Below are 140591 nucleotides of genomic sequence, written 5' to 3'. Positions count from 1 at the left end.
TACCGGCCATTTTTTGGAGATGATAAACCACAAATATAGCACCCAGGAAAGTATATAATTAATAAAGACGAGAGACAAGTCAGACAAAGGTTTATCTCAACCACAAATTTGTGTGACTTTGAGCTGATCAGTGTTTATTTGTTTGGGTCCCACAGTCCCACTTCCATTTGACACGGAATACTGTTTCTTTTTTTATAAGGAAAATTCTATGATATTGAAAAACACTGTGAATTTTGATAAATATAATACCACTTGAATACCTCATTGGTCACTTCTCGTATGATGCCGATTGATTGGCTGTGAATTTTTTCTTTCCGATATCACAGTCAAAATGGCTTTTTCTTTTTTTCTTTTTATATATATTCTCTTGATTGCTGAATTTATTCTAGGGCCCACTCATTTTTCTCCTGATTTATTAGAGTTATTGTATTAAAGGAGATGTGTTCTGAGCACCTAAATATTTTAGTGCTATATGATAGCTGCAAGATATGATACAGAAAACACTTATAACCTATATACCAACTCATAAAGAGTAAAAACCAATGCGATTGTATTTATCAAAATTGACGAAGTTTTGATTGGTCAAAGCATGTCTCATATCCAAGGATTAAAGCATGGACACTCTTGATACAGGGGGTCATGCGTATTGATATGATACATTTTTATATCGGGTCGTATCGTGTCGTATAGTGGATACAGTTTGATACACATCAATATGGAGGTGTATCCATGTCTAGTTTAATAATATTGTACATTGAGTACTTTTGGATTGTTTTTCATCTTAAATACAAGTTAAAAAATAGTATTATGAAAATTAAAATAAATAATTTAAGACTTAATTTTCTAAAAAAATTAATAAAAATTAAAAATTATAAAAATAATATATTTCATCTACCTTAGATGATTTATATACTTTATTTTACTCATAATTATAAGTTAAAAATGAAAACATAGTTATTATTTGAAAAAAAATAGAGTTATTATATAAAAATACTAAATAAATAAATTTTCCCAAAAAAATTAATGGAAAATAGAAATTATAATTATAAAAACTGAAACGAATAATTTAAGATTTAATTTTCTCAAAACATTTAATAAAACTGAAAATTAAATATAATTTATTTTATCTACCTTAAATGATTTATTTATTTTATTTTGCAATTATGTGTAAAATAAAAACATTATATGTTAAAAATGAAAACATATTTATTATTTAAAAATGGTTGTTATTTAAATAAAATACTAAATTAATGAATATTTCCAAAAATTAATAAAAATTGAAAATTATAATTATAAAATTGAAAGAGTGATAATTATTGTACAATGTTTAAATGTTCTAGAGTCATGGTATTGTTTATTGTAATATTTTTTCTTCATATAACCTATTGAAGTATGCATTTTTCATTTGTTTATATCTTATTCATAGATAATTCAGCTTTTTGTTTAGTGTGATGAATGTATTTATGTGATTTGTATACATTTCATTAGCATATTCAAGTATTTCTATATCTTTCGTTTGTATCCATGTGTTTCCAAAACGTATCCGTATTTGAATCACTCGATATGATACTTTATACCGATACTTTAATCCTTGTTCATACCCAATGTTTTTAAACCGCCGTTGACCATAATGTTGAACAGTTCAGCCTAGAAACCAGTCATCAACCCGGTTATGTTTACCTTCTAACTCGGAGTTATAACAAAAATCGTTGAAATAAAAGTCAATAAATCGTTCAGTTCGTAGCTTAAAAATGAATACGTTGACATACTAAAACTTCCTCTCTCTCTCATCGAAGACTAAAATGACAATTGACAAAAAGTAAAAAAAAAAAAAAAGAGGTGAAAAATATCAAGTCTTGAAATTTGATAAGGCCCATAATTCATTTTATAATTCTCACGAGAACTGCTGTGTCATGTGTTGAATAAATGAATTATTTATTTGATTGGCAAATTCAAATAAACTGTAGTATATAAATTATTATACAAGCGTATAAGAAGAAAAAACCTGTTGTTCTTTTATTTATTTTTATTTTCATTTAGTTCATCATGGGTTAATTTGTTTGATCCAGACGGTCAAACCACTGAACCTTGACCCAGAAGGAAAAACAGTTCCATTTCTGAATTGTATTTTAAAATTTTGATCATACCAATTCAATGGTCCAATTGAATTGGTTAATTGAGAGAATCCAGATGTGCTACGCAGTGCCACAAATCCCAAACATGAATGCGTTGTCAAAAGCATGGTTTCACTGGTTTTTGGGTCAGCTAATTCAAACGTTTTAATAAGTAAAAATCATGTATATCTCATCTTATTCATTGGATTGAAATATTAGAATATCATGAGAATAGGATTGAGAATGAGAGTGAAAAGAGGCTCTATCGGCTAAGAGAACTTAAAAAAGAAAGAAGACTGAAAAAAAAGAAAATGATCACTTGTAGCAGTGATGGCAATAATGACAGTGGTGAAAGTAGATCTGATCTCTCTCTCTGATCTCAGATAATAAGCTTTCTCTTTTCATTCTATTGTTTTATTCCTATTTTGTTAGTTTATTTTTTGAAGATTTTAAATATGATATATTAAACCGCAAACCATTGTTCGGGTCAAATGGTTTAGCAGTTAAATCATTTGGGTCAACAGTTTGTTGACTAATTCAATGATTTTTTTTTATATATATAAAATAGTGGTTTGGTATTAAAATGAAACTGGTACCTTGGCCGGTTTCTATACCAAACGGTCCAACCATCCGAGTCAACAATGGTTATAAAACCATGCCATGAAATACAACATACATATAACTAGGGAAGTGGGGAAACATGTTTAAAACTTGAGGTTATAAATGATGATAATGATTGAAGGCTGAAGCTAGCATATGTGGGCTCTAATTATAGATCATCCATAGTTATATGTTCATAAAGGCTATGTTTGGTTCCCTGTGTGTTTATTGGAAAAACACCATCAGTGCCACTTAGGCGTTGATATTTATTGTACATTGAATCACCGTTTGGTTTTAGCATTTATCAAATAAACATCAAAAAACAGAAACACTTGGATTTATGTGCTTGAGATGTTGGAAAAACTTCAATTTCTAGCTTCTTCCAACACCCTAATGTTTATTAAAATGAAATGCTTACTTAGAGCATTGTAAGTTGGGACTTGGGGTGGAAGATAGCTTTATGAGGGTGTTAATTGAAACGCCCAACCAAATAACAAAAACAAAAAAAAAAAATGTTAAGTCAAGGTGGAAGATAGCTTTATGGGATATTAATTGAAACAATTTAACTAATCAACAAAAACAACAAACATTTAAAGTTTTTCAATTAAATGTTTATTTGAGAAACACTACATCTATAAACGCTCAAGAAACCAAATACATAAAATCAAACGAACATCTAAATTGTCTAGTTAAAATATTAATTGCCTTTTGTTGTGCAGATTTATCATTCTTATCAGGCCAGGGTACAGGGTATCCAATGCTGGCGGGGCCAGTAGAATCAGTCCTCATTTGAAAAGGTGTGAGAGGGAGTGTACTAACCGGTACATGATGGAAATTTCAAAGAAGAAAGTAGGAAGCAGCTGAAGAAAAAATAGTAGTGACCAGTGAATTAAAAAAGAAATTTTAGGCTGTGTTTGGTTTAAAAGAAAAGATAGTAAAAGTAGGGGCGGAGCCATGGCCCCCTTATGGTCCCAAAAATCCCTACTTGCGATTTCATATACATTCCCCCCGTTCACCTTAGATTCTGATCCCTTCATGAAATTTCCTAGCTCCACTAGAGAAGGGAAAGGAAGGGAAACAATACATTTCCTTTTCATTTCCTTACTTTTTCTTTTGAATCAAACACAGGATTAGAGCTTGGACAAGCGTATAATCCTAGAATAGAAAAGCATTATTATATTAGTTAGAGTATTACTGTATTAGAAGTAGAAGAGGTATATTATTAGAGAAACAAACAAACAAACAAAAGGAACTCAAAGTTGGGTAGCCAAAGGCCAAAGGACATGCATATATGTATATAGAATAATATCTATGTTGGGCGTCATTATTTAACAACCTCATCAGTCAGTCATATTCATATATCACTCGAGAGGCGAGAGGAGAGCAGAGCAGAAGTAGTACATAGAAACAGGAGCAGGAATAAATTATCCATCACATTCAAAGGCTAGCTATGGCTGTTAACGAATAAGGAGAGAGTGGGAAGAAGGTAAAGTTCAATCCATCCATCAAATTTAAATTTTAATTAAAAGTAATATAACATGGAATGGAACCTACATCTAATATAAAATATTCTTTTTCTTTTTAATTTTCACGTTCAACACTCTTCTCCACATCGCTAATTTTATTTGTTAGGCTCTATAAATACAAATATGCAGAGCATAAAACCTTGTATTGTATTTTTTTTATCTGTATTTATATTTTATATTTATAATCTTTCCACACTGAGCCCAAACAATGTAAGCGTCTTCACCTCCATCATTTACCACTCTCACAATTTATCATTTGGGGGGCGTTCTTTTTCTGTATTCCGAGAGGGGAAAGTTAGTCAATGGGATTTTGGTTTCTATTGGCCAAGAATCTCATATTCTTTTTTTTAGATTTATGTGGGGAGCAGGGAAAGTTTATTTTTCTGGATATCGCTTAAGCATGTACCACTCTCACAATTTATCATTTGGGAGGGGTTCTTTTTTTGGATCCTGAGAGGGGAAAAAGTTGGTCAATGGGATTTTGGTTCCCATTAACCAAGAATCCCATCTTTTTTCACATTTATGTGGGAATTAGGGAAAGTTTATTTTCCTAGGTATCATTTACCCGTCTCCTAGGTGGATAAATAACTTTCCCACCTAGGGGAAAAGTTGCCAATACTTGAGCTAGACAAAAAATATCCTTTTTAATAATGGATTTTTATGACTAAAATGGTCATTGCGTTGTTTACATGAGAAATAAAAGCTGGATAAGTGTTTTCCAGAAAAAACTCACCCAGGTAACTACATTTACCTAAATAAGTGACTTATCAAAAAGCAAACAATGCCTTAAAAATATAATTGAGTTCATGGGCCTCCCCAAATGTTTCTTCCAAGTATTTGATGCCAAAATAATACAACAAACATCAATTAATTAATCATGAAAAAAAAGCCAAATTCCCACTATAATTGAACAAAATTGAATATCATCTTTGTGCCATGTTTGGCTGCAACACCCAACCCTCTTTCCAAAAAAAAAGGACTATTACAGAGGAACATACAACATTTTATTCCTAAAGGCTACAACTACCGCCATTCGTTATTTTGTTTAATTTTAAAAGCAAATTATACGAAATAAAACACAGTTACATCCAACCCAAAGCCAAAGGGAGGCTAATAGCATGATACGATACATAATTGGCTTCGAAATACGATCTTGCCGGTTTCCACCTCCACCTGTAGGCTTCAACCTTGATGTGATGTATCTTTTGTTCATCTTAATAACATTTCAATTGTTATAACAAAAAAGGCTCCGAAATATGGTGTCAATTAATGATATATAATTGTTCTCTACCTGTACAACAAACTCAAGTAAATTGAATTATGGGTTTGCTTTAGGAGATTCTTTGCTTTTCGGTTTAATTACTAGTTGCCACCTGTCCAAATCTTATGACAGAAGAGGCAAACCCTGATATACTCCAGAACCAGAAGTTTACAAAAAGACGTCCCTACCCACATGGTTAAAGTTGGAATCTCAAAAGTTAAATCCTTTCGAATGAAAATAAAACACTACGGAAAAAAGAGTACAACTTTCTCCCCTCTCATAGAGACCACCTCAATGGGCCAATGTCTATGAATCAAATACGTATATGATACGTCCCTCCTCATTTGTCTAATGACGAACTCGTCCTTTGCTTTTCCTTATTCTTTATATGGGTCGTTAGTTAACGAGTATCAGGATATCAGCACAGCAGGCCCTTTTTTGACCTTTCCAGATTCAAATGCACAAGACAACCCAATGAAGCAATTTGAATCAGACCTCAAACCACAAGAACTAGTAGTGGCTCATTAACCGCCCTTATTCCCTTTTTTTTTTTAAGAAGAAGCCCGTATGTCTTTGAGAATCACCTTCAATCCAAACATGAGTGATTTGCATGTTCCTATTAGTTATTTGCAGAAACACCTATGCTATAAGTAGAAATGGCAAATACCACCAAGTCCAATATTGTCTTTTAGGTTTATAATAGAATAGAAAGTCAATTAGAAGTTTGGCTTGGCACACAGTTGGAGAAGAATTTAGGAACATTGAAAGTGGTTTGATGTTGAACATCTTGGCTTGCAGAGAAAGCTGTCCAAATGATGCTTTTGAGTTGGGAACAAACAAAAGAGGCGAGTGATTATTAAGCAAACTAAATAAAAATTAGAAACCCATGACCTGCTGACCCCACATCTGTGTTCTATATAAAGCCAATGATCCTACACATAAGTTACACTGGCACATACACCCCCTTCTCCTTCTCCTCCTTCCTCCTTCCTTCCATGTTCTAGTTCTCCTTACTAATTGCCTCTTCTACCAGCCCTTTCCTCTCCATCTTCATTAGATTACTGAAGATCCAGGGGGCATGGCAAAGGAAGTAGAACTTAAGGTTCTATTCTCATCATAACCCTCTTTCTTTCTTTTTAATCTTCCTTTCTTACTTTTATTACTTGGTGCCCTGAGACGACGTTGCTCTGGCTTTCTTTCAGAAAGTGGAATTGAAGGTTTCGGTCATCTGCTGCGAAGGTTGCAAGAGGAAAGTAAAGAAGGTTTTACAAAGCATAGAGGGTAAAGAACAAAGAGATAGAATTAAATCCAGACCGCTACTCTGTCTTCTAGCTACTGGGCTTTAATTTCTTATTATCTGACTCCCACCGCCTGTCGTTCGTTCACAGGTGTTCTAAAGACAGAAATCGATTCTTCTCAACCAAAAGTCACGGTCCTTGGCAACGTCGACCCTCAAATTCTCGTCAAGAAGTTATTGAAAGCCGGAAAGCAAGCAGAAATATGGGTAAGTGAGAATGGGAAAACAGAAAAAGAAAAGAAACAAGTAGAGACGACGGCCAAACTAGAAAAGTCGAAAGATGGAGATCATGGTGGAATTAAATCAGGTGGATGCGAGCAAGGAAAATGCGCCAACTCCAGCGACTTGAGCGAAAAGGTCAAGGAGAATTCGAATGGAATTAGCAGCAGCAGCAACAACAAAGGACCAAAGAAGGATCAAAAAGAGAGGGACGATAATGGAGGTGGTCAAGAGGTTAGGAAGAATATAAATCCTAGTCCTCCCCCTGCTGAAGTGATGAATTATGCTACAACTCCAAGCACGAGGGTGAATTGCTGTGGTATGAAAGCAAGCATGGTGCATGATAGCTCTAACCATACAAGGTGCTGTTACATGGTGGATCCCTCTGCTATCCCCGCCCTACCACTACCACCCTATTACACAATAAGCGGCCCTGCAGCTGTTGCACTTCATCATCAACGACACTACTGCTACTGTGAGCACCCATTACCATCTTCTCAGGCTCAGCTCCCGCAGCAGATGCTGCCGGTGCCAGTGACGAGGGTTGGCGACTACTTCAGCGATGAAAATACGGTTGGGTGCTACGTGATGTGAGTGGCTGCTGCTGCTGCTTTGCGATGGGTTGAAACCTGCAAGAAAAGCCACAAGCCAGCGAGAGCATGCAGAATTGCAGATACAGGCTATTTACCTCCCTTCCCGAGAGCGATAGCCCACTGCCCATGTGGATAGATGATATATGTATAGTTTGAACTTAATTTGAACAAGGCTAGGGCCTACTGGCCTAGGGGAAGGGGTTTCCCAGATTCTTTGTTTGTTTCTTTTCTTTAATCCTCCTCTTTTCATTTTAATGGAAATACTTTCTGTTCTCTCTCTCTCTCTCAGCACCAGCAGGCCAAATTAAGGCGAAGGCGAGAGATGGGTTTGATTGAAGGCGAAGTGCAATAATAAAGATGACATTTAGGGCAATTGTAGTCGTCTGAGCGACCCAAATGGTGATATGGACCATATGGAAAAAGCCAGAAAGGCATCCCTCTCTTCTCTCCGCCATTAATTTACCTACCTTCTTCCTTGAGAAAGCATTACCTACAGGCTACAACCAGGGTCGTAGAAAAACTCAACAATCCCTAGTGATTTTTGAACACGCCAATTGTTTAATCAGATTGATGTGATATTTTCTTTTTCAAAAATCAGTAGGGGGCCGTTGAGTTATTCGCAGTCGCAGGTAATGTGTTCTCTTCATCCCCTCTCTCTCATCACATGGACCTACAAGGAAATGCCCAATAATTTCAGCTCCGTGCTTATGAACCTACGCGCATACTCTATTCTTGGGGTTTAAGGAATGTTTTTATTTAAATTGCAAAATATAAAACTGCATTATTCAGGGGTTTGTGGCTGTGTGTCAACTTGCTTCAAAAGCTTCACCATGAGTATTTGCTTATTTATCAACTTTGCACCGTCTTCATGGACATGGATGTCAATCGTGCATCTTTGAATTTGATGCCACTGGGAAAGGACAGGAAAAAAAATTCCTTTATAAATAGTCAATGTATAAATAAAGCTCTGCTAATCTTGAGTGTTGGCTTTAGGTTTAGGCACCCTGCTCCTGCTGGCACCTTCTCTCTCCCCATTCGTTGAATGCCTGAATATTTCAAAGGTCTCGGAATAAATTTATGGGATACACTATGATGATTCTCATAATATATATATATAAGCAAAAGAGAAAGAGTACCCTCACCGTAGACGTAGAGTGAAGAACCTTCGACCTTTGACAAAGTCTGGCTGTGATTCGTTTCCTTTCTCATGCGTGCGTCTGGTCTGGAGTTACCCATTGACGCCCATTCTTCTTTTGTTAGGAATCTGGTCAACCTAAAGGTTCCCACTACAGGTTATTATAGCCTAAAAAGCCAGGCGAGTCTAGGACCTTCATTTATAAGAGATTTACGCATGGGAATGGAACCTGAGGAGTGAGGAGGCTCATTGTTTGATCAAATGTTTTTTTTAAACATCATCTCTCAACTCCAAATCACCAATACAGTAGCCCTTATAGATGGGTTTACACTTTAGCTAATCAAAGTAATGGAAGAATCTCATCACTAACAGAACTGATTTATTACTTCAAATTATACCTGAAAGTTCAAGAAACTCCAAAGAGTCTAAGAGGCATGCTACTACTCTTCATCGTCCTATAAACAAAGAAAACAAGGCACCCCGCTGGCTGAATGAAAATAATATCCTTCATACATCAGACCATAGATCCATATTTACTTCCAAAACTTGATACAGGTCACGTCCAGGTCCAGACTATATGAAACCTAAACCTGCTCTGCCAATGCATGGACACCCCCAGCCCAACCAACTTCATCATCTTACCACCCTTTAAACAGAAACAAAACATAAACCAGTAGCTGTAACTCTCTTATGCTCATGTACATTTCACACAGCAGTGAGCAGACAGTATGCAATATCCAAGTATACATCACACGCATAGATCCAAGGCACCGTGCAGGACTCTTCTTAATTGCCATCTCATGTTGAACTATGGAAACCAATCAATCTGCTAATGCTTGCTTCTTCAATAGCCAATTCATTGTCAAATTTGGTGGGAGAGGAATAGCATGCTGAGTTAGAGACAGGGTCGCCTTGTTTCTGATCTCTTCAGAACATAATATTATGAACTAACAATCTGACAAATGATGTCTTCTTGTTTAACATCCCTGAATTCTTCTTCTTACTTAGACCCTGCCCTGCCCTGAACCACTTATTGGCAATCAGAATCAGACTTAATCCTTTCCTTTGTTTAACAAAGCTAGACCACCTTGTTCATCATCCCTGTACACAAGTTATGATCCCCAATCTACCTGTGCATGTTGGCTACCCCCAACCCCAAAACATTTCGGCACATTTTTGCTGATATGGCAGATGTTTTTGATAGAAAGCAGGAAGGACGCCAAGAAAAGGAACAAAACCATCGGGAGGTATGAAACTCCCCATAAAAATTAAAAAAAAAAAAAAAAACTTAAATGAATGAGTGAATTTTTTATAGAAACACTAAACAAGTGGAAACCATCATGGATTTTCCACTGAAATGCTGAAAGAGTAATTTCAACTATCCCAATTTCCGAACTTAACAAACCAAAGACATCTTTGAATTAAAAAGGAAAAAGGCAATAGAAAAACATACTCCCGTATTTAAGATTAACTTGTTAACACCATTAAAACACAAACACCAACAATTCTGGTCCTGTAAATGGAGAAATCTTTATATAAACACATAAAAATCCTCAATCTCTCTAGACATTATGTAAACCCCACTCCGAATTTCATCAAAAGAACAACCAAGAAATAAAAGAAATCTATAAAAATAAAAGAGAAAGAAAAAATAATAATTCAGATGTTTCATTCAACCCATGTTTTATACCATTATTATCAGAAATATTGAATTTCGGCTTGAAACCTTGAAACAGGTGAAGATTCCTACTTTCGAAACTATTAAATACGAAAACAAAAGAAAATTAAAGAAAAAAATCGAAGAAATCAACAACCCAATTTACAGACTTCAATTCTACAACCGACCGACCCATGTTACTATGTTAGCGCCACTAAAATCAGAGATAGTAATAATCCGTCATCCGTCACTAAGGGGAAAAAAGCCACATCATATCTGTGAAAGATGATAAGAAGCAATAAAGGGCAATGAATCAAACCCGATAATCTTCAATAACAAATCTCCAATCTTTTTCAAGATATAATTCAGACTCCACCCCAGCTTTCAATCCCTGAGTATCTGCAGCTTAGTCGAGAAACAAATCGCAACCCAATCCGGCTGAGTCGACGACCACTGCAGTTGCTCAATCGCTGCCCCGGCCGTATACGCCAGAATTGGATCCAATCCATCCTCCACCGGTTGACCCATCGACGAAAGATTCCATATCAACGCGCCTGAGTGCCTCTGCAACTCTACCACTGGCAGCGTCGGAAACCGGATGTCCAGAACCACCACTGTCGATGATTATGGTTGCCATGTAACTTGGGTTCTGCTTGTTTCACCCCAACCGCACAAGCGGCGTGTCGGGCTCGGAGCTTTCATAGATGATAGTCGAATGTCTTGTCGCGTAAATCGAAAACCCTGACGGATCCATCTGCGGAAACCGAAGCGAAAACTCCGACGCCTCGTCAGGCAATATCGTAGACCTCCTTATCGTGCGCGATTAATTGGGCCGCAGAACTCGCTGCTTTTGTTGCTGTTGAGGAGGTTCTTGAGCTCGAGCCCCCAAAAAAAGAAAAGGGTATCGACAAATAAAAAAAAAAAAAAAAGGTAATAGTAATACCAAAAGGCAAAAGCAATAAGGGTACGATGAGTCGATGAGGAATCAAAATTTTAATTTATTTTTATTAATGTATTGCCTTGTTTTTGCTTTTTCTTCCGGTTCCAGTGAGTCGTAATGAAATCTCTGACTCTTCTTCGGTCTCAGCCGTGAAGAGTTAAATAGAAATGAGATCAGAGATTTGTATCAAGAGATCCTCACGGATGCCGGATGGCGCCCTTTCAACAGTACATTGAGAATATCTTCCGTACATTTAGATTTTTTGTTATTGAGATGGGAAGCTGCGATATGTAGTGTGAAATGGATGAGAGACTTGAGACGCGCTCTATTATGGGTACGCGAATTCAACTGCCATTGGCATTAATATCAAGGATATAGGTCTGCACTCTGCACTGCATTCCGAGAGTGATAGGTCTGGGCCGTGTGGTGTGGGTGTGGCTCCTCGCGCCATTTAAGCCTAACCTACTACCTAAGGAGAGCTTAGGCAAGTGGCAACCCAACCATTTTCACTCTGTGTGTGTGGGTCCCATTAATTTATTATGTTGCCAGTTGCCACACTGCCTTCATGACTCATCCTATTCAGAAATACGCCAATGTAAATTTTGATGAAGGGTGATCTTGGCACGCCATAAGGGGTCACGTGGACGCGATCTGAAGGGTGATAATTCAGTCAAAGAAACTGAGTCTGCAACAATCGGAACCCAAGCACTCAGTCACCTCAACCCAAAAACCATCTCGGTGTAGATACACCTCGATACCCAATCCAGTTCGGGGCTAAGGAACCGAAGTATCAGCTCAGAGCTAAAGAATCAAAATGCCACATAATCGATTCCGGAAGCCTCCCAAATGGATTCCGAATTTTTCGGGATCATGACATGATTCATCCTAACTCCGCCTGAATTGAAAGAAAACGATAAACTTTATCAACTGACACATTGCTCTCCTTCAAAAATGGAACAGATCTTATCTATGCAGCTTGGAGATCCCAGAGCTTTTTTGTAAGATCCACAACTACTCCACTATATAAGGACATCAAACCCCAAGGCAAAGGTACGCACGATTATTTGCTCACTAGCATTCAAGCATTCAAGTATTCAGCTCGCAACCATAATATAGTATTGAGTTAAGCATCGGAACAACCTCGCCGGGTTAGTGACCCCGAGTTCTCTGATCTATTATTTTGCAACTTGGTTCAGCTCAATACGCAACTAGCGTTTGAATCATCTTCTAGCTAGCTAGAAGTATACAGATCGCACACATGATGAAATGTAATGTAATGTAATGTAATGTAATATTACCTCTTTTACTTCTACAAAGCCATCCCACATTCCCATTCCCAAGCCTGATTGCCTGAACTCTGAAGCCTCCCAGCCCCAGGTCCCAAACTCCAGCCCCATCCCATCAGTATTCAGGAGAGGACCACCTGTATGGCTGTATGCAACTGGGAAAAGAGGAGGATCAACATTCAACAAACAGTCAAGGCCCACTGTCCAACGGGTCCCATGGGCCTTGACCCTTGACTTGAGGCTTCAGGTCCAGTGAAGACGATTGTTAGTTGCCACTTGCCACTCCGCTCTCATTGTCGTTTGTTTGCACAAAATTGAAAATTCTGCTCACCTTTTTTGCCCCAAATTGATCAAAAATAGATAATAATAAGAGCCATAGAGTAGTGGGGGTCCCAACGATACATGTTTGATGTTCCCAATAAAATAGGGAAAATCTGTGATATGGAAACAGTATCTTTTCCATATCATATCGGATGAGATGGACCAATCAACATTTTCGGTTAATAAGGGTTATCTCAGGTAACCGTTTTAAAAACAAGAATTTAAATCACATTTCAAAACAGAAATCCATCTCAAGATAAGAAAGACGTTAAAGTCTTCACAAGTCACCCTCCCCCTTCTCTCTATCATTCTCCCATTTCAAAAGCAACCGCCTCAACCGTTCACTTTCATGGCAGTTGTTCCTATTTCGATTCCACATTTTAGGCAAATGCAATTGCTCACTGGCAAAGCATTGTGAAAAGCCTGAACAGTTACTTGAAGACTTTGAGAGCTAATTAGGTGAGTTGTGTATCAAAAATGATAATCCCATTGTATTACTTGGTTTGAACTTTTCAGTTTGGTATTGACTTTATCTCTTGGTTTGGTTGGTGGTCATGTAGGGCTATGCTGAACTTCTCGAGGGAGATGACATAAAGATTCCAGCATGGTTTTCATTCAACTCTAAGGATGGCGTCAATGTAGTTGGTGGAGATTCTTTTCATGAATGTGCATCTGTTGCTGATTCATGTAAGAAAGCTGTTGCTGTTGGAATTAACTGCATTCCTCCAAGGTTTATTCATGATCTTGTTTTATTAGTTCGTAAGGTATAATCCTCTTCTTCTATGTGAATTCATTGAACAATGCATATATTTTTCCCAAAAAGGACCAAAGCTCTGTTATTGTTCACCAGATAGCACTATGTGTTGTGTTGGGGGTGACACACCTTATCACTTCTTCTTTGTATTACCTTTTTCTCTTTTAATAAAACATGCATTTTCCTTTAACAAAAAGAATAAACTCTCATTGTTTCCTTTTTACCTTTTCTATTAAATTCTTACAAGTTACAATATTTTTGATTTGCAACACTGGGGATATATTGGCTTGGGGGGACCATTGATGTTCTTTGAATAGGACATGAATTGTGTTCCCCATTATTCCCCAAGTTCACAGTTTGTTTTTTCTTATCATGTAAAACTGCCATATAATTGGACAATCAAGTTGCAGCCTTTGTATCTTTTAATGTATTTTGTCCATTAATTTGATGGATAGTACTAATCATGCATCTACTTCTATTTTGCAGTTTTACACAAGGGCCACCTAGGTTTTGACGTGTAAAATTCACTCATTAAAAAAGAAAAACCATTTCTCTGTGTAGGCAAGAAATTGAACCTTCTGCCAAGTGTCCAACCTGGGTACCTACCCTCCTATTGGCGTGAGGTTGAGCTCAAAATCCAGACAATCTGGTCTACAATCACTATCAGCAGTTTTGGGCAGTAAGCTTTTCAAGTTGGGGTCCTGCTACGCATACTTGGTCATATTATGAAAGAGAGGAAATTTTTGTGCTTCATTCGTTAAGTGCTTTGACAAGAATCTCTCTTTTAATGCTATATAACCCCTTATACCCTATGCTGCCTTCATTTATCAGTCGTGCATTATCATCTAGTTCTCAAAATGTGAAACGAAATAAACATGTTAATTTACTAGTCCTGATCATAGTGACAAACTGGTTTAGATGCTGGTTGATGTAATTAATCACATCTTATTTGCCTTGCTGTTGCTCTTTTTTCATGAAGGAATCTACTGGAGTGTCGGATGAAGATTTTATTTCATATGTAAGTAAATGGCGTGAGGTCTGGGCTTCCCTCATAGGAGGCTGCTGCAGGACAGCCCCCATCCATGTAGTCTTTTGTCTTACCATCGCTACAGTAGTAACAATTCACCGGCTTAGGGTCCTATTTTGAGAGAGAGAGAGAGAGAGATGTAAATAAGAAGTAGAAAAGGGCTGGAATTTGAAGTTTTCCTTGTCGCTTTTTTTGGTTGCTTGTAATAAGTTATCAGACTCTTGATTAACTGTGAGGTTGGAATTTTACAAAAAAATTTCCTGGTCTCTGCTTTTTCCTATGTTAGCCTAAAAGTATATATATATTCAAATCTAGATCTTTAGCCTTTACCTTCTTTTAAAAAGCTTTTTGTGGTCAGGACTCAGGAAATAACTTATTGAAGAGATTTATTATGTAGTGTGGGCAACCATTCTCTTTCCCCCTTCTTACGTTGGGGATAATGGGGTGATTAGGTTGTCTAATTTCTGACATGACAAGAGAAGGTAGTTCTATCATTTAACATCTATGCCAGCTTTGAAGTTATCCATGTGGTAAACTAATTTCTTCCAGTCTCGGATTATGAATGGGGGCCGGATGGTTCCACGACTCATTGACTTACACCGATGATGGAATAATGGATCGCACCCCCCTAAATGACTCGTATAAACGTATTAGCCTCATAGGTTCCTCAAATGCTAATTCAGTCAATGGAATAATGTGCTAGCTTGGGTTTCTAGACCTTACTCATCAACATCGAGCAAAGCATTGGATAGACCATCGGGCACATGGCATTCATCCTTGAGCTTGCATGCTACAGCATGTGCATGTCTTTTTGTCAAGGCATGAGGGACCCCATTCCCAATTAGTACATTTCTATGGAACAAATGAAAATGTAATGTGGGTCAACAATGCGCATTGATCATACGAACAGTTGCACTTACTGGCAGAGTGCACTCCGAGATCCTTGTTTTTGCTTACTACTAGTTAGAAAAAATTTATTCAAACACCCTTTCCTTTCTAATTTATCAAAAAAAATAAAAATAAAAACCCTTTCCTTTCTACTTCCTTGCTTAGCAGATGAACTTATCTCTTCCACATGATAATCAACATCATATGAACAATAAAAATGAGAAAAAAATAGTATTTCTTCTTTTTTTTTCTTTTGTTTGGACAAAATTTCTTCCTACTTTTGATAGATAGCATCCAAACTTTTTTAACTAAAAAAATAATAGCAAAAGAGTTGATGTTCAAAAAAGCGTTGTAACAACCTGAAAAACAGAACTATAAAAAAGCAACAATAGGAAACATCATTTCTTCTTGAATTCACATTATATTAGATGTACAACAATGTCTAGAAATGATACTGAATGCCCAAGCGGACTAAGCTCGGGTTCAGAAACAATGGTTTTGTACAATGGGATTTATATCTGTGGGAAAATGGGATCAACAAAAGAATTGTGCATGGGATCCAAAAGCCAGAGTTTAGCTATGTGATGATGAGAAGAGGTAAGGCTATGAATTTCTTCCATGAACCAGATGGTGGCTTCAGCTTTACAAGGATGGATTATAGTATCCAGTGGGCGATGTCCATCTTCAGCACCAATCCTTGATTGGTCTCACTGTTTTAGGAGAATATTGGTCAGATAACTAGTAGAGGCTTCCCATATAACTATTTGATGGATTTGCCCAGGCCCTGCCATGAGATGAATAACTTATGCACGTTGAGAAGGAACTTGGTATCTGATTCATGTATTCTTGATACATTTTTGCTCGTATGATCATAGCACCTACGTCAAGGAGTATGTCTTACACTGCCGTCACAATAGTTGTAACAACAAAAAGTAATTTAATGAATAAGCTAATTACGCAGACAGCTTAGGATGTACCAACAAGATTCCATCCAATGGTGCAAGGAAACCAATAGAATGTGGACTATTCATGAAACAGGAGAAACTATTTTAAATATTGGAAATTCGGTTTAAGGTATCAAGTTTTATTTCTGAGAAGCAGAAACTTACCAAGATCCAATGCACCTCTTGGATGATGTACGATTTCAACACGAGTAAGAGAGGGAGAAGTTCGACTAGAAGAGGAAACTGGAAGAAGATAAGAATGGGTAACGGAGGAATCGGCTAAGGGATAGGTTAAAGAGTCAGTGTTTTTGGATTTTTTAAATTTTAATTAACGTATAAAAAAAATAGTTACCTGTTACTTAAATACATTGGTAACTTCTATATACGTGGCAATAGTAGATGTTTTAGATATGATATAGTTTTCCATATCATAGTCGGACCCTTTAAATAAAACTTAATAAATTTAATGATAATTCTTACCTATAAAAAGTATTAAATATGAATTGATAACATAATTGTAAATTGTTTTTGATTTTTTTTCCAATTTTTCAATAACTTGGGCCTAGTAGGCCTGCCGAAGCCTGGAGGCTGGACTAATGCCTATCCAGATCCAGAATGTACTAATTTGTAGCTCGGGTTGAGCCTGTGTTGAAAAGATCGGATTTTGACGTCGGGCTAGGTCTAGACTCAACTCAGTGGTCAGACCCAAAGACTTAGAATTATGCTAGGTTGACCTTAAACCTGTTTAGCCTGTTCAAGTTGCACCTTTACTTGCAAGTGGTGGTTATTTAGAAATAGGGAAAATTCTTAATCAGTATCCTGTATTTTGGTTCGAATAACAATTTGGTGTCTGAACTTTAAAATGTGACAATTTAATACCCAAATTTTCAAAATGTAACAATCCAGTACCTAAACTTTCAAAGTGTTACAATCTAATACCTGCCGTTAATCAGCCGTTAAGTGATATTTGAAAAATCAAAAATGCCCTTCGAATGCCATCTAATTCTCTTTCTCAACTATCCAAACATTGACAATAAAACGAACAGTCCCAAATTCTAGATTCTTCTAAACAATCACCAACTTTTTTTGAATAGAGGAGGCTAGGATTTGGGGCTGTTCAGTTTTTTATCAACCTTTGGATGGTTGATAAAGAGAATTAGATGTCATTCAAAGGATATTTTTAACTTTTCAAATGTCACTTAATGGCTGATTAACAGAATGGTTAACGACAGATACTGGATTGTCACATTTTGAAAGTTCGGGTACTGGATTATCACATTTTAAAGTTGGGGGACCAAATTGTCACTCGAACCAAAATAATCGAAAATTTTCCTTTAAAAACAAATCAAGTATTTTATGAATTATTTGAGTTTAATTTGTTAAAAGCTCAATTTAATTCGGTTTAAACCGAACTTCAAAATTCAAATCAAATTCGAGCGAAATAAAACTTACACGCCTAATCGAACCTAATACATTGGCCCTACAAAATTGCTCGGTGTCAAATGTGACACGTGATAGAAATTACTCACGCCTGTATACCAAAAATCAGTGTTTTCGGTGATTTCAATTTTATTTGGCAATCCATCAGAAAATTTCATTTTGCTCACTATGAGGCTATAACTTTTTTTATTTTCAGCTAACCCGCCTCCGGTGAGTGCTCTTCTTAATGGCCAAATAGACTAGGCGTATCTTCTGATACATTACACCAGAAGGCAGAAGAAGAGAGAACCCGTCATGGCTCTCCACTACGAGACTTCATTTTTCCCGTTTGTTATGTCTGCCTGTTTTGAAATTGGCACTGCTATCAAGCATCAAATGACGTGGGTGGATAGACAAGTAGCCGCCCATGAGTCCGGATCTGCTCCTTACAGAGCGCTTCTCATACCGATCTCACAGCATATCTTAACCACACATCCGGAACATCTCCCTCACAGCATGTCCTAGCCACACATCATGAACATTTCCCATATTCGTATTTATTATTCATGGGACAAGGTGGAATGTGGCTGTTATGAGAAAATCCCAATTTACCGCCCACTCGGCCCAGAAAGCGTGACTGATGAATGATGATGCCTCCCAAGTCCCAGCTCCAAGTGCAAAACCTCTGTAGTCTATACACTTTCTTACCGTTCTACGACCATGCATTTACCACGCCATACTCATTCGATCCCCCTCTTTGGCCGGACCGACCGTCCAAGATTATCCAAGGGCGAAGTATCACGTCAAAATCAACTCCAACAATTTCTCAATGCCATGTTGATATCGGAAAAGCTTTCACCAATCAAACCAAACCGCCTCGGCGGTGAATTTCAATGACACCACCTGATTGGTTACCACTTACCAGTACCACTTTTATGATACGGGTTACATTCATGATAGTATTAGTTTGGGGTTTCTTTGAATCTCTTGCACTTTTCGTACAACCCAATGGCAATTACGCACGAGGCTTGTGACGCTTTGTTCTCTGGAAACCACTACTCCCTGGAAATGTTACTGCAGTGCAGAGAGCAGAACACAAATGAGAGAGAGAGAGAGAGAAGCATCCCAACCCATCACCCATGTAGAGAAAACGGGAGGAGTTAAAGAACTGTGGAGTGATGAGTATGGTTTCCTGCAAAAACCAAATCATCATTGATTTGCACTACATTACAACCATTCTGGAACAGATCCTTATTCCAAACTATGTAGACCCATCATAATATACGAATCCTATACAATCAATTTATACCAGGTATTTCAGTCTGAACCTGGATTATCTAAGGTGCAGTATGGTTTGAACAAAGATGATGTAAGGATAGCATAATGGTTGTTGCATGCCTACAAAGATGTTGAAGCAGTAGATGTACGCTGCTTATTTCCGAGGATGATCACAATAACTGTCACATCATCATGATACTTTCTCCTTCTCCCAGCAGGAATGCTCATTAACTCCTCGGTACTGAAACCTGCAAACGAGAAAATTGTAAATTATTACTATTATTTTTTCTTTTTTCTTTTTTTTTGTGTGTATGTTTTCCACTCTAATATGGAAACAGCACTTTAATTCCAGTAGCAATAAGGTGCTGCCGCACTTAGAATGCAAGTAAGAAAATTTTAAAGCGAATAAAAGGAGAAACAAAGAAAACCAATGCTTTCCTTTTTGACAAGTAAAAGAAAGCCATGCTAAGTAACCCTAAAACAGTGCCACATGAAGCTGAATCAGAAGACCAGTTAAACATGGTAAGCTAAGAGCTGCAACCAACTAATTAGAACAATAAGAGACCTAGAACACCATGGGCATGTGGAGGACAAAGGTGGAAGACCTAAAATATACCTGCATTTTCAGCAGCCCTCAAAACAAGTTGCTCAACCAGATGCTTTGCAGGATCACCGAAAGGGCTATCTTGGATAAACAGATGAACAAGTTGCACAATTTCATCATTGCTGAAAAAGTCAAACAAACCATCACTCCCTAAAACAACAAACTGATCATTCTCTGTCACTCTATGACTCTTGGTGAATGGATGAGTATATACATAAGGAGGACTACATAAATTGCAAACTCGAAGGATCCCCATCAATGCATCATTCATTTCTTTCTGCGGGAAATACAAAACAAATAAGTAAGTAAAAGATAAATGGCACAATTTCTGAAAGACTTTATTGTCAACAATAAGGTAGACATTACCCTTTTCAGGTAACCAACTCCAAATGCTCTGGTTAATTTCAGCTTCCCTTTCACTCTTCCCCCAAAAATAGGGGAGGGATCATCAGGATGATCAGCCATAACTTTCTCGTACTCTATTTCATTGTCAACTGTATGAGTTTCTGTCAGCTGGACTGCCTTCACTAAACTACCTTCCTGGATACCACCCGTAGCTAGTACAGCCCTACTATCCCCTAAATTCAGAATATACAAGTCATTCCCATGAAGAAGCACTACCAGAACACAAGATCCAACAGATACCAAATCAGGTCGATCTTCCATTTCTTGTTCAATCATGGACATAAAATCACTCTCAGCTTGAGCAAGAGCACGACTGAGGCAATCCAGCACACCAACACGGAAGGATTTCGATGGGAACTCCCTATCAAATGAATGTGGAAGGATGGCTCCATCCTTCTCAGAATCAGAAGAGTCACCTTCTTTGGCCCGAGAAAATCCAGTCCTGATAGGGTCCACTCCTGCTGAACCACTTTCCAATGAATCATATTTCTTCCTTGTCCTCCATTCCAGTAAATGCAAATAAAAACCTATATTTTCATAAAGAGTTCCAGCTAGAAAATCAGCTGCATCCCTTCCATTGAATCCATCATATACTCCACAAAACAGCCATCCATTTTCTTCAGAACATACAGCTTGGACTCTGTCTTCCCCTGCAGCACCTCCAGCCATTTGCACATCCATAGCATTGAGAAAGCTGGATGACTCTATCCTTGTAGGAGCACTCATAGGTTTCCCCAAATTCCTTCCACTTTCAAGGAGATCATTCTCTATAGATACACTTCCACCTGAAGTGGACATGCTACCCTGAGAACTCAGTGATAAAAGGTCTAATCGTGCAAGAGAAGGTGAGGATTCTAACCTTCTGAATGAATTTGGAGAATCCAAACCTGGCAATATTTCCTCTCCGATTATACCATTGCATATGTTTGTGTTTGCCAAGGTAGCATTAGCACTAAGAGCAGCACCAGACAAACAAGAAAAAGAACTGCTTCTCATCCTCATTTTGGAGCTTTGGATCTGAACCTCTGGTGAGAACTCAATCTCATTTTTTACCAAGAAAGAGTTGTCCTGATTAATAGTGCTGCACTGATAGCCAAAACTAACACTCAGTTCCCCTGAAGGCTCAGGGAGATCTAGATACCCTTTCATTATTTCTGGATCAAAGGGTGGAAGAGCACACACGCTGTGGTGATCAAGAACTGTTCTTCCTTGACCAGAGAGTGTAGAGCCCATACTAGATGAAAAGACAGAGTTTAAGACACTTAGAGATAGAGAGAAACTGAACCTGCAAAGGATTAACATTTATGATTGTCATCACTTCAGAAATCTTTATAATGAGCAACAGCTCATTTATTCCATAAGGTCCATGCATCTTCCCAAGATTGGAAATTAACAAGACCATTGCTCTTAAATATAAATTATATAAATTTTACAACAGTAATCTAAGTTGGAAATTTATAGCAAGCATAAAAAGAAAAATAATGCATGCAAGAATCTAAAATTTCTTGAATAAGAAAGTTTTAATTTTCTATCAAGATTTTCTGAGATTCTCAGACTACAGATATATGTAGAAAAGAAAAGAAAATAATAAAAAGTACTCCAAAGCAATAATAGTAAGCATGCTTATAAGTACTCAGTATGTGTCATTATGTGTAACATTCACAACTTTCTTACAAATCATCATAACACGCAAAGGGGACCAATCCTAGTTCATATCTGAGGAATAGCAAGTGAACCATCTATAGAAGTTCAGGCAAAGCAGTAGCAATTCTGCCTTTTCCTAACAGATAAACAAGTTTGAACCCATTTTAATCTAGACCTCCAGAAAGGAGGATGGCAAAAATGTCCAAGCAAGGAAAAAAAGAGCCATTCAGCATGTCAAACAGGAGGCTTTTTAGATGACCAAATTAACCCGGATGGATTAGGTCAAAAAGATTGGTGATGTCACATGCACACCAGTGTTTTCAATCAACCGTTAACCTGGGTGGTCAAACCATTTGAACCATCAACCAGCAATAAATCTGGTTTGAGTTAGCCCCAAACCTGGTAGCCAGTAAAAACCGTTGACTTGGTCAGAGACCTGTTGACCTGGATGGTTGAACTGTCAACTCACTTGACCCAGACAATGGGTCACAGGTTACAAATTGCATTATGTTTTTGTATTGTTAAGGTTTAATTTTTTATTGTAACCTATGACCACTGGTTTTTAGGTGCCTTTTTGCATTCTAGATGGTGGAAAAGAACAAGGATGGAGGCCAAGTCCATCAACATACATAAAACAAAGAAAAAAATGAAGAGGTGCAAAAACTTCTGGAGGCCATAACTTTGTGCTCGGTGATTGCATCAGGGTGATTTTTTATGATTTTTGGTAACTTTTCATAATCTGATGCAGCCCCCTCTATCTCCCACCTGAACAGGGCTTAAAGTTCTACTTAATAATTATTAAGTTATCAAGTTAGGTCAATTAATCAATCCAACTAAGATTGAGTTGGAGCATGACCCTTTTGGCTCAACATTTAGGATGTTACAATAACACTGGAAAGCCAATGCACCACTATCATAAAAATAAAAATGATATTCATTCATTGTCAAAAAAGACCATGAGCATATTCTTTAATCATATTTTCCTCACAATTTTTCCATTGTGAATCAAATATTAATTTATATGGCCAGCTAATTTAAAACACAAACAGCACCAAAGATGAGAATATATGCACTGTTTATAATAAATGAGGATATATAATTCCAGTGCAAATGTTTCCAATTAGACCTGTTCATGGGCCGGGCTCGGGCTTGGCTTTTGCCAAATTTTGAATGGGGCCTGGCCCGAAGCCCAAGCCTGATAGAGTGTAAGTCAAGCCCGAAGCCCGGCCCGTGAATAAGTGATAATGATAGATCGTGAATTTGTGATTTAACAAGTTGATTCTTTTACTGCAAGGGCAGTTTAGCATGAAGACTCCAACATACAGCTGAAATCTTTTAGTTGTTGTTTTTTGTTGTTGTTGCCATCAATACCTTTTCTTTTGATTGGATTATCTTTGCTTAGTAAGGTTATAGAAAGGCAAACTACTCCGGGCCACCAGCAATATAACCCAAACAAGAAAAGCTTGTAATAGTTGAATGGTTCAATCAAATAATTCGATCAAGAAATGAAGAGAGGAACCAGAAGTTATCGTTAAACACCAAAAGGAAAAGCTTCAACAATATTAAGTTCTATACAAGAGCTCCAATTTATTATTTAATCATCAAGCATCCCTTTAGATGCACTAATTTATTACTTAATCATATATGTAAAATAAAAAGAAAGATGAAATTCACTAATGACAAAAGAAAAAAAGAATGAAATTCATCATGAAAATTGCACACCTGCCACAAATATGGAGGTCTTCTCCTTAACATATGAACCCATGAGTAGGGTATAATTGTGGTAGTTCCAAGATTTGGTTGCTTGAATGCTTTTATCTGGCCATTAGACATGACTAACATATGAAGTAACTAAAAGACAAAGAAATCATAAAGAATGTAAAACCCAGAAACAGAAACTTATATACAAACACTCCCAAGAAGCTGTAAACAAGAAAAAAAAAATACCACTCTTCCCATTATTTACACAACGAGCACCATATGCTTGCCAGATTCCTTTGCCTCCTCCATTCTTTCATGTGGTCTCTAATAACACCTCAGTTGAATGCCATTCAATAGTTACCTGAAATTCAAGTTCGGAATGAATCATAAGCAATTCACATCAGTAAGCAAATCCTGAGAAAAATACCCAACACCTAATGCCCAAGCACAAACATAAGGCAATTGGTTGCATCCCAATTACCCATCCAACTTAGAAGTAATTTATTCTCCTCAACATCTTTTTGCTCCTTAAGTCCTTAGTGCATTAAATATCATTGTATATTTGTATTTATCAATATATTTAGTAATTAAATCTCTTTATAAATAACATTACACTTCTTCCCTCAAAGAAACTAGCACATTAAATGGAAATATTTAAAATGATCCTCATATTTCTTCTCTTTAGATGCTGAAATTCTACCCTTTTTGCTATCTAGGTGGATAATAATGAATTGGTGTACAAAATTTTTAAAAACAGATAAGATTACGAAGCCCTCACTATGCAAGGAAGATGGAAGGATTAACTAATTATCAGGTGCATATCTCTCTTCTAATAATATTCAATAGAAAATAAATGTGGTGGCTAAGGGCAATAAAAGCAATAACTATTAACTAATATGAAGTAAACCAAGCATAAAAAAGGAAACATAAACTCTAAGATTTTAATCATCAATATAGTTCCATATAAACCGTTTGGCCTTTCTCCCTTTTTCTTTTCCTTCCAGAGAAATAATTTTTAGCTTAGGAACTCATTTCCTTTCTATAATAGCAATAATAATAATTTCTGCAAGCTGAAACATCTAAAAAGCAACAAAAGGGTCAAAATGGTACTCAATGTCAAGTCTTTTATTAAGCTAAAAAGTGCTTTTTCTGACCTGGGTTCGGGAGAACACACCCGATGAAGTACAATAATTAATAAATATGGTTCTCCTGGCTTAGCGATGGACTAAGGTAAAATCAATAAAGCCGAGATACAGGGAGTTCGTTCTCTCTAAAATCTTATCATGAAAAGATAACAGCACTCCCAAGAGAACGGGGTGAAATTGAGTTTATATAATTCAAAAGAAATCTTCCGATAATAAAAAGGTTATCACAAAGCAAAATTTAGATACTCTTTCAATTCCATTACTTAGATTCTTGACCCCAGACTTCAACTCAAGAATTCAGAAAACTTGAAATTGTCTACCAACCATTTCTCATCCGAATTTCCAGGTACGACGAAAAGAAGAGAAATACCAATAGCTAAAACCCAAGATATCCAGATCTCCATTTTATGTAAGGCCGTTACCGAGATTGAATCCAAAAATTTAACAAGAAAACTTCAATAAAGGTTCAAAACCCAAAGAAAAAATAAATAATAATAATAATAATAAAGCTTTATTCAAAAAAACGATAAGGTACAGAAAAGAAGAAGAAGAAGAAGAGCAAAGAACTCGTTGCATAAACATACATCATTTCCGCCACTAAGGGACAGTAATAGTAGAATCAACCATTCAGAAGTGTCAATTTAAAAAGAAAGGAACAGAGGTTATCTCTATAATCAGCGCAAAACGTATAGAAGAATAGACCAAAATTAGAAATTAAAAGGAAAAAAGAAAGCGAGAATACATGAATTCAGATTCACTTACACATAACGACCTCCACCCCAGCTTCTACAGAGAGAGAACAAAGCTAGGGTTCGGGAAACCAAAGCTGAAATGGCGCTTCTGAACCCTTGAAGTTCTGTGCAAAGTATAAGAATTAAGAAGACGAAGAAGAAAAAACACAAGATATCTGAGTTGACCTGGAGAGAGAGAGAGAGAGAATTACAATTTACACGGCGAATGAACAGGAAACATGCCAAGCACCGCGAGAGTCCGACGCGCGCGACGGTCCCTATCAGCAGTGCGGCCACCAGAGCAGCGTTACTTGGACGCGCCACGTTTCAAGCATCCAGTCCATACAAAATGGGGGTGGCCCACTCAAGGCCCGAAGACCTTTTCCTTTTCCTTTTCCTTTTTATTTTTTTAACTTTAATAATTTAATGCTCGCTACGTACATGGTTAATGGTTTTTATTTTATTTTTGGGTAAAAATTAAAATATTGGGTATCATTACATGTTTGTAGTTGGTAGAGAGGAGATCAGATTGGCGCCTCACAGACGTTCTTGTCATGAGGAAATATTCTCAATAAACGGCTGCGATGAGATGTAGGGTGCGTGTGAAGCGCGGTCAATGGGGAGCTGATGCGAATTCTGTACAGAGACGAGAGTTGCTTTCGTGGGTGGGGACTAGGTTAGGGAGGGAGGGGCCTTCGATTATTATTTGGGAAAAGGGAAAGGGAAAGGGAAAGGGAAAAGGTGAGTTCAGCGTGGGACCCAGTTGTGTCCGTATTACGCGGCGGGTACGAATGTGGAGAATGGAGATGGAGAGCGCTGCTACCTGCTACCTCACTTTTTAGTTATTGAAAAAAGAAAAGGGATACATCACCATCGGCCACCAATCAGATGGTGACAAACAAATCTTTTTTTCATCTTTAATAAGTTTCGAACAAATGACGAGATGCAAATGGTGACAAATAAATACGATAACGGTGGAAGCATGCGAGGGAAGTTTTACTCCGTTAGTTAAATAAAACCCATTTTTTTCGAGTATTTTTCTCTTCTTTGGCAGCGGCGGTGAATCAGTGGTGGATTCTCTCCTATTTCAGACCACCTTTAGTCTCTCATCCTCGCTCTCTTTCCCTTTTTTTTCTCTCTCGTCTTTTCCTCCATTTTCCTCTTCTTATGTTCTTTGTTTCGTCACTATTGAGATCCCGAACACTCCCCTGTTCAAGATGAAGCATAGTGGTGACAGATAGGAATGGCAACAGGGCGGGTTTTGGGTGGGGATCATATTCTCTGTTCTCAACTCTAATTATGAAATTAACCCCAAAATCCCTAAATTTTTTTAGAAAATAGTATTTATTTCAAAAATAATTTTTTTAAAATAAATAAAAATTTAAATTATAAATATTTTTTTAAATATGTTTTGATATATATAATATAATATATATTTAATATATATATATATACATAATCAGGGTCGGGGCGGGGTGGGGACCTCAATCCCCATCCCCGACCCCGATCGGGGATTCCTATTTGATGATGCACAATCCGGCCGATCTTAGCTGTCAACGATCTTGCCTCTGAACTGAGTGGCAGGGACCTGAAACGGAAGGAGAAGAGAAGCTCCGGGGAGAACCCGGCGTAAGGGCTCCGAAGCTCAAGTTAGAGTCTTTCAAAGGCAAGATAGACCAAATAGTGCAAAAGTTAGCATACCTCATTCCTGAGGGGTAGGAGCCTTTTATAACCACCTCACGCACTCACTTCCAGGCTTCCGTCAGATCGGGCATGATTACTTCTGAACCCTTGCCAGTTCGGATGTCATTTTCTATGGCCGGACAGAACCGCCACTGCTCCTTTTGTCGGAGCCGTCTCTGCGGCTAGTAACGATGGTTGCAGGTGGCGGTTGCAGGAGGCCGTTTGAAGTGCGGCTGTCAGGCGTCAGATCCCAAATCAGTCAAGTGCGTCACCCTTGGATACAGACGTCCTTGGTGTCAGGTACGTTTGGTCAACCTGGTGTTTCGGAAGCGAAGTGGAGTGGCGAGCGAGGTGTCTTGAGTTTGGTTTAGGGAGTGTTCCGAGCTGCCATGGGCCAGCTCGGGTCACAGCTTTGTGAGGCTTGGGGCCTAGTATAGTTCGTGCTCCTTGCAGGGAGCTCGGGTTCTCAGTAGGGAGCTCGCTCTTAATAGGGAGCTCGGACTCCCAGTAGGGAGCTCGCTCTTAATAGGGAGCTCGGGCTCTCAGTAGGGAGCTCGCTCTTAATAGGGAGCTCGGGCTCCCAGTAGGGAGCTCGGGTTCTTATTAGGGAGCTCGGACCCTTAATAAGGAGCTCGGGTTCTTATTAGGGAGCTCGGACCCTTAATAGGGAGCTCGCTCTTAATAGGGAGCTCGGGCTCCCAATAGGGAGCTCGGACTCTTGGTAGGGAGCTCGGACTCTTAGTAGAGCGGTCTGGAGTTCGGGCTCGGTAGTGAGCTTGGACTTGCTTCCGATGTTCGCTTCGGGCGCTCTACTGTCCCGAGTTGCTTGCCTTTGCCACGTGTCGGGCGATTGCGAGATCGGGCCAAATTTCCCTTCATCACTATTAATCCTCGTCCCCATCCCCGACCTCGATCGGGGATTCCTATTAATCCCCGTCCCCATCCCCGACCTCGATCGGGGATTCCTATTAATCCCCGTCCCCATCCTCGACCTCGATCGGGGATTCCTATTAATCCCCGTCCCCATCCCCTCCCCGCCAAAACAATCCCCATCCCCGACCTAATAGGATAGGGGAAATCGGGTCCCCGTCAGGAATAGGGAAAATTGTCATCCCTAGCAGCAGAGCAGTAACAACACTTTGATTGGCTTTTATCGTCGTCGGTCCCCCTCCCGTTTTTGGATCTGATTCACTTTAGTCGAGATTTACCCTGCTCCTCTATCATCGTCGTCGGTCTAGTAAGTTAAGTGGCCGTCGGGTGGATGGGGGAGAGAGAGGGAAAAGAAACCTGGTCGCTAACTGCCATCCAAAACGATTAGAGTTAATTTTCATGAAAAGAAAAGAAAAAAAAAAAGAGAGATGCAAAGACAATACCTGAGATTAATCCATCCAACGGTGATGGTTATTTGTCGCCGGCAGTAGTGGATGTTAAGTCGCCGCCAAATGGATGAAGAGAGGAGAAGAGGATACTCGAAAAAAATAGGTTTTACTTGACTAACTAACGACGTAAAGCATCCTCGCATAATTCAACGTTTACATGAAGTAGAGGACGCGTGGCCTTCAATTGCGTAAACGGTGCCCTGACCGAGGGTGCCTAAGACTGAAGCCGAACTCCACAACTACACAATCACTGTAGGGCTACCCCCTCTCCTGTTGTAGGGTATACCAGTATTATTCATGGTCTAAACTATCAATTCAATACCATATACTGGATGCAGGATGCAGATCAATACGTACGTGACACGGATGGAATGTATTGACTTTTGACGGTATTGGTGAATGGTGATGTGTTGATCGCTATCGGCCGATATTCCAATGTCAATCAAAACTTTAACAGTCTAAAGAGAGAGAGAGGGGACAAAAATAAATAAAAGAATAAATTATTGATTATTAAAATCGAATTGAAATTACTATGGATTTTGTAACTTGCTAGAGTTGGTATTCATTCAAAGTTTTCCCATGTTCCAATCAATACCCCAAACCAACCCTTCACACTTCACGTAAATTACTAAAATATAGGTGTTAATACTTTATTATAGATACTTAAAATTTTATTTAAAAATATTTAAAATGAGAATGAAAAATGTAATCTACAAAATGCTTGTTTACAAGGGAATAATACAAAAGTATATATCATCGGGAACATGGAGATCCCGTTAAGAAAAGTTAGTTGTGAATAGGGGTATTCATGGTTCGGTTTGATTAATTGTTGGTTTTTTATATTGATTAATCAAAACCGAATTGATAGCTTCCGTATTCTAAAGATATCAAATCAATCGATTCAATTAACTAGAATTTTCAGGTTAATTTCATCAATTCGTTTCAATTTTTCTTGCCCACCCCTAGTTGTGGGTTGATGGCATAGATTGTTATGGAAATATTGACGTTAAAGAATTTAAGTCAGCCAGCTTAGGAGTGGGTGAAGGACACCTCCAAAATGTTGAAGTAGGCAGGCATGCTTTTAACACTAGTGCAAAGAGTGATGACTTAACTAACAATATGTCTAATCATTCAACAAGTGAATAATGGAAGCCAGTACAAGCCCGTAGTATCTCTTTTTCAATGCTTAAGGCTCAGTTTGGAAGGGGTATAAATACAAATATATAAAGTGCAAATGCATATAAAATAATTGGCAACTTTCCCTCTAGGTGAGAAAATTATTAATCCACCTAGGAGTAGGGGTGATCATGGGTCGGGCCAGGCCAGGCTCAGGCCGAGCTTTGCACTTATGGTAAGGGCTATAGTTTAGGCCCGGGCCCGGCCTAGCCCAAGGTCTTGGGCCTGAAACATAAGCCCTAGCCTAGGTCTATACGGGCCCGGGCTGGGCCTGATTTTGGGCCAACATCTTTCATATATAAAACATTATATATCTATAATATTTTATATTAAATGGCATAACATGTATATAAAATCATTTTATACATTATATAATATAAAATATTACATATAATATAAATTATACATGTCATGTTATAATATTTATATATAAAATATATAATCTAATGTAAAATAACATATTTACATATGTATACATTATATACAAAATGTGTAAACTTAAATAAGTATTTTACCCTTAAATAAATGGATGGGCAAGCACCCCTTCAATTCAAGAGGCATGGGTACCTTAATTATTTAATTTAAATAAGTTTTTTCAAAAAGTGTAACTTAAATAAGTTACATTGGTTAATTACGTGGGCTAGACCATCAAGGAGGAAGATTGGACTCCAGATCTCCTGTCCACGAGAATTTTACTCATATCTACCCATAATTCATTACCCTCATAAATTGGGAACATCTCCCCTCCATAATACCATATAGGAGGATGAGATGTTCTCCATGTGTAACTTCGATGTTATATAGATAGATGTGAAAAAAATTTGTATGGGCAGGAGATCTGGACTCGGAAGATTGTCTTCGAAAACATTAATTTCCATACTCTTGAAAGCCAACAAAATTGAATCACACCGTATTATGTGTGCCCCGCCGTGCCCCACAGTGACAAAAATGGGTGAACACAATTCAATTAATCGGTCCGGTTATAAATTGAAACTGATCGACCCAATTAACTATCTTCTCAACACGAATTACAGTTGCAACAACATCGGTGTTGGGCGAATAAGACCCCATCCTTTGGCATCCTAAATTCCTAAGAACTCTCTGGATGCCGGCAAGCCTCCTAGAATCCCATTTTCAACATAAAACCAGCAGAATGAGCACAAAATATCAAAATAAATTTAGAAATTTCTTAACGTTTTTTTTGGGCTAGAAGAAGATAAATTCTAGCATTTTTTTATCATACTTGGGAGAAATGGGATGGAAGTCTTCTTCCTCTACCTTCCAGATGTAAAGAAGCTTTTGATTGAAATGGAACCATTAAAAAAAAACTAAGCGAGATGGAACAAAACAAATCTTCAAATTGGGAATTGTACGAACTGGGTAGGAAAAGAGAAAAACAAAAACTAAACTGAAGCTAAAACTAAAATCATACCTAGGTTGAGATGAGAGATCAGAGTGGAACAACGCGGCAAGATTGCAGGAAACGGATGAGATTTGTCTTGTTCTGTGTTCAAAATTTTTCAATTTTGAATAAAGGAGCTTTTAGCATGAGACAACCCCACCGTGAACTGAGAACTATGAAACTGGGTTGGAAAAGACTGAAAGTCTAAAACTAAAGTCATACCTGGGTTGAGATGAGAGATAAGAGCTGAACGATGAACTGTGCGAACTGGGAGTAGCACTAAGAATAGTTTGAGACAATGAAACTTTGGGACTGTTTTACACTCCTCTGGGGGATCTCCAGGACCAAAACAGGGGAAGAGTAGTCTTTAGTTGCCTCAGTTCTTCGGTTTGGCCAGAGGGAAGGGAACAAAAAGAGTCCTATTTTGAAGTAGTATTTCACTGTATTCACGACTTTGAATTGTGATTGCCTCTAAGTCCATTTTCGAGCTGTTAATTGAAGGTAGAAAGGATAGGGAAATTCTTATTGCAAGTTTCCTTTTCTCTACATAGGTTGTTTAGCAAGTTTTTTTACTTTCCCTATCAATTACGGTGGCCTTCGGTAGCGTGTAACTTTCATGGATGGGACTATTTTGGTCTTATCCACATTAAGATATAGTGTTTTGGCATTTTGTCAAAATAGCGTGGATAGGAACGGGTCACACCACAATTTAGTATCCACAGTATTTTCTCGTGGATGATCCATACTGTGGTGTGGATAGTTTATGGGAAGGTTTCAGTGTAATGCACGTTCATTACATTGGTCCAATTAATCTCATTTTATTTAATCTTTTTATAATTTTTAAATTTTTAATTTATAATATTTTATCAATAAAATAATAATTTTTAATGTTAATTCTAGCATAAGTCTGATAGTTTTCCTTCTTAACTCTTTTTTCATTATTTAAATATTATTTTTTATATTTTTGTCAATAAAATATTAATTTTTTAATACTTAAAATAATATTTTTTAATTATTTAAAAAATGCAATTTTATCTACATATTGATGCCTTTTTTTAATTTATTTACCATATAAAATCCAAAAATTAGACATTTATGATCGACTGTGTAGATTTTCAATAAAATACATGGAATCAAAAAGTGTGGTATTGACCTATAGAACGCCACTGTGGGTATGGACTGGTTTGGTCCACACAATCTATCCATAGTTCAAAACAGCTATGGACTGTGGTGTGATGTGGATTGGTGTCATTGCCACAAGGTGTGGTGTGATGGGAAAAGGACGAGCTGCTGATGTGGCATTTAACCCTATATAATATAGTATAGATTTGCACGCATATTTGATGTTATTAATGCATTTTTTGGATTTTGATGTTTTCCTTACAATATCCATCTATAATTTACCAAAAAATAAAATAAAAAATGTCCAATAGTATTTTGTTAGTGTATGGGGTGTTTTCCTTACAATATCCATCTACAATTTACCAAAAAAATAAAATAAAAAATGTACAATTTACTTCCAATTAGTGTATTTCAAGGTTTTTAAAATTGGACTGGACAAGGAACCATTTTGGAGACCAATTCTCGAGTTAAAACGGTCCAACTATTTGGTTCAAACAGACAGCCCATTCTGATTTAAAAAATAAAATTAAAATTAAAAAAATGCCAAACTTTGTTATTAGGATCAACAATTCAACCGATCAGGTCAGTGGGTTGCTGACCATATCAATGGTTTTTGGCCAAAAAGTGATTTTAAGGTAAAACAGAACTGATTACTTGACCGATTCCCAAGTTTCCAAATCTGACCGTTTGGCCTAATCCGATTTTAAAAACCATGGTGTATTTAAATACCCATTCTAAAATTGCATTTCTAACTTTTTTTTTCATCATGTCTAACACATGGGATTAAGCCATTAAGAAGTAGGGACATACAAGGGCGCATGGAAGGTCCAATGACTGATCTTGCACCTCCATATTCAAAGGGAAATCCAATTACCATCTTTAACTATTGGGTCATTGGTATCTTTCCAAATTCCAATCATCTACGAATAATATATACTACTAGAAGGGTGGCGTGCGTTGGAACAAAATAAAAGGGGAAAAAGATACTATGAAAGAACTTATAAATTTTGAAGGACTTTTTAATGTTCTTCTCGAAATACCTTTTAAGGTTCCCGAAACATGACTCATACAAAATACAAATATTTGAGCAATTATCATTTTATAAGTCTTAACATTATACGATACTATTAAAATATTCTAATCAAATTTTTATTGCTTGAATATAAAATCAACTATTTAAAAAACGACCCAAAAATGGAATCGTTCTGGCTACTGGTTTTTGAGTCAACGGTCTGACTGTTTGGTTTGAACGGATGGTTCATTCTGACAAACAAATTAAAAATTAAAAAATTAAAAATAAAAAATGGTCAAAACCATTGAACAAGTCTATGGATCGACAGCTTGACTTCACGGGTCAACGAATTATTGACTTTTCTAATGATTTTTGGCCAAAGACTAGGTTTGAGGTAAAACAGAATCGGTTGCCTAGACGGTTCCCGGGCCAAATGATCCAACCATATGGATCTTGAAAACCTTGCATAAATCTATATATTCTAATATAATGGGTTTGAAAAAAGTTAGCTACACATATCAATACTTTATACAAGGGAACATTAAGGTAGGTAACTAGGTATCATAAACCATGTAGTTATTCCCAATTCAGAATATTTTTAATTTTATTGAGTAAATTGAAGTAAAGATTTTATCATCACTATTCACCGTTACTTAAACTAAATTAATTAAAGCCTCAAGGACAACTAGAATCTCACATCCAACAATCCCACTCATGCATCTCTCAATTATAACCCCTTTCCATCCAACAACCTTATTTCCCTCTTCTACATTGTTTGGTCAGTCTCAAACTCTCAATAGAAATTATGATTGATTGAACAGGCTGGTTGGTGTTGTGGTCTTGACCTCTTCCATTGATATTTCATAACGTGGGAACATTTCTCGATGATATTTTATAATCTTTTGTACTATTATTAGGAAATGTTTTCAATACACGACTGTGATGTGCTTGTGGGGCGCAGAAGTGAACTCAATTTTTATCCTAGAAAAAATCATAATTTCACTTTTTTCTATAAATATTGACACCCCATGTTTTAGTAACCAAGGAGAACGTCTGTCAGGTGGGTTATGTTTGGTTTGAGAGAAAGTTAAGGGAAGGTTCAACAAATTTAATTTGTGAAAATTTGTTAAGAACTTTTCTTCAACTTTCTTTTTTCTCATATTTTTCATTGAATTAAACACAGCCGTAGGGACTATTCCTCATCTCCTTGTGATGGTAAATATATTCAAGAATAATGTATTGTTGTTTGTTTACTACTTTTATATTTCTTCTTTTATTTGGGAAAATTATAGTCTTAGCCAGTTCAACATTTAAAATAATGTTACAACTTGGTTCAAAAACCAACAAAACTCTCACAATCAGCTATACATTTCAAATTATAAAAAGCCCCCCACCATGTCATTGGAGGCTTATGTGGTTGTTGCCAATATGAGACTCTTAATCCATGTTGGACAAAGCAAAAATCCTATACTAAAATCGCCCTTAATGTTGGGTTATTTGAAAATAAAAAATAAAAAAGGTTTCCAGTTTCTCTCCCACTCCCTCTGTCTTTTGATCTCCCTTCCACTTTCTCACTCTCACAGTCATCTCCCTCTATTCAACGACTATGTGATTTGAAAAAAGGGTTTTACATTATCTCTGCCAATCTCTCTCGCTCTCTCCTTCTCTATCAATCTATCGTTCTCCCTTAATCTCTCTGATTTTGTTTCTCACTTAATCTCTCGTTCTCCCTCATTCTCTCTCTTAGTCAATCTCTCATTTTCCCTCATTCTCTCTCTCAGTCAATCTCTCCTTCGCCCTCAATCTCTATCGTTCTCTCTCAATTTCTCTCCCACTCCCTCTCTCATTCTTTTTTTTATAAGCGTGCATGTGCTTTTCACGTGGCGATTCTAGATGATGATCATTATGGTAATAATATATCCAAAATTTTCTATAAACTTTATGTATTTTTTATTTTTTGTTTCTATATTTTTCTTGTTTTTATTATTAATTAGACGTAGATTGCAAATTTCAAATCTGATTACATAAATACATCATCCAAATATGTGATAATCAGATCGAATTGGAAAGTTTCAAGTATCATTGACATGCTTACCTGTTTGGCTAAACTCTTCTTTTTGTAGTGTTTTATCTTTTTGTTATATATTTTTTCTTTTGTTCATTTATCAAATAAAAAAAATGTGAGACTTAAATGAGGCAAAAAGTAGTAGTTCAATTTATAATTTAAATGTTACAATTAAATCGAGACTAAATTCAAAAAATGAGTATTTTAGTCATTGCTTTAAAAATCAAACCAAATCAAACAGTCGAACCATTTTCGCCCGAGAACTGGTCATGTCACTAGTTTCGTTTTGGCCCTGAACCGCTATTTTACAAAAAACTATTGAAATGGTTAAAGAATTGTTAACCCGACAGTTGAACTGTTAAAATGTTCGACCTAGTTAATGGTTCTCGTGCCACTTTCAAACTAATTCCATTTTTATTTATCTTAAAATGGAATTTAGAAAATAAAATAATTGAAAAAAAACTTTCATATCTCATAATCTTGTTCAATTATTCCTTATGGCCAAAATTAGTTAGGATTTTTCGTTTTTCTATTTGGATTTTGAATTTTCTCATTTCTATTATTCTTTTTAAGTTGTAACAAAAAAAATTACAACTCTAATGAAGAAATCAACAAATTGATGCAAGAGATGAGAGATTAAGCACCGAACTTATATTAAAATCTGAGATACACCAAACTATTGATGAAGCAAATGATATGGGATTTAAGAGAGATGGGAGAGATGTAAGAAGAGGGCAAATAGCCACCGACATCTTCTTCTTCTTCTTCTATCATTTTTTAACTTCTCAACTTTAACAAGTCACCTCCTTCTTAGAGTCTTACACTCCCCTCTCATATCAATGTATATAAACGATGGACTTTAACTTAATACTAATTTAACAGACAAAATAGAAAATTACATTATATTTTACATCTTACCAATTTGACCCTCTCAAACTAAACGATTGAACCCTTGACCCAAAAATTAGAAGCCAAAGTGGTTTCGTTTCTAGGTTGGTTTTTAAAACCTTCATTCTAATAAAAAAGTTTCACAATCTTATTCATATTTTTAATAGTAGTGTAAATATAGAATTATAGATGTGTTCAATTTTTTCTATTTTTTTGTGTAAAAATAATTCCGATATGTCACCCTTACTTTTTATTTAATATGATAAATACATGATATTATACATATGCCTAAATGCTCTTTTTTGCAAAATTTATGTATTTTTTTATTTTTATATTTTTATTATTTATTTATGACATTAAAAGTTAATATATTTGACCCAAAAGTTAAACTTTTTATTATTAATTTTTATATTTCATTTTTTTGTCAGTTTTAGATTATGTATTTCATTTTCATTGTGAATAAAAATAATTCTTGTTTATTACACTTATTTTTATAATTTGGTTAATAAAATATCATAAATGTGTCTAATTTTTCTACATTTTTTTGTAAATTTTATATTTATTTCTATTTTAAAACTTTTATTACCTAACTAGAACTTCATAGATTGATTAATTTGCTTTGGATGGTTGAATTGCTTAGCCACCACTTGGACAAAGAATGGCTTTGTTTTTAGTCAGTTTTAAAATATATTATGAATTTATATTGTTAAAAATATTGATTTAAATCTAACTAGTGAATTTATTAGTGAAAAATAACTTAAAAATATAAGATTTGATAAAATAAAATGGCATTTAATACCTTAAGTATATGACTTAATGAGAGGGGATTAAATGAGGTGGAAGGTAATAATTGAATTTACATTTTCAACCCTTATAATTAGAGATGGATTAAATACACAAATATGACCATTAGGAAATCAATTGAAACTGGAATTAAAACTATAATAAATGACTTTTATACCCTTTCTCAAATAAAGAAATATATGGTAATTTTAGTCCAAAAGAAATTTCACACAGCATTCACAATTTATATATAGTATTGATTAACCATACTGTATTGAAGAACATAAGACTAACTTGGTATGGTTCTAACTTCCTCAACCCAATTTGGTAAAAATTCACAAGAAATTCTTGGCTATGAAAACTTACACCAACTTAATAGAAGTTTATAACTTTATTATACATGTGGTTAGACTTATGTTTTGCTATGTGATTTGATTAATACCGTATAAGTGTGTAAGAAAAAAAAATAACAAGAGAGGGAGTGAGAGAGAATGAGAGATCAACCAAGAGAGATAACGAGGGAGAAGGAGAGATTGATCGAGAAAGAGAATGAGAGAGATTGAGGGAGAACGGTAGATTCACACACACGCACACACACAGGGGGGGAGAGAGAGAGAGAGAGAGAGAAATTGACAAAGATGACGTAAATTTAGAAATCGAAAACCATTTTTTGTTTATTTTCAAATTATATAGTCATTGAGCAAAGAGAGACAATTGTGAGAGTGAGCGAGTGGGAGAGAAACTGAAAAACCCTTTTTTATTTTCAAATATCCCATTATTAAGGGCAATTTCATTATAGGTTTTTTTATGTGTCCAACATGAGACTCTTAACCAATGTTGGAAATAGGCACATAAACCTCCAATGACATGGTGGAGGTTTTTATAATTTGAAATGTAGAGCCGGCTGTTAGAGTTTTATTGGTTTTTGAACCAACCTGCAACCAAATTTTAAATGTTGAGTCGGCTCATGCTATATATTTTCTCTTTTATTTTTTACTTCCTCGTGAATATGTAACAATATTTTGTGTTAATAGATTTTTTAAGCATATTAGGCAAATTCATTCATAATACTCATTTTTTAGTGCTTCATGGGGCTACACAATTGGGGGGGGGGGGGTCTTAACCACCCCTAACCCTGGTAGTAGCACGATTTGATCTTAGGTCTTTGTCACAACGGGGCATCCACTAGGTATAGCCCCATGAAGCAAAAAAAAAAAAGAAAAAAGAAAAAAGAAAAAAGAAAAAAAAAAGAGAAAAAAGAATAAGTGAAAGTGAAACAAAACAACATAAAAGCAAAGGTTAAACTTGTTGAACAAAAGTTAATTAAGAGCACCGGGAGTGAAACAATGCAAAATATCTCTACAAAGTTATAATACAAAGTATGTTCTTATTCTATATATAACCAAAAAAAAAAAAGAAAATTGAGCGTCCATTATTAGCCTTACCAAATAAATAATTTATCTTTCAAATATAATCTATATTTAACTCAAGTTGTAGCTAATGATTAAAGTATCAGTATCGGGTGTCGTATCGGACAACTTGGAAACATATACGGATACAGATACGCTTAGGAAACGCATGGATACGGACGAAAAATGCTTGGATACGCTAAGGAAATGCATGTAAATTCAATAATTATATTAATAACTTCAAATTTAATGTCAAAATAACTATAAATAACGTATAAATACATAAGAATTGTATATTTTAATGGTATATCTGAAGAAATATATTATTATTATTATTATTATTGATATAATGGGATGCATAAATATTATGCAATTTTATTGATAATGTATCAATTTTTATTTTTATTAAAATCCAAGGCACAAAAAATATGCAACCATTATATTTGAATTATTATATCAATTCTTTTTATTTTAATATATCAATATTTAACATCAACTAAAAATTAATTTGCAAATGTTTAGTAAATAATATTTTCACTTTTGTAAACAATAAATATGTTTATATAAAATGCAAATGAAATTTTGAAGATGCATATCATACGAAAATTCATAAGTTTTAATTACAAAAATAATTTTTCATTACTGATATTTTTATTTTTATGAATTTTTTAAGTTAAAAAAATATTTTTTATTTAAATGTAGACTAGTGGATTTGATAGATTCAATTTATATTATATTCTCAAATATTTTTTAAACAATATTTTATCTTTGTAATAATAAATACATTGTTATTTAATGCAAATTGAAATATTAATTAATAATTTATAAAATAATTATTATAATTTATCAAGTCTACATAAATAATTTTAAGTATTAAAATAATTATTCTATTAATAATATTTTTATTTGTATAAATATATTGAAATTAAAAATCATTTATATATATGTGGATTTGATAAATTATTTATTTTATTGGTTTATAAAATAATAATTTTGAATATTATTCTTGTTAATTTGTACATGGAGTTATTGAATATACTATTCGTTTAGATTAAATGTAATAATTAATTTAATAAAAGATAATTTATTTCATTTGTTATCCCTAAATGGAAGGTGGCTTGATGGTTAATACACTTGCGCTCTTGGATGTTATGTGACTTATGTTTTGGGGATCGAATCATGCTAAAACCATTTTTTCTAGTGAAGGCTATGAAGCACTTTTCTATGTGATACGCGGGTTCAATACGTCTCTGTACCGGTGCATATCAGCCGATATGCTGCAATATGCGCTGATACAGTGGTGTATCAAATCGATACACACGACTATACGATAGTTTAATCCTTGGTTGTGGCTTTCTAATTCTACGTTGAATTATTTATTGAAGAAAGGAAGTTTATTGTTCTCAACGAGTCATAATGTCACACTACTTGCAACTTGATGTATGACTTGACTAGAGCATTGGATGACAAAATTGAAGTTGCTTTAACATCATAATTCAATTAAACTTAGATGTCTTATTTGATTGGAGCATTTGATGATAAAATTAAGTTGTTTATAGGGATGCAAACGGATCATATCGGATTTGAATTCAAATCCGATCAAGAAGTCAGATTTTTGGATCTGATTTGATCTTATTTAAATTTCTTTAAAAATTAATAAATTATTAAAAGAAAAATATAAAATAATATTTAAAAAAAGAAAAACAAAATATAACTATCTTTTCAACTGTTTTCATCATATATATATATATGCATTTTTTCTAAAAAACTAATTAATATAACAAATTTACAAAGATGCAATATAAATAATATATTTATAAATAAATAACACATATGTGTTATATATATTTATATAAATAAATAACATATATATCGGATCAAATCATCTTGGATCGAATAGGGGTGATCTGAATTTGATCCGAAGATCTGAATAGGAGATATCCAAATCCAAAAAAGTAGTATTGGATCGGATCAAAACAAAATCCGATCCATTTGCACACATAGTTCTAGTTGCTTACTCGGTTTAAGATCATAATTCATTTGACAAACAAGTGACCACAATCAGGGGTCAAGTCATGCCGGATTAGGAATGGCAACGGAGCAGGGATCAAATTCCCCATCCCCGAATCTAAAATTAACCCTGATCCCTGTCGGGGATAAAATTTATCATCCATCTCTGATCTCCGATGAGGATGGGTTCCCCGTGGGTAGGGATGAGAAAAAAAAAAGGAAAACCGAACCGATCAAAACCGAATCGAAAAATTGGTTAACCAAACCGGTCAGTTCAATATTCTTAAAAAACCAAAAATTTTGGTTCGGTTTCGGTTAACCTTTTAAAGAGAATCGACGGTTAACCGAACCAATCGACTAGCACCTACCTGCCTTTTTCCCCCTTTCCCAGTTTCCCCTTCTTCGAAACCTAAACTAGTAAACCTAATAGTCTAACCGTTGGCTTTCTCACTCTCTTAGTCTCTCTTGTCTCTTTGTCTTCCCCAATCCCCAATCTTTCCTCCAGCGCTAGTCATCCTCCAACCTATGGCCTCTCACCTAGTGACCAGTTTTCCCCTTGCTTCAGTGCTTCCCTGTGTCTCTGTCTCTCTGCCTCTCTCTCTCTCTCTCTTTCTCTCTCTCTCTCTCTCTCTCTCTCTCTCTCTCTCGCATGTCATCTTCGTCTCAGCCGTGCCAACCATCAAGCACGCAGCAATGCTGGTTGCCGCCTCGTTGACAAGCAACAAGCCAGCTTAGCCAGCCCCAGCTACAATAACAAACCAATATGTTGGTCATCGCCTCGACTCCACCAGGACCGCCACCTCTCGGGCTCTGTCTCTCTCTCTCTCATCTCTCATCTTTGCGGCTCCGCTACCTCTCAAGCTTTGACTTCAAGTGGCAACAACCACCAACCAGTTCGGCACTGGCAAATCATCGACCACCACTTCACCCTCGCTCCTCTGCCATGTTTTCAGGTATTTTTCCATTTTTTTTTATTTTGAGTGCAAAAAAAAATCGAAAAACTGAACCACAGTTAACCTAACTGGTTGCATTGGTTCGGTTTCAGTTCAAATTAAAAAAAAAAATCGATTAGGTCGATTCAAAAAACCCCACGATTTGGTTAACTGAACCGTGAGCACCCCTACCTATGGGGACGCAAATCCCCAAAATGTTTTTACATAACAATATTTTTTTAAATATACTTAAAATAAATAAAAATTTTAAATTATAAATAATGTTTTAAATATTGTTTGATATAATATAATAGTATAGTATATTTAATATAAATAACATTATATATATATATATATATATATATATATATATTATTGGGGTCGGGGCGGGGTGGGAACCTTAATCCCCATCCCTGGCCTCATCGGGTTGGGGAAGTTGGGTCCTCATTGGAGATGGGGAAAATTGCCATCCCTATGCCGGATTAGGTCAAGGTTAACCCAACCCAAGCTGTTGAATAACATTATCTCGTAGTTTTTGGGTTCAGCTTAGGTCGGACTGGGTCTGGATTAGCTCAACTTCTCCAGCCTTCATTTGTCAAGTGTTATTTTTTTGGACAATTAAGGATTGAGATCAATTTAATTTTAGGACATAATTCTTGTGCTTTAGATTTTTTTAACTAATAACTGTTAACATACTTACAAACAGTCGAGCATGTAAATAAATATATAGTTACGTATATAACTAGACCCAAGTTGCAGAGTTCGGATCTCCTAAGTCCTATCTATAGGACACTACAACTTGTACATTGGAAACATCTTCCGTGTTTATATGTTATCATTAATTGGGAGATGTTTCCAACGTACGAGTAATGTCCCGGATCTTCCCTGACCTCGGCGTTTATTCCTCCTCACCATCTGTAAAACTTAATATAGTCTTAACATCATCATCGGTGTGGTTTGTTCTCAGTCTGTAATCCCTATAGGCTTGCCATAATTCTCCCGTTATATTAAAGTGCCCTGTAACTTCTTCCACCCTGTTACGAGATAGTTCTTGTTCCTTTCTTCTGTTTGTTATGAGATAGTTTTTGTCCCTTTCTTCTGTCAGTTAGCCCCTGTTCCTTTCTTAATTAGATTCCCCTGCTCCTTTCCCACTTAGATTCCTTTGCACCATCCAGCTTTACCTCTCCTGTACCACTTCTCCTTCCTAGGTCCCCATAGTGAATCTATTGGGGAGTAGCTGCCTCTTATCCTTTTTCTCGTGAATACCGTATATCTACTTGGCCAGGATGACCTCAAAAGGCAAAGAGATCATCTCCACCACTGATTTTATGCATGCAATGGAAGACTTTGATACACTCTTCTCACATGTAGTTAATGTTGGTAGGGAAGACTAGCCATCCAGCTTTGAACCAATCGAGGAAGCTATTAATGTAATAGCACTTACCTTAAAAGGATGCATTATTCTGCGTCAACAAGTCACTAAAGAAACCCTCGCCAATCATGTTAGCGCTCAATGGAAAGCTGCAACTCCCATGATTGTTCGTTTTATTGAAGGAGGAAGTCTCAAGTTTTCCTTCACTAACCAGAATGATAGGAGAACAACGCTAGAAGAAGGACCATGGCTTTATTGTTCTAGCTGGATTCTTCTTGAGGAGTGGCGTGATTCATACACAGGCACAGAGGACAAGCTCTAGACTCAAAGGGTATGGCTACAAATTCATATGATACCCAGAGGTACAGTAGAAGACAACAGAGTTTGCTCACTTGCTCAAGCTACAGGCTCCATTGTTCTCAATCAAGAGAAAATCCCAATAGGTTGTTTAACTCGAGGTTTGTATGTCTGCAAGAAAATCATTATCGACCTTCGCAAGCCTCTCTATACTGGCCATCTTATCTTTTATCAAGGAAAGCCAATTTGGCTTCGATTTTTCTATGAGCAACTTCCCAGAGTTTGTGCCAATTGTGGTCTCATTGGACACATTTGGTCAAATTGTAAGAGATTGAACCCATCCATCTCTGACTACAGACAACTCCTTGAAGAAAGAACTATCGAAAATCCCAGAGAATGGTTGAGAGCAAAATTTTGTCTTGAGAAATCGTTTAACATACCTGTTTACAATCCTTCTAAAGCAAAGCCAGATTCTTGCAAGTTTCATCATAGTGAATATGGGTCTGATAAAGACTCGGAGGATGGTTCTGGTGGCCAAAAAAGGCGATGCATTGAGACTTCCTATGACCTGCTGGCAGTCGTCTCCGACAACTCGTCCATTTCCATGCATGCAGCTCCTGTTGAGTACCCTCCTACCCGGAATGCCCCTACTCAAACATGTGGCCTTCATGCACCCTCAGGAAGTCTGCATGCAAAGACACACCACGCCAAATGGCAAGGAGACTCGAAACTAGAGTTAACAACCCATTACTTCACCAAAACTAGGGGTTAGGTACAATAAACCTTCTCACTGGGAAAAGAAAACGTGGCCGGCCTAGGAGCTATTACATGGACGTTCCCTCCAATACCCTCCTGACAATGCATAATGGGCAGGTGGCAGAAATCTTCACTTGACAAGTGGTCCCCCCTAAATACTTCCTAGCAAAAACTACAATGATCATCCCCTCCATATCCGCTCCCATATCCGACCTAGTAAACACACCCATTCCAACCACCATTGTACCAAATCACCTTCACATTCACGAGCCTTTAGCTAATATCGAATATGAGGCAGCTACTTTCCCAGTTGATCACTGCTTAGAGGACTACTACTAACCATTGGATTTCAATAATCTGATTCTCCCTACCTTAGACTTGCAACACTTACAGGTACATATTACTAATCTTGTTATACATTATTTTCTTGTTTTAGCAGAGCTATCTTTGTTGATTCAAACTGCTTTGTTGCATTTTGCTTTTCTCATCATGAAAGTTTTAGCCTGGAACATAAGGGGAGCAAATGACAACAAGAAAATAAGGGAGCTATCAAAATTATGCAAAAAAGAAAAACCCGACATTTTATTTCTCTTTGAGTCCAAACTTTCACCCTCCAAAAGTCCATCACTAGTGAAGAAATTAGGTTTCACAAATCATGCCTTTTGAGAATCTTCAGGTCAATCAGGAGGATTGCTCCGTTGCTGGTCATGCTCCTTAGACATTCAAGTCCTCACACATAATCACTTGATTCATTTACAAATACACAACTTCCCCCCACATCACTCTTGGCAGCTACTTCTCTTCTAGGATCACCTTGTTCGGCATTTGCATAAATCTTTGTGGAGTTACTTAACTCAACTACAAGCAAACACCAAATTGCCATGGCTGCTTATAGGAGATCTAAATGACATATATCGTTAGGATGACCACAAAGCTTTTAGAATACCAGCCCACACTTTCCAAGGCCTTACAAAGCTTCATCAATACCTTAAACCTGGTTGATTTAGATTTCATTGATCCACCGTTTACATGGACTAACAGTCAACATGGTAATGCCAAAGTTCTTGAAAGACTTGATAGAGCTCTAGCAACCCTTTCTTGGTGTCAACTTTTCCCACACACCTTACTATATAACCTTCCCATTTCCACCTCGGATCATGGTCCCATCTCTTTAAATACTAATCCATCCTCCCCACCTCGAAGACGGCATTTTCACTTTCTACCTTTCTGGGCCAATTTTCCACAATGTAAAGAAATCATCACTCAAGTCTGGGACCTCAATATTACAGGTTCATTTGCCTATCAAATAACCAAGAAACTGAAACAATGCAAGTCATTACTTCAAGCTTGGAACAAATCACACTTTGGCCAAATTCAGGACCATCTTCATGCATTATCCAACAAAATTTCCAGTTTGCAAATGTCCCATCTGAATGACGAACAATATCACCTACTTAGTTCCCTAAAAAAACAATACCATTACTGGCTGCTGAAAGAAGAACAATTATGGAGGCTCAAATCCCGTGAATTATGGCTCCATGGTGATAAAAACACCAAATTTTTTCACTGCATGGCAAATTTTAAGAATACAAAGAACAATATTGAGTGGCTCAAAACCTTTGATGGCTCTTAGACATCCAGCCGAGAAATCATAGCTCACACCTTCAAGAATGTAGTACTAAACACGGGAGGACAGCCAAAAACCTTTGAGCCCAACATGTTAAATGATGTTCCATTACCCATTTTGTCTGCCTCACACAAAGATGCACTGCTCCTTCCCCCAACTTTAGATGAACTGTCCACAGTAATAAAGTAGATGGACCCTCATGAAGCACCAGGCCTTGATGGTTTCACAGCTTTCTTTTATCAACAGTTCTGGGAAGTATTCAGTCATGATATCCTCTCCATGGCTACAAATTTATTCAACATTGAACACCTACCCAAAGAAATCAACAATACAAACCGGGTTTTTATCCCCAAAAATAACATACCTATGGACACTTCTAGCTATTGTCCAATCAACTTGTGCAATGTTCTCTATAAGATTATATCAAAATGGATGGTGCACCGTCTTCAACCCATTTTACAAGAATTGATATCCCCTTTCCAGTCGGGTTTTCTCAAGGGTAGACAAATTACATACAACATTCTCATAGTCAAAGAGATCCTTCACAAACTGAGGACCCAACAAAAAGGAAAATGCTACATTGCCCTCAAACTTGATATGTCAAAGGCATTTGACAGAATGGGATGGTCCTTTATATACCATGTGCTAGTCAAAATGGATTTTCCACTGAAGTGGTGTAACATGATTCATCAATGTATATCCACAACCACATTCTCAATCAAAATTGCAGGTGAAACCTATGAGCATTTTCATTCAAAATGAGGGCTAAGACAGGGTGATCCGATCTCCCCATGCCTATTTATTATTGGTATGGAAGTATTCACACAACTCCTGCTTCAAGCTTCTGAATATGCTCAAATTGATATAACCCAAGTGAGAGCACTTGTAAATATTATTAAGTTGTTTGAATCTTTGTCTGACCAGCAAGTAAATTATGCGAAATCAAGTATATTCTTTAGTAGAAATGTTCCCCGTCACCATAGGAAATTTCTCTCTCATATTCTTAGAGTTAACAAAGTCAAAACAATAGTGTGGACATCAAAGTTGCATAACTACTAAAATCTGACCTCAGCTGGAATCTTGATAAACTCCACCAAATGTTTGATGAATCTACCATTGGCCACATTCAGTCAGTCACACCTCAGCCCAACCAACAAGAAGATTTACTCAATTGGAAGCACAACACTTCCGTAAATTATTTAGTAAAGTCAGCTTATCATTTCTTTAGTCATGCAGAATGTTCAAGTTCAAGTACACACTTCAATTGGAGTTTGCTTTGGAAAATTAGAGTACCCTATCGGTTTCAAATATTTCTTTGGAAGCTACTGTGGGATGGGTTGCTCACTAAAGAAAAATGTCACAAGTGGCTTGACTTTTCAGATCAGCTATATAGTTTCTGCAAGCAACAAAAAGAAACAACTTTTCATATATTCTTTCAGTGCCCATTCGCAAGAGCAGTTTGGTGTGGTTCACAAATTGGCCTAAATCCAACATCAATAACACCCCAACCACTACATGTCATTCTATCAAACTGGTATGAGTCAATGCGCATCCATTTTGGTAAATCACAGGCAAATTCAGCTTGCTTAGTTACTTCATATGGAAAGCATGCAACAAGCTGCTTTTTGAAAACATCATCTCAGATCCACTATCAGTTGTGCATACAGCTTCTCAATACTACACTCAAGAAGTAGTTCCCTCCACAAGATCTCAAACTCACTCCCCAATCTCATCGCACTCACTCACCCCCACTTTGCACATTGATGGATCGTTTGATCCGGTTACAAGGAATGTAGGACAAGGATTCATCATCAAACACCCTAATGTCAAGCTACATATTGCACAAGGCAGTCCATGCTGGGCCATCAACAAATATGATGCCGAAATATGAGCGCTCTTAATGGGCCTTGAAGCAGCAATATCAAGTGGCATCAGGCAACTTTTGGTATTTTCTGACAGCTCCAACTTGGTGGATCTTGTAAATACAGATTGACAAGCTATGCAATGGATTGAACAACTACATCGCAGCAGTCTAAGGAATCTCATAGCAGCCTTTTCGTCTATATACTTTGTACATATTAATAGACAATACAACCAAACTGCTCACCTTTTTGCTTATATATCTTGTATGGGGCAGTTAAGTATGCACTATGACTCTAGTCGTTCCTCTCATGTAATATTTTCAATGATCAAATGAAGAAGGCTACGTCTTTTTGCCAAAAAGAAAAAAAGAAAAAAAAAAGAGTAGTATCTTGTGGGTAGATGTGAATAGGATATCCAGAGGCTAAGTTGTACCCTAACCATGGCTATGCCAACTAACCCCTCAAATACTTTCAAAAGCATATCTCATGTTATCTCTTCAACTTAAATAATACACCCCATAAAAAATAGAAAACAAAGTAATGATTTAATATTAAGTATAGCAGGTATCTCCACAAAAGGATGATACAAGGATTATAATGTGTTGTACCCAAAAATACATATTTGAATGGCAAAATAATGAAGTAAAACAGAGATATGAGAAGAAATATAACAAATAATCAGAAAACAGAGCACACACTAACACAAAGCCTCCTGTATTCTCTCTCACAGAAAACAGAGCACACACGGATTTATACTTAGCTCTATCTTCGTTCTCAAGCCAAAATACAAAAATCTCCTCTGAAGTTTTTGACAATCATAAAAACCTCCCCTATAGTTTTATTTTAACAAATACCTCCCCTGAATTTTACAGAAATTCAACAAAAGCCTCCCTTCCGCCACCGTTCCAGATGGAAAACGTTAGATTGATGCACCAGTTTTTTCCAAATATCCATTCTACTCTTTTATAAATTATTTTACATACAAAATTACTGAAATAATCCCATTTTAACTCAACAAAAAAAAAACATATCTTAGTAATTTTGTATGTAAAATTACTGCAATGATCGTTAAAAGAGGTTTTTGTTGAGTTAAAATGGGGTTATTTCAGTAATTTTGTATGTAAAATAATTTATAAAAGGGTAGAATGGGTATTTGGAAAAAACCGGTGAATCAATCTAACATTTTCTGTCTGGGACAGTGACGGAATGGGGGTTTTTGTTGAGTTTCTCAAAAATTCAGGGAGGCATTTGTTAAAATGAAACTATAAGAGAGGTTTTTATGATTATCAGAAACTTCAAAGGAGATTTTTATATTTTACCCAAAGAGAAAACCCCAAAAACTTAAGAGGACATATTCTAATTGGACCTCAAAGCACAAAATGGGTCGGGTCTGTATCGCAGGGGATCAAGCCCTTCACATCCACCTCAGACCTCAATGAAAATTCCCCTTTGGGTTTTTCTTCGCTAATGTCAAGACAGATCAAATAGCAGACCATAAATAAGAGCAAATGTCAAGACAGATCAAACACAATGCACTCTGTTCTCAAAGATTTTAGTTGGTTTACATCAGTATTTTCAAAACCAGACCGGACCGACGGTCATATCGGAAAAACCAGAAACCGGTCACCTGACGCAAGCGATTGAACCAAAACTGTCTTTAAACCTGTTTCACCTCAAAACTGTCTTTAGACCTGTTTCACCTTAAAACTGTCTTTAAACCAAAAAACCATTGATTTGATCAGCAAATCACTGACGCAAAATTAAACCATCGACCCAGACAACAGCCAGTCAAATCGTTCAACCCTGGAATTGGTCCTCAAAGGGTTCTCTGTCCGGCCCGATTTTAAAAACATTGATTTACCTTTAGAAGACAAGAAAAAGAAAAAACAATTAAAGGGTTACTTATCCCAAAAATTAAAAACCATTGACCGATGATGGTCACGGACGGACAATCCTGTCAACAAGGACACTGGAAGGAAAGAAAAAGATACATTAAAGCTGCTAAAACTCCCCGACCATTAAACTGTAAATGTGGGCCATTGGGTTCTTACTATTTGCATGTGACAAACAGAGAAGCAGAATTTCAGTTCTGTACGATAAGATATTATTGGATTTATTGCTCAGAACAAAGTTGACGGTATCACCTCTCTTCGAATTTTTGCTATGATTGTTTGCGGTGCAATTCTGCCACAATGTAAATTTAATTTGCAACTGATAAATTAAACTATGACTTATATTTCTACCTAATGCAAAATTTGTACCTTTTGCCTCATATATATTCAGTTTATATTTAGTTCAATTCTCATTTTCTTTTCATTTTTGTCCAAGATAAAATTTTAAATGGATAATAATAGATAAAAATGAGAAAATATTGTTACGAACTAAACATTTTTTTTTCTAAAAAATGATTTTTCTGTTCAAACTGGTAAGTGCCTTATGTTGCTCATTTTCATACTTAAAAAAAAAATAATAATTGTGTTAACAGTCATAAATCACTAACTTATAGAGGTCTTTAAAATCATCAACATAGATGTTTACCGGTAGGGATGTCAATTGGACTGGATTTGGTCCAATCCAATATTAGTCCATTTACAAATGGACTGGACCAAATCCATACAAACCAAGTCCAATCTAGTCCAAATAAAATGCAAATTGACCGAATTGGGTCAAATCCAATCCAAATTGAATCAAACACCAAAATAACATGAGAAATTCAGAAAATATATAAAAAAAACTACAACACCTGCTACAATCCAATCCAATCCAATTAAAATGCAAATGGACCAGATTGGGTCCAATTCAATCCAAAGCGAATGAATAAAAACACTTTTGTAGAAAAAATTCAGTAGAAGTGTTTTTATAAAAGTGCTTTCATAAAAATACTTTCATAAAAGTACTTTCGTAAAAGTATTTTTATAAAAGTAATTTTAATATAAAAGTATTTTCTTAAAAGTACTTTCATAAAAATACTTTTATAAAGTACTTCATAAAAGTGCTTTTATAAATTACTTTCGTAAAAGTGATTTTATAAAAATGTTTTCATAAAAGTGTTTTTCATAATACTAAAAAAAAATTAATGTATCTGTAAGGCCCCCAACATTCTACAAATGGAATCTAAGGCCAATTTCTACATCTAGGGAATGGAATATGAGTTAAAAAAATTACAATTATGCATCCAAAAGTAATCAATGCTTATGACGTTGAATTTTCAAAATATTACAACAATGCCCCATACTTATGACCTTGAGTTTTCAAGATATTACAATAATGCCCTAGAGGTAATCATTACTTTATGATGTAGCCCAATCCGGCTGCTCCTGCAGAGATGATCTGGCTACCAACAACGACGGGCTCGATGAACCTACAAGAGATGAACCAGAGAACCCGGGGTTGTTTACTAGGCAAGATCGCTTCGATGCTTAAGTTAGCACTTGGTTGCGAGTTGAAAATGATATTAGATTGTAAGAGGGCTAGAGAGCAGAGATTACGCCTCTCTTTTTTCCTCTTTTTCACCCCTGGGGGGTGAAGCCTTTATATACTGGAGTCCTTGCGGGTTCGGTGGAGTAGTTTCGGAATTCTCGCTGCAACAGGATCCGTTTCCGTGTTAGTTCGGGATAACGCTACCAACCGATAAGGCTGACCATTTCCGCCTGAATCAGGGAGTGGGGAGATGATATTTAGCCGTTACAAGGTACGATCCCGTAAGACGCGGAGTACGGTGACGAGATCTCTGGGGTTGCCATGCGGTGGTCGGTCAGCATTGCCTGAGCTCGTGCTCTTTAGATCTGACATGATATGAATGTTGAAGTGCCTTGGGACCGAGGTGGTCCTGATATGACCTTGTGCCGAGGTATACTCGTCCCGAGGTGGACTTGTCCCGAGGTGGTCCTGTTCCGAGGTGGTATGGTTATCCGAGCTTGATCCGTTGCGGACTTGGCGTGTCAGGCTGAGCTGTTATCCTACTAGTTAGGTTGCTAGTTCGGCATAAAGGTTGGTCGCTAGGTCGGCGCTTGTGCCAGGTCGCCAGTTCGGGACACCATCATCTTGGCTAAGTTGTTGCCTAAGTGGTTCCGGGTGTCACCCAGTTGTTCCGATGTGCCATGTGTCACAATATCATTGGAGGGCCAAATCCGCACTCATCACTTTCTTTTTTCATTGTGGGAGAGAGAGAAAGAGAAGAAGAAGAAGAAGAAGAAGAAACAAATTGTTTGATATTTTAACTTAAAACAATTTCTTGTGTTTTGTCATTTCATGTTATTTTTTTGGGAGAATGAAGGTTCAGCCCAGGGTCAGAATTTTTATGCCCAAAGTATAGTTGGGTGGGTGCTAGATTGGAATTGATGCCAATTTATGGGTGAGCATTGGTGTATAAAATGTGGGTTTTTGACATTTTAAATGTTTATAACTTTGCAGTAGAATTCAAAAATCTGCATTGAACCTGTTTGTACTTTTCTGTTTTTTTTTTTTAATACCAACCGGCAAGGTGGCAACTTTCATTTAAGAAACTCCAATGATACAATAAGACTATAGTGAGTGAGAAAAGAAAAGAAAAGATGGAAGATGGCGGTGTGGACCTAAGTACAAGTCTAAGGAATTGTGATGCATGTTGAGCTAGTTTGTGATCCACCATATTACAAAGTACAAACTCGAGGCGCATAAATCACTGAATTATGAGAGAGAAGAGATAACATGTCCTTGCAGTATGAAAGGATAGTAGATATCCTCCAAAGAGCTTTGTAAGAAGATTCCAACAAATTAAGAATGGACAACAATTTGTGAATCTCCCTGATCAGTAAGAACAAAATCCAGCTTCGAACAGAGAATTAACCTCAGAGCAGCTAGCTTCTCTAAGTGCTAAGGATTCACTTTCTACAAGAGAAGAAGAAAGAGGAGTGGACCGAGCCACAACCAGAAATCCTTGATGATCTCGAATATAACAACCCCCGCACCAAAATGATGAGAAGAAATAGCTCTATTGAAGTTAGCCTTAAGTCAACTAATGGGAGGTTTGGACCAAGTGGAAGACTATGATTCTTATAATTAAACAACAAGTACCGTTACTCTTGGAAGGTTGCATGGATAGCATTTATATAGAAGTTTTATAAAAATGGATCAAAAAGACGATTCTCCATCACCAATTTAGTTAGTGATGATCTCGAATATATATGTCACTTCTTGCTGTTAGTGAGATATCATCACCATTAGCTTTGCGGTTATCCCAAGAGGTCCAGTATGAAAGCCAAGTTACCAGATGGTGGGGATCGATGCTCGTCAGCTTGCAAGCACAAGTTACCAGATGGTGGGGATCGATTTCTCTCTTCATCATCAACTTTGTTTTAACTAACTAGTAGTATACATTGAGACAAATATTTTTAGAGAAATAAGTAGTGGGTCTTAGCTAGGGGGTATAATATTCGAATCAAAGCCTAAAAGGATTTTCAGGTTGACTAGATCTCCAACAGACAGCAATTTATGATGTGGAAGATTGAGGCCTGGAGATAGAAAGCAACTTAAAGCTGGGGATATATATATATATATAGGTTGTGTTTGGTTCGCAGGAATAGGGGTCCGGAATCGGATCATTCCGATTCTAAATGTTTGGTTTGGCGGAATCGAAATCTTGTTCCCATTTTAGGCGGAATGGGAAGGGGGAATGGCCATTCCCGACCCCTCCCCAGGGAATGCGATTCCCATTCCGGATATGAATATCTTTTTTTATTCTTTTGACAAAAATGCCGAACAGGGAGAACTCCATCGCCGAACAGAGAACCGAACCAACCTCCGGCGAGGTAAGACCACTGTTAAACCATTATCCTCCTCCTCCTTCTTCTTCTTCTTCGAAATCAACGGCGAGCTGAACCAAACTCCATCGCCATCTTCTTCTTCCTCTCCTCCTCTTCCTCATTCTTCCTTCTTTTTTTTCACTAACTGACTGGTTTTATCTTTTGCTCTACTCTTTTTTGGGATCGATCTACTTCTTCACTGTTACCATTAGCGGTTTTTCACACCAGATCCAGGCAACCGGTGAGTATAGTTGGGATCTGCTCGTATTTTTTTCTACGATTCATTCTTTGGAACCCTTGTTCAATATGCTAAAGCAGATTCTCATTCTTTGGAACCCTTGTTCCCTTCTCATCCCTTTCCCCCTTACTTTTTAATCATCAGTGAATCGCCTTAGCTACTCCATACATTTTATTTATTTCATGAAATGTTAATTTAATCGATCGTCCAGTTTAAGTAATACACTAATACTCATTATCAGTTTGATCCCACCAACGGGGAATATTACCTCTGAGTTCTAAAATTTATCCATAAACAACACTTTTATAACAACTAATTGTGGATCCTCATTGGCCATATAAAAGTGATCAGTACTCTTCTGTTGTTTTATCTTTGATCTTGTTTGTCAATTGTTTTCTGTTGCCCAAGGATAAATTCAAGATCTAAAATCAATGGGTAAATGGTGAAAATAAAAGGAAAATATAAAATAAATCAACTCAGTATTACACCTAGAGATTTATGTGATTTGACTTATAGCATACATCCACCGGTGACAGAGGAGAAGAAATCCATAATAGATAAAAAGTAGTTTTCTGTGTATACAGCTTCCATCAAACCTTGGCTCCTAATACACCCAAACTTCTCCTCACAAAAAAAAAAAAAAAATAAATATAATAAAATAATAATAATACACCCAAACACCCTCTCTCGATCTGTTGTAATAACAACAGATGCCATTATTTCTCTCCTCTGATTTGTTAGTACACTTGTTGGGATTATTTTGGCCAATTCATGGGGTTGAGTAATGATCAAACCAGCTACAATTACTAATTATGTTTTGGTTTCATGGGGATCATTTGTAGTATACAGCTACAACAAAGGGTGCAGACAAGAATTTGGTCCAATTGCAATCCTTTCTAGTATAGGGATCATTTCATTATTTGGATGGGCATACATATTGGCTCTTACTTTCAGCATTCAGGTATTATTTCTGAACTAATATCCAATTGTTATTTTCCATATCTGATACAAGATTGCTATTTTCAATCCAGGATCCAAGCTACTTATATGATGTAAACAACGAAACTGCTGGAGCATTTGTACCAGCCCAAATACTTTATGACGCATTTCATGGGAGGTATCATAATGCCGCAGGAGCAATAGTTTTACTCTTTGTTATCTGGGGACCCTTCTTCTTTGGTGGCCTTTCAGTTACTACTAGTGCAGCCAGAGTGGTAAGTAAATTATCTCTTTACCTTACTCGGTTGTTTATACCTTTGCTTTTGGAACTATTCCTATAAAAAACCATAATAGTCATTAGATCCTGATATGAAAACCAATTTCTCCATAATGCACATCTTATTTTCATTGGCGTTGATGTTGACCTTAAACTTTTGCTGCAAAGTACTTTAGTTTAAGCAGAAAAAAAAGGAAGTAGAAAAATGATGGTCATGGGCTTTTCAATTCAATCAATTGATTGTCTGACATTATTTTCTTTATATGTACTTCTACATCATTTTGAGTATTCTTATTTTAGAGAGATGTAAATTATTTCTCCTATTAGAAGACCATGATGCTTGTGTCATGTCTGAATGACTTTTAATCTAATACTTATTGAACTTGTCATCTCACCAACATTTCACAACTGCATGTTTCAGGTATATGCTCTATCAAGAGATCAGGGAGTTCCATTTTCATCCATCCGGAGAAGAGTGCATCCGAAACACAAGGTTCCAGCGAATGCAGTGTGGCTGTGTGCAACCATCTGCATTCTTCTTGGACTACCTATATTGAAAGTTAATGTGGTCACTACAAAAACTTCCATATGCACAATAGGATGGGTTGGTGGATATGCTGTTCCAATTTTTGCAAGGATGGTCATGACTGAGAAGAACTTCAAGGCAGGGCCATTTTATATGGGCAAAGCAAGAAGGCCAATTTGCTTGATAGCCTTCTTGTGGATCTGTTATACCTGTTCAGTCTTCTTATTGCCAACTTTCTATCCCATCACCTCGAACACATTCAACTATGCACCTGTGGCATTGGGTGTAAGTTTGGGTTTAATAATGCTTTGGTGGTTTCTGGATGCAAGGAAAAGGTTCAAGGGTCCTGTTAGAAACGTTGATATTCATAATGGGAAGTGATGATGCGCAATCTGGCTGGTCTTAGCTGTCAGCGATCTTGCCTCTGAACCGAGTGACAAGGAACCTGAAACGGAGGAGATGAGGAAGTTCCGGGGAGGACCCGGTGTAAAGGCTCCGAAGCTTAAGTTAGAATCCTTCAAAGGCAAGATAAACCAGATAGCACAAAGTTTTGCATACCTCCTCTTTGGGGGTGGAGCGCCTTTTACAACCACCTCGCGTACTCACTCCTAGACTCCTGTCAGGTCGGGAATGAGTATTTTCGTGCTTCTGCCAGTCCGGGCGTCATCGCCTCTGCTGGGGCAGAACCGTCACCGCTCCTTTTGTCGGAGCCGTCTCTGTAACTGGAGGCAGTGGTGACAGGTGACGGTGGCAGGTGGCCGTTGGAAATGCGGCCGTCAAGCGTCAGATCCCAAGTCAGTCAAGTGCGCCGCCCCTGGATACGGACTCCTTCGGTGTCAGGTACGGCGTGGTTCGTCCAGTTCAATGCTCCGGAAGCGAAGTGCCTGGAGTGGTGCGTAAGGCAAAGTCTCGAGTTCGGATAAGGGGAGGCCCCGAACTGTCATAAGACGGGCCAGTTCGGGTCTTTGCTTTGTGTGACTCAGGGTCAAAAGGGAGAGTTCGGGCTCCTCGCAGGGAGTCCGAACACTAAGTAGGGAGTTTGGGCACTAAGTAGGGAGCTCGGGCACTAAGTAGGGAGCTCGGGCTTCTTGCTAGGGAGTTCGAGCACTAAGTAGGGAGTTCGGGCCTGCTGGTCCCTTCCCTTTGGTGTTTGTACCCTCGGTATGCTGTCTTGAGTGCCGAGCTACTTGCCTTTTTTGCCACGTGCCGTGATTTGCAAGGTCGGGCCAAATCTTCCTTCATCAATTGCCCCCCACTCCTCGTGCTAAGGTCTTGCCCTTGCGCGGGGAGTTCGCAAGGTGTCAGGTAGATTTGTCCTGCACTTTGAATCTTGGTTCTGCTAGCGCGAGGTGTGCTGTCAGGGTTTCTTGGGTTTCTTCGAGTGTCCATTTATGCGGGAAGCGTGTTGGCCTGTCTAAATGTTGCTAGATGTGGCGGTGCACGCGCTTTGCTTGAAATTTCAAAAAAAGGGGCGCGCCACTTGGGGGCGCGAAAGCGGGCATTTTTTTTTCAAATTTGAAAAAGACGTGCCGCTGCCGTTTTTTCTGAGACGTGCACTGACGTTCCGTCAGTTTCGAAAAGATGCGCGCCGTCGCTGTCAGTTTCAGAAAGACGTGCGCCAATCACATCTCGGTTTTGGGCGACGTGCGGTCAGGGCGGTCGTAGGCCATCGGATTGGCTTTGATCTGAGTCGTTGCCTTTTGGTCACTGTGAGCATAAATAGCGGGGACCCCGGTTTGTTGTCGCTTTTGTATCTCTCGAGCTCGCGTCTGAGTTTCAGCTCGCATCCAGTTCGTGTTCAAGTTTTTTCAGTTCGCGCTCAAGGTCTTCCGTTCGTCCAAGCTTCTGTGGTCTACAGCTTTCGTCCGGGTGAGTACTTTCCTGGGTCTCGTCACTCCCAATGTCTAGCTCGGATGGCTCAGATAGTCATTTCAGCGGGTCTGATGCAGATTCTACGAGCCAAGTTGCATCCCCCGATAGCCTTAGCGAGCCGGAGGTAGAGCTCGAGGAAGAGTTCGAGCCTGTAGGCCGTGGCGCTTCGGGTAGTTTGGCGTCCACCTCTCGCCGGGGTCAAATGTTAGACAAGTTCGGCCCTTCGACCATGACGCCCGAGGGGCTCCAATACCTCATTACTTACTATAACTTGCCCGAGGAGTATGCTTATTTCATACCTTCTGGTAGCTTTCCTTGGGAACATGGTCCTGATGAGATCATAATATTCCGGGAGTAGCTCGCCGCGAGGCTGCGATTGCCTTTCCACCCCCTCTTCGTCGAAGTCTTGAACCACTTCGGCGTGACAGTCGGCCAGCTTCACCCGAACTCCATTCGGAACTTGGTGGGTACAATCTCCCTTTTCTGTGACGAGAGCTTTCCGTTGGACTTGGAAATTTTTTCTTCAATCTTGATGCTCAAGAAGCAAGCGGGTCCTCTCCCCGGGCGCAGGCGGGCTTACTACCTGTCTCCTCGCCCGGGTTTTGAGCTTTTACACGAGCTCCCCAACAAGGTCCCAGCATGGAAGCAGGACTATTTCGGGGTGCGAAGTGTGTTGGGGTGGCCTTTTCAGACCGAGTGGGGGATGGCCGCTCCCGACTCCGGGGTTACGCTTGACAAGGAGACGGCGAAGGGCCTCCGACAATGGGCGCGGCTTGGGCTGAAGTGTGAACAGTATCTGACGGAGGCCAAGCTCATTGCGGCCGGCCTGAGCTCGGGTAGGTCCTTCACTTAGAGACTCTTATCTTGCCTTTTACTGATGGCGAACTTCTTTTCGCAGGTGTGATGGATTCACGAGGGACTCGAGGTGGGCACTTGTTTCATGGTATGAAAAGGAGAAAGCGGGTTGCCAAGCGAACTCGCGCCGAGGTGCCTCAGGATGCGGAGCCCGAGGTGCCGGGCTACCAGCCAGAAGATCCACCCAGGGGGCCCGAGATGGTCCCTCCGATGCAGGAGCCGGCGGGGGGCCCTTATGCTGAGACTACGTACACAGGGGCTCCTACATACTCCGGTGCTCCTGCTTACTCCGGGTCTGCTCATACGTGAGCTGGTCCCTCGGGCTCGGGGGCCCTGGGGGATTTCAGGAGCGTCTTGACGCCGACCCATGCTCTTCAAAAGAGTAAAGAGGCCATCTTCCCCGAGGAGGTCACGGCATGGACTGATCTCCCTCTGCATCAAGTGGCTTGCCGTGCCGTTACCCATGCCATGGTGGTAAGTGTTCTCCTTTTTTAGCTCTTTGGCTTTTGTTTTGTTGGTTCTTTTGATCATTCGATCTCTTTTGGCAGGTGAATTCTTCCATTCACGCCTTGGCGGCTCAGGTGGAGAGGAGCTCGAGGCAGGCGTGAGCTGCCGAAGAGGCTCGTCGTGCGGCCGAGGAAGTCGTTCGTGCTGCTAAAGAGACTGCTCGTGCTGCTGAAGAGACTGCTCATTTTTCTCGGATTAGGTAGGCGAGGTCTCAGAGAGATGCCGAGGCCATGGGAGTAGTGGTGAAGCACATGGCGGACTTGAGGCTGGATCTGCAGCATCAGGTCGAGTATCTTCAGGAGGACATCAGGGAGAGGACGCAAATCTTCTCCCAAGGTATCGAAGATGCCAAGAAGAAGGCCGTCGAAGAGTACATCGCTTCGCCGGGTTTTGACGATCTGATGGTGGATTCAAATAGGAGGGGTTTTAAGCTAAGCCGGTGGATGATCCGGAATACGTACCCCGAGCTCGATGTTAGCGCCATATCCACTTCGCGCATAACTCAGGAGATGGCTAATGCTGCTGACGCCGAGCCAGACTCCGAGGGCGAGGCGAGGCTTTCGAGTTTTGTCGAAGTGCCTTCTGACGATGATGAAATAGCTCCTGGCTTGTAAACATTTTTTTTTGTACTGCTCTACCTTTTGGAATGGAAGGATTTGTTTGTGTTGAGCATATTTGCCGAACTGAGCATCCTCTCCCGAACTGAGCATATTTGTCGAACTTCATGTATTTGCCGAACTGACTATTCGTTCGGTCTGTTTTCTGCCTGTTAACCGCACTCGCGCGGACTGTTTTCTTTACTTGCTTGTGCCGAGATTCCTTCGTTAGCTCGGCATCCTAGCCCGTAGGCTTTGGTGGTGATTTTACCCATTTCGCTTGGCGGTCTATAGGTAGTATCGCCTTAGGTTGACGATGTTCCATGCTCGGGGTACTTGTTTTCCCTCTAGGGTTTCGAGCTCGTATGCCCCCTCGAGTGCTTTCTTTACTCTGTAGGATCCTTCCCAATTTGGTCCAAGTTTCCCTACGCCGGGTTCGGGCACCATGACCTTACGGAGGACCAGGTCACCGACGCGGAAGTTCCTCTTCTTTACTCGCGCGTTATAATACCGAGCTACCTTTTGTTGGTAGGCCGCAGTTCGGATGTGCGCGAGGTCTCTCACCTCGTCTAGTAGGTCGAGGTTGGTACGTAACTCGCCTTCGTTTGTCTGTTCGTCGTATGTTTCTAGTCGCAGCGTAGGTACTTCAATTTCCGTCGAGATTACCGCCTCGGTGTCGTAGGTGAGGTTAAAGGGGGTCTCTCCTATGGCGGTTTTTTCCGTGGTTCGGTGAGCCCATAGAACACTTGGTAGCTCGTCTACCCACAACCCTTTAGCTCGGTCTAGTCGTGCTTTCAGTCCGCGGAGGATGGCTCTGTTCATTACTTCTGTTTTGCCATTTGTCTGCGGGTGTACGACCGACGTGAAGTTCTGACTAATTCCCATACTTTGGAACCATTCTTGGAACTTGATATCCTCGAACTGTTTGCCGTTGTCGGAGATCAGTACCCGAGGTAGCCCGAAGCGACATACTATGTTCTTTCAAAAGAAGTTCTGTACGTTTCGGGCTGTAACTATTGCCAGAGGTTCAGCTTCTATCCACTTTGTGAAGTAATCTACTGCCACCACTAGGAATTTTCTCCCGCTTGTCGCTGGTGGGAATGGCCCCAGAAGGTCGGTGCCCATTGGGCGAAGGGCCATGGATTGGTGAGGTATTTGAGGCCGGCAGCAGGCTGATGGTGGATATTGGCATGCTTCTGACACTTGTCGCATTTTCTGACGAGCTCGATGACCTCTGTCTTCATCGTTGCCAGTAGTATCCTTATCGAAGTGCTTTTTTGGCGAGGACTCTGCCCCCCAGGTGTCCGCCGCACAAGCCTTCGTGAGTGTCGCGAAGTACCAGCTCGGCTTTGGCTGGGCGCAAGCATCGCAGGCAGGGGAGCGTGTAGGATCGTCGGTACAACCGTTCGTCTATCATGACGTATTTGGCTGCCTGGCGCTGCACCCTCTTAGCTGCGTTGCGGTCCGCAGGGAGGGTTCCGTCTAACAGGAAGCTCGCGAATGGGTCGATCCAACTTGGCTCTGCTTCAGTGACGAGAGCGACCTCTTCTGCCCCACCGAGAATGCTGGGCCGAGGTAAGTCCTCTACGTACACGGTCCTCATGGCGTTGTGGCTCGTGCTGGCTAGTCGGGACAGGGCGTCGACCTCAGTGTTCTCTGACCTCGGGATTTGCTTGATGAAGTGTGACTGGAAGTTGAGCAGAGCCTCCTTTACCTTTGCCAAGTATGCAATCATTGTGAGCTCGCGCGCTTCGTATTCGCCTGTAACTTGGTTGACCACGAGCTGGGAATCACTGTAGATAACTACGTGCTTTGCTCCAACCTTGTGCGCTAGGTTCAGCCCGGCTATCAGTGCCTCATACTTCACCTCGTTGTTGGATGCCGCGAACTCAAAGCGTAGTGCGTATTCCAACTTTGTTCCGCTCGGGCCGCGTAGCACTATTCCAGCCCCGCCGCCTTACTGGTTCGAGTAGCCATCTACGTGAAGGATCCAGGGTTCCTCATCCCAGTTTGCGCTTGGTCTAACCAGGAGGGATGCTACACTGGCTGCTACTTCACGGGGTTCGGACTCGATTGGCTTGGAAGCTCCGAGCTCGCCCGAACTGGGGATCTCAGGCTCGACTGGCTCAGGGGCTTCGAGGCTAAACGTGCATTCTGCGATAAAATCTGCCAAGGCTTGGGCCTTAATGGCAGTTCTTGGCTTGTACTGGAGATCGTACTCGCTGAGTTCGATGGCCCATTTCGTCAGTCGACCGAAAACCTCGGATTTGAGTAAAACTTGTCTCAGAGGTTTGTTGGTCAGGACAATGATGGTGTGAGCCTGGAAGTACGGGCGGAGTTTCCGAACTACTATCACCAGTGCATAGGCTAGCTTTTCTATCTACGGGTACCTTGTCTCTGCTCCCTGCAAAATTTTACTAACATAATATTTGGGTCACTGGACCTGGTTTGTTTCCTTTATTAGTACCGAACTGACCACCTTGTCGCTTTGCCGAGAGGTACAGTTCTAAGACCTCGCCCTCCTCGGGCTGAGCTAAGGTTGGCACATTGGCGAGGTAACCTTTTAGCTCGTCAAACGCGAGCTGGCAGTCTTGGGTCCACTAGAACCCTTTGCCTTTGATCGCTTTAAAGAAAGGTAGGCAGCGGTCTGCTGACTTGGACATGAAGCAGCTTAGGGCGGCTATGCGGCCGTTTAGCCTCTGAACTTCTTTTACTTTCTGAGGTGGTCTCATATCTAGGATGGCTTTTATTTTGTCCGGGTTGGCCTCAATACCGCGCTGATTAACAATGTAGCCTAGGAATTTGCCCGAGGTGACGCCAAAGACACATTTGTTGGGGTTCAATTTCATGCGAAACTGACGCAGGATTTGGAAGACAGAATCTAAGTCTTGTATTAATTCTTGTGAAAACTGTGTCTTGACGACCATGTCATCTACATAACACTCTATCTTCGTGCCAATCAGGGGCCGAAACAGCCTATTTACAAGTCTTTGTAAGGTCGCCCCGGCATTTTTTAATCCGAAGGGCATGACCTTGTAACAGTACAGACCGAACTCGGTTATGAAGCTGGTTTTTTCCTCATCGGACTGGTCCATCCGGATTTGGTTGTAGCCTGAGTAGGCGTGTCCAGGAAGCTTAGCAACTCATGTCCCGAGGTCGCGTCCAGTAGGCGGTCAATTCTGGGGAGGGGGAAGCAATCTTTCGGGCAACCTCGGTTCAGGTCGGTGTAGTCGACGCACATGCGCCACTTGCCGTTCGCCTTTTTTACCAGCACAGGGTTGGCCACCCAGCTCGGGTAATGGACTTCCCTTTTGAAGTCTGCTGCGAGGAGCTTCTCGACCTCCTCGTCGACCGCCCTCCAGCGTTTTGGAGCTAAGTTGCGTTTCTTCTGTCTAACGGGTCTGACAGTTCGGTCCGTAGGGGTTCTTTGACGGAAGCACCGATCTGGAGTGTGCGAGCTGGGTCCGTAGGCGAAGTCGGGATTGCGACTGTTTCTTTTGTGGGCGAAGCTCGTTCCTTGCCTTGCTCCGCAGGCCGCTCCAGATCTTGGTTGCCGGCTGCCTTGGTTTTTCCCTTCAGGGCAGCAACATAACACTTGCGGGACTCGAGCTGGTCGCCCCGCACTACCCCCACACTGAAGTCCGTAGGGAATTTCATGGCCAAATAGTAGGTGGAGACCACCACCCATAGGATATGCGTTATCGGCCGCCCTATTATGGCATTGTATGGGGAGGGGGTCGCGACCACCAGGAAGTCATGGTTGAGTCTGACCGCACAAGGCCATGTGCCGACTTCCACAGGTACTGTTATTTTTCTGAGGGGCCTGACTTCCTCTCCGCTGAAACCCACCAGGGGAGTATTCGCGGGCTTCAGTTCGCTCCTCCGTAGCTATAGTTGATCAAACGCTGATTTAAAGAGGATGTCTGCCGAGCTGCCCGAATCTACGAGTACGCGTTTAACCTCGAAGTCGTTGATCCTTAGTTTAATGACAAGCGCGTCATCGTGGGGGTAGCGGACTCCTCGCGCGTCATCCTCCGTGAAGAAGATTGGTTCTTCGGTCTTTGGTCTCTTTGGAGGGTTCCGCTCCTCGAGGGCCGCTTCGCGAACTAAAGTCCGGGCTGCTGCCGAAGTACACCCTGCTACCACCGAACCTCCCACAATTACATGGATGGTTCCCCGAACTGGCCTCTCCACCGGAGGCTGTCGTTGCAATGGTTCGGCAGGCCTGCTGCTAGATTCGGAGGCATCCTTTTCGTGCTCCCCTGACCGATCTGCCTTATTGTTATTATTGTTGTGCTGTACAAAGTTTCTCAAGTATCCACGACGGATGAGCCCCTCTATCTCGTCCCGAAGATTATTACACTGCTCGGTACTGTGACCATGGTCTCTATGGAAACTACAATACAATTCTTATTTCTTTCATTCGGATTTCCCTTTAGGCGAGGTGGCCACTTCACGTATAGGGCGTCCTTGATCGTCATTAAGATCTCGGTCCGCCTTGTGTTCAGTGGCGTGTAATTCGTCCGAACTGCTAAGGGAGCTCGGAACGACTGGTTTGGTTTCGGCTCTCGGGCCGGGTTTTTCCGGTCGACTGGGTTAGAGGGCTCATCTTCCCTCTTTCTTTTCTCGTTTCCGCCCTCGGTTCGTTGGTTGATTTCTTCCTCTGTCCTCATGAACTTGTCCGCGAGCTTGAGGAATTCGGCCACGGTTGCGGGTTGGTTAGCTACCATGTGCCATTTGAATTCTTTGTGTGTTACCCCTCTTTTTGCCGCCGCGAGCTGCACCACGGGGTCTAACCGTGGTATTTGCAAGCATGCTTCATTGAATCGCTTGATGTAGCCCCGTTTGGATTCTCCTTCCCTTTGGACTACTCCGAAGATGCTTTCCTCTGCTCTGGGGCACTGTTTGCTGGTGACAAAGTGTGCGGTGAAGACCTGCACGAACTGAGCCCAGCACTTTATCGACCCGGGGGCCAGGTTCCTGTACCAAGTGCGGGCTACCCCCGGAGGGTGGTGGTGAAGGCCACGCACATGCATGATTCGCTAGCCCTGGCGAGGTGCATTTGGGACTGGAAAGCGTCAACGTGGTCGTTGGGGTCGAAGGACCCGTCATACTTGTCCAGAGGTGGGAGCTTGAAATCTCTGAGCAAGGGGACCGCCAGGAGTTCTGAGGCGAGGGGGGAGGGAACTGAGAGAATCAGGGTGACTCCTACCTCGTCCGAGCTCGTCTCTTCTTTGCCTCTGAGCTCTGACAGGACACGGGTGGCGGTTCGGCGACTTCGCTGGCGCCTTCGCTGTTGAGTGGGGCTTGTACTTGCACTGCTGGCCTCCGTGTTGCTGATCTCGCGGGCGAGGTGCCCGACCTGCCTGCGAGCTGCGAGGCGGGGATGACTTTTTTCTCTCTTCGGCCTGGGGATGAGGCCTGGCTATTAGGGGGGTTCTGGGGCCTGGAGGCCTTGCCTTGGTGGGGGCGTCCATCCTGCGGGGAGGCCTTGGCTGGCCTCGGAGCAGGGTGGCGAGGTGGAATTAGTGGTTGGTTCAGTGGCAGTTGGGGGAACTACTGTTGATAGTGATACTGGGAGATGTTGTGCAGCACCTGGTGCTGGTGAAGCTGGTGTTGCTGAAACTGTTGCATTTGGGCTTGCATTGCCCGCATGCACTGCATCAGGTCGTCCAATCGGTTTTGGCTGGCTGCCAGGGGGACGACAGTCGGTTCTGTAATGGTTGTCTCAATAGGGGGAGGAAAGGGGATGCTTGTGGCAGGAAGGTTTACGGGCGCCACTGCTTGTGGCGCATTCAGACTGGAGATTCCATCCACCGAAAGGGGGATGGTGAACTGTCCGACGCACACCACGGGAACTTGAAGCTGTTCCCCGGTGGTGTTTGTCTCTGTGTCGCGTCCGGCGTTGCTGGAAGAGGCCATGAGTGTTGGGTTTTTTGAAGAAGAAAAGGGGGTATGAGAGTTTGGAGGGAGGCTTTTTGAAGCGTTCCCACTGACGGCGCCAATTGATGATGCACAATCCGGCCGGTCTTAGCTGTCAGCGATCTTGCCTCTGAACCGAGTGACAGGGAACCTGAAACAGAGGAGATGAGGAAGCTCCGGGGAGGACCCGGTGTAAAGGCTCCGAAGCTTAAGTTAGAATCCTTCAAAGGCAAGATAAACCAGATAGCGCAAAGTTTTGCATACCTCCTCTTTGGGGGTGGAGCGCCTTTTATAACCACCTCGCGCACTCACTCCTAGACTCCTGTCAGGTCGGGAATGAGTATTTTCGTGCTTCTGCCAGTTCGGGCGTCATCGCCTCTACTGGGGCAGAACCGTCACTGCTCCTTTTGTCGGAGCTGTCTCTGTAACCGGAGGCAGTGGTGACAGGTGACGGTGGCAGGTGGCCGTTGGAAATGCGGCCGTCAAGCGTCAGATCCCAAGTCAGTCAGGTGCGCCGCCCCTGGATACGGACTCCTTCGATGTCAGGTACGGCGTGGTTCGTCCAGTTCAATGCTTCGGAAGCGAAGTGCCTGGAGTGGTGCGTAAGGCAAAGTCTCGAGTTCGGATAAGGGGAGGCCCTGAACTGTCATAAGACGGGCCAGTTCGGGTCTCTGCTTTGTGTGACTCAGGGTCAAAAGGGAGAGTTCGGGCTCCTCGCAGGGAGTCTGAGCACTAAGTAGGGATCTCGGGCACCTCGCGGAGAGTTCGACCACTAAGTAGGGAGTTCAGGCACTAAGTAGGGAGCTCGGGCTTCTTGCTAGGGAGTTCGAGCACTAAGTAGGGAGTTCGGGCCTGTTGGTCCCTTCCCTTTGGTGTTTGTACCCTCGGTATGCTGTCTTGAGTGCCGAGCTACTTGCCTTTTTTGCCACGTGCCGTGATTTGCGAGGTCGGGCCAAATCTTCCTTCATCAGGAAGGTTTAATTTCTTCATAAAGTTGCTTCTGTTTGTTAACGTTCCCTTCAAATGAATGTTTTCTTGATTAAGTTAATGAATTGATTACTGATTACTGATAAAAAGGTTCCCACCAAATGGAAAAAGTCATAGGGTCCAATTTTCTGTTATTGTAGTTGACAGGTCTTTCTTGTGATTCTTCCAAGGCATTAATAGGGGCAGAATTGGAAACTTTGGCTGATTCTGATTCCAGCTTCTAGTTGAACCAAACAGCAGCCTGACTGAACCAAACAGATGGCAGGAATGGACCATTCCGATTTCAATTCCAAAAGATTCCGATTCCGATTTCAGCTGCGAACCAAACGGACCGATAGTGAAATGTCCATGAAGATCAGACAATTAATTTATCTAGTATATCTGGCTGAGAAGTGAGAAGGGAGAGATATAAGCAATCTCAGCCTCAGGTGGAATTAATGAAATGTTTTATTAGTATTTCAAGTAACATCTTATAAAGTTGTTTTCCACCTTAGATAAAGTTTATCACATTAGCATTTCAAGAAATGGAAGAAATATGAATTTGACATTTTTCTAAATGTTCCATGCATATAAATCAAAGCGTTTCAGTTTTTTAGTATTTATTTGATAAACGTCAAAATCAAATAGTAGTTTCATATACAATAAACAGCAATGCCTATAGAGGGTGTTTGGAATTGTGGGCGTTTATTCAATAAATGCCGCCGCATAGGCACCACTTCAGCAGGAGACCGAATGAGCCCCCCACAACATCCCCCACTGTGTATTGGGAACATCTCCCGATGATGACATTATCATTTATGGTATTATCATCTAGAGATGTTTTCAATACACGGCAAGGATGTGCTGTGGGACATTGCGGGGGGCAGTCTTGTGGGTAGAGGTGTCAATTGGACAAATTTGGTCCAATTCAATCCATTGCAATGTGACTCCACTTATAAATGGACAGGACCCAATCCAGTCCAAATCCAATATAGACCAAATCCAATCCAATATAAACCAAATCCAATCCAATCCATTAAAATGTAAAATGGAAAAGCACTTTTGTAAAAGTACTTTGATAAAATTATTTTCATATTATAAAAGCAATTTTAAAAAGTACTTCCATAGACTTATACTTTTATAAAAGTACTTTCGTATAAGTGTTTTTATAAGAGTACTTTCGAAAAAGTGCTTTTGTAAAAGTACTTTTATAAAAGTGCTTTCATAAAAGTACTTCCAAAAAAGTTTTTTGTAAAAGTGATTTCATGTAAAAGTGCTTTCATAAAAGTACTTTTGTAAAAGTGCTTTTATTAAAGTGATTTTGTAAATATGCTTTTATAAAACTTCTGTAAAAGTGCTTTCGTAAAAGTACATTTGTAAAAATGCTTATGTAAAAGCATTTTTACAAAAGTTCTTTCATAAAAATACTTTTCATAAAAGTATTTTTATAAAAGTGCTTTTATAAAAATATTTTCGTAAAAGTACTTTCATAAAAGTGATTGTATGTTGTTTTTAGTTTTGATTGATTTCAAATTGGACAAGGGTTTTGCATCATGATCGGATTATTAGAAATTTGGTTTAGGTTTAATTCAAACCAATAAGAATATGGACCAATTTATTTTGGATTGGCCCAATCCAACCAATCCAATAATTATAATGGACCGTCCAAATCCGATTTGATAAAGTTTGGATCGGATTGGATCCAAACCAATACCAGTTGATTGACACCCCTACTTGTGGGGGGCTGATTTGAACTCCTTCAGCAGATTCCCTCTCATGCTCTTCAGTACACATCAAGAATAGCAAAAGGTGACTTCGGTTTCTATGCACACCTACCATTTGGGGAAGTTATTTTTTAAAGCTTCCCCCAACAGTTAGGCATTTTTTCACTGTTATATATGTTGATGTGGCACTTAATTGTTATAAATGATTGTAATTATTACCTTTCTCGGTTTTGCAAGCAAATAAAATAGAAACGTTGAATGAAAAAACTTAAATGGAACCAAATACCTACTATGTGGTGCTAATGTGACGGTGATTTTACAATAAAGTCCCTTTTCTTCCCTAATTTTTTTTTTTAGGGATGAGTGGACTATAATCCACCTCAGAAATCTGAATTGTAGCCCCCTCCTAGTCTACTAATAGCCCCCCTTATAAACCGCATCCTACTCATGAAATTGGCATCAATCCACGGGCACCATTCAGTCCACCCCTAGAAATCCTAGCTCCACCATAAGGGTGGACTGAACTATATAAACCCTTTTTTTCAAAATTAAATAGAGTAGACAGATTTGGCCCGCCAAAAGGGCAGAAGAGCTTTTACCAATCATGTTCCCTCCTCTGAACCTACTCAATTGATTCAATATACATGCATCGACATCGCACCGATACCGATCAGTACTAAAAAAATCGTTGCCTCAACGATACATCCGTCTATTTGGTAACATTAAACTATTAAGCATGCTTTTCGAACTGCCTTTGACCCAGATGGTTGGACCGTTCGGCCCTGGAATCGTCTAAGAACTGGTTCCATTTTATCTCAAACCCGTTATTTGGTCTAAAACAATTGAAAAAATCAACAATTTATTAATTCAAACAATCAAACTGTTGACCCATCGACATGTTCAATAGTTTTTGGCCGTTTTTATTTTTATAATTTTTTTTAGAATAAATCATCTATTCCAACCAAACGATTAAATCGTAGACCAGAAAATCAATGGCTAAAACAGTTTCATTTCCGAATCGTTTTTTAAAACGTTGCTATTAACTATGCCTCACAGCCACCATAGCTGCATATGGGGAAGCCTGGAGCATCTCCTCATAAATGGTATAATATGAATTATGACATACTAGCTAGCTAGTATGAAATATGTATGCTCCAAATATGCCAGTGTAAAGGGTTAAGTTACAGATCCTAATGCTGGCATCAAATTCCAAGCCTGCATCTGCTGCTTGCCAAATTGGATGGCCAACATAGTGTGGATAGTGGATACGGGGACAGTAGCCCCTACGAATTGGAGGAGATATATAGGATTAGCTAACCCTTTTAGCTTTTTCAGCACGCTATAGAACTAATAAAAACACTCCACATCTGTCATGCAATAACTCAGTATGGGTCCCAATTCCCATGTATCTTTATCACTGGTGTGGAGTGTTATAATTAATTTCACAGTATTCACATTTATTGCGTTCAGATAATCCATCTCAAATTGGGAAGGGGAAGGGGTTTCAACTTTCAAGTTGGATGGGAGGATCACACAACAAGGTAGAGCCCATCCCCCAAAACCTATAAGCTATAGGGGGTGTCACTTGGGCGGGCCTATTCTGATTTTGAACCGATTTAGTCCAAAATTTTACATACGCTGGATTTGGATGTTTGGTCTTTGGGCTGCGTTTGGGCTTAAGTAGTTGGTATTTTTTATTTTTTTAGGCTGAGTTTAGCTTTTAGGTAGTTCAAACCTGGCCCAACTATACATACATGTATCTATGTATATCTGTGTGTAAATTTTGCATACACATTTAAATTTGGGAAGAAGATAAAAATTGAATTAAGCCCTTCCCATAAAATAAAAAAAAATAAAAAAAAAATAAAAAATTGAATGTAAAAAATGTAAATTCTTATTTAAACCCCTGGCAAGCAATAAGGCTGTGTTTGGTTGCAGTGCAAATTTATTTGCACTAGTACAAATGTATGAGAGTATAAATGTAAAAAATGTAAATTCTTATTTAATTTTGTTTTAGATTTTATTTTATTCTGCTTCATGTCTTAATTTACTTTATTTGTACTGCAATCAAACAAAATAAGCTAAAATTAGAAATAAAAATATATCAAAATTTACACTCAAATCATTTGCACTGTCATAGTTTTACACCAGTGCAAATTTATTTGCATTGCAACCAAACACAGCCTAATATTCACTCCCAAATCCCTCCTAATAGTAGCTAATACCTGTTGGGTATTGCGTGATTTGCGTCTCCATCCCAGTCCCACTCAACTCAACTAGTTACATCTCTCCTTCGTCATTCCTCCCTCCTCTTCAGTCCTCAGTCCTGAATTCCTGATCGGTGCCCAATCCTCAATCCTCAATCCTCACCCACCAGTAATATACTAAAAGAAAACAAAGAAAACCACCGTTGCCTCCTCTTTTCTCTTTGTTATCTCTATCATCATCCCTACAACAGCATCTATAAATTCCAACAGATTCTCTTCAAAGTCATGGGCATGGCACGTCCTCATATTCCAACTATCAACCATGTTCTTCTTCATCTTCCCATCCCTTTCTAAGTTTCCGTTCTGGTTCATACTCATAGATATATTCCGCCATAACTCGTAAGACTTCACATAAACGGATAATCCCCGGCCAACTGCTTACATATCCATTCCATACTTGAACATTGAAGGACGACCATTCAATTCAAGTTTTTGCTACTACAGCCTACACAGTCCACAAAGTCCAAGGTCAAGAATATCTTAAGTAAATGCACACCTGGTTAATATATATATAACATCTGGAATTTCTGGTTTAACATGGCCCAGTCTCATCTACTTACTCACCTACGTCTCTTCTCTTACGCGCCGCCCGCCATTGCTTGCCAGTCTCCACTTCTCTCCTCCAACCTTCTATTCATCAATCGCTCCTTTTCTTCTCCTGCTTCGGGGAGGAGCTTTTCGTTTTCGATGGCGACGCCGGACGGGGCCAAGAAGCTAAAGACGTCGAACTATCTCCGGCATGTTGAATCCTTGGCGGTTCTGCCATCCGGCGCCGGGAAGATCTCGCATTTGAATGCTGTAATCCTCGGCGAAGCGCTTGCTTCGGAGGAGAACGATCTCGTGTTCCCTAGCGAGGAGTTCTCTCGCCAGGCTCTGGTTCCATCGCCAATGAAGGTGAGCGTCAATTGATCTACGCGAGTCGGAGTATTGGATCACTGGAGATCAGTATTTTGGCGCGTTACTTAAATATGGGTGTTCTCACTTTTCTTTTCTTTTTTGCACAAAATAGGATTCACCTTATTTTAAAAATAGAAAAAAAAACAACATTTGAGGCGTTCATTGAATATGGATATTCTTAATTTTGAATGTGGGTGTTTTTTAATTTGCATATAATTCACTTCTTCAATTTTTATTAGAAACTCAAAGTTTTGATGCAATAATTAAATATCGGCGTTCTTAAATTTCATATAAAATTCCACCTATTCTTAATACTGGCCTACTTAAATATTGGTGTTCGTAGTACTGGTGTACTCAATAACTCAAATACTTTTTATCTTCTTCTGTTTATTACATGAATTCGATATTTTGACGCGTTGTATTAATTCTCCTAGTTCACCAGGAAATCAACTTTTTTTCCCTGATAACCATCAGAAAGAAATCAATTTATTGATGCATTATTTGGATGTGAGCATTCTTAATTCTTTTATCTTATATTTTTCAGAGAAATTGAAGTTAGAAAAAGCTGTTCTTACGATTTAGACATGTTTGATCAGTATTTAAAGATGTATATACATGTATGGTCTTTCTTATTTCTTACATTTTATTCAGAGGCGTTAATATGTTAAGAAAGCTGAAGCAAAATTTCTTAGGATATCTAGAGATGCATAGAAGTATGGGTCTTCATAATTCTTAATTCTTATGTTTTGATTTGGACAAGTTGATTTTCTAAGAAAGTCAATAGTAAGTGTTTTACGATATGGAAATGTTTGATCAGTATTAAGAGATGTGTACAAGGTCAATTGAGTATCCTGTTGGATTCTGTATATTTAAATCATGCATAGCATTTCACTATTTTGATGCATCTGTTATTTTATTTTATTTCTTGATCATTACAATGATCAAAGAAATTTTATGGATTACTTAAATATGCCCTTGCCCTACTCATATGAAGGAACCGGTGGGTCCAATAAGTGATTAAATGTGAGAAGTAAACTAAGATGGTTTGGCCACCTGCATAGAAGACCTTTGGCAGCTTCCATAAGAAGATGTGCTTTGTTGCAAGTTGAAGGGGGTAGAAGGGGTAGGGTAGACCAAAAAGGACATGGGTTGAAGCACTAAGATAAGTGCTAATAAGTTAACAATGGATATGGAATTGAACAGAACAGAATGGAGAAACAGGATTCATGCAGCCAACCCCATATAATTGGGATAAGACTTGGATGGTGATGACTGAATATGCCCTACCATTAGAGAACTAATATCAGGAATAGAAGTACAATAAAAAAAAAAGAAAATAACATATAAAAAATTTGACTGGGACCATGGCTGGATACAAAAATTAGGCCTATAGTTGAGTCCCCCACACCAAGCCCTGTCTCCCCACACCACTTCTGAACATGCTGTTCAGAATAGAATAACAGTCATATAGCCTTTGCCTTAGGCAAAATCTGAGGGCCCAGGGACCTACTTCCACACCATTCATCCAATCAATAACCACTTGGTAGTTACCCTTTTTTTGAAAGGATAATATGCTTAATAACCATTGCTTTCTAATTCCATAGACATTGCAAATATATATATATATATATATATATATATATATATATATTTGACGAAAGTTAACTTTTATTGAAAAGAGATTGAAAAAGGTACATGAAAGGATGTAGAGCAGCTCGAAGAGGCTGAGGCAGGATTACAAAGGCAAACAACTGTCAGTAAACAAACTTTACTAAAAGCCCCTCACTTTGCTAGGCTATCAGCAACAGTGTTTAGCTTCCTGGGAATCCAAACCAGCTTCACATTCATTGAGCCCAAGGTATCTCTGGCTTCAGCTAGCAAGTGTGCTAGCCTCCAAGGCCCTCCTTCCTTCTCCCTTAACCATGCTATAGAATTTGCAGAATCATCTTCAATGGTTAATGAGGATAAGCCTAGCCATTTGGCAAAACGAATTCCTGTAAGTGCATCCAAGACCTCAGCCTTTGTAGCGTCTGCCCTCCCAATCGGACCACTAAAATCCCAGCAGATATTCTCCCCTTCCCCTTGGATTACACCCCCAATTCCTGCTTGACCTGTAGAACCTTGGGCACTACCATCAAACTTTAGTGTCATCACTCCATCCTCTCTAGAATAATGTCTAATGATCATATCATTCCTTGGGGAGGAGTGTAGGACTTCTAATATGTTTCTTTGAGGATCATTTAAGGAAAAGCCTTTGAACACTCCAGAATTAACCACCCAAAGATTACATAAAAGAACTAATGTAGGAAATTAGGTCTTCAGCATTTCTAGCTTTATTTTCAAATATTCTATTGTTTCTTTCTTCCCAAATGCCCCACAACACTGCATGAGTCACTATACTCCAGTACCCTTTATCATAAGTCCTTTTCAACCTGTGGAATGGGCCAGTTTAAGCCCTTGTAGAAAGGCAAACAACTGATCTCTCAAGCACTTTCCCACTCCAACAAATCCTGAGAAACTCAAAAGCTGGAGTAATCCAGTCCAGATTTTGTCTCTGTTGTGCAAAACACTGTTGTCTGTTCTTAATTCTTATGTTTTTTATTTGGTGACATTGAATCATCAGGGAAGGGTGGGTGAAATGTTCTTATGATTTGGATATTTTTTTTGTCAGTACATGGAGATGTATAGAAGGTCAATTGAGGATCCTGCTGGATTTTGGTCGGAGATTGCATCAGAATTTTACTGGAAACAGAAATGGGGCACAACAGTCTACTCAGAGAACCTGGATGTCAGGAAGGGGCCCATCAAGATTGAGGTATTTCTTTTGTCCTGATCTTGAAGTATTTGAACTGAATCAATCTAAAGTTATCTGCAGAGTAGAGCTGAGGTTATTAACTCTGAATATTTTTGGTCAGTGGTTCAAAGGTGGCATAACAAACATATGCTACAATGCGCTGGATAGGAATATTGAAGCAGGAAATGGTGACAAAATTGCAATTTACTGGGAAGGAAATGATCTGGGTCAAGATGGGAGTTTGACATACAGTAGTCTGCTGGAGAAAGTTTGCCAGGTAATTTTCCCCACCCCTTTCCTTGTTCCTCCTCTAAATTCCCTTGTCTTAAACATGAAGTTGAGCTATCCTTTGTTTAAATATGCAAACAGCTAGCAAATTACTTGAAAGATATTGGTGTTCGAAAGGGAGATGCTGTTGTAATTTATTTACCCATGCTGATGGAATTGCCAATTGCAATGCTGGCCTGTGCTCGCATTGGTGCTATCCACTCGGTAATGTAGAATATTGGTCCTTATGCCCCCATGTTTTCTTGTAGAAGATTGAATGTTTCAATTACTTGTGAATGAGCTGTGACTCATTGTTCCTTTTTTTTTTTCCTTTTAAGGTTGTATTTGCTGGATTTTCAGCAGATTCTCTTGCCCAAAGAATTGTAGATTGCAAACCTAAAGCTGTGATAACTTGCAATGCTGTTCGAAGAGGGCCTAAAGTTATCCATCTTAAAGACATAGTAGATGATGCCCTGGCTGAATCGGCCAAATCTGGGGTCTCTGTAGGTAAGTAAATTGAGGAAGTTGGTTCATGGAATTAGGCGCAAAACCTCTTAATTGTGCTCTGCTTAACTGGATTTTGACCAGAACCTTACACTCTTTCTATAATCTTACATAACACATTTGGCAAAAATAAGATTTTAGCATCCCACAATTTTCTAGATAGGATTTGCATGGTTCTGTTTGCATGTCTTTACCAAAGTGGAGCTCCCGGTGTGTCAAGTAGGTATGAATGCACATTACTTCATTCGGGTTATCGATCGTGTGTGCATAGAGTGGAGAAAGTTCTTCTTGTAGGAGGGTAGGCAGTTATCCTCGGGGGTGTGGAAGAGTTACACTGGTTTGATCTATTAATTTATACACATTGCCTAAATTCTGTAACAAAATCTCCATGGTATCTCAAAAGAATAACTCTTTGAAATGGAAGCAAACATTGTATCCATTTGTACCAATTTCATGTAAGGGATCTGTAGAAAGGTGGAATGTTCTTAACAAATCATTGTAGGGGAAGAAGAACAGGAAATTAGTGCTTGAATTTACTTGTCATTTGGCATATGGATGGAGGATGATGAAAAAATGGCTCTTCATAGAGCAGAATGGCGGGACAGGTTTGGTGTAGACGACCCTAAGTGGTTAGGGTTAAGGTTGAGTGAAGTTGTGGAGTATCATGTTTGTAAGTTAAACTGGTGAAGGATAATAGTGATTATTAACCCAAATTATGGTATTTTCCCAACAGTTTGTTCTATTCTGATTTGTATTTCCCCCTCCCCAGTATCAGGTCACACCTAATCAGCCACAAAAAAACACTATAGATAGAGTAGGACTATCACCCATTATACTACAGTCCAGCACAAGGAGGTTAAGTTCTCCAGCCTACACAGAGTACTACTGCTGGAAATACATATACAGCATCAAAATTATGTAGAATAATCAGTACCCAAAACAGCCTTTGCCCCACATCACCAAACCTCCCAAAAAAAGGCACACAATCATCACATGATCCAACCTTTTGTTTCACTGCTGTTACAGCAAGTACAGGTCATCTTCGACCTACAAACACGCCATAAAGGATCACATGATCCACAAAAAAAGGGTTTGTAGAACTTCTAAACCCTTCACACCATACAGACGAACCTGTTACAGGGGTTTTTCTTAGTACACGACCAAGAGAGAAGGGGGGAAAACTCAGAAAACTTCCTCAGATCACTCCGATGAGTTTTCTCTGACTTCTCCAGGAAAAACACAGCAAAAAAGAATGGAACCCTTGATCGATCTTGTTCTCAGGCCTAATAATCCCACTCTGATACCATATTAACCTGAAAACAATAAGGAGAAAACAGAAAAGAGAAGAGAGTGGAGAGGAGAGAAGAAGAGAGAAAAGAAAGATTGAGAGCCAAAAGAAAAAAGGCTGGCAGTGCCAGCTTCTCTATTTATATTTGGGCAACTCAGAAACATTAAAAAAATAAGGTAAAAGTACAAAAGTGCCCTTGTGGTGCTGAAGTATGAAACAATGATAGTTTTAACACTCTTTATTGCAAGTTTGGGCAGGATGTTAACCAAGTAAGTGTCATACATAGCTTGAGTTTCCTTTATCTAGTATATCAAATGAAATTTCTCTAATTTTTTTGATCAGCAACACAAATGAAAATTTCATTCATTAATTAGGAAAGGCACAAGGGGGTTGTAAGTACAAACAAAGAGAAAAAATTACATCCTTAGCTGTTCACCCACCTGAAAATAAATTACATCAAAACCCAAAAAAGTTGCTGTCTATTAATCCCTTGCTTTGCCAAGCTATCAGCCAAGCCATTTGCTGATCTTTGTCGCCATTTAACTTTTATCTGCTTATCCTTTAAGAATCATTTAAACCACCTGCTTTCGTTCCTATAACACCAAGCAGTGATTCCCTCCTTAAAAAGCCAAATGATAACCACTTTAGAGTCATCTTCAATAATCAACCTTACAGCTCCCAACTCCTTAGCTTTCTGTATCGCTAAACTTGCTGTCATCAATTCAGCTGTCACCGATTGCCTTCCCCTATTGTTACCTGAGTACATCGCTAGAATGCTGTCATTTTAATCTGTTATTACTCCAATGCCAGATGGCTCAGGATTAAGTTTCTCTGAATTTCAATTGTAGCATTAATTGCCTGTCAGTGGCATCTCATATTTGATCCAAGTTAACTAAGCTATGATAGTTAGGCCATGCAAAGCAATGCAATTTGGTCTGTTTCCTATGATACTCAGCTATGTACATGGGTGCTTTTTTGTGCCAGAAACTTAAAGTTTTAGCATAAATTCTGTGTTTTTGTCCTTGCTATGTCTGGGTATCATAGTTTTTAGTTTATGTTTTATGAAGTTGCCAGTGGTTTTTTTAATATATAATTATGTTGAAGATTCACATGGTGTTCTCTTTTAGTAAAGATATTTACCATAGTTTTCCCCCCTTTTCTTTGAGCAGATGTATGTTTGACCTATGAAAACCAGTCAGCCATGAACAGGCATGATACAAAATGGCAGAAAGGAAGAGATATATGGTGGCAGGTTAGTAAATTAGAGTCTCTGCTATATGTAATTTCTCAGAACATATAGACGGTTTGCATGGATATTCCATTACAGATTCGCTTACCAATCTCTGTATAGTGTGTGCTTAAGGTAGAAAATGATAGGTTCTTTAAGAGGAGTGGTGGCCTTTGTAAATTATAATGAATTAGTGATAAAAACATACTACCAAAGAGATGCTGTTTTGCATTGTCAAACTTGAACATTTAATCTTATGGCATACATGTTGAATGGAAGACATGATTTTTATATTACTATATTTTTGGTTTATTTGATGGTTGAGAACAACCTTCCAGGATACTATCCCTGAATATCCTACAACATGTGAAATTGAATGGGTTGATGCAGAAGATCCACTTTTTCTGCTCTATACCAGTGGGAGCACAGGAAAGCCAAAGGTGATCTAACTGAAAGATTCTTAATAATTTTATAAAATGCATTTGTGTTCAAAAACTGAAATGGTTAATGCAGGGTGTTCTGCACACAACCGGGGGATACATGATATACACTGCAACAACATTCAAATATGCATTTGACTACAAGCCACCTGACATATACTGGTATATTGGCAATTTTGATGGATTTTAGTGACTTATAAGCTTCTACCGATGGAATTAGCTATACAATCAAATTATGTCCATTGAGATCTTACAATCTTTTTCCACCTTGACTTCAGGTGTACTGCAGATTGTGGCTGGATTACTGGACACAGCTATGTTACATATGGCCCTTTGCTAAATGGAGCAACTGTCATAGTTTTTGAAGGGGTATCTAATCCAAACTTATAATTGTAGAATGATGTCTAAGGTGTTAAAAGGTTGTGAATCTGTTATGATATATGATATATCAATCTAATGAGAGAAAAGAAATATTTGGGTCTTCTCCATGTTATATATTGTTTCCATGCATAAATCTCATTTCTCAAGGACTTTTTGATATCCAAATGATATAGAAACTTTGTAGCATGACTTTATTGGAAGTCCTGTTTGCTTCAGAAATTGTAAATTATTTTATTGAAACAGTACTTCCTAAAAGAGTTTTGTCCATCAACAACTTATTTGCCCACTGCACAGCAAAAGCACCTTCAGGTCTTGTCATCAAGATACTTTACATGGGCATTACACTCTTAAAACATTTTTAGACTACATATCTTTGTATCTTTGAGGGGCCATTGCTTAGTGCAATGGTAAAATCTTGGGCTGACAAATGTGAGAACATAGGTTTGAGTCAGAGAATGGCCACTTTGCATAGTTGTCAAGGCGACACCTAGGCGGGCGCCTAGGTGACGCCTAGGCACAAGGCGCCCTTTGAGGCTCGCCTTGCCTAATCGCCAAGCAGTTTTCTACTTCCTACTATAAAATATGTTTTTATTCATTCTTTTTTTAGACTATAATTATAAAATAGACATTTATAAACTAAAATAATCATTTTGTGTGTTTATATGCTAATTTCTTTTTATTATTTTCTTATTTATTAGGGTTTAATCAACACAAACATTGCTAAATGCTGTATTGAACCCTCAAAAAATTTAAAACCTGAACCAATAAGTAAGGAAGAACTTAAAATTTTATCTAATCCGCACATTTTCCTCTTCCATATATTCTTCTTCTTCTTCTACCAGTACTTTTTATTTTCTTCTTTTCCTATAACAAAAATAAGGGTTCAGCCCCTATATTTTTTGTTTTTATTTTCCTTCTTTCCTTTTTTTCTCATGAATATGTTGATTTTCTATACTTTAATATGAAATTTATACTTTTCTTGTGAAAATCATGAATAATTATTAAAGAAATATGGTTATGGTGCCTAGGGAACTAACCTAGGATCTATGCTTTTAACAGAAAAAGTCCATCACCTAGGCGACTAGGCGACAAGGCGCCCCCCAGTCGCCTAGCCTCGCCTTGGCGCCTTGAAAACTATGCCACTTTGTACAAAAGATTCCAAAAGATAGGTCCTTATCCACTCTACCCTTCCCAAGACCCCAGGTAATTGGTAACTGGGACCACTATTGGGTAATGGCTTTTTTTCTATCATTGTATTTTTATGGATTGTTAAAAGCTGTTATTTCTCTAAGTATAGTACCGCAGGGGTACTATTGTAATTTTCCTCTTTTATTTTTATTTCCTGTCGCCCTAGTATATATACTAAAAGGCTGGCTCTGCCAGCACCTTTTTTGGCTCTCAAATCTTTCTTCTCTCCTCTTCTCTCTCTCTTCTTTCTTCCTCTCTTCTTCTCTCTTGCATAACATGGTATCAGAGCGGGACTATCAGATCTGAAAAGGAGAGATCGAGTGAACTGTTCCCTTCGCACCAGACTTCCAGATCTGCTGCCATCATCTACTGTTCGAGTGATTGAAGATCAAGTTTTCTCCTCACGCCTGAAGTAATCTCTCTCATTCCCTCTTTTTTCTGGTCGTGTGCCAGGGCAGAACCTGTACTAGGTCTGCTGGTTGGATGTGAGGTGACTAGCACCTCTGTCTTTCCTTATTTGTGGGGTCGACTGACCCCTGTAAAATCTGTAGGTCGGTGAAGACCTTTTGTGTGCTGCGATAGACGCTTTTGTGCTGAACCTGAAGGTCAGAGTGACCTGTACTTGCTATAACAGCATCTGTGTTTGATGCATAGGTCAAGAAATGACCTGTACGCCCTGTGATAGCAATTAGTTTGTTTCTGTAGGTCAAGGGATGACCTGTTAGTGCTGTAACAGCACCTGTGTTTATCAAACAAAAGGCCTGTTAGTGCTGTAACAACACTTGTGTTTATCAAAAAAGGGCCTGTTAGTGCTGTAACAACACCTGTGTTTATCAAAAAAGGGTAATAGCACCTGGTGGTATCAAAAAGGGTTGTGTTTCTGAAGAAAAAAAGGGGCTTCCTTTCTCCCTTGGTGTTGGCCTTTTTTTTAAAAAGTTTTGTGCCCACTTTAAGAATTTTTTCTTGAATCTGCAACCATGAGCGGTGAAGATTCTGCTACGTCCGGTGTTTCCTCAATGCAGAATGGAATGAGTGGGGGTGTGGACCTATCCTTTCCCATGGCTGTTATTCCTCTCAACGGTTTAAATTATTTAGAATGGTCAAGAGGGATCAAGTTGTACATTACTGCAAGGGGAAAGATAGGTTATATAAATGGGAGAATCAAAGAACCCAATTCTGGGAGTGCTGGATATGACAGATGGAACCAGGAAAACAGCATGGTCATGTCCTAGCTTTTAGTGTCTATGCAACCTCAAATAAGAAGGAATTTTATGTGGGCTGAAACAACAAATGAAATTTGGGAACAAGCAAAATCAACCTATTCTGAGCTGCATCACTATGCAAAAATTTACTAGTTACAAGCAGAATTGTCTACTTGTAAACAAGGGGAGAGGTGCCTTTCTGTGTACTACTCAGACTTAACCTCTGTTTGGAAGGAGTTAGATCATTATCAGAATGTGGACTGGAAGTGTGATGAAGATGCAAAATTATGCAAGAAACTTGTTTCTCAGCAAAGAGGGTTTGCTTTCCTACATGGCTTGAATCCTGCATATGAATCTATCAGAATCCAGATCCTAGGTAGCAAGGATCTTCCCTCCGTCCAGGAAGTTTATGCTCTTGTACAATCAGAAGAAAGTAGAAGGAATTTGATGAACAATTCTAGAGGGGATGTAGTTGGGTTGGCAGCGAAAGGGAGTGTGATTACAGGTGGGGGAAATACCTTTAAGAGGGGGGACTCTCAGAAAAAGGCGGATGACAAAGACAAACTTTGGTGTACTCATTGCTAGAAACCCCGACACACCTGAGATACATGCTGGGATCTTCATGGGAAGATAAAATGGGCTCAAGATTTGAGTGGGGGAAATACCTTTAAGAGGGGGGACTCTCAGAAAAAGGCGGATGACAAAGACAAACTGTGGTGTACTCATTGCCAGAAACCCTGACACACCCGAGATACATGCTGGGATCTTCATGGGAAGCCAAAATGGGCTCAACATTTGAGTAAGAAGCAAGGTTTAGATCTAAATAAAAAGTCAGGACAACAAGGTACAAGAAAGCACACTATGGAAAACATGGCTTCTCAGGAGAATTAACCCCCCATTACTACTGTGACTTAGACACACGGCTCTAGATCTGACCCAAGGTAGGATATTATTAATTCCTTCTGTGACCATTTAGAGATCTATGGTAGAGCAATTCGTCAGATGGATGCTCCTCCCTCAATTTCATTTGTGTCTACATCAGGTAACTCTACCACAACTTTCCATGTAGCATCTCATACCCTTGACACTCCTTGGATCATTGATTTTGGAGCGTCTAAACACAACTGGTACGCCCTCTTACTTTCAAACCTATCACCTCCTTTTTGGAAGAGACAAGGTGAGACTAGTTGATGGATCATACTCTACCATAGCTGGTCAAGGAACCATTTCTCTTCCCTTTGGCCTTACCTTGTCTGATGTTTTACATGTCTCAAAATTTCCCATTAATTTGTTCTCTGTTAGTAGTATTACTAATTCCTTAAACTGCTCAATGACCTTTTTCCCTTCTTACTGTGTGATCCAGGACCTGGCCTCGGGGAAGACGATTGGTAGATGATGTATGGTGGATGGGCTTTACATGTTGGAGAATAAGGCTGGTCTTCAAGTCACAAAGTCTAAGAGTTAGTCTTGTAAGGGTCAAGTCTATTTATGGCATTGTCGTCTTGGTCCTTGTTGTAAGGCTTAATTGTTCTTTATAACTGTTGGTAGTAGGACAGTTTCAGCTACTAGCCCTTTTTTTTTCTTTCTTTTCTTATTGTTCTTATCCTAGGATATGCCACCAGGGGCATACTTGTAATTTCATCTCTTTTATAAAGATTAATATAAATAGAAAACTGGCGGCAGCCAGTACTGATTTTCTCCTCTCATTCGTACCTCTCTTTCTCTCTTTCTCTCTCTCTCAATCACCACAAGCGACCACATGGTATCAGAGCAGGCTTTCTGGGTTGGAGGATACCTACGGTCCTAGCTTCAGCCTTTCTAAAAGTGATTGGACGTGGCTACCTTTACAGAAACCCTAGCGGCAGCTTGTCTCAGTTCTCTCTGGCGGCTGTACCTATATAAATCCTAGCGGCAGCTTGTTTTTTAGTTCTCTCTGGCGGCTGTATCTGCAGAAACCCTAGTAAGTTCTGGAAGCTACTTCTGTTGAAACCCTAGTGGTCCCTAGCGGCGATTTTCTGAGAAACCCTAGTAGTTTCTGGCCGTAGGGTGGTGCTGGTGCAATGAAACCCTAATCGAAGAAGGGTGTTGATGGTGCAAACTCCTCGGTTATCCAGTGCTGAACAGGTGTGTTTTTGTTTCAGTTTGTCTCAGTACTCTTTATCCAATGGTGCGTAGGGCTCATGCCTTGATTATATGATTACTAGTTTGGACATTGGATGGTTAGAGTGGGGGAACCACATTCAGATTGACAGTAATGTCTGTATTGGTGGTGCTGAACCGATGACCGGACTGTTTACTATTCTGTTTGGACGTTGTATTGACTGAACCCTTATTCTCAGCAGTAGTCCCTGAGTTCTCAGCAATTTTCAATAATTTGTTGCTCACCTTCTAGGAGCAAACCCTGAGTTACCATATTCTAGTTGTGGCGGCTGTGCTGTTGGGTGGCATTTGGACTGTTTTTGTAGTCTTCAATGGCAAGTCATGAATTAACCTCACTGGGGAATACACCAACCCGCAACACAGCAAGTATGGGAGGTGAAAACATGGTTTTTCCCATGCCAATTACCCCCTTGAACGGTCTGAACTACCCGGAGTGGGCTAAGAGTGTAAAACTCTATGTAACGGCAAGGGGTAAGGCTGGTTACATCAATGGAAGGGTGAAAGAATCCAAGGGTGAGACGACTGAACATGATAGGTGGGACCAAGAAAACAGTATGGTGATGTCTTGGCTCCTCGCAGCCATGGAACCTGATGTGAAAAAGAATTTTATGTGGGCAGACACCGCCAGTGAGATCTGGGAACAGGCCAGAATTACCTATTCTGAGCAAAGGCATTACGCCAAGGTTTACCAATTGCAAGCTGAGTCCTCAACATGTATACAGGGAAACCGTAGCTTGTCCTCATATTATTCAGCCCTTACCTCCATATGGAAGGAGTTGGACCATTATCAGGCCATAGAGTGGAAGCACGATGATGATGCTAAGGCCTACAGGAAGCTGGTCTCTTAGCAATGAGTGTTTGCTTTCTTGTTAGGGCTGAACCCTGTATATGAACCATTGAGGGTCAGATCCTAGGAAGCAAAGAATTGTCTACGGTACACGAAGTATACTCCCTTGTCCAATCTGAAGAAAGCAGGCAGAGTGTGATGGTTACAACTGAGGGGGAGCAACAAGTTGCCTTGGTTGCGATGAATAACAACTCAACAGGAAAGAAAGGTGATCCTAAGAAGGTAGATGATAAAGATAAACTATTTTGTACCCACTGTAGACGGTCACGACATACACGTGAGACTTGTTGGGACATCCACGGGAAACCCAAGCGGGCAACAAAGAATCAAGAACAGGGTAAAGGTCAGTTGAAAAGAACAAGCACAACACATGTGGCAACTCAAGACACTCAAGTTGCCGGTAGTACTCGGGACCCCCCTAATAAGCCTGACCCCAAGGAGGATATAATGAATTCATTCAAAGAGCATCTGGAATCTTATGGTAGGGCATTGCGGCAAATGGACAGCTCAGTCACTGGTACTCCCTCTACTTCTTTTGCATCTACTTTAGGTAATGTGGCTTCTGCATTCCATGTCACTCCCACAGATTCCCCTTGGATCATTGACTCAGGGGCCTCAAATCACATGACTGGTAAGCCTAACTTATTCCAGTCTTATAGCCTTTTGTCAGGAAGGGATAGAGTGAGACTTGCAGATGGTTCTTTTTCTTCCATTGCAGGTCAAGGATCAATATCCCTTCCCCATGGCCTCAACCTGAATTGTGTATTGCATGTCCCTCAACTTCCCATAAACTTGCTTTCAATTAGTAGCATTACAAACTCCTTGAATTGCAGTGTGACCTTTTTTGCTGACTCATGTGTATTTCAGGATCTAACTTCTGGGAGGACGATTGGTAGAGGAAGCCTAGTGGACGGTCTTTACATTCTCGACAACAAAGCTGGTCTCTCCGTGTCATCCTCAGAGTCGCATAGTCAGTCAAATAAGAGTCAAATTTTGTTGTGGCACAGTTGTTTAGATCATGTTTCTTTCGAAATAATAAAATATTTGTTTCCACTTTTATTCAAGTCGTGTTCAGTGTCAGAGTTCATGTGTCAAACGTGTCAGTTGAGTAAACAATGTAGAACAACCTTTCATTCAAGCAATAAAAGATCAAATGTTCCTTTTCATGTTGTGTATTCTGATGTATGGGGGCTTACAAATGTGATATATGAGGGTGGATATAAGTACTTTATTACATTGATTGATGATTACTCTTGCTATACATGGGTAATTCCTATGCGTAGCAGAGACGAGGTTCCAAAGATAGTGAAAGACTTCCAGAGGATGGTGTTCACGCAGTTCCATGTTGAAATACATATCTTCCAATCCGATAATGTGAATGAATACTTTCATGGGAAGCTCAATGAGTTCTTCGCCTCCCATGGGTCTATTCATAGAAGCTCATGCACCCGAACACCACAACAAAATGGTGTTGCAGAAAGGAAAAACAGACACCTCCTTGAGGTAGCCCGCGGGATGATGTTACACATGAATGTCCCAAAAAGGTTTTGGGTGGATGCTATACTTGCAGCTGCGTATGTCATCAACCGCATGCCCTCTAGAGTATTGAATTACATGGCCCTTCATCAGTTACTGTACCCTCAGTCCCCTTTATTTTCCATCCCCATGAGAGTCTTTGGTTGTCGGGCCTTTGTCCATGATTTGTCTCCCTCCAGAGGTAAGTTAGACCCTCAGTCCATTCCTTCTGTCTTTCTGGGATACCCATCCTCTCAAAAAGGGTATCGGTGTTTTGACCCGGTTAGTTGTAAATTTTTTGTGTATATGGATGTGTCCTTCTTTGAGTCCGAGCCATTCTTCCCTCCTCCCTAGGGGGAGAGCCATAGTGTGGAAGAGGAGAAGCAGGTTCAGGTACCTCTTCCTTCTATTTCGGACCTCACTCCCTTCTGTGTCTTCCAACGTACTCGTCGGAAAGATCAGCAGTGTGATAGAAATGTGGAGCAGCCAAACACTGAGCAACTGACATCATCAGAATCCCAGGAGGTAAGTCCAACCCCTAACCCTACTCCCACTGTGGACGACCTAGACATCCTTATTGCCCAACGAAAGGGAGTCAGGTCCTGCACTACCAAACACCCCATTACTCACTTTGTTTCCTATGATCACATTTCTCCCTCGTACCGAGCCTTCCTATCGACAGTTGACTGCATCCCTGTTCCCAAGAATGTTGCAAAAGCCTTAAAATACCCTAAATGGATAGATGCCATGAAGGAGGAGATTGATGCCCTCCACAAAAATCAGACTTGGGAATTGGTGGATCCTCCAGAGGGGAAAGAACCCGTGGGGTGCAAATGGGTGTTCACAGTTAAGCACAAGGCAGATGGAACAATTGAAAGGTACAAAGCAAGACTAGTAGCCAAAGGGTACACATAGGTATATGGAGTTGATTATGATGAGACTTTTGCTCCGGTGGCTAAGATGAACTCGATTAGGGTTCTCCTGTCCTTAGCTGCTAACTTTGACTGGGATTTGCATCAACTGGACATAAAGAATGCCTTCCTGAATGGTGACTTAGAAGAAGAGGTATACATGGTTCAACCTCCTGGATTCTGTTCCAAGGGAAGTGAAAACAAGGTGTGCAAGCTACGGAAGTCTCTCTACGGCTTAAAATAGTCTCCCAGAGCCTGGTTTAGTAAGTTTCACATGGCAGTTCAAGAGATGGGGTTCCAACAGTGCCAGTCTGATCATACACTCTTTGTGAAGAGATGTCAGGAGCAGGTTGCCGTATTGATAGTGTATTTAGACGATATCATCATTACAAGGAGTTGGAGCTCAGAGATACAGAATTTGAAACAATTCCTTGCATCCAAATTTGATGTGAAAGATCTAGGACTCCTAAAGTATTTCCTTGGGATCGAAGTTGCCTGTTCAAAAAGGGGTATCTTTGTCTCTCAAAGGAAATACACCCTTGATCTATTACGGGATGCAGGTAAATTAGGTGCAAGGCCGGCAGGTACTCCTATGGATGTGGACCACAAGCTAGGTGACTGTATTGGTGAACCGCTGAAAGATGTAAAACAATTCCAAAAGTTAGTGGGAAAACTGATCTATCTATCCATGACCCGTCCAGATATTGCCTATTCAGTTGGGGTTCTGAGCCAGTTTATGCACTCTCCTAAGAAGCCACACATGGAGGCAGCAGAGAGGGTCCTTAGATACTTGAAGAAACATCCAAGGATAGGCCTACTATTTAGTAAACACAATCACCTAAAGGTGGAAGTCTTTACAGATGCTGATTGGGCAGGAGCTATGGATGATAGAAAGTTCACTAGTGGGTATTGCACATATGTGGGAGGGAATCTAGTGACTTGGAAGAGCAAGAAGCAAAGTGTGGTAGCAAGATCAAGTGCAGAAGCTGAGTATAGAGCTATGACACATGGGGTGGCTGAAGTCCTTTGGCTAAAGAACCTTCTAGGTGAGCTTGGAGTTGCTGTTCATAGTCCTATGATTCTTTACTGTGACAACAAGGCTGCAATAAACATTGCCAGCAACCCAGTCCTACATGAAAGGACCAAGCATATTGAGGTGGATAAGCACTTCATAAGGGAGAAACTGGAAAAAAGGGAAATTTGCATCCCTTATGTCAACTCCAAGGAACAACTTGCTGATGTCCTTACAAAAGGACTTCCGTGTTTGCGGCACAATGAGTTATGTGACAAGCTGGGCATGATAGACATCTTCAACCCAACTTGAGGGGGAGTGTTGTAAGGCTTAATTGTTCTTTATAACTGTTGGTAGTAGGACAAATTTAGCTACTAGCCCTTTTTTTTCTTTCTTTTCTTTCTTTTCTTATTGTTCTTATCCTAGGATATGCCGCCAGGGGCATACTTGTAATTTCATCTCTTTTATAAAGATTAATATAAATAGAAAACTGGCGGCAACCAGTACTGATTTTCTCCTCTCATCCGTACCTCTCTTTCTCTCTCTCTCTCAATCACCACAAGTGACCACAGTCATTTATCTTTTGAGTCTTTAAAAGTGGTGTTTCCAGAGTTGTTTAAGTCAGTGTCAGTTTCAGAATTTACTTGTGAAACTTGTCAATTGAGTAAGCAATGTAGAACTCATTTTTCTTCAAAGAATAATAAATCTGAATTTCCTTTCCACATTGTTCATTCTAATGTTTGGGGCTTTGTTACTTTACTATCTGAGAGTGGCTACAAGTATTTTATTACCATTATTGATGATTACTCCAGATATACATGGGTATATCCCATGCGAACCAGGGATGAAGTACCAAAAATTATCCAAGATTTTTAGTGGATGATCTTCACCCAATTTCAAACTGAAATCCAAATCTTTCAATTCAGATAATGCCAAAGATTATTTTCATAGTGATCTCACAGAATTTTTTGCTTCATGTGGTTCACTTCCTCGTAGCTCTTGTGCCTGAACACCACAACAAAACAGTGTTGCTAAAAGAAAGAACTGACACCTTCTTGAAGTGGCTTGGGGTTTACTAATTCATATGAATGTCCTGAAACATTTTTGGCTTGAGGCTGTCCTTTGTGCTGCCTATCTCATCAACCGTATGTCCCCCCATATTAGCTTCCTTTTCCCAAGGCTATCATTCTTTCTATTCCTCCTCGTGTGTTTGGTTGTCGTTGTTTTGTTCAAAATCTGTCACCCACTCGTGGAAAATTAGATCATCGAGCTATTCCTTGCATCATCTTGGGGTATTCTTTCACTCAGAAGGGATACCAGTGCTTTGATCCTGTTTCTCGGAAGTTTAATGTTTCCATGGATGTCTCTTTCTTTGAGAGAGCCTTTCTTCCCTGTTTTTCCTCAGGGGGAGTGCAGGAATGAGGAGAAATTGGTTCAGCTCCCTCCTCTTCTTGAACCTTCTCTTTCGTGTCTTCTTTCATCGTCACAAAAGCCAACCATGTTCAAGAGCTGTGGAGAACCTAGAAGCTGTACCACCAATGCCATCAAACTCTCTGGGGGCGGATCATACCCATTCAGGTATCTTGGTTCCTATCGATGTTCTTGACCCTATTGCTATTGATACTTTTGTTGCTAATGACCTTGACCTTCTTATTGTTCACCGGAAAAGTGTTAGATCTTGCACCACTAAGCACTCCATTTCCCACTTTGTTTCCTATGAAAACGTTTCACCCTCTTTTCGGGCCTTTCTCTCTTCCATTGACAATGTTCCTATCTCTAAGAATATGTCAGAAGCTCTTTCAGTGCCTGAATGGACAGATGCTATGAAGGAAGAAATTAATGCTCTACATAAAAATGGCACATGGGAACTAGTAGATCTTCCTAAGGGAAAGGATCCAATTGGATGCAAATGGGTTTTCACAGTTAAACATAGGGCTGATGGCACGGTGGAGTGCTATAAAGCTCGTTTAGTGGCAGAGGTTTACAAAAGTGTATGGAGTTGATTATGCAGAAACTTTTGCACCTGTTGCCAAGATGAACTCCATTAGAGTCATTTTCTCCTTTGCTGCTAATCTTGACTGGGATTTGCATCAGCTCGACATCAAGAATGCCTTTCTGAATGGTGACCTTGAAGAGGAAGTATACATGGTACAACCCCCTGGTTTTCGGGCTCAAGGTAATGAACAAAAAGTGTGCAGGTTAAAGAAATCATTATATGGACTGAAACAATCACCGAGAGCTTGGTAGTAGGTTCCATGTAGCGGTTCAGTAGAAAGGATACAAGCAGTGTTAATCTGATCACACATTGATTGTGAAAAGAGGGGAAGGAAAAATTGCAGCATTGATAGTATATGTTGATGAAGTTATCCCTGGTGATTGGAAGGATGAAATTCAATAGTTGATGATTTTTCTTGTTACCTAGTTTGAAGTAAAGGATCTAGGTCCTCTAAGGTACTTCCTTGGAATTGAAGTGGCCCGCTCGCAAAAGGGTATCTTCATTTCCCAAAGAAAGTATGCCTTAGATCTACTCCAAAGGAAAATTGGGAGTGAAGCCAGTTGACTCCCCTATTGATCCTAACCACAAATTAGGTGACTACCAAGGTGAACCTATCAAGGATGTGAAACAGTTTCAGAGACTTGTAGGAAGATTGTTATATCTTTCTATGACTCGTCCCGACATTGCTTATGCAGTGGGTGTTCTTAGCCAGTTCATGCATGCTCCTAAGACCACTCATCTTGAAGCAGTAGAAAGAGTTCTCAGATATCTTAAGAAGTCCCCAGGTGCAGGCTTGTTGTTTCAAAAGCACGGGCATTTGAAAGTTGAAGTGTACACTGATGCTGATTGGGCAGGATCCCTAAATGACAAAGAGTCAACTAGTAACTACTGTACCTTTATAGGAGGGAATCTAGTTACCTGGAGAAGCAAAAAGCAGAATGTGGTAGCTAGATCTAGTGCTGAAGCTGAATATCGGACAATGGCTCATGGAGTGGCTGAAATTATGTGGCTAAAAAATTTGTTGAGTGAGTTGGGCTTTCCAGTGGACGGACCTATGACCCTATTTTGTGATAACAAAGCAGCCATAAACATTGTTGCTAATCCAGTGCTATATGATAGAACTAAACACATCAAAGTCGATAACACTTTATTAGAGAAAAGGCCATCACAGGGGAAGTGTGTACTCCTTATGTTAGCTCTGAAGATCAACTTGTAGACATCTTTACAAAAAAGGGTTACACCACTCACGACATCATGATTTATGTGACAAGTTGGGCATGATTGACATCTATGTCCCAACTTGAGGGGGAGTGTTAAAAGCTGTTATTTCTCGAAGTATAGTACTGCAGGGGTACTATTGTAATTTTCCACTTATTTTTTATTTCCTGTCGTCCTAGTATATATACTAAAAGGCTGGCTCCACCAGCACCTTTTTTGGCTCTCAAATCATTCTTCTCTCTTCTTCTCTCTCTCTTCTTTCTTCCTCTCTTCTCTCCTGCATAACATGGATTATTTGATAGCAAGCAAAAGATTACATGCTTATAGGGATACGTACCAGAGAGTGGAGACTAAGGAAGTTTTTGCCTAATGTGCATGATTTTGTTTTTCAAAACAAAAACAACTGTCACATCAGCAAAATCCTTATGATTTTATTGATTTGGCAGTTATTTTTGTTTTGAAAAACACAACCATTCATGTTGCTGAACACTCCCTACGTTGGTACTTGGTAGAGAGATAAGGTAACTAATATTTCATATGACTGAACAGAGCAACTTATGCTAAGTTGCGCCTTTTAAATGGTGATGGTGGATAATCAGGACACAGATACTGCCCCCATGCCTGTGCCATCTATTTTTTGATAATTAAAAATAGATCCCTGTGCCATCTATTTTTATATTTCTACACCACATCAGAGAAATAAATTCATCACTTCATATATATATATAACACTTTTTTTATTTACTTTTAACAACATTTTTGTACAATACCTGCAGGTGCCAAGCTATCCAGATCCTGGACGTTGTTGGAACATTGTTGATAAATACAAGGTGACACTCTTCTATACTGCTCCAACATTGGTCCGATCCCTCATGCGGGAAGGAGATGAGGTAAGAAGAATCATCTCAAATGTTGTATCTAATATATGTGTCTAGTTGATTTTTTTGGATGATATATCTAGGAAAGAATAACATGTCTATGCAAAATATGGATAAAAAATGAGTTTTCTCTTGTAAAAAGAAATTAACTTTAAAAACTACATTTTAAAGTCATCCAAAATGTAGTTTTCTTTGTTCTTTGACTCAGTTTTTTTCCCCTTGTTTCATTAAGCCTCCTGGGTCGAGTGCTGTACTGAATTTGTACCTATTTTTCTGTGTTCTTTTTAATGAAATTACTGTTATTTATCCAAAAAAATTGATAAGTTGGAGTTATGATAGCTTTAGAAAATCAGAAGGTTATGGTCAATTTATTGGCATGGACTGCATGGTCTCAGTGATGAGATGATTGAGTCCTAGTCAAATACTCAAATTGTGTGAGATTTGAAACTCTTTTTTCAAACCAATCAAGTTCTTTTTTTCTCCTAGCTCAACTCTGAATCCCTCTCTTCTTCTCCACAAACAGAACCTTTGGGCTTAGCCTTTCTTTTCCTACACTAATTAGAATTTGGATTAGCTGAACGCTTTAGCTGTTCAGCAGGCTGTGGAACCAATAATTAGGTTCCACACCAGTATTAAATTCATGGGCCCCAATGTAAAAGATGTGGGCCCCATGTATTTAATACTGGTGTGGAACCTTATTATTGGTTCCACGGCCCGCTGAATAGCTAAAGCATTCAGCTAAACCTTGCTCCACTAATTAATCCTTTGGCTCATTTATGAAAACATTTGGCCTATTAATCGATTGGTTTCTCAATTTTATGAATCAGAGAATACAATCCACCTGGGAGGCTTTTCACTTATCCATGGTTATGCTGCTTTCATTTTCTTATTATGATGCCAATAGAGGTTTTGTATGGATCATTAAATTGCATGATCAATGAATTCATAAGATCATGACTTAATTATTTCAAGTAATTCTCTTTTTGTAGTATGTGACTCGCTACTCTCGCAAATCCTTACGTGTTCTTGGAAGTGTAGGGGAGCCCATCAATCCAAGTGCATGGAGGTTTCAAGCTCTCTTTTTTTTGTATAGTGTGCACCCCTCATCCTTGAATGTGAAAATATCTTAAAATAGTTGCTTTTGTATAGGTGGTTTTTCAATATTGTTGGAGATTCAAGATGTCCTATATCAGACACTTGGTGGCAAACTGAGACTGGTGGCTTCTTGGTAACTTCCATTCTTCTGTCTGTGCTACTTTGATTGTACTTACTCCCATTAGAAAATATACCCAATCTTGAATATGTTTTAGTACTACCACAAGTTAATACAGTACATATTTCCTCTTCTAAAGGGTGAAAAATGAACAGAATAGAGTTATTCCTGTTAATGCAGATAACTCCTTTACCAGGTGCTTGGCCACAGAAGCCTGGTTCGGCCACTTTCCCTTTCTTTGGAGTCCAGGTTTGTGTTAGTAAAACTGATATATGACTTTATTTGTTTTTGATTAGTGTATGCTTACAGAATTGTCATTCCATTATCTATCTTGTCATTTTTTTTTGGGTGAGTATACAGCCAGTCATAGTTGATGAGAAGGGAGCTGAGATTGAAGGTGAGTGCAGTGGTTATCTATGTATAAAGAGTTCATGGCCTGGGGCATTCCGTACCCTTTATGGTGATCATGAAAGATATGAAACCACATATTTCAAGCCATTCCCAGGCTATTATTTCAGTGGTGATGGCTGCAGCAGGTACATCTTCACATCATTCAATGTCTGATGCAGGTAGTATTATGCATTTTGCATGGTGGCCAGAGGTTTATAATTTTAAATGGGGCATAAGAGGGTTTTCAGAATATAAGATTGAAGAACTAGGGCAGAGTTTGTTACTTATTTTTAAGCTATGCATATAAGGTGTTAAGTTTCATAATAAAGGAAGACCAACATTTTTTTAAACAGGAAAGGGAAAGTGGCCGAACCAGGGGAGAACAAAGGAAATGGAGAGGAAGAGCAAGAGAGGCTAAGAGGAGAGGTAATCTGGGAGGAGTAAAACTGATTTGGTTTGTGCTAGTAAAACTGATTTCAAATGAAAATTCTGAGTTGGAAGGTTAGAGGTTTGGGGAGTGCGAGGAAAAGATCAGTAATAAAGGAGGCCATTAGGAAAGAAAACCCTGACATAGTAATAATACAGGAATCTAAACTGGCAGAATTTGATAATAAATGGGCTAGAGGTCTGTGGAGATCTAGAGGTCTGAGCTAGGCTTTGTCACCCTCTTGGGGAGCTTCAGGAGGAATTATAATTTTGTGGAGAAATGAGGTAGTACAAGGAAAAGAGGAATTGATAGGTAGATTCACAATCTCAATTAAATTCTGACAAGTGGAGGATGACTTTGAACAGGTCTTGACAAATGTCTATGGACCAAATGGCTATAGGGAAAGAAATGATGTGGGAAGAATTAGGTGACATTAGAGGTTTATGGGAAGGGCCTTGGTGTATTGGAGGAGATTGTAATGTTATAAGATTCACAAAAGAAACAAATAACTAGAGACAGAGAATCAATACTAGCATGAGGAAGTTTAACTAGCTTATCAATACCTTTGAGCTTAAGGAAATTCCTCTAGCACACCATAACTTCACCTGGTCCAACATGCAACTAAACCCAATATGTTCTAAACTAGATGGATTCCTATTTACATTGGATTCGGAAGAGCATTGGGGAGGATTAGTGTCCCGAGCATTACCTGGAGTCACCTCTAACCATTGGCTGATTACCATCTGTAAGGAAGGAAGCTTCAGCATAGGACCTGCACCCTTAAGGTTTTAGAACATGTGGCTGTCCCATCCTAGGTTCCTAAAAAAAGTGGAGTGGTGGAAAGAAAGCAGACCTAGAGCCAATTGGAAAGGAATGAGAGTCCATAGGAAGTGATTGATAGAAAGGGCTAGATGAGAAGGAAACTCAAGGCACTTTGGAGGAGAGAGATAGAGGACAGAGATGGGAGCTAAAAAAGTAGTTGGAAGACATTTTGTATGAGGAAGTCTGTTGGAGACAAAAATCCCAACACAAATGGATTAGAGAAGGGGATGGGAGCACAAAATTTTTTCATGCCTTAGCTAATGGGAGAAAAAGCAAGAATTGATGAGAACAAAAAAAAAGCTGAAAAATGCAAGAAGTTAAGAACAAAAGAAGGGGGCGAAACCCCTGTTCTAGACCCAGAAAAGTTGGTGAAAAAAAAACTAAAATAAAAGAAGAATATGGTGAATAAAAGAAGGGATGGAGCCCCTGTTTCAGACACCAATAATGAGGGAAAAAAACTGAAAACATGCAAGAAATTTAAGAACAAAAAAAGGGGGGGGGGAGCCCCTGTTTTAATCCAATAATATGATTCAAACAAGGAAAGAAGAATGGCTTTAGTCCAACAAAAAGGAAGAGGAGAAAAATGGGGCATAACCACTGTTTTAAACCAATGGAAGAAGAGAACAAAACGAAGGAGGAAACTGATTAACTCACCTGGACTTAGAGGACTGTGTCGGAACAATGGAGGGCTGTTGTTCTCTTCTCTTCCTCAGTTCGGTTCTTTTGTCAAAGTGAAGCCCTTGAGATTATTTTGTTTTTACTTTCAACAAAAACATGATAACATGCAACATGTCCTATTATGAAAACTAAAACCAACCAATAAAATATTATATATTTTATATTTATTTTTATTTAATAAATATTTTATATTATATATGTGTTTCAGGCCACTAAGCATGTGCCTAATACAATTTTTCTTGGCATTTGGGCAAGGCGCTCTTTGAAAAGCGCCTAGCCGCCTAGGCGTTGCCTTGACAACTATGCTTGCCATGTAAGCAATAAGGGTAATTCAGCCCTTCTGCCCTTCTTGTAATCCTTTTACAATTAAGACATTATGAATATAAATTTAAAGAGGGGGCCGGCTGTTTATACAACACCAACCACTCTCTCTTTTCTCAAACCTCTCTGCGAGTTCTCCCTCTCCATCTCTCTTCTTCTCCTCTCTTCTCTTCTCCTTTTCTTTTATTTTTGCTGTTCAAAACCTAAAGCTATTTGTAGTCTTGTATGAGTACTTGGTATCAGAGCAAGATCTAGGCTTCTCATGCGAGTCTGATCCATCCGACCACATGAGAATTGCCTAGGGCTGGAAGAATAGAAAGATCTTTCTTCGGTTGATTATTGGAGGTTATCTGATATTACAGCAATTGTCCAAAGATTGGATCGTGCCCTTGATAACCAGGAAGAATCAGAGAAAGATAAGAGGTTCAAGATAAGTTTTTTGATCAAGATTGGAGGTGGCGATCAGAATTTCAGAGGATTTCAGGATCAAGATCAGTGTTTTCAGAATTTTCAGGGTAAGATTTTATTCTTTCTTGAGATCGGCAGCAAGAATAGTTTAATCTAAGAGGTGCGGTTATAAAAATATCTCCTTTCTACATTCTTTTTGGGTTTTAAGAGAAAAACCCCCAGATCCCGGACTGTTATTGTTTCAGGGAGGTGATAAGATTTGCCTCCCTCAATTTAAGGTTTATTTTTGCTCTCTGGAAGACCCAGTAGAGCTGTTTCAGCAGGACTGTTACTGCTGAATCTGAAATCTGTTACTACTGCTATCAGTTTCAAGACCCCGTAGGCCGACTGTCACAGTAATTAGAAAGTTTCTTTTAATTTACTGAATCTGAATTCTGCTTCTAGACCCACTGTTACTAGTTACAGACCCAGTAGGCCGACTGTTACAGTAATTAGGAGGTGTTTTTTGATCAACTCCTAATCAAGAATGGAGTTTAAGAGCCAAGGGGAGGGTGTTTTTGGGACTGATTCGGGTAACACGACTGAGAACACTTACCAGATTACAACTGTTAAGTTTGATGGATCAAATTACTTAGATTGGGCCAATCAGCCATGATGGCCATTGGGGGTAGATGAAAACTGAATTATTTGTTGGGGGATATGAAGGAACCAACTAAGGAGGATCCCCACTTATGCTAAGTGGATTCAAGAGAATTATTTGGTGATGACATGGCTGTGCAACTCCATGCAGCCACACATCATCCGAAACTACTTATGGGCAAAAACAACTAAGGAAATATGGGATGTTGTGAAAGAAACCTACTCTCAGCCCCTTAATGTTGCTAAGGCTTATGAGCTGAAATGTGATGTTAAAAATCTCAAGCAAGGAGAGAAATAGGTCTCTGTTTAATTTTCAACCTTGAAATCTCTATGGCATGAAATTGACCTTAAAACAAATGAATGGGATAGTCAAAAAGATGCACAGACTTACAGAAAACAAGTTGAAACTAATAGAGTGTTTGAGTTCCTGGCTGGTCTAAATTCTGAGACATCAATTGTTGACAACAGATAGTGTAACTCTATCTCAAGCCTATTCCCTAGTGCCCAATGAAGAGATTAGGAGAAAAGTTATGTTACAGCAGTAGCCTTTCGAATCAGCCCTGGCAGCAGTTAAACCCAAGTCTGGGGGTGATAAGGAAAGGGATATGAAGAAGGAAGCTAAGAAGGATCTAGTATGTGAAAATTGCAAGCAACCTAAACACACTAAAGACACTTGTTGGAAGTTGCATCCACATCTAGTTCCAGCAAAACTCAGAAACAAAAAGGGGAATGCCAATATGGCTGTTAACAACTGATAGTACAACTTCATCGGCCTCAAGAGGCACTCCTCTAGACACTCTAGCTGCTGTCCGAGCTACTCTGACACAATTGGAAAGTGAAGTTAGTAATTCAGTGCCATCTCCTCAGCCATCATCAGCTCTTCCAACCTCATCCTTTGTTCATTCAGGTAATCGGGCCTCAGCTTATCATGCTTCAGCTCTAGGTAATCCAGAACATTTTTTGGTAATAGACTCAGGAGCATTTGACCATATGACTGGCTTGCCATCACTGTTTACTACCTATCATTTATCTTCCAGTAGAGACAAAGTATCTATTGTTGATGGCTCCCTTGTTCCTATTTCTGGCAAGGGAGACATCAAGTTGTCTAATGCCATTTCCTTATCTTCGGTTTTGCATGTTCCTAAACTTAGTACTAACTTGCTTTCAGTTAGTAGCATTACAAAAAACCAGAATTGTTCAGTAACCTTTTTCCCTGATCGATGTGTTTTTCAGGATCTGGAGACAAGGAAAGTGATCGGGACTGGCCGTAAAACGAATTGAATCTATCTGCTAGGAGGGAGTTCTCATTGGGAAGGTAGTGAAACTAAGAGGTCTTTTGTTTCTCAGTCTGTTGATCAAGTGATGCTTTGGCATAATAGGATGGGTCACTTATCCTTTTGGGCTTTGAAGAGTTTGTTCCTAGTTTATTTGAGTCTATCCAGATGTCTAGTTTGAAATATGAAAGTTGTGAACTTGCAAAACACTGTAGAATAACCTATTCATTGAGTAATAGCAGAAGCAATATTCCCTTTGAAATTGTGCATACTGATGTTTGGGGACCTTATCATATCACTGCCATGGGGGGGTACAGATATTTCTTGTTGTTTGTTGATGATTATACTCTTTTTTCTTGGGTCTACCTTATGCATTCTCGAGATGAGGTTCCAAAATTGACTCAGATCTTTTATCAGATGATTTTAACCCAATTTGGGGTCAAAACCAAAATCTTTAGATCCGATAATGCAAAAGAATATTTTGCAAACCCATTAGCCTCTTATTTGCTTGACCATGGGATTATCCATCAGATTACCTGCCCTCTTACACCACAACAAAATGGGGTTGTTGAAAGAAAGAATAGACACATATTAGAGGTGGCCAAAAGCATTATGTTTACCTCCAATGTGCCTATACGTTTCTAGGGAGATGCTATTCTTACAGTAGTATATTTTATCAATCGGATTCCTTTACGGGTTCTTGACATGAAACCTCCATTTACCCTTTTATATCCTGATAAAGAGTTGTTTACCGTTCCCCTTAAAACCTTTGGTTGTACTTGCTTTGTATAGATTCTTGGCTCTCATTGTTCCAAATTTGATCCTAAGGCCTCAAAATGTATTTTCATCGGTTATGCACAAACTCAAAAGGGATATTACTTCTATGAACCCACTTCTGGGAGGAGATTTGTCTTTATGGATGTCACTTTCTTTGAGGATGTACCCTATTATCCAAGGGTTTCTCCTCAGGGGGAAAGTAGTGAGGTTGACTCATCAGAAGTTCCTTCACCTGTCCCATTAAGTGAAGAAGGGTGTAATGGGGAGGGTTGTTAGAGGTGGCAGGATGTGAGAGTATCACAGACAGTGGAGGCAGGTTGATTTTGGTCATCGACATCAGTAGTCCAGGCCAGCCCCAACTTCTTTTGCGGATCCAGATCCAGGTACCACAAATCCTACAGATCTAGATCCAGGTACCACAGATCCTACAGATCTAGATCCAGGTACCACAATCAATTTGACAGAAATTACAGATGGGATACCTTCCGCTGATGAACCTTCACCTTCAGTAGATGACCTTGATCTCCCCATTGCAGTCCGTAAAGGAAAACGCCGTTGCACCACATCCATAGCCTACTGCATTTCCCAGTACTTGTCCTATGATCATCTATCCCCCTCTTATAAGTCCTTTCTTACATCCATTGCTAATATTCCCATTCCCAGAACAATATAGGAAGCTTTGTCAGTTCCTGAGTGGAAGGATGTATTAAAAGTAGAAATGGATGCCTTTATCAGAAACAATACCTGGGAGATAGTTGATCAGCCTAAAGGGAAGAAATTGGTTGGATGTAAATGGGTGTTCTCTGTGAAATATAATGTTGATGGTTCCATTGAAAGGTATAAGGCCCGATTAGTTGCCAAGGGATTTACTCAGACATATGGTATTGACGACTAGGAGACTTTTGCACTAGTAGAAAAGATGACTACTATCAGAGACTTGCAGGAAGAAGTTTACATGCAGTTGCCTTCGGGATTTTACGGTGAAGAGATAGGAAAGAAGGTTTGCAAGCTAAATAAAGCCTTGTCTAGTAGAAAAGATGACTACTATCAGAGACTTGCAGGAAGAAGTTTACATGCAGTTGCCTTCGGGATTTTACGGTGAAGAGATAGGAAAGAAGGTTTGCAAGCTAAATAAAGCCTTGTATGGACTAAAATAGTCCTCCAGAGCTTGGTTTGATAGATTCAGACGAGCCCTTGAAAAGTTCGGTTATGTACAGGCACAGTCAGACCACACCCTGTTTATTAAGAAAGTTGGTTCTTCCTTAACCTTGCTTACTGTATATGTGGATGATATTGTAGTGATAGGGAGTGATAATAGTGAAATTAAATCCCTCAAGCAACTCCTTCATAAAGAGTTTGAGGTAAAAGATCTGGGAAAGCTACGATACTTCTTGGGTATTGAGGTAGCCAGGTCCAAGCACGAGATTTTTGCCTCAAAGAGAGTATGTTCTTGACTTATTGGAAAAAACTGGGAAGTTGGGTGTTAAGCTTGCTGACACAGCTATTGAACAGAACCACAAGATCAGTGTAGAGGGTGGAGAGCCTCTCAAAGATAGAGCTATGTTCCAACGGTTAGTTGGAAAACTTCTCTATCTTTGTCTCACATGACCGAACATTAGTTATGCAATCAGTGTTGTTAGTCAGTATATGAACTCTCCTAGAACTACTCACCTACTTGCAATTGAGAGGATATTGGCATATTTGAAGGGGTGTCCAAGCAGAGGAATACTATTCAAGAACAATGATCACATGAAGATAGAAGTTTACACTGATGCTGATTAGGCTGGGAATGTTGATGATAGAAGATCTACCTTTGGATATTGTGCTTTTGTAGGAAGTAATCTGGTCTCTTGGAGGAGTAAGAAATAAAATATTGTTTCTTGTTCCAGTGCTGAAGCCAAATATAGGTCCATGGCAAATGGTGTGAGTGAAATTCTATGGTTGAGGTCACTATTTGAGGAGTTGGGTATTGCTAATGGGAAGCCCTTAATGTTGTACTGTGATAATCAGGCTGCCATTAATATAGCCTATAATCCGGTACAACACGACAAAACTAAGCATATTGAAGTGGACTGACATTTTATCAGAGAAATGGGCACATCTCAAGAAGTATGTCCTCCATACATCACCTCCAACATGCAACTTGCAAATCTTCTCACCAAGGTCTGAAACAGGGGCGGTGCCCCTTCTTTTCTTCATATTTTTTCTTTTATTTTAATATTTTTTCACCAACTTTTCTGGGTCTAGAACAGGGGCTCCGCCCCTTTTCTTCTTCATTTTCTTATTTTATTTTAGTAATTGTTCTCATTAAGAAACACAAGCACAAAAATAAGTGTTGAATACATAAAACCAAAAAAACTAGTTCAGAAGTGGTAGAAATCCATTGGTTTCTTATTTTTAAATTTCATCGCCTAGGCGCCTGGGCGTCCCATGGTTGCCTAGCCTTGTGTTGGCGCCTTGAAAACTATGATGGCAAAGATAATAACAAATTAAGATAAGATAAGATAAATCTAAAATTAACTAAAAGTAACAACTAATTGCTAACTAATTGTTATCATACGAACATAGTGTGGACCACACCAGTGGGGTCCACATTAATGTTCTCTACTACCTGTTTCATTGAGTGAAGAGGGATGTAATGGGGAGGGGTGTTAGAGGTGCTAGAATTTGAGTGTCTATCACAAACGATGGAGGTAGGTTGATTTTGGTCCTCAGCAGTCCAGGCCAGTCCTAGTTCCTTCTACGGATCCAGATCCAGGTACCACAGTTCCTTTATCAGATATTACAGATGAGTTACCTTCCACTGTTGAACCCTCACCTTCATTGGATGACCTTGACCTTCTCATTGCAGTCCGCAAAGGCAAACGCAGTTGCAACACATCCACAACTCACTGCATTTCCCAGTTCTTGTCCTATGATCATCTGTCCCCCTCTTACAATTCCTTTCTTGCATCCATTGTTGATATTCCCATGCTCAGAACAGTGCAAGAAGCCTTGTTAGTTCCTGAGTGGAAAGATGCAATAAAGGTAGAAATGGATGCCCTTATCAAAAACCATACCTGGGAGATAATTGATCAGCCCAAAGGGAAGAAACCGGTTGGATGTAGATGGGTGTTTACTATGAAACATAATGCTGATGGTTCCATTGAAAGGTATAAGGCCCGATTAGTTGCCAAGGGATTTACTCAGACATATGGTATTGACTACTTGGAGTCATTTGCATCGGTAGCAAAAATGACAACTATCAGAGTCTTATTATCTCTTGTAGCCAGTTACTCTTGGCCTTTGTTTTAGATGGATGTTAAAAATGCGTTCCTTAATGGGGACTTGCAGGAAGAGGTTTACATGTAGTTACCTCATGGATTTTATGTTGCAAAAACAGGGAAGAAGGTTTGCCGGCTGAACAAAGCCTTGTATGGTTATGTGCTTAGTTTGATAGATTCAGACAAGCCCTTGAAGAGTTGGGTTATGTGCAAGCCCAGTCAGACCACACCTTGTTTATCAAGAAAGTGGATTCTTCCTTAACCTTGCTTGCTGTATATGTGGATGACATTGTAGTAACAGGGAATGATAACAGTGAAATTGAGACAAGGTGTGGTCTGACTGGGCTTGCACATAACCTAACTCTTCAAGGGCTTGTCTGAATCTATCAAACTAAGCACAAGATCAGGGAATGATAACAGTGAAATTGAGACCCTTAAGCAACTCCTTCATCAAGAGTTTGAGGTCAAAGATCTGGGAGAGCTACGGTACTTCTTGGGTATTGAAGTAGATAGGTTCAAGCATGGAATTTTTGTTTCTCAAAGAAAGTATTTTCTTGACTTTTTGGAAGATACTGGAAAGTTGGGTGTTAAGCTTGCTGACACACTTATTGAACAAAACCACAAGATCAGTGCAGAAGGTGGAGAGCCTCTTGAAGATAAATCTATGTTCCAACGGCTGGTTGGAAAACTTCTCTATCTTTGTCTCACACGACTAGACATCAGTTATGCAGTTAGTGTTGTTAGTCAGTATATGCACTCTCCATGAACTACCCACCTACTTGCAGTTGAAAGGATATTGGCATATTTGAAAAGGTGCCTTGGCAGTGTTTTGTTTAAGAATAATGATCACATAAAGATAGAAGTTTACACAGATGCTGATTGGGCAGAGTGTGTTGATGATAGAAGTTCTACCTTTGGATATTGTGCCTTTGTAGGAGGTAATCTTGTCTCCTAGAGGAGTAAGAAACAAAATGTTGTTTCTCGTTCCAGTGCTGAAGCCGAGTATAGGTCCATGGCTAATGGTATGGCTGAAATCCTATGGTTGAGATCCCTATTTGAGGAGTTGGGTATTGCTTATGAGAAGCCCTTAATGTTGTACTGTGATAATCAGGCTGCTATTGATATAGCTCATAATCCAGTACAACACGACAAAACTAAGCATATTGAAGTGGACAGACATTTTATCAGAGAAAGGGTTGCATCTCAAGAAGTATGTCTTCCGTATATCACTTCCGACATGCAACTTGTAGAACTTCTCACCAAGGCTGTTTCAAGGAAGAAGTTAGAGGCAGACCTATGCAAGTTGAGAATGAAAAATATCTATTCCCAACTTGAGGGGGAGTGTAGAGAACACTAATGTGGTCCCCACTGTGTCCGTACAGTTAGTAGTTATGTTAGTTATTTTAGAGTAATATTATTAATTTGTTTTTATTTTTTCCATGTAAGCAATAAGGGTAATTCAGCCCTTTTACATTTATTTGGATATGAATAGAAATATAAGTAGAGGGGCAGCAATTGCTAGCTTTCTCACTTTCTTTTTTGAACCCAATCTTCGACTACTGACACCTTCCTCTTCGGGTTTGTTCTCCTGTAACTCTTTCTTCAAAGTTTTAACCCAACCTCCCCTTAGTCCCCTTCAATCATTACTTGTCAAGGAGGTATGGTGCAAGCCTATCCCACCTAGGATTGTGGCTTTTTGTTGGGAAGTTGTTCACGAAAGAATAAATACTTTTGACCTGCTACAAAGGAAGAGAAAAAAGTGGTGCCTTTCCCCACATTGGTGTGTTCTTTGCAAGGCTAACAGTGAGACTTGCTTTCATTTGTTTATCACTTGTACTTTCATTGTTGGCATTTGGGAATGGCTTTTTTCCTTATTTGAGTGCAAGTGGACACCTCTGGCTGACATAAAAAGTCTCCTTGATCCAATTTCTTGTCCATGGCTGAGGAAGATAGGTAACATCATGTGGAAGAGTGCTAGGGCGGCAATAATCTGGGCAGTGTGGGAAGAAAGAAATGCAAGAATTTTTAGAGAAAAGGAAAGAAGAGGCCTTAATTGAATCAATATTGATTAGAGTGGCTCATTGGCTGAAATCCTTAGAAAGCTTCTCACAAATATCCCATTGATGACTGTAGAGAAGATGGGCCAAATGGCCCATAAACTGTTTTCTTATTTTTTTTTTTTTTTATGTTCTTTGCTGTAATGGGCCTCAACTTGGGCCTTTCTTATGTTATGTCTTTTTTAATTATTTGCCCAATTAAGGGCCTCTGTAAATTACTGAAATTAAGTTAATGAAAAGGGATTAGGGGTATAAGAGGAGATTAGATTCAAAAATCTCTCTTTGAACCCTTATGGCCACCACCTTCTTCTTCCTCTTCTCTCTTCTCTCTTCTTTATTTTTGCTATTCTCAATCACTATTCTGCATTTTTTTAAACAGTTCGTTCATTTCAGAAGGCTGTTTTTCTTCTTGGTATTAGAGCGGGCTCTTCTTCTCTCTTTTCTACTCTTTCTTCCCATACATAGTGTGTATGGAGAACTGAATCGAATGAATAGTTAAAGAAAATTTTTCCAGCCCTGTTGTTATTGGTTTTTGGACAGGAGGCTATCTTTGTCGTCACCTTGACAGTATCAAGTGTGTTGCCCAAAACCCTAATTAATTGAAAGACTTCTTGTTCTTCATCTTGAAGATTGATTCAAGTTGCTCGGTGTTTTGTGAAGTCTACAAGGTGCGACTGGGTTTTTTTCTGTTTGTCCCGAGTTTCGGGTGTGACGCAGTTAACAGGTACGACTGCGTAGAGGTTGATTCACAACACAATTTTTTTCCTGTCTTCTTTGATTGTTATTTGGAGTTATTAGAAGTTATTTTTGGAGTGTTTTAAGAAGATGGACCCTTCGGAAGTTGAAAACAAGCATGTTGCTGAATTTGGACACATTGATGATAGAAGATCAACTTCTAGGTACTTTATTTTGGTGGCAGTAATATTGTTTCTTGGAGAAGCAAGAAACAATCGGTTGTTGCCAGATTTTCAGCTGAAGCTGAACACAAAGCCATGGCTCATGGAGTTTCTGAGCTACTATGGCTTCTATCCTTGATGGAGGAACTGGGTATTGAGCATGATAAGCCATTAATGTTATTATTGTGATAATCAGGCTTCCATCAACATTGCTCACAATCCGGTGCAACATGACAGTGTGAACTGAATTCAGATCTAGAAGAAAAAGATCTAGGGGTGTCAAGAATGGTCGACCCCCACCCCAAAGAGCCTCTTTTATATTAAAGAGATAAAAAGTATGTACAGTTACAAGAATGCCCTTACAGAGCTGAAAGATAAAAACAACAAATAAGATAATAAGAACTATGATACTGTACACAAGGACTATAATAATGTACATCAAGATATATCTTCACACTCCCCCTCAAACTGATGCGTAGACATCGGCATCAGTTTGCCCACAAGAATGAGATGTCGACTCTTAGTCATGGCCTTGGTGAAAATGTCGTCAATCTGCATGTGAGAGGCAATACGAGGAAGGGATATAGAGCCTGCAACATGGTCTCTAATAAAGTGACAATCCACCTCGATATGTTTAGTCCTCTGATGAAAGACTGGATTAGATGCTATCTTGATAGCGCTGGTGTTGTCAGCATATAAAGGGATAGGAGTAGGAAGAGAAATCCCAAGATCAATGAAAAGTGGCTTCAGCCAAACAATCTCGCTACATGCAGAAGGCATAGCTCTATACTCGACTTCAGTGGAAGACTTAGAAACAATTTGCTCTTTCTTGCACTTCCAGGAGATGAGAGAGTCACCCATGAAGACGCACCGCCCAGTAGTGGATCGGCGAGTGTCAGGGCAACTAGCCCAATCAGCATCAGCATAAACCCTCAACTGTATGGATGATAAGGAAGAGAAAAACAGTCCCTGAGAGGTTGTGTCTCGAACATAACGAATGATGCGGCGAACTGTAGTCATATGAGGTTGTCTCGGGGCAGAGTCAAATTGACTGACGACCGACCTGAACAGCATGTGAATTGTAAATATCAGGCTTGGTCATAGTAAGATAGATCAAAGAGCCAACAAGCTGATGGTACATGGTGGCATCAGGAAGGATGAGGCCTTCGGATTTAGATAGCTTGACATTCAGCTCCAGGGGGGTATCAACATGTTTCTCATTAGTGATTCCAGCTAGTTTGACGAGATCAGAGGCGTATTTTTGTTGACAAATAAAATACCCTCGACTGCTACGATGAACCTCCAAGCCCAAGAAGTAAGTGAGAGGACCCAAGTCCTTCATGTGAAATGAGTTATGAAGTAAGGACTTCAGCTCACAAATGCCGTCATGGTCATCCGCCGTTAGGAGCATGTCATCAACATATAATAGAAGAATAGTAATACCCTAGGGTCTTCTCTTAACAAAGAGGGAGTAGTCAGAAGCGCTCAAACCAAGCTCTAGGTGCTTGCTTTAGGCCATATAAAGACTTCTTCAGGCGACAGACACGTGAAGGATCATTGCAATATCCAGGCGGAGGTTTTATGTAGAGTGTCTTCTTTAATTCGTCATGAACGCATTCTTCACATTTAATTGGTAAAAAGTCCAAGAATAAACAACAGGAATGGCCATAAGAGTCCAAACTGTGGTGATCTTAGCGACCGGGGCAAATGTTTCTTTATAATCAATCCCATATTCCCGACTGCATCCTTGGGCAACTAATTGGGCTTTATATCGATCAAGAGAGCCATCTGATTTCAGTTTTATCGTATAGATCCAACAACTTCCAACAATAGATGCATCTGGAGGGGATGACACAAGATCCCAAGTGTTATTCTCATGGAGGGCTTGAATTTCGGCATCCATAGCTTCTTTCCACTGAGAACTTCTAATGGCTTGCTGATAAGATCTAGGGATATCTGTGGAAGAAAGTATAGTAGAAAAGGAACTATGGTTTGAAGGAAAACAATAGTGGTCAGGAGGTCGAGATACGAGTAGAACGACGAAGTGGAATAACTGAACTACTATCTGAAATAGGAGAATCTTGGGTCAAGGTATCACTTACAGAGGATATCTGAGATGAATGCTCTAGACCGGGTGGAAGGGGGGGTGTAGGCGTAGGATTCAGGACATGTAGCCCTTGCGGGTGAAGACAAGAAGATCTCTCTCGGTTGAGGAAGTAGTAGTGTCATTTGAATCAAAGTCCTGCAAAACAGAAATGGAAGGAGCAGACAATCTAGCAACCCCAGCAAAAAAGGAGATATATTCAAGAAACACAACATTCCGAGAAATCCGAATACGACGAATAGCAGGATCATAACACAAAAATCCTTTGTGGTCAGGACTACATCCCACAAAGGCATACATAGCAGACTGAGCAGTTAATTTATATCGTTCACGAACGGGAAGATGAACAAAACAAAGACACCCAAAAACATGAAGGCTAGAGAAATCTGGGGGATAACTAAAAAGTTTTTGAAAGGGAGAGGTGTTGCCTAGAACAGAGGATGGAAGAAAATTGATCAAATACGGTTGTACTGGCTGCTTCTACCCAAAACGAAGTTGGAGTATGAGACTCCTGTAGTAATGTCCGTACAACACTGAGAATGTGTCCGTTCTTCCATTCAGCTACACCATTCTATTGTGGAGTTTCTGGGCAGCTGCGCTGAGACTAAATTTCATGACTCCTCAAGTATGCCAAGAAGTCTCCATCTCTATATTCTCCCCTTGAATTTGAGCGGAGGATAGTCACACTGCACTTGAATCGATTTTGCACCATAGTATGAAATAATTTAAATGCACCAAAGACTTCTGATTTGTGTCGTAGAAAATAAGTCCAAGTATATCTGGTACAATCATCTATAAATAATACAAAATATCTGTACTCCAATCGAGAAGTAATAGAAGCAGACCAAAGATCACTATGTATTATCTCAAAAGGTTTAGTGGCATGTTCAGATTTATGAAGAAATGGTAAAACATGACTTTTACTCAAACACGTAGTGCAAGAAACATCAAAAGTATCAACAGGGGGAATTTTATTCTTAATCAAACTAGAGTCAAATAAAAAATTTTAATTTTTGGAGATATGGATGACCCAATCATTTATGCCATAAATCCCAAACATTATTTCTATAACTCAACATAGAATCAGACAAAGAAGAACTAAGTAAAGTTGACGATGCCCCCCGTTGAGACTTCTTGAACTCTAGCGCAAACAAATGGCCCAACTTATGCCCCTTCCCTTTCACCTTCCCAGTGTACCGGTCCTGTATCAAGCAACCACCATGAGAAAAGGTGAGAACATTTCCCTCATCAACAAGTTGACCAACAGAAATCAGATTAGTAGTAAGGTTGGGTACTAAGAGGGTTTTGGAGAGAGGAAAGGATCTGGTTGGTGACAGTTGAAGGGACAGATCATTACTACCGATGATGTCTAACTTTTCACCATTAGCAGTAATAATATGTTTATGGTGAGTTTTAGTAGAAGGGATTGGGTAGTTGAAGTAGGCTCCTGGCATATGGTTGGTGGCACCTGAATCTATATTCCAAGCATGTGAAGGGGAAGAACAATATGTAGAGAACTTACCATACAAGCCAATAGTAGAGAAGCAAAGGAAATAGCAGAAGATACCAGTTGTTGAACCCTTTCTTCATCCATGACACCTATTGATTCACCTTTCACTGAAGACTCACCCTTGGTAGATGCAGTGTTTGTTGCTGGTCCATCTGTTGCCTGATAGGCCCGGGGCTGAGTCTTTTTCTAAGAGCCCTTAGCTGGTTGGACTGGACAGTCTGAAATGATGTGACCATGTTGCTTGCAATAGGTACACACATTCTTCTTCTTACAGTGAGATGCAATATGTCCAAAACCCTTACACTCATAGCACTGGGTTTTGGAGAGGTCCTTGGAAGTTGACTTCTTACCCCCATCAGCAACAAAGGCTGTTTTAGCCCCAACTTCAGCCATCTTCCCATCAAATCCGGCTGCAGTGAGAAGTCTAGTCTCTTCTCTCAGAAGTTCCCCTAAAACAGAATCCATATATGAAAGTGTTCCCCTACTTAGAATGTTGGACCTGATTATCTCATATTCAGGTCTAAGTCTCATCAAGAACTGAGTCACCTTTCTCTTTTCAAAGTGCTTCTGAAGATATTTTACACACTCCACTGGATCCGAGGGTTCAATGTGAACAATCTCATATTCAGCCCATAAATCAAGAAAACCAGAATAATACTCTTGTATTCTCCTATATCCTTGGCTGTAAGAGAATATTTTTGATTCTATCTGATATTGCTTAGATACGTTGGACTGTTGATAAACTTTTTCTAGATACATGTACATCTCATATGCTGTTTTCATTCTCCTCATGGGTACAAATATATGATAGTCAATAGAACTCAGAATCCAAGAAACAAGTTTACCATTGTCCAACTTCCATTGTTGTAAAGCTTTGGCCTTGGTCTCAGATGGTTTGGTGACCATTCCATTCAGATATCCTTCTAAATCCTTTCCCTCAACATAAAAGTCGAAGTGGAACTTCCACATCCCATAATTCTGTCCATTCATCTTTACAGGGATGATATCACCTCTGTCTGAAGCCATTACAACAAGAAAATAGCACAAATAGGGTTCAGCTGAAGCTTAAAGAAACTAATCTGAAGTAAGACTTGATCCAAAGACAAGTGAAATGGGTTGTAATCAATTCAAGAGAGTCAAAAAACTAAGATAAAAACCGCTTACTTTCACCGAAGATTGTTCAAGATCCAAAACAAAGAAAAGCTGAACACACGGTCTAGAAAAGGAAAGTCCGGGCGCAGCCGCCAAGAAGAAGAGTCTAGATCTCTCTCAAAACTTCACGGATCTCCGTAAAAATTTCAGAATATGTTGAGAAGGGCTAGGTGACAACTCCTTTCAATTCTTGCTACAAACAGAGGTCAAAAGAGAGATTTCCAATAAAATCTCTCTCTGGGTGCGCAGAAAACAAAAGAGGAGTTCTTAGATAGATCAAAACAGTCTAGGACCACTCGGCAGAGCTGTAGATTTTCAATAGATCACGAAGGCAAGATGGATCAGAGAGAAGGAAGATCAAAGAGCAACCTGCTCTGATACCATGTGAACTAAATTCAGATCTAGAAGAAAACAGATCTAGGGGTGTCAAGAATGGTCGACCCCCACCCCAAAGAGCCTCTTTTATGTTAAAGAGATAAAAAGTATGTATAGTTACAAGAATGCCCTTATAGGGCTGAAAGATAAAAAGAACAAATAAGACAATAAGAACTATGATACTGTACAACACGGACTATTCTAAGAATGTACATCAAGATATATCTTCATAGACAGAACCAAACATATTGAAGTTGACAGACATTTTATTCGAGAAAGAGTGGCTTCTGGAGAAGTTTGTCTACCTTTTATCTCTTCTGAAGGACAATTAGCTGATTTCCTTACCAAAGGCTTCCCCAAGGCTAAACTTCAGCATGATACTGGCAAGCTTGGCATGATTGACATCTATGCTCAGCTTGAGGGGGAGTGTGGAGAAGATGGGCCAAATGGCCCATAGACTATTTTCTTATTTGTTTTCTTTATGTTCTTTGCTGTAATGGGCCTCAACTTGGGCCTTTCTTATGTTATGTCTTTTTTAATTATTCACCCAGTTAAGGGCCTCTCTGTAAATTACTAAAATTAAGTTAATGAAAAAGGATTAGGGGTGTAAGAGGAGATTAGATTCGAAAATCTCTCTCTGAACCCTTATTGCCACCACCTTCTTCTTCCTCTTCTCTCTTCTCTCTTGATTTCTGCTGTTCTCAATCACTTTTCTGCATCTTTTTAAACAGTCTGTTCATTTTAGAAGGCTGTTTTTCTTCTATGACATCATTGGAAATTGGAAGGAAGTGGCGGACTCAAATGTCAATAAGCTGCCTGTTATTCCTACCTGATCCCCTCCTGAAAGAGGATTTATAAAGCTTAACTTTGATGGGAGTAGCATGGGAGACCCAGGTATGTCAAGAATTGGAGGTGTATTCGGGGATGAGGAAGGTAAAGTGTGTGCAATATTCTCAGGCCCAGTAGGTGAGGGAAACTCACTAAGAGCGGAAGTAAGGGCAGTTATGGAAAGGGTGCAAAGGGCTAGAACCATGAATGTTAGAAAGCTAATCATTGAAGGGGTTCCAAACTGGTAGTGGCTTGGTTACTGGATGAGGAAAGTAGGTTGTGGAATACAACAATGAGAAGAAAAAATTCATTTGGATCACAAAGGGCATGGAATTGAGAATATGGTGGGTGAAAAGAATAGCTAATTCGATGGCTGATGCACTAGCCAAGCAAGGGGTTGGGAGAAATATAACATTCTGGGTACAAATGTAATTTTTTAATTAAAAAGGGGAGAGATAAGAGGGTGTTTTGGAGCAGCTACAGTAACCCGAACCAGTGAAGAAGGAAGAAGAAGATGAGGAAGAAGACGAGAGAGAGAACAGGAGGGTTTAGTCGAAACTGATTAGTCTCCCATTCAGTCGACCCCCTAATGTTTATTAGGTTCTAATTACACTTACAAAGACTAAACTGCCCTCACTTAAGTGTGGGGCAAAGTACTCTAATAAAACAACCACATAAGCAAAGTACTTAACTGACATGAGATTACTAAACTACCCCTATTCGGCTCACTCTAACACTCCCCCTCAAGTTGGAGAATATATGTCATATAATCCCAGCTTGTTACATAGATAGTTCACTTTCCCTGAGTTTAGAGCTTTTGTAAACAAATCTGCCCATTGATCATTCGAGCCCACATGTTCTGTGTTTATCTCTTTAGCAAGGACCTTCTCCCTCACAAAGTGGCAATCAACCTCTATGTGCTTTGTTCTCTCATGAAATACAGGATTGGATGAGATATGGAGTGCAGCTTGGTTGTCACAATACAGTCTCATAGGTTTATCCATGTGAAACCCAATTTCTTGTAGAAGATTCCTCAACCACACTAACTCACAGGTAGTATGTGCCATGGCCCTATACTCAGCTTCAACACTACTTATTGCCACAACCGTCTGCTTTTTACTCTTCCACGTCACAAGATTTCCTCCAAGAAATGTGCAATAGCCCGTAGTAGATCTTCTATCATTCACTGAGCCTGCCTAGTCTGCATCTGTATACCCCACTACTTCAAGTTTTCCTCCTGGTTTATACAATAGTCCACGACCTGGAGCTCCTTTCAGATACCTCACAATTCTAAGAATTGCATCCCAGTGAGGTATACGAGGGTTCTGCATGAATTGGCTCACCACACTGACTGCAAAGGATATGTCAGGTCTCGTGATAATCAGATAGTTCAGCTTCCCCACTAGTCGTCTATACCTTCTAGGATCTTCAAATACTTCTCCTGTATCACTGCTCAACTTAACATTTGGTTCCATAGGGGTCTCAGCTGGTTTTGCACCTAACAGACCTGTTTCTTCCAATAGATCAAGAACATATTTTCTTTGGCATAGATTTACACCTTGTTTTGACCTGGCAACCTCTATTCCCAAGAAATACTTCAATGTTCCAAGATCTTTTGTTTAGAAATGATTTTGCAGAAATACCTTTAATTTGCCAATCCCCAATTTATCACTGCCAGTAATGACAATATCATCCACATAGACCACTAATAGAATCTTCCCAGCTTCTGAGTCATAGCTGAATACTGAGTGATCTACCTGGCACTACTTCATTCCAAAACTCTTCACCACTTCACTGAACTTTCCAAACCAAGCACGCGGCGATTGTTTCAACCCATAAATTTGTTAGACAGTTTATGTATGCCCTTAGCTTCAATCTGATTTGATGTACTTTTGTTATTTAGTGGAAATAAATAAAGTGCATGTTAGTTTTAAATGTTCACAGCCGTTGGATAAGTCTGGGGAGATTTATCCTGCCAAGGCTGATGCTGGTGTGCCACGAAGTGTTGGGATGGCCTGTCTCAGCCACCAGGGTAAGACCCGAGGCACATGCAGTATGGGATTACTTGAATCCTTGAACCGGACCAGATTTCCAGTCTTGCCCTGGACCTTGGAGATAGATGGGCAAAACTGGAAAGTTACACCTGACCCCTAGACTCGATTATGACACTTCACTAGGTGTCGGATCAGGCTGTCTTTGATATACCAATCAGTGAGATCCTTAGCGGGGATCAAAACCTGGGTATGTTGGGGCAGTTTGAGAATTCATCTGAGTGGGTGGTCATAGTGACAGAATCAGCCACTTTGTCGGACAAAGGGTGGGAATGCACTCTCTCTGATGGAAACCAAACTGCCGGCAGTTGATTTCAATCGTTGGAATTTTGTTTTGCAAAATTAATATACTTATATTATATGTACGGTTTCAAAATGTTTGCAAATGGTTTTAATTCCCGGGATCCATGTGAGAGGAGAGTGCGGCACTGTTCCTTGCAGTCGAGGGAGAGGTCCTCTCTTGTCGGGCAGTGCTTGATCATTAAGGGCTGAGAGGTTAAGTGTAAGACCATTTAGGATAATACCTGATGGGCTAATCTTGCACCTGCCCACAGTCCCTGGGTTTTTATAAGATGGCTTGGACCAGGGACCACTTAATGTAAGTGTTGGGCCCATAGGGTCCATACGATGGACTCAAGGGGTTCATTGAGTTTTTCAGTGAATTCGGCTGGGCCTTGTATTAAAGGCTGGGCCGAACCCATGTGGCTGGTGTGTAGATCAATGCTTGGGTCCCACGCCATACAAAGAAGCCCAACTGGGCAGCAGATTGGAAAGTAATTAGACACTGAACACTTAATGGGCCAAAAGCCCATTTCGAGGTGGGCTGATATGATCACCCATCCATGGGGCGAATTTGAGATTGAAGTTAGTAAAAGGATTGGGCCTTTAGCCTTATCCACTCTTAGAGACCAAATTCAATTTAGATTTGAATCTGGTAACCTCCTGATAAGATCAGGAGTAAGCTAACTCTATCTGTAGAAAGGATTAAGATTATCCCCTATCCAAATACTGATTTGGATTGGGATAACTCCTGATTGAGGAGGTTTCTTAATCAAGAAGAAAGGAGGAGAAAAACAACAGATTTTTCGAACCAAGAAAATTCGCAAGAAAGGTTCCTGGGAATAGAGATCAGATTTAATACTCTCCAGAAAAAAGAGAAAAATAGTTCAGCTTTTTCGTTTTTGGAGATCTCCTCCTGCCGCCGCCATCTACCATTGCAAGATTAGATCTTTGCAGAAAAAGAAAGTCAAGAAATCTGTTCTTGACATCAGTCTTGCAAGAAAGACTGAAAAGGATTCAGTGTTTAGGACTTCCTGAGGATTCTTGTGAAGGATCCTGTGTGTAGGACGCACCCTGCTGGTTCTGTTCCATCCACAGCTGTGTCATCTTCAGCAGGAACGGATCTTGGAGCGTTCTTTGGGCGTGAACACCAACTTTGGGAGATAGTGCTTCTCCGGATCAGGTATATTCCTCCCATTTGTCTTTTGGTACAGATCTGGTTTGATTAGGGTTCAAGTAGGATCCTTGAATATTGTATTCTAAATTTAGGGAATATGATTCCCAGTTGGGAGAAGGTAGGAAATTTTTGAAATTCGCCCCACCCATTCCGCAACCTTTATGGCGTCCATTAGATGGATCCTACCATTCTTTCAAAATTGCCTTCTTCAATCTGCATACCTTACCATCCTCCCCCTGAGCAACAAACCCAGGTGGTTGCTCCATATATACCTCCTCTACAAGATCACCATGGAGAAAGGCATTCTTTATATCAAGCTGAAATAGAGGCCAATCATACATAACTGCCAGGGAAATTAGTACACGAACAGAACCAATCTTAGCCACCGGAGAGAATGTCTCCATGTAATCCACTCCATACAACTGTGAGTAACCTTTACCAACAAGTCTGGCCTTCAGACGCTCCACACTACCATCCGGCAAGTATTTCACAGTATACACCCATTTACAGCCCACAACATGCTTACCAGGTGGGAGAGTAGTAAGTTCCTACGTTTGAGTATGTTGAAAAGCAGAAAGTTCCTCCTCCATTGCCTGCCGCCAATCAGGTGAACTGAGAGCTTCTTGAACATTGTTAGGTATGGAAATAGAGGATAAAAGGGAAACAAACTGGCGATGTGAGGTAGAAAGACGAGATAATGAAACAAAATTGGAAATGTGATGGAGGGTAGAACTGCGTTTACCTTTCCGTAAGGCAATGGGTAGGTCAAGGTCTGAAGGTTCAACAATAGGAGTCATGAGAGGATCCGCAGATGAGGTAGAAGCTGGAGGAGGGGCCGGTGTCGTTCGACGTCTATACACTTGCCGGATTGGTGGACGTTCGGTGGTGATCTGCATGGGATGAGGTGATGAGTCTACTCCAACAACAACATCTGGAACTGGATCACTAACAGGAAGAGGAAGAGGAAGGACGGGTGGAGACGAAGGCACTTCAGGACTTGAGAAGAAGGGGACTGACTCAAAAAAGGTGACATCGGGGCAGACATAACACTTCCGGGTAATGGGATTATAACACTTGTACCCTTTTTGAGTCCGTGAGTAGCCAAGGAAGACACATTTAATTGAGCGTGCATCTAGCTTGTCTATTCCAGGGCTCAGATTGTGGACAAAGCACACACAACCAAAGACATGAGGAATTAACGGGAATGGAGATAAAGTGGGAAACAAGATAGAGAAGGGGGACCGACCATGGAGGATGAAGGAGGGCATCCGATTAATGAGAAAACATGCAGTGAGTACAACATCACTCCAAAACCGTTTAGGAACATTCATGTGGTGAATAATAGACCGAGCAGTTTCAAGAAGCTACCCCATTTTGCTGAGGGGTGAATACACATGATGTCTTTTGAATAATGCCATGCTGTTCTAAATACTGTTGAAATAAAGTAAGAAAGTATTCACGACCATTATCTGAACGGAGAATTTTGATTGGAACACCAAATTGTGTGCGTATTTCAACATGGAATTTTGAAAAATGGAAAACAATTCACTTCTTTCTTTCATTAAGTAAATCCATGTCATTCTTGAACAATCATCAATAAAGGAGACAAAATACTTGTACCCATTATAAGACTCTATTTTGATTGGACCCCAAACATCTGAATGAACCAAAGAAAAAGGACTCAACATACGACTCTCAACTCTTGGACTGAAGGACACACGACGATGTTTCCCAAACTGACATGACTCACATTGCAAAACCGACAAATGACTCAATGACGGGACCAAAATCTTGAGAGCCTTGAGAGATGGATGTCCCAGTCGGCAATGCCATTGTAGAGGAGTAAGTGAAGTCTGAAGAGCAATTGAAGATCCACCACCATCAAGATAATACAATCCATCAGCTTCATGCCCCCCACCAATCTTCTTCCCCATCTTGAGATCCTGAAAAACACAAGTGGAAGGAAAGAAAGTAACAGAACAATTAAGAGCTTTGGTTATTTTACTAACAGACATAAGATTGAATGGAAACTTAGGGACATATAGAACAGATGATAAGGGCACAAAAGCCATGTCAACATTACCAACACCACATATGGGGGATGAGGACCCATTGGCAAGTGTAACAGTTTGTGATGTGGAGGTTTCAGAAAGAGAAGAGAACACACATGGAGTCCTGGTCATATGATCTGAGGCTCCAGAGTCAATAATCCAGGGAGAGGTTTTAGATGACATGCAAGCAATACCTGATTGGGCAAGTGTGGCAGTGGTATGTTGTGAAGTAGTTTGAAGGAACCGTTCATACTCATCACGCGGTACGCTCACCATCTCCCTCCCAGAGGTAGATGTAGATGTGGGAGGAGTTTGGTCTGCCGGTTTACTGTCACTGATATCAACCTCACCTGCTACAGCATGATTAGCCCATTTAGAGGGAGGGCCATGTAGATCATAACAGAAATTCACTGTGTGTCCCTCTCTACCACAATGAGTACATTTCCTTGTAGAGTTATTCTTCCCTCTGCCACGGCCTCCCCCTGAGTCACGACCACCCCGACTAATCATGGAACTGCCACGGCCTCCTCGGGGAGCATGACCTCCCCCTCTTGTACTATGTCCAACCCCTCTAGCTGTCACAAGTGCTGATCTATCAGACTGTGTGGAGTTCTCTGTCTGTCCCAAAGAAATTCTACGAAGCCTTGAGAATACTTCCTCAAGTGTAGGTAAAGCCCCCCCAATATTTGGGCTCTAACTGGTTCATATTCCGACTTCAGCCCCACTAAAATTCTTGTAACATCTAGTTGCTCCCTTTGCTGTTGTTGAACTTTAATATCTGGAGTAAGGGGGTGATAGACATTGAGTTCATTCCTTATATTCTTCATGCAGGCATAGTACTCTTGTAGTGTTTTGGTTCCTTGTTGTAAATCAAAATACTCATGATAAAGCTGATACACTCTTGTTGTGTTATCTTGTCCAGAATATAGCTTCTTAGCATGCTCCCATATATCCTTAGCCGTATCAAGGAACATGAAGTTGGCACTAATTTTGGTTCCATACTATTCCATAGCCAAGTCATGATTTGAGCATCTTCTTGTTCCCAATCATCAAACCCTGGAGAGTCCTCCGGTGGCTTCTCATCTCTTACGTGCTTTACTTTCTTCTTTGCCTTGAGAAACACTTCCACTGATTTAGCCCATAGAACATATTTCTCCCCATTCAGCTTAATTGAGGTCATTTGTACCCCTAGGTAGTCGGAGGAAATTACCACACTAGGTTTCTGTTCATTGTAGCCATCTTCTATTGCTGCCATTGCACTCTTTCACAGTTGCTTCTAACCTTACTTCTCAGCTACAAGCTGATTGATGTTGTTCACAGTTTGATAGTTCAGCACCTATTGCAGCCCCTAAACACAACAGTGGGAGCACACACTTGTTCTTCTTCACACTAATGCTGACTTCACGCACCTACGACCCACATAAGCATCACAAGCACCACAACACAACAGTAGGCCCTCTTACAACCACTCAATAAAAAAAATTGTGCATCACAAGCACCACAACACAGTCAAACTGCTACACCCAGTTCAGACTTGTTTAACACACTTAAGAGGGCATTACACAACCACAAGGAGCTTGGCAAGATCACTGCATTCCACCTTACACCACTCGGCCACCTACAGCAGCCCTAACACCACTCAACAACTCACAGCAGCACTACACCATTCGGCTACTGCACACACAGCCCTTCCTAGGGCAACAATGAACCTAGTTCTCTAGGTTCTAATCAGTACTAACTGATTCTTGAAGGGTTCCTACCCAGAAATACCAGCAACACAAAAGGACTAAATAACCAACCTTCCTTTGAGAGTATCAACCAACCATTCACTGCTGAAATCACCTTCCTTGATGAAGAAAACTGTGTGCAGCAGAGAGCAACGAGCTGTGATGTCTCAGACCTAGGGCGAACCAGCTCTCTCCATTAGCTAACCAGAAACGAAGAGGAAGGTGTCACGAACACAGCTGAGATGCTTTGCAAGCAGAAGCAGGTTAGAAACCTCGCTCTGATACCATGTTTTGGAGCAGCTACAGTAACCCGAACCAGTGAAGAAGGAAGACGATGAGGAAGAAGACAAGAGAAAGAGAGAACAGGAGGGTTTAGTCGAAACTGATTAGTCTCCCATTCAGTCGACCCCCTAATGTTTATTAGGTTCTAATTACACTTACAAAAACTAAACTGCCCTCACTTAAGTGTGGGGCAGAGTACTCTTATAAAACTACCCCTATTCGGCTCACTCTAACAAAGGGATTGTCTCTCTCCCACTTTCTCTTGTACACTTTCTTTTAAATTCAATGAAGTTAACTGTTATTAATAAAAAAAGAAAAGTATTAGTGATGGAGAAAGTTGTGATTTGCTGATGTGGAAATTATCTAGAGACATAGGACTTCTAAATAATAGAAAGGAAAGGGGTATATGAAGTAAATTTGAAGAAATTTTCTGCTGAAGACTCTATTCTAAGTCTAACTAACCTTAGAATTTTTTAAGTTCGTATCTTCTGAGCAACAGGAAAAAAAACTTAGAAAAACAAAATAAAATGTGAAACTAGAATTCTGCCAGACCTGTTTGTTATTTGTAATTTTGCTGTATCTTGGGCATTATCATACTCTAATAGCTCAATGGAAGAAATTTTCAAAGATTTCGAATCCACTGCATTCGAGCATTTATTGATTGGCATGGATAAATATCATTGAAATTTAAACTAGGCTCTAACATAATGTCCAAAGGCCTTGAACCCAGTGTTTTTACCTAATCCTGATCTTCACTTTCTTATAATGGTGTCCTAGCCTCCTTCCCCACTTGTTTATATGAACATCTTTGTTTAATATATTTGTCTTCTTCTTTTCTTGTCTTTGTTATTCATGAACTAGATGCATGCATCTTTTCCCTATAAAATCTAAATGCCCTTATCCATGTTGGGCTGTTTTTCACTCTAGTAATTTTTAATGCTTAGGGACAAGGATGGATACCATTGGCTTACTGGTAGAGTTGATGATGTTATCAATGTCAGGTATCTGGTTGGCTTTCAACAACTTCTATGGAACTTATCAATATTAGATGAGAACACATGAGAACATATAATACATATACAAATGGAATATGGGTAGTTTCAAATGTGTTTGAGCTTGATGTTGATTGTATGTGTAATGTCCTGCATTTTTGTTTTATATATACATAATATATACAGTGGACACCGTATTGGCACAGCAGAAGTGGAATCTGCTTTAGTCTCACATCCCCAATGTGCTGAAGCTGCTGTGGTTGGTGTTGAGCATGAGGTGTCTCTCTCTCTCTCTCATGAGTACAAATACACACAAACACATAGAAGAAGACAAAAAGTTTGCTTATTTATTTAAAACAATATATCACAGACTACCTGTAGTATATACTTTGATTATGGAATCTCTCCTAACCTATCTTGTAATCATATTTTATGCTCTTCTTGCTCTCAGGTCAAAGGACAGGGGATTTATGCCTTTGTTACTCTGGTGGATGGTGTTCCTTATAGTGAAGAACTCCGGAAAAGCCTTACACTTGCTGTAAGAAAGCAGGTATTCATCCATTTAAATTGTTTATCTAACATGATACTAAACTTTTTGAAGCATGATATGTTGACACCAACAGTAGTACAAAAATTAATAGGCCACTATGTATCCCAATTAGTATTTGAAGCACATGGTTGTAGTCTATCTAAAAAATACTTCTGGAAGTATGTGGTGGTTTTTTCACAATGTTTTAGGTTATGCCTATGCTCTTCTGTAGTCCTATTTGAGTCCAATGCCATGTGCTTATTCTCTGCCATTCGTTCTGGTGATATAAGAAAAGTATTTTACCCAAGAATTTGAATTTGAATTCCACTTTTTTGTCAAAAAAAAAGAATTTGAATTCCACTTTTTTTCATTTTTTTTATTACATGCATCAGAGCTATTTCTATTCCATGTAGTGGTAACCATGCATGTATAGCACAAACACCATATGAAAGTGCACTTACATATTCCTCACTAAGACCTCTTCTAGGTTAAGAAACATGCAAACTCATGTATTGTTCTTTGATGAAGTGCTATCCATACTCAGAATTCATAAAAAGAAAAAACAACCAACCATTTGTTGACAGATTATCCAACTGATATGTGCAGCACTGTATTTGGCATAAAACAGGGTGCCTAAAAGATAGGATTCCACAAGAACAGAAATTACAAAATGCAGTCAAAGGATGTTGTTGACAGATTTTATTGTATGTACTGTACACAGATTTAGTGCCTGCAAGGGTATTTTTGTAATTTCTATACCACTTGTGTTGTATGGCCAGTATAGTATAAATACAAATGCTTCACTCGCATGAAGCAAGTTCTTTTTGAGGCAATAAGTCAGCCAGCCTCTTCTCTCTTCCTTCTTCTTCTTCCTTCTTCTCTTCTTCTTCTTTCTCTTGCTCAACATGGTATCAGAGTGGAACCGTCCAGGCCTGGAAAACAACCAGCTGAGGTCACTATATTCCTGATGTTCGAAGGCAAGGAAGAGAAATCGTTCTCCAGTGCTGCGGTTAGAAAAGGGTTCTGCTACGAAGTTTTTTTTCATCCCCCAGCCCAGGTGCTGGTATCTGTAGTTGCTCGACTGAGAAGACTGTTGAAAACTATCACCTGATGTACGAAGAAGGGTTCTGGCTTGCAGAGAAGATGGTGTCCAAGAGTGTACTGCCTATCCACTGTTTGGGTGACCTGGTACTCAACTGAAGTTTTTTTTATTGTTCTCTTCTTGCTCTCTTCGATGGACTGTTAATGCCCTAAAATCTGAGTAGGGTGACTGTTCGGCTACATTTTTTTTCTCTTCTCTTGTGTGTTACTGCTATTCAGCTACTCTAAGTAACTGTTGATGCCCTAAACACTTTGTGACTGTTCGGCTGCCCTGAAATTGGTATCAACCAATTAGGTGTGTGGTGAACTACCACTTTGTATTTCTGTTCCTACTGAGAAGTTGCATGAAAGTTGTAAAACTGTAGGTCATTCAGACCTGGTTACACTGCAAGTGCAGTGTTCGTATGTTGTTCTGTGGACTCCTACAAACTGTAGGTCATACAAACTAGTATGCAGCTGTAGTGTTTGTGCTTGGTTCTCTGTGAAACCAAAAATCAGCAAGTGCCTAGTTGTGGACTGTAGCAGCTCTGTAAGGCAGTGTGCCTTGGGTTGTGTACTCCTAAACCTGGAATCATGATTAGTGAAGATTTAGTCACATCCGGAATCTCCACAATGCTGAATGGAATGAGTGGGGGCAGTGACCTATCCTTCCCTATGGCTGCTGTTTCTCTTGATGGGTTAAATTACCTAGAGTGGTCAAGAGGGATCAAGTTATACATAACTGCAAGGGGAAAAATAGGCTATATAAATGGAAGAATCAAAGAACCACCTTTTGGAAATGCTGAACATGATAGATGGGATCAGGAGAATAGTATGGTTATGTTGTGGCTCTTGATCTCCATGCAACCACAAATAAGGAAGAACTTCATGTGGGCTGAAACTGCAAATGAGATCTGGGAACAGGCAAAATCCACATATTCTGAACTACGACACTATGCCAAGATCTATCAACTGCAAGCAACATCATCTACTTGTCAACAGGGGGAGAGAAGTTTATCAGTTTATTACTCTGACTTGACCTCTGTTTGGAAGGAGTTGGACCATTACCAGAATATTGATTGGAAGTGTGATGAAGATGCCCAATTGTATAAGAAACTCGTCTCACAGCAAAGAATGTTTGCCTTTTTGCATGGTCTCAATCCTATCTATGAATCCATCAGAGTACAAATTCTCAGTTCTAAGGATCTCCCATCAATTCAGGAGGCCTATGCTCTTGTCCAGTCTGAAGAGAGCAGGAGAAACTTGATGAACAACACCGGAGGGGATGCAATTGTGTTGGCGGCAAAAGGGGGTGCCTCTACTAGTGGTGGATCTTCTTCCAGGAGAGGGGATCTTCAGAAGAAAACAGAAGATAAGGAGAAATTGTGGTGCACTAACTGTCAGAAGCCCCGACACACCAAAGATACTTGTTGGGATCTTCATGGGAAACCAAAATGGGCTCAAGATTTGCCTAAGAAGCAAGACTCAGATGTAATTAAAAGGCCCAGGCAACAAGATACCAAGAAACACCACATGGCCAACATGGTTACTTGGGAGAATCAGCCCTCCACTTCTACTGTGACTCAACCACCACATGGCCAACATAGCTACTTTGGATCTGACCCAAGGGAGGATATTGTAAACTCCTTCCGTGACCATCAGGAGCTTTATGGTAGAACAATTCGCCAGATGGATGCTCCTCCCACAACCTCATTTGCATCCACGTCAGGTAATCTTGCCACAACTTTCCATGTTGCTTCTCACAACCTTGACTCTCCATGGATCATTGATTCTGGAGCGTCAAAACACATGACTGGTATGTCTTACTTTCAAACTTATCACCCTCTTTCCGGAAGAGATAAAGTGAGACTAGCTGATGGATCATACACTTCCATAGCTGGTATGTCCTCCCTGTTGCTAATGATCTTGACCTTCCTATTGCCCACAGGAAAGGTGTTAGGTTGTGCACCACTAAACACCCAATTTCCAACTTTGTTTCCTATGAGAACATCTCACCTTCATTTCGTGCCTTCCTTACCTCCATTGACAGTATCCCTATTCCCAAGAATGTGGCAGAAGCTCTCTCAGTACTAGAATGGACAAATGCCAGGAAGGAAGAAATTGATGCTCTTCATAAGAATGGCATGTGGGAACTTGTTGATCTCCCTAAGGTAAAGGATCCAGTTGGATGTAAATGGGTGTTCACTGTTAAGCATGGGGCTGATGGAACCGTGGAGAGGTATAAAGCTCGTTTAGTGGCAAAGGGGTTTACTCAAGTATATGGAGTTGATTATGCAGAAACTTTTGCCCCTGTTGCCAAAATGAACTCTATTAGAGTACTTTTCTCTCTTGCTGCTAATCTGAATTGGGATCTACATCAGCTTGACATCAAGAATGCCTTCTTGAATGGTGACCTTGAAGAGGAAGTTTATATGGTTCAACCCCCCGGCTTTCTGGCTCAAGGAAATGAACAGAAAGTGTGCAAGTTAAAGAAGTCTTTATATGGGCTGAAGCAATCACCAAGAGCTTGATTTAGCAGATTTCATACTGCAGTTCAGCAGAGGGGATACGAGCAATGTCAGTCAGATCACACACTATTTGTGAAAAGGGGAGAAGGTAAAATGGCTGCCCTAATAGTGTATGTGGATGACATAATTGTTACTGGTGACTAGAAGGATGAATTCAAAGTTTGAAGGGTTTCCTTGCCACTCAGTTTGAAGTGAAAGATGTAGGACCTGCCAAATACTTCTTTGGAATTGAGGTTGCCCGATCAAGAAAGGGTATCTTTATCTCCCAAAGGAAATATGTCCTAGACTTGCTTAAGGACATTGGAAAGATTGGGGTTAAGCCAGCTGACTCTCTCATTGACCCCAACCATAAGTTAAGTGACAGCCAAGGTGAACCTCTTAAAGATGTGAAGCAATTTCAGAGGCTTGTAGGGAGATTGTTGTACCTCTCTATGACCTGTCCAGACATAGCATATGCTGTTTGTGTCCTCAGCCAGTTCATGCATGCACCTAGGACCACTCATCTTGAAGCAACAGAGAGGATACTGCGGTATCTTAATAAGTCCCCTGGTGCTGGCTTATTATTCCAGAAGCATGGACATTTGAGAGTTGAAATTTATACAGATGCGGATTGGGCTGGATCTCAAAGTGACAGAAGGTCTACTAGTGGTTACTGCACCTTTGTAGGAGGGAACCTTGTTACTTGGAGGAGTAAGAAGCAAACGGTGGTGGCTAGATCCAGTGTTGAAGCTGAGTACCGTGCAATGGCACACGGAGTAGCCGAAGGTATGTGGATAAAGAATCTTTTGTGTGAGTTGGTTTTCCAGTGGACAAACCCATGACTCTACTCTGTGATAACAAGGCAGCTATAAGTATTGCTGCTAACCCGGTACTACATGATAAAACAAAGCACATTGAAGCTGACAAGCACTTTATCAGAGAGAAAGTCATCACAGACGAAGTATGCACTCTATATATCAGCTCTGAAGACCAACTAGCAGACATCTTTACAAAAGGGCTAAACCATTCCAGACATCAAGATCTCTGTGATCTATGCTCCAACTTGAGGGGGAGTGTTGACAGATGTTATTGTATGTACTGTACACAGATTTAGTGCCCGCAGGGGTATTTTTGTAATTTCTATACCACTTGTGTTGTACGGCCAGTATAGTATAAATACAAATGCTTCACTCGCATGAAGCAAGTTCTTTTTGAGGCATTAAGTCCGCCAGCCTCTTCTCTCTTCTTCCTTCTTCTCTTCCTCTTCTTTCTCTTGCTCAACAGATGTTATCAAGTTTGCTTAAGGTTGATCTAAAATATGGAATCTTGGAAAATTCTGGATTAATTGTTTCTCACTAATCATGCAGTTTAAGTTAGCTCTTATTGCTAGCCAGGAAAAAACGCCTTATATTAGGGTTTTAGGTTCTAGAAGCAAATGATGTTCAATATTGGGGTTTAATTACAAAGGTTGGTAGGAATGGATATTATTGGATCACTTGATGAATGGGTTGATAGATGAGCTCAAGATCCAGTCTTTATTACAAGGCTACAATCTTAGTTTAAACATGAAAAAGAAGTGAAAAGGGATTAAACAGAATCTTAAAAACTCTTCATCATCTTGCAAACAATGTTATACCGACAACATATTCAATCTTTGTGTAGTTTTGTGACTTCAAAGAAAAAAATACTTGATACTAAGCAGTTCCTTAGATGATATCCTAATTAAAGTAAATTAGAAACTTAAATCCTGTGATATACTAATCAACCGTCAATCAATTGATTATAGCCCTCCAACAAGTTTTGACTTCCCAAATAAGGCCACAGAAGTTAAACTTTTGACTATAGCTCCTGACAAACTTAACAATTCTAACTTTCTTCAAACATTCTAAAGAAGTCACACAAACTCAATTCAAAATAGAGCCTCTAATTAGATCTAGTTGGATCTATGTTTTGGCACAGTTTTGTTCAGCTCATACATTAATTGATATCTATACTTTTGCAACTGCTACAAAAATATGATGGATATGAATTCTTGTGAGAGATGAATTTGCAAAGGTCCTGTGGCCCAATAGGCTTCTTCTAAGTTCTAACTTTTCCTTTGGCTCATCGGATCCCTGGCTTGGTGTAATGACCTTCATACCCTTTAATTAGAAAGAAACCCCAACTCATTTATTGGTGATGGATTCCAACAGGCTTTAGGGGCTTGGGCATAATTTAAGGGATAAGAGTTTTATCCAATGTTTACGGGCCATTGCTTGGTATATGGCATAATCTTGTGCTGATAAGTGTGAGAATGTGACTATGAGTCTGAGACTACCACTTTGTGTAAAAAATGCCAAAGGTTGGGGTCTCTCGATTGTTTCCATTTAGGGGTAGTCTTGTAGAACTTGTATTGCAATGCCTGTAGTTTATAATTGTCTATGGCCAAAGTTTACGTCATTGCTCATTAAAACTCATCATCTTGTTCAAATCTTTAAAAGTGCTGCTTTGAAGCTGGGTGTTAAGTTGTATCCTTATTCTGGGTAAAATTTCAATATTATGAAGCTTTATATGTGCACTTTAGTTGATGAAGTACATTCTCTGAAACTAAAAGTTTCATTGTCAGATTGGACCATTTGCGGCCCCAGATAAAATCCATTGGGCACCAGGCCTTCCAAAGACAAGGAGTGGGAAGATAATGAGAAGGATTCTAAGGAAAATTGCTTCTAGGCAATTGGATGAGCTTGGGGATACAAGTACACTTGCAGATCCAAATGTCGTGGACCAGCTTATTGCACTTAGTGATTGCTAAAGGGCTGAAATGAAAGTACCCTCAATCCTTCAAGATGACTACTCCCAGTTCTGGTTCAGCGAATTATAAACTTGTAGAGTATCTGAATGATTTCACTAATATCATCATCTTTATCATTATCATTATTGTTTTCTATCAAGTTCCTGTTTTTGTATTTATTGAACTGGTCTACAAAATAGTAATTGAAGGCTTCAATTTTGAGCTATCATTCAAAGTTGTGTTACTGGTATTTTTGGTTGTCATTTATTGGGGAAATATTGAGCCGAGAGTTTCTAAAATAAGAAAAATGGAGTTGAAAGAAAGCTTTTTCTTCTTTTTGGGAAAAGGATGTGTTTATTAAGAGGAGCTGAAATACTCGTACAAATTACGGGGGATCCAAATACCGATAGTCAGCTCCTGGCTCCTGTGAAGGCTTGAAGACATTGTGGAGTCCGCGTTCTGTGCACCCATGGGTGCACTGGACGAGTGAACACTCTGTCCAGGGGAAGCAAGCATAACGTTAACGGTCAAAGGCCCGTTAACATGGGTTTGGCGGTTCAACTGGACACAAACCGACCACAAAATGACAAAAGGTAAATGAAAAGGAAGCCCTCCCGCCGGTGGTTGTCCAAGTAGGTGGTGGTTGTTCCTGCCGGTGGTTGTCCAAGTAGGTGGTGGTTGTTCCTGCCGGTGGTTGTCCAGGTGGGTGGTTTCTGTTGACACGAGAAGCCCTTTGTAAGAAGTAAAAGATGGGCTCGCTCACCTCGAGTTTGGTTCGGCTCGAATTCTCTTTGAGAAAAAATATTTTAAAAATAAAAAATTATATATAAAAATATTTTTTATTTGATATTTAAAAAATTAAGAATTATATTATTTTTATTATATATTCGAGCTCAACTCGTGAGCCTCACAAGTCAAGTTCTATTAGGCTCGAGCTCAACTCGCTTATTAATTGAGTCTATAAATTGGGTTCGAGCTTACCTCGAAGCTTTAATTGAAATCAAGCCGAACCGTAAAGACCTCAGCTTGTTGCCACCCCTACTGATCACCTATTTATCTCTTATGTATGGTAGTCTTGGTAGAGGCTAGAGGACAGGTCCAACCTGAGTCTATATCTCGACCCACCTAAGTTGGGCTTGGGTTGAGGCCTTGCATAGCCTAAGCCCAATGCAACCCTAGACCGTTCAAATAAATACATACCCAATATCTATACCCATCCACTAGTATGTATATGTGTGCGAAAGAGGGGGGATAATGCACCCCAATGGGTATGGTATCTTACTGTCCATCACCAAACCCACTTATACTTTTAGGCAATTGACATGATACCCTCGCTAACTTTAACCAATCGGAAATCCATGTGAATTTAAATGAATACCAGTTGATTGGTTCAGTTTTTGAGAACCATACCCTTTTTAGTACCATAGTCGAACCATAGCCCACAGGAATAGATTTTCATTCTCTCTCTCTCTCTCTCCCCCCTTAAAGTTTCTTTGATATTTTCGGTTTCTTGCAGCGAAAACTACTACTTATCTGGTGCCTGTAATTTGCTCAAAGGTCCCACCTTAACCAGAAGGTCCAAAACTACTACTTCAAAAAGACAATAGAGAAATTAGGTGAGGTTTGCATTCGTAACCTAGAAGAGAAATAGCATGCTTTATAAGAACGAAGCACGAAATAAAAAGGAGAAACTAGGTGACTCTTCCACTTTCATTTAAAAACAACTAAATTGAAACCTTAGCTACCAAAACCGGGTAGTGAGAAAGCAGGAAAAAGATCAAAGAGAGGAAAGTTTGTAAATAATAAATATATGTACAATGTAGAAATTATTCAGCCCAAACGCAATTCATACTAAAATTTAATGCATTGGGGTTGGAAAGGGAAAAAAAAAAATACCAGCCTGTGTAAAATTACAAGCTGTTGGTTCAGGCTCAGGTTGGGCCCGCCCAAGTTGCACACCCCTACTGAACTTCCATTGATGCTTACTCAACAAATACATTTAACTGCTGACTTTCATGGCTTCCGATAACGGGTATTTGTTATGATTTTGGTTTTGTTGGCACTGGTTAGCATTTCGGAGACATTTCAAGGAAAGTGAAAGATATATAGTGCAAAATGCTCGAATAATGTGTGGTCTTGCACTAAAATTACTAGTATATATTCTTTCTATAAAAATATGCCAGTTTAGCTGAATTCTCAGCTCTATACAAAAACTCGCAGAAAGTGTAAGATGAGGGGGGCACTAGGGAAGCCAGCCCTCAGGGAAAAGGGATAAAGAGGTAAAAGAAAAGATTGCAGGATTAGTAAGAGAAAACATGCCATTGCCTCCACGTGTAGAAAAACTGGAACCCAGATTCTTTTCCCTCCCCATCAAAAAAAAAATTGGGAGGCATTTTTTTTCCCGAAGTTATTGCGATGCTATATATATAAAGAAGAGAGAGAGAGAGAGCCAAATAAGCACTTGTTGACCACATCATGATCCGATTCCAATAAGCCTCAACTGTTGAAAAGGTAAATTAGCCACCGTCAGAATGACAGTATGTAACGAGTGCTTGGAAAGTTTTAATTGCAAATCAGTTTTGTAACCCTAGAAAAAACGAGAATTTCCAAAAGAAAGGAAAAAAACTCACGATGTTGTTTTCAGGCTTTTTCCAGTAGAATCCCTGAAGGAGAACTGGCAGGATGTTGCAAGCTGCAAGAATATAAATCATCAAAGCATGCATCCCCATCCACTCCAGTATCATAGTTGGGCGCCTATAGCCATAGACATCAACCTATACAAATAAAATGAAAAGATTCAAAGCACAGCCATCAAGTTTATCGAAATAAAATGTAAACAATTTCTCTTTAAGGCAGATGGGAGTTGAAAAAGCTTACCAGCACGTAAGTTCCAGTAAAGAGAATGCCAGCTGCACCGGCTGTAACACAAGTGTAACTAAATGTGTACAGGGCTTTATTCAGATGCATTCCTGAAACAAAGAGACATAAATGTTCAATAAAACAAACTTATTGTTGTAAAAATTTAAAGAGAAACAACAATTTCTACTCGTACCAAAAAAATCCAAGACAAAGCCTGTAACTACAAGACCCGAGGCAGGGATCATCCATTGAAAGATTCTTTCCTTGTGATCCTGCACGTAGTTGAATAGTTAACAAAGCTAGTAAACAAGGGGAAAAGAAAGCAGTTTCTTTCATGAAAATTTTGTGTGAGTTAATAATACCTTAAAATGCACAATAATATGCCCATAATGCAACCCGATCAAGCAAGTAACAATGGCCATCACTGAACTGCAATGGACATCCATGAAGGTTTGTGAAATGTTTCAGATTAAGTTCCACAAAATTGAATGAATTCAAGAAACATAGCATGAACACAATATTTGATTACAGACCTCAACAGTCCTTCGGGATCAAATGGGGCTTGGCACCATGAGGGAGCATCAGGAGGAAGTGGGCCATAATCTGGCGAGTTGATGCTGCATTGCTGTGGGAGATGAAAATACAAAGATAAATATTAGTTGAAGAAGGATTTATATCAAAGAGAAATTCAACAGTAAGTAGGCTTCAATTTCTTAAAAACCTTTGTTCGTGCATAGATTGGTCTCTTGTATAGATGCTGAAGACCCAGTATTTTACGGTCAATCATTCCGACAGCATTACAAGCAGGTCCTGTGTCACCTCGCACTCCACATTTCACCTTCATACGCAAATTGATATTAGAACATTTGCTACTAGTTTTAAAACCGAAGTCCTGGTCAACTAGCCAATCTATATTAATTAATTAAAGAACTTACTGAAAATATCTTCGGTGCAGCAGATGAACTTCCATTGAAAATTTGATACTCCCAGTCGGGAATATATAATCCATATAACAAGGTAAGGTATGTCGTAGTAAGGACAAAAGCCACCATCCTGGGGAAAGAAACAGGGTAGAAAACAATTATCATGTCAATCATACAAGCCTGTAGTGAAATCAGTGAAGAATTCATATGCACTGGCCATTTCATGTAAGCTACTGAGAAACACAATGAATTCAGAATTTCAGACTTGAACCCATGTCAGCCCAAGATTTTACCATTACACCAAGCCATGGTGCCTTGGAACTATTAAAATAATTACAAATAGTGACTGTTAATAAAAACAAGGGTACATTGCAAACTATGATTCCCTTCAATAACAAATACTCACCCCATGTTTCTCGTATTATGATTTATGATTACTGTACCCCTCTAGTCAACTCAAAAGGAGACATTCTTGATGACAATTGCACAATAACATGATTATCCCTAGCATTTCGCATATATATGCTAAATTCCTATTATGAAATACCAATTATACCCCAATACTGCCCCTACTCTTTCATCTTTAATATATGATGGACAAAAACCAAAAGAACTCTATCATCTTCAATTTAGTTGGTTTCAATGACATTTCACTTGAGCTGTATGTCCTATAGACAGCAAAATAAAGATGTGACTATTGATCTTTTTAAATATTTTTGATAAAATGTGTTACTATTAATCAAGTATCCAAACAATGTACCGAAGCAAAGCCTTCAGACAAGAGGGATTCTCAACCTTCAAAACGTGGCTAGCCTCTCCAATTAAAACTGGTTTTCATTTAAATTCATGTTTCTGATAAAGGAATTCAACGCCTTATATTGTTATGGATTCCATTCTTTTATATAAAATGGCTTGTTATTTACAATAAACCTGATTTTGGGGTCAAGTAAATCTAGCTTCTGAATCCACTCGTATGGAAAAATCATATGCATGCAGCAAGTAATTAACAGTTTGGACAGAAATAAATAAATTCAACATATACCACCTGGACAACACTCTAAAGAATGGCACGTCACAAATCACTATTACTCACTACCCACACTTTCAGTGAAAATTGCAAACCTTAATAGTGGTTACAAATACATAAGCAAATAGAGTATAACCTACCACTGATACCGATATTTCTTCAACAAGGACAATCCGGAATCAATATTATCGTCTCCCTTGATCCAAATCTCACACAGCGCAGATAACAGATATGCTATTGCAATTCTCTGCAGGGAGACAAATGTTTGAGATCAAATTTCCAGGCACTAACTATAAATCCAACTCAAGATAAATAGAATGACAATGGTCCTAGTTTACGCACCTGGAGGACACCCATCCATCTAATTTGATTTATATCAACTCCATAAGTCAGATTGTTTAGACCATGAAAATAACCTCCTGGTAGATGAAAAATAAAGAAAAGGTTATAGACAACACTAAATCCAAATACCCTGTTTTTTTTCAAAAGTACCATGGCTTACCAGTTACTACTCTCTTTTGGCAATAGGAAATAACAAAGTAAATCCGCTAGCCATATGAAATAAAGATTAGAGTACCTTGGAGCACAAGACCAACAGCGAATAGCTTCAGTGCACGGAGTACAGCCTTCTTGGTTGCATCAATTCTGCATGGCAATTTCTGTATGCAATAGTTATTATGAGCTGCTCAAAATATGATATATTTATTAATTTTATACAGAACTACAAAAGAGGAAATTCCACTCCCTTTTTTCTTTGGTTCTCAATCTTCCTCTTTCCACTTAAATTATCTTAGTTGGTAAAAACCTGCATAGCTTGAGTTGTTTTCATGGACTCTTTCACATGGGTTTGCTAGTTGAACCGTTTAGAGAATTTAAATGACTCTAGTGGAAGAGTTCATTAAACCGTTTAAAGAATTTAAATGACTCTAGTTGAACCGTTTAGGTCAGATCCCAACCCTTTATTTTTTTATCAGCAATATGAGTTCAATAATCAATCATTTCTCTCCCAACCCTCTATTTTTTACATCAGCAAAAGAGCTCATTAATAAATCATCTCTCCCAACCTTCTATTCATGGAGAGATTCATCCAAAAATCACTTGCCATGTGTTCAAATAAAGCACTAGTGCCTACACCATGCCCTACACCTCGATACCCCACCTTGTATTGGGCTGTTTTCCCATGTAATGCCATATCTTGATGCAAACCCATTATGATCTGAAGTTTCAAAACCGTCAGTAACCAGAAAAAGAAGAGAACAAAAAGTCACTTTCCATATGGCAATGATGCACCAAACAAGTAGGGCCTTTTAGGCCATTATCTAAGTATTGTCGGGCAACTGAAACTGCATTGAGTTCAGAGAATGTTTCTCAAATAGGTTCTTAAGCCCTCAAAGATATGGGTAGAGATGAAGACAGTCTAAGTATATACCTTATACGCAAGTGCAAGTGATAGTCCAACAATGAACAAGAAAAATGGCATGACAAAATCTGCAAGCGTTACACCATCCCACGGTGAATGATTGATTGATGGAAACATTCCACCAGCATCATCGACAAGAATCATTAGCTGCAATAATAACAACAGAAGTAGAGGATTATAAGAACAAAGTACATTGTCATAGGTTGTTTGATATGTTGACATGGTTAGCTGCATAAGATCTCGAGATACTTTAGAAACAATGAAGTATACGTTATGAGTCTTATGACATCTCTCATGCATGATACTCTGGATTGGGTCATAATATATTAGGTTTAGGGCCTCATAATATGCTTATTTGCTTTCCCAAAATTAATTCATTAAATCATATTTTATCCCATTTGATGGCGGATTTAGAAAAAAGCAACTGCTTATAGGGAAAAAAATGTAAGACTTATAAAGCTGCCCCTGAAAAATCAGGACTAAATAATTGCTCTGGATACAAAAATGTTATGAGGTCAAAGATGCTTTTTTTTTTCCTTGAAAGCCAAAGATGGACTTTGAAGATCCATAGGTGAGTACCTTGTATCTGTATGCAAGCCTGTATAGGTTTTAACCCGGAGGCATTTGAGGAAAGAGAAATAAGACAGTGGAAGAGTGGATATATGAGCTGGAATTTAGAAGCAGGAATGAAGAATGTCAAACAAAATGAATGATAATAGCGAGGCTCATATAGGAGGAACATAATAATAAACTGCATTCTGGAATAGAGCCAAAGTAAAGGTATCTCATAATGAAAGTGAAGCGTATAATATATTTGTAGATGAGTCATATGCAGAGAAGAAACAAGCTGGAATAGGTTTTGTGACATTGAATCCTAATGGCAACTTTATTGCAGTAGTAGGCCAAAGATGCAGAGCACAAGGAGCAGAATACGGGGAGGGATGAACATCTCTATGTGCGTTTAAGTAGGCTATAGCTTTTGGAATGTGAAAAATCCAAATGTTAGATTCTGCGAATTTGGTAGCTTAATTAAACAAGATATTGAAGAGTGTTCGTTGGATGGAGCAAACACTGACCGAGGAAATTATGCGAATATCTAAGTTTTTGCATCATGTAAATCAAGTAGGAAAAGATATGGAAACATGGAATACATTGAAAGTAACCACCACAGTGGCAATGGCATCACTTTTTTGGCCCAAGTACAGTGTTGGGGCACAGTATAAATTATGTCATCCAAGGTGAATTACGGAAGACTATAAGGTCTAATCAAAATCAAAAGTTCAGAGAAGAAAGATGTTATAATCCACGCACCGAACACTGAACAATTAGTCGTACAATTGTGGTCACACCCACCTCCCTAAAATTGTCATCTCATAGAACAGGAAATTGCTTAAGAAGCAAATCTTGCCTACCTTTAAATTATAAACTTGATCAACGCAACCCAGTCACCAGTCACTTGACTTCCACGCGTATCTTCACTATCTGTTTTGGTTCAACAATTCGAAAGTGACACTTCCTACTCGGTGGTTTTCTGACTAGGTGAATAAGTGGGATATTTTTACCCCTATTCCCAGTGGCTCTCTTTTCCTATTCACAATCCAATAGGAACCCAGCTTGCATTTTTTTTTGTTTGGCACTTTTCGCTGTCTGCTAATAAATGGACAAAATGTGCCGCATGTTACAACCCTCCATGTGGAACTGAGTGGAGCATCCAATAGCCTACTGTGGTACGGGCTGAAGGTAAGATAAGAGAAAAGGCCTTCTAGCAATTCCATAGGGTCCTCTCACATGAAGAGCACACTTCTCCAACTCAAGGCGGACATGGGCATCAGTTAGAATCCAATGCAGGGAGGACCCTCTTCTGTATCGAACACCTTTTGCAAAACAAGTTGCATGATAGAAAAAATGGGAACAGTATATCATCATCAAAGCTTTTGATAAGATGGTTTTTCTTACGATAGAATGTAGACACCTGGACCACATCTTCTAGGGCCCTGACTAAAAGGGCCAAAATACTCGATTCTAGTTATCCGTGGTCTTGCGAAGGGCGGACAGGAAAGTGGCCTCTCTCAAATTGTAAAATAATTTGAACTAAAATATATATAGGAAAAATAAATAATAAAGCCTGGGACAGGATTTCGTGATTTTTTTTTTCATAAAAGCAAACAGAGAGGAAGGGGGGATATCGGATGAAAAGAATAAGAAGCAGCAGCAATTCATGATTTTTTTTCATAAAAGGAAACAGGGAGGAAGTGGGGATTTCGGATGAAAAGAATAAGCAGCAGCAGATATTCAATTCATAGCTTACAAGGACCGCACCAACACCGACGCAAGTCGATTGTTAGTTTTGGAGCTGGACAACCAAGGATCCATAATTAATACAAGACAGATGAATTGGTCACCAGGGGCCCGGGCACCAACATGTACTAAATATTTAAAATGCCTTTCTCAAAACAACAAGGTAAAAAAATTGTATTTTAGATAATCAAAAGAAGAAATAGGACGACTGTGTCTGGACCTAGGAACCAAGCACGCGATGATATGATGAAAGATAGGTTACATACATCTCATGCCACAGATACTCTGTACTAGTCATCAGTGGCCAATTGGACAGGGTACTGGGCCAGACTGTGAAATCACGTCTTTCCTTCCAATTCAGTTCAAGTCACTAAACGCTAACGTAAAATGCAGCAGCACCTACTTGGCGTGTGATGAAACCTACAAGAGAGATTGATAAGAAGGGTTGCCTTGTACTCCTCCCCTCTTGAACGAGGAGCCGTCTCCCAACTGACGGGTCAGAGTCAGACCCACCAAGCAATTAATGACAGAAAACTTTCCACCCTAAAATCTGCCAAATTAACTACACTATAAAATAATAACTGATATTCCATCTAAGGTTTCTTCTCCTTGTTATTCGATTTGTTTTTATGGATTCCTGTATTATTTGTTTTGACCATCCAAATATTTTCTCAACGAAAAGCAAACTAACCAATAATAATGGGGATTTTTATTTTTTGCATAAAATTCCCCTAAAAATAATCACCGTCATCTATCGAGCAAATGAATGAAGACAAACCAGGTCTTTACTCTTGCTGTTTTTTATTTCACGGCTGGAAGACACTACACACTTCCCTATGACCATAACATGACCTTTTAACAACAAACAGAGTATCAACGTGAATGTATTGTACGAACCAGCTATTACTATTACTTTATTATTATTGTCCCTTAAAATAAGAAGGGATAAGTGAACTGCAAATCTGCCATCGACCTCAGAAATCTAAAACTGCAAATCTTTTCTAATAGCCCCTATAAACCGCATCCTGCCCGTAAGTTTGACATCAATCTACGGGCAAGATTCAAGAAGACGCGGTTTGAATCCTTGGAGGATTTAAGAAAACGCGGTTTGAGCTTTGAAGATTGAAGCGTTGGATGTTGTTGGAAGTTTGAAGTGGTGGGGGTGGGTAACCAAAGCAAGGAAAGGATCCCTCATCCCTGGTTTGATTCTGACTTGAGAAATACTAAAGTCGGCAAACCTAAAAGAAAAACTACCAAGAGTCTGGGATGAGTCTCAGAAGACTTTGTCAAACGTGAGGTAGTCTTCCTACTACACACACTTACAGCACTCTTTGCCTTCTTGACCCTGCGGTAAGTAACTGGTGTGTTTGTATGCTAGTGTGACACTGACTCAACAACAAATCTCATGCGTAGCTTCTCCAAAACCACGTGTATTATCGTATTATATATATACACTTAGAAAGTACACGTAAGGGCATATCATATTATATTGTGATGGCCGATGGGCGACTACCAAATCAAGGCCAATATTCCAATCCATCCGCTCTGATGAGTCTTAAACTCTGAACTCTGAAGGGGCACTTCCAAGTTTCAAGTAAAAACTAATATTAGATTTTAATGTAAGATGCCGTACGCGTGAGGGAGAAAGAATAACCTACGTATGGTATGTATGGTCCCCGGTGCCGATAATGGCGAAAAGATAGAGAGAATATGATCCGAAACTGAAGTAACACATGGGAATGAGAGGGCCTAGGGGAATCACCCGAAATCATTATCTAGAGCCTAGAGGCGCTTGCTACTTGTCTTTTTTCTTCTTCTTCTTCTTCTTCATCTAATTAGCAATTACACAGCAAAGCAAGCGCCAAACGGAATGATATAACAAGATGAAAGTAGGAGAGAAGCGTGACAGAGTAATTAACTCCATTTAATAGTAATACAATGCAACGTTAAAACAGATCAAAATGCGATCGAAAATGGCAAAGAAACATTAAGCCCCATCAAGAAGAAAAACAAAATGTAATAATTAAATAATCCGTCTGTTTCTCCAAGATCCAATAAGAAGCGCGAGTTTATCTCTTTCGGTTCAGAGATTCCCCCGCAATGCAGGTGCAAAAAGGAAATGATTATGGAAATAAAGAAATTTATGATTTATTTAGTATCATAATAACAACGATTAAGGAGATAAAATTGAGATAACTCTGATCTTACCGCGACTGTGATTCCACGGAAGACGTCCAGCGAGACAAGGCGGCGCTTGGAAACGGATTCTCCACCGGCGGCGAGAACAGCGGTGGCTTTATTAGCGTCTCCGGCATTGGGCTTTAACATTGAATTCTGGCGTCCTAGTTCGATGTCTTTCTCAAAACACTCTCTTCCTTCGATGGTAAGCAAGTTTCTGTTGGGATCCCCGATTCCGGCATCCTTCTCCTCTCCTTTTATCAGCTCGTACATCGTCATCCCAATCACGATGTCTCTCGGGCCCAAACCAACCAATCAGACGTTGAAGAAAGAAAGATCGATCCAAATCCAAGAGAGAAAAAGAAAACCAGGATTCAGAGGAAGGAGAAGCAAAGGCGGATTTTTGCAAGATCCCAGAAATCGAGAAATGCAAGAGAGATAGATAGCCGTCTAGATCAGAAACAATAGAGAAATCGAGGGAACTCCCCTGGCATTATTGACGCAGGGGGAAGAGAGACAGATATATAACCAAACCGATTATTGTTTGTTCCTTTTTTTCTCCCTCTACCAGGATCTACAAAGGACTTTGACACCCTTTGAAGAATCTGGGAGAGGTTTTCGGTTGGAAGAGAGAGAGCGTTCAAGCGCCTCTCTTCTCTCCGTCTCTTCCCTTCTCTCTTGTTGTTCTTTAACCGCTTCTGCTCTATCTCTCCGTTCGTTTTATATACTGCCTTGTAGCCGTGAAATCCGCAAGAAGCAGATTTATCACAAGTATGAGATCTATGGCTCTTCTCTCTCACACCCTCTCTCTCTCTCTCCCCGTCTCCAACCCCTACTCCGAAACCCATATTTATATATTACTATAATTAGTAATAAAATATCGAAATCATGGGACATCTGTGGACAAATTATAATATAATTGCCAAGGATAAATTAAGTAATTACACAAGTATCCTAATCATTCTCATTACAAAATACCCGTGCCCGAAACCGAATCCGAACCCTCAGCATACACGTGCCAGTCGTTAATTTATTTAGTTCTTAAGTTTGCTTATAATCATTTTATTACCCTGTTTATTTTTACTGAGCAACAATAACAACATATATATAGCCTTGGGCCTTGGGCCTTGGGCCTTGGCCTTGTCACCATGTGTTTGTGTGCATATGATATATTGACGCATGACCGAACTCAAGATGGGGGCCCACTGGATGTTGAGAGACTGGCATCGTGGCACGAGTACTTGCCAATAATAATATGCCATGAAACGGAAGACAGTGCAAGTGGAGAATCTGAAAGAGTCTGATGATAACTGTTGACTCCAACATGACTGATTCAACACAAACCTGTAGACAGTGCAACTGTGCAAGAGGGAGAGTCTGATCTGATGACTGTTGACTGCTTGGATTGGATGACTGATTCAACAACCTCAGCCTAATTGCTGATCCATAATATTATAGCAACTGTGCAAAAAATTTTTTTTTCTCTTTTTTCCTTTTTTTTGTTGTATATTATTATAGCAAAAGGTTTCTATAATTACTGATCCATAATATATGCAAAGTGGTCAAATTTAATTTTATATATTGTGTCCTTCCTTTAATAGCAAATCAAACCCAATTATAATTTCTAAATTTAAACTAATTAAAGACCCATTAGAAAACAAATTGAAGTTGATCTTCTAAATCAACTAAACAACCTCAGCCTAATTGCCTAACACTCGTGTACTCAAACAAAATATAATAAAAATACATGGAAACAGCGGCTACCGTAATGTCTTTGCAATAGCTTATCTGGATTTTGGACCACGCAAACTGAAATCCGATTCTTTGTTTCTTCAGCCAACAAAATACAGAGGCACCTATTCATCCACCACTCAAAAGCCGTTTTTTTGTGGCTTAAAGGGAGGGAAAATAATAAAAATCCTCATAGTTTGATAGTTGCGGCCACGGATACTTTACCTTCCGGAAAGAAAAAGCCAGAGAGATGGGCGTGCATACTGCATACTGCATACGCAGGCCGGTGGCCGGTGGGTTGACGTTTTTTTTCTTTTTTTGGGGTTTTATAGTTCAGTCCCACCACTAGGGTGGAGCTAAGATTTCTAGGCCGTAATCCGTAGAGACGTAGGGTATCTGTTGTCTTACTTAAGATAACACATGGTTCAACAGACAACAATCAACATTAATTCATTCCTCCTCCAATGGAATCGCACTCTTTCTGTATTTAATGTTGATGATGTGCAATCTGGTCGGTCTTAGCTGTCAATGATATTGCCTCTGAACTGAGTAGCAGGGAACCTGAAACGGAGAAGATAAGGAAGTTTCGGGGGGGAACCCGGTGTAAAGGCTCCGAAGCTCAAGTTAGAATCCTTCAAAGGCAAGATAAAACCAGATAGCGCAAAGTTTGCATACCTCCTCTTTGGGGGGGTAGAGAGCCTTTTATAACCACCTCGCGCACTCACTCCTAGACTTCTGTCAGGTCGGGAATGATTACTTCCGTGCTTTTGCCAGTTCGGGCGTCATTGCCTCTGTTGGGGCAGAACCGTCACTGCTCTTTTTGTCGGAGCCGTCTCTGTAACTGGAGATGGCGGTGGCAGGTGACGGTGGCAGGTGGCCGTTGAAGTGCGGTCGTCAAGCGTCAGATCCCAAGTCAGTCAGGTGCGCCACCCCTGGATATGGACTCCTTCGGTGTCAGGTACGGTGTGGTTCGTCCAATTCAATGCTCTGGAGGCAAAGTGCTTGGAGCGGTGTGCGAGGCAAAGTCTTGAGTTCGGATAGGGGGGGTGTCCCAAACTGTCATGAGACGTGCCAGTTCGGGTCACTGCTTTGTGTGGCATGGGGCCAAAGGGAGAGTTTGGGCCCCTTGTAGGGAGTTCGGGCTCCTCTTAGGGAGTTGGTTTCCTCGAAAGGAGTTCGGTCTCCTCGAGGGGAGTTCGGACCGCTGGTCTCTTCCCTTTGGTGTTTGTACCCTCGGTATACTGCTTTAAGTGCCGAACTACTTGTTTTTGCCACGTAACGTAATTTGCGAGGTCGGGCCAAATCTTTCTTCATCACATGTGATTCAAAGTGTTATAATTGCATTGAGAAAAGAAAAAATTAGATTTGATGGCACCCTCTAATTCGTATTTCCAGAATAAAGAGTCTTTATATGGTCATGGAATCTTTCTATCTTTCTTTTTTGGGAGCCTGGATTATGGATAGAGATGGCCGAGGTCTTGATATCATTTCTGTGTTGCAAGTATTTTTACTAGTTACTTTTAAATTGCTTGAAAGGGCAAAACGGGATGAACGCCTAAAAAATAAAGGACACGAGAAGACAAACGGTGGGTGCGACGCGCAGACAATGGAAAAAGGTAAAAAGCAGGAAAATATCTTAAATTTTTATTTGATAAATAAAAGTGTTAATAAATTTATTAATAAAGGCTTCCTGCTTCCACATGAATTGACTGAAATTACCAAGTGTCAACTTATATAGATACCAGCCAAAAAGTAGGGATGGCATTTCAAGGTCCACTTGACCCACTCTAGTTTTAGAATTTTGTGGACTTAACCATTCTAACTATTCCATAAACCGTATTTAGTGCTTTTGTTGGTTGTTGATAGCCAAACTGAAACAAATAGAATAAAGGGTAGGCGAATAAATACACATCCTTACATGGTAAAAATAGACCATGGGATGGTATACTTTATACCACACAAGACTCTTGCTTGTGAGTTGTGGCAATCCAAGTATTCTCGTCAAAACCCTTTTATTCCTGGAGCAAATGTGATTTTAAAAGCTAAAGGTGGTGGGTTAGGACAATAAATTAACCAAATAAATTATAGCTTATCCTTCTTCTGTGACAATAAAAATTTAGAAGCCAAATTAAATGGGAATGGCGATCTAGTTGCTTTCTGCCGGAGGTGATTTGGCTTCCAATCAGATGATGGACGAGATGGATCCACAAGGAGATGATTAGAGAACCCGGGGTGGTTAGCCCAGCGAGGTCGCTCCGATGCTTAAGTTAGTATACTTGTTGAGAGCTGAAATAGCTTGAGAATATAGAGAGCTAGAGAGCAGAGAAATCATGCGTACCTTGTGTCCTCGGGGTTGGAGCCTTTAAATAGTGAAGTCCTCGCGGGTTTTGTGTCCGGGATCCTCGTTACGACGAGGTCCATTTCCGCGTTAATTGGGGGATAACGTTGCCAACTGATAAGGCTTATCTATTCCACCCGAACCGGGCGGGGAGGAGGATAAGGCTTGCCGTTACGAGGTGTGATCCCGTAAGGTTCGGGATCTGATGGCAAGGTTTCCGGGGCCGTCAAGTAGTGGTCTGAGTTGGTATCCCGAACTGATGCCCTTCAATCCCGAACTGGAGTGAACCCTGAAGTGCCTTGGGACCGAGGTGGTCCTGATGCGACCTTGTGCCGAGGTGACCCCGTCTCAAGGTGACCCATGCCAAGGTGGTTTGATTATCCGAGTTCGATCTGTTGCAGTCTTGGTATGTCAGGCTGAGCTGTCATCTATTAGTCAAGTCGTGTCCATGTGTCCACGTGTCCCCCTATTACTAGGTCGGGCCAAATCGTCCTTCATCAATTGCCCCCCACTCCCCGAGTCGGGGGTTCCGACCCGGTGCGAGGAGTTCATGACGAGTCCAGGTGGATTTGGCATGAGGTCTAGGCGGTCTTCCAAGCGGATCAGCCGGTCGGACTTGTTCGAACCTTCGGTTTAACCAGCAGTAGCCCAGGTCGCATTGGGTGTACGCACAGACGTCGCGCTATTTATGGACTATGCGAACGTAAAAAATGCGCTCAACCGATTTCGTCCTCGGACGTTGTGCAACCGGTTTTCACGAGAACCGTTGGATCAAG

At 39.7% G+C, this 140591-nt stretch overlaps 5 protein-coding genes and 1 long non-coding RNA gene across 13 annotated transcripts; 3 read left to right on the top strand and 3 right to left on the bottom strand.

The window, feature by feature from the left end:
• The first annotated feature begins 6432 nt into the window (after nucleotides 1-6432).
• On the top strand, nucleotides 6433-7885 carry LOC104591925 (uncharacterized). Its single transcript, XM_010251079.3, has 3 exons — nucleotides 6433-6603; nucleotides 6704-6782; nucleotides 6890-7885. Exons 1-3 carry the CDS (start codon nucleotides 6580-6582, stop codon nucleotides 7609-7611), a joined length of 825 nt encoding a protein of 274 aa, XP_010249381.1. The 5' UTR covers nucleotides 6433-6579; the 3' UTR covers nucleotides 7612-7885.
• A 472-nt stretch (nucleotides 7886-8357) lies between these two features.
• LOC104591926 (uncharacterized) lies at nucleotides 8358-11667 on the bottom strand. Its single transcript, XR_734344.3, has 2 exons — nucleotides 8753-11667; nucleotides 8358-8656 (listed from the first exon to the last, which is right to left on the bottom strand). It is a non-coding gene; the product is annotated as an uncharacterized LOC104591926 (long non-coding RNA).
• A 7502-nt stretch (nucleotides 11668-19169) lies between these two features.
• Nucleotides 19170-25779, bottom strand: LOC104591927 (putative protein phosphatase 2C 39). Of its 3 annotated transcripts, none has more exons than XR_016085452.1 (7): nucleotides 25521-25688; nucleotides 23860-23974; nucleotides 23635-23730; nucleotides 20230-21553; nucleotides 20078-20140; nucleotides 19876-19985; nucleotides 19170-19507 (listed from the first exon to the last, which is right to left on the bottom strand). XR_016085452.1 is itself a non-coding variant. In XM_010251080.3 (7 exons), the coding sequence occupies exons 5-7, from the start codon at nucleotides 21499-21501 to the stop codon at nucleotides 19380-19382; spliced, it is 1665 nt and encodes a 554-aa protein (XP_010249382.1). In that variant the 5' UTR covers nucleotides 21502-21553; nucleotides 23635-23730; nucleotides 23860-23974; nucleotides 25521-25614; nucleotides 25702-25779; the 3' UTR covers nucleotides 19170-19379. The 3 variants fall into 3 exon arrangements, 2 of the variants coding, with proteins under 2 accessions (XP_010249382.1, XP_088759132.1); XM_010251080.3 differs by adding an exon at nucleotides 25702-25779 and having other exon boundaries at nucleotides 19876-20140; nucleotides 25521-25614; XM_088903006.1 differs by having other exon boundaries at nucleotides 19876-20140; nucleotides 25521-25687.
• A 26962-nt stretch (nucleotides 25780-52741) lies between these two features.
• Nucleotides 52742-66530, top strand: LOC104591929 (amino-acid permease BAT1 homolog). 4 transcript variants are annotated; one of them, XR_016085145.1, is made up of 6 exons: nucleotides 52749-53053; nucleotides 53276-53288; nucleotides 54128-54246; nucleotides 54317-54499; nucleotides 54923-58228; nucleotides 58303-66529. XR_016085145.1 is itself a non-coding variant. In XM_088902418.1 (5 exons), the coding sequence occupies exons 1-5, from the start codon at nucleotides 52997-52999 to the stop codon at nucleotides 55406-55408; spliced, it is 858 nt and encodes a 285-aa protein (XP_088758544.1). In that variant the 5' UTR covers nucleotides 52749-52996; the 3' UTR covers nucleotides 55409-66529. The 4 variants fall into 4 exon arrangements, 1 of the variants encoding a protein (XP_088758544.1); XR_016085147.1 differs by lacking the exon at nucleotides 54128-54246 and having other exon boundaries at nucleotides 52742-53053; nucleotides 53260-53288; nucleotides 58303-66530; XM_088902418.1 differs by having other exon boundaries at nucleotides 54923-66529.
• Nucleotides 66531-69710: 3180 nt separating this feature from the next.
• On the top strand, nucleotides 69711-125291 carry LOC104591930 (acetyl-coenzyme A synthetase, chloroplastic/glyoxysomal-like). Of its 3 annotated transcripts, XM_088903524.1 has the most exons (19): nucleotides 69718-70630; nucleotides 73305-73448; nucleotides 73549-73704; nucleotides 73797-73919; nucleotides 74033-74201; nucleotides 76656-76738; nucleotides 77053-77154; nucleotides 77228-77316; nucleotides 77433-77523; nucleotides 90361-90474; nucleotides 91452-91528; nucleotides 91612-91690; nucleotides 91856-91924; nucleotides 92036-92211; nucleotides 118108-118164; nucleotides 118342-118432; nucleotides 118607-118705; nucleotides 119291-119388; nucleotides 124877-125015. In XM_088903524.1, the coding sequence occupies exons 1-18, from the start codon at nucleotides 70274-70276 to the stop codon at nucleotides 119375-119377; spliced, it is 2163 nt and encodes a 720-aa protein (XP_088759650.1). In that variant the 5' UTR covers nucleotides 69718-70273; the 3' UTR covers nucleotides 119378-119388; nucleotides 124877-125015. The 3 variants fall into 3 exon arrangements, with proteins under 3 accessions (XP_010249384.1, XP_088759650.1, XP_010249386.1); XM_010251082.3 differs by lacking the exon at nucleotides 119291-119388 and having other exon boundaries at nucleotides 69711-70630; nucleotides 124877-125291; XM_010251084.3 differs by lacking the exons at nucleotides 118108-118164; nucleotides 119291-119388 and having other exon boundaries at nucleotides 124877-125291.
• Nucleotides 125292-127177: 1886 nt separating this feature from the next.
• Nucleotides 127178-136594, bottom strand: LOC104591931 (heparan-alpha-glucosaminide N-acetyltransferase-like protein (DUF1624)). The gene is made up of 13 exons (XM_010251085.3): nucleotides 135777-136594; nucleotides 131280-131417; nucleotides 130428-130509; nucleotides 130193-130269; nucleotides 129991-130097; nucleotides 128836-128953; nucleotides 128622-128738; nucleotides 128434-128525; nucleotides 128263-128329; nucleotides 128094-128172; nucleotides 127919-128010; nucleotides 127672-127815; nucleotides 127178-127541 (listed from the first exon to the last, which is right to left on the bottom strand). The coding sequence occupies exons 1-13, from the start codon at nucleotides 136023-136025 to the stop codon at nucleotides 127515-127517; spliced, it is 1389 nt and encodes a 462-aa protein (XP_010249387.1). The 5' UTR covers nucleotides 136026-136594; the 3' UTR covers nucleotides 127178-127514.
• Nucleotides 136595-140591: the final 3997 nt, after the last annotated feature.

The sequence above is a fragment of the Nelumbo nucifera genome, chromosome 4 (assembly GCF_055504915.1).
Source record: "Nelumbo nucifera cultivar China Antique chromosome 4, China Antique-T2T, whole genome shotgun sequence".
NCBI classification, from domain to species: Eukaryota; Viridiplantae; Streptophyta; class Magnoliopsida; order Proteales; family Nelumbonaceae; genus Nelumbo; species Nelumbo nucifera.
This window is presented reverse-complemented; position numbering and strand designations above follow the sequence as displayed.

Excerpts from the sequence above, each read along its gene's own strand:
- LOC104591925 (XM_010251079.3), top strand. The coding sequence starts at position 6,580 with ATGGCAAAGGAAGTAGAACTTAAG. Across the intron at positions 6,604-6,703 it reads CAAAGGAAGTAGAACTTAAG|AAAGTGGAATTGAAGGTTTC; the intron begins GTTCTATTCTCA and ends GCTTTCTTTCAG. Across the intron at positions 6,783-6,889 it reads GGTTTTACAAAGCATAGAGG|GTGTTCTAAAGACAGAAATC; the intron begins GTAAAGAACAAA and ends GTTCGTTCACAG.
- LOC104591927 (XM_010251080.3), bottom strand. The coding sequence starts at position 21,501 with ATGGGCTCTACACTCTCTGGTCAAGGAAGAACAGTTCTTGATCACCAC. Across the intron at positions 20,141-20,229 it reads GAGTTGGTTACCTGAAAAGG|AAAGAAATGAATGATGCATT; the intron begins GTAATGTCTACC and ends TATTTCCCGCAG. Across the intron at positions 19,508-19,875 it reads GAGGGCTGCTGAAAATGCAG|GTTTCAGTACCGAGGAGTTA; the intron begins GTATATTTTAGG and ends TCTCGTTTGCAG.
- LOC104591929 (XM_088902418.1), top strand. The coding sequence starts at position 52,997 with ATGCCGAACAGGGAGAACTCCATCGCCGAACAGAGAACCGAACCAACC. Across the intron at positions 54,247-54,316 it reads CTCTTACTTTCAGCATTCAG|GATCCAAGCTACTTATATGA; the intron begins GTATTATTTCTG and ends TTTTCAATCCAG. Across the intron at positions 54,500-54,922 it reads CTACTAGTGCAGCCAGAGTG|GTATATGCTCTATCAAGAGA; the intron begins GTAAGTAAATTA and ends TGCATGTTTCAG.
- LOC104591930 (XM_010251082.3), top strand. The coding sequence starts at position 70,274 with ATGGCCCAGTCTCATCTACTTACTCACCTACGTCTCTTCTCTTACGCG. Across the intron at positions 70,631-73,304 it reads TGGTTCCATCGCCAATGAAG|TACATGGAGATGTATAGAAG; the intron begins GTGAGCGTCAAT and ends TTTTTTTGTCAG. Across the intron at positions 73,920-74,032 it reads GCATTGGTGCTATCCACTCG|GTTGTATTTGCTGGATTTTC; the intron begins GTAATGTAGAAT and ends TTTCCTTTTAAG.
- LOC104591931 (XM_010251085.3), bottom strand. The coding sequence starts at position 136,025 with ATGACGATGTACGAGCTGATAAAAGGAGAGGAGAAGGATGCCGGAATC. Across the intron at positions 128,954-129,990 it reads AAGAAATATCGGTATCAGTG|GATGGTGGCTTTTGTCCTTA; the intron begins GTAGGTTATACT and ends TTCTTTCCCCAG. Across the intron at positions 127,816-127,918 it reads TTACTGGAACTTACGTGCTG|GTTGATGTCTATGGCTATAG; the intron begins GTAAGCTTTTTC and ends TTATTTGTATAG.